This window comes from Podarcis muralis, chromosome 17 (assembly GCF_964188315.1).
Source record: "Podarcis muralis chromosome 17, rPodMur119.hap1.1, whole genome shotgun sequence".
Taxonomy (NCBI): Eukaryota; Metazoa; Chordata; class Lepidosauria; order Squamata; family Lacertidae; genus Podarcis; species Podarcis muralis.
Window position 1 is genome coordinate 17,999,124 of NC_135671.1, and position 126,052 is coordinate 18,125,175.

Consider the following 126,052-nt stretch of genomic DNA (forward strand, 5'->3'; position numbering starts at 1 on the left):
AAATTACAAAGTTATGACAAATTAAAGTCTAAAGTACGAGATTGGTTGCATTACCTTCAGATAAACGAGGTATTTAAACAGGACGGGAAAATAGGTTTTCAGATGGAGAGGTCGAAATTAGAAACAGAATTGTTAGAACCCAATACTAAGAACTTGTCAAGAATGTATAATTTGCTGCTGAAATGGAATACACAAGATGAAACAGTAAAATCAGCTATGATCAAATGGGCACAAGACATAGGTCATGACATTATGTTTGATGATTGGGAACAGTTATGGAACACAGGTGTTAAGTTTACGGCCTGTAATGCTTTGAGAGAAAATATAATGAAAATGATCTACAGATGGTACATGACCCCAGTCAAACTTGCAAAAATTTATCATTTGCCCAATAATAAATGTTGGAAATGTAATGAGACTGAAGGTACTTTCTACCACCTTTGGTGGACCTGCCCGAGGGTTAAGGCCTACTGGGAAATGATCTATAATGAAATTAAAAAGGTCCTTAAATGGACATTTCTTAAAAAAACCAGAGGCTTTTCTCCTGGGCATGGTGGGCCAATTGGTGCCAAGGAAGGACAGAACTTTTTTTATGTATGCTACTACAGCGGCAAGAATTCTTCTGGCAAAGTATTGGAAGACGCAGCAGTTACCCACTCTGGAAGAATGGCAGGCGAAGGTGATTGACTACATGGGAATGGCGGAGATGACCGGCAGAATCCGTGACCAGGGGAGTGAGACAGTGGAAGAAGATTGGAAGAAATTTAAAATATATCTTAAAAATTGTTGTAACATTGAGGAGTGTTGAGATGTTATGGGGTTAAGAAACAGAGAACTGCAGTTGTAAATCATAAGTCTAAGGAAATTATGATGAAGATGAGTCAATTAATTAAATGAAGAGTTGCTGTGAAAAGGTAAAAATAAGGATGCAGAAAAAGGGAGGTATGGGGAAGTCCGGGAAGTAAGGTGAAGGAAAATAAGTTTATGAAATTATACATGTTTATTTGTTTGTATGTTTTGTTCTGTTTTACTGTTTGTTTTTATTACATGTTTGGAAAATTAATAAAAATTATTTAAAAAAAAAAAAAACAAATAAGCCAGAGATGCATTTTAAATAAAAGGACACATTCTACTCATGTAAAAACACGCTGATTCCTGGACCATCCGGAGGCCAGATTTAGAAGACGATTGGGCCGGATCTGGCCCCCGGGCCTTAGTTTGCCTACCCATGCTGTAAGATCTGGACTCCCTCTATGCAGTCTGAAGGTGTAAATAGTTGAATAAATCATATTTCTTAAAGCTATGATATTCTCTGCTGTGTCTCAGTAAACACAAGGAGCCTGATGTGCTTCAAGGTTGTGCATGTATGTGAGGGTAGGTGGAAAGAATAATCTTCCCGCTGACAAATCAGGAAACACACTTGTTCTAAAATTCTGCTGATGGCCCAGCATGTTTCTTGCCCATACATTCAATCAACAAGCAAAAAGAAAAAAGGGCCGGTATTGAAATCAGACAAGAGGCAAATCAGACAACAGGCAAAGAGATGCTAAATTGTGAATTGTAAGTAGATGTTAAAATAACTTTGTAATCACAACGCCCAGTTTCTTCCTCTTCACTCTGTGCTTTATAAAGGGGGTGGGGGGAGTTGGTCATTACAAGATGGTTTTGTTATTTATATCTTTATTAAATTTCTAGAAATTCTGTAAATAAACAAACAAGGAAATAAACAACTATCTGAGTTTTAGAAGACATCTGAAGGCAACCCTGTACCGGGAAAATTTTAATGTCTAATGTTTTACAATTTTTTATGTGCTGTAAGCTGCCCAGAATGGCTGGTGAAGCCTAGCCAGATGGGCGGGGTGTAATTATTATTATTATTATTATTATTATTATTATTATTATTATTATTATTTTAATTTATTAAATTTCGAAAGATGTTGAACTTGCCATACAGTGTGGCTGATGCATCCTTCTCTAGCTCAATAGCCCTAGAAATTTCTCCATTCTATGGCAGAGGTGATAAGAAGATAAGAAGAGAGATAATAGGTAAGGTATGAGATCAGAGATGAGATCAGAGATCAGAAATAAAAAGCAATAAAGAAAAATGTGGGGCTGCTAGAAAGTCCTCTTGAAACCAACCCTGTGCTGTTCTTTGTTCCCTGTCCCTCCTTCTCCCCCATCCGAACCCAAAATAGTAGAAGCACCTGACTTGTGTATAAGCACCCCACTTCTGCACTTGGCAAGGGATCGATAGTTCAGTCGCTCTTTGGAACTCAATGCTTATTGGCACCCAGCAAGTGCCTTCATCATGCTGTTTTCAGTGCCTGCTCACAAACTCTATTTTTATTTTACTTTTTAGCTCTCCTGGTAGGGGAAAGATTGCTTATTCTGAATGAAAGCCTGGTCTGTAGATTATTGGCAAGGGGAAGAGTGAGAAACAAACTGTGGGTATTTAACCCCTGCACGATATTTGCTGGACCTCTTTGCCTTCGTGCAGCGGATCACCCACCCACCCATTTACCCCCCCCCCCCTTTAATCTGGTGTGTTGGCCTTGCTATGGACGTTGTTGGTGGCCTGTTTTGCAATGGGGGCCTGGTATGAATTTTTCTATCCGGAAGATTGGCAGAGCCATTTGGTTTTCGCCTACGGTGTAGCAATCGTCACAACTTTGTAAGGTTTGGTGGTTAGGCATTGGATCAGCAATGGGGGGGGGGGAGGTGCAACCATCACCTGCCCCTCCAAGCTCAAGGGTATTCCGTTAAAGGAATCAGGCGTTGGCCTGGGTCTTGTCCAAAATCCCGCGGTAGGGGTAGGGCAGGGGTCAGCAACCTTTTTCAGCCGTGGGCTGGTCCACCGTCCCTCATACCATGTGGTGGGCCGGACTATATTTTGAAGGGAAAAAATGAACGAATTCCTATGCCCCACAAATAACCCAGAGATGCATTTTAAATAAAAGCACACATTCTACTCATGTAAAAACACCAGGCAGGCCCCGCAAATAACCCAGAGGTGCATTTTAAATGAAAGGACACATTCTACTCATGTAAAAACACGCTGATTCCTGGACCATCAGTGGGCCGGATTGAGAAGGCGATTGGGCCGTATCTAGCCCCAGGGCCTTAGGTTGCCTACTCCTGGGCTAGGGCCATACTAGGACCCCACTGAGGCACCGGGCATGAGCTTGAGTCGGTTTGCATCGGCGGGGCTCCCTCTGGCGGTGTTTCACCCTTTTATCATATTCCCCACGAAGCGAGTGGGAGTCTGATCTAGCTTGGATGATTCCAGTGCCTAAGCCAATACCACTCACATTCTGTATTCAATAAAGCTGTGGCCCAAATTTTGCCCACTAACTTATACTAGAATCCTGTTTCACTGTCTCTTCCTTTTTTGGGTGGTGGTTGGGGGTCTCGAAGTGCAACCAATAACACGCACAATAGCCGCTGACAGCCTCGGCAACAACCAATCAAACATCCACCCTATGCACTACCCATGTATAAGACGACCCCCACTTTTTAGCATGATTTTTAAAGAAATAGACATAGTCTTCTACACAAAAAATTATGGTATCTCTACTCCCCTCCATAGATCGACAACACAGCTACCTACAATTCTTGGTGACCATTTTTGAGTGTCTCCACTTCTAAGACTGCTCTATAGAGGGCAGCAGAAACTTGCTATTGACAAAGTGATTGCTTTTCTTTTAAAAACATCTCATACAGTGTCCCAGCATGAGAAAAAGATGGAAAAGATACCTTACAAGTGTTATAATAAACTTACAGGAATAAAACGCCATTATGCCTGGTCTCAAATTTGTGGTTTTTTGCAAAAAGATTTGCCAAACCTCTAAAAAATGACTGTGCCCATAGTCTGACTTTATGTCTGACTTTACATTTTTTAATTTTACCTTCTGAAAATGTCAGGCAATACTAAATTATAATTATAATATAATAAAAATAATTAATATAATATAATATAATATAATATAATATAATATAATATAATATAATAATAATATAGCTGCAAGTACTTGACCATTATTTTTAATGGTTTCCGTGCAATTTTACACACATTTTACTTACCAGGTGAAACTAAATTATATTAATTTAACTAAAATATCTTTTGAATTCCCTGATCATGTTACAACTTTTTAGCAACCCTCATTTTGGGAATTAGAAAGTTGAAAATTTTCACTGAAACTGCTGCTGCCATGAGTGCTGGAAGGAAGACCTGCTCCCTGCTGCAAGGCTTATTTCCACCTGGCTGGGGGGGGGGGAGAGAGAGAGAGAGAGAGAGAGACTCACTCTCAGCAGCTAAAAGAGGCTCTTGGGTGGCCAGAGGGACATTGCTGGAACAACTCTTGGGGTGGGGCAACTGGCTAAAATGTTTAAAAAACGAAAACAAAGGAAAACATATATATGTGCATTTTTGTATCATAAACATTCACCATAAACAACAGAAGACAACAAATTGTGTTGGAAGATATCAGTTACTTATCACCTTTTAGGTTTTCTTTTAAAAAACTATTTTGTTTATTTAGTTCTCAAAAGTTTAGATACTTTACTGTCAACAGATTAATCCATTGACTTCCCATCCCCCCCATGTTTATCCTTTAATACTGCCTATTTTAACTTTTAACAGTCTATAATTAGACATAATGTCTTTCGACTGTTGCTCATATTTCAAATCCTGCTTGCGTTTTCATGCAATTATAATAGTTCTTTAGATAGTCTACAAAATGTGCATATTGCAATGACATGGATGTAGGGAAATGGTGTGTCCTCAAGGGACGTTCAAAAGAGCCCTAGATTCAGGTCTTTCCTGCTTGTGTTTTACTTCTTGATCACGAGCTCAGTGCGGTGCTTTAATTTCCACAGCAGGTGGCAACCTTCTCAAAGTCGAACTGCTCTTGTGTGCTTTCTCCAACCTAAACCTTCATAAATTCCCGGTACTTGCACATTAAGTGCTATTCCGCAAGGGTATCAGTTACCATTTCACCTATGGAAGAATGTGTTGATCTCTCTGACCCCTTCCCCTTTCCTCAGGATGAAGAGTTTTCTATTGGGAAGTGGAAGGAAAAGAGAACCCTTCTGCCTTTTCTTTTTCTTTAAGCAGTATATTTACACTAGTCCAAGCGTTAAACCACAGAGCCTAGGACTTGCCGATCAGAAGGTCGGCGGTTCGAACCCCTGCGATGGGGTGAGCTCCCATTGCTCGGTCCCTGCTCCTGCCAAACTTGCAGTTCGAAAGCACGTCAAAAGTGCAAGTATATAAATAGGTACCGCTCCGGCGGGAAGGTAAACGGCGTTTCCATGTGCTGCTCTGGTTTGCCAGAAGTGGCTTAGTCATGCTGGCCACATGACCCAGAAGCTGTACGCCAGCTCCCTCGGCCAATAAAGCGAGATGAGCGCCGCAGCCCCAGAGTCAGCCCCAGAGTAAGCTAGGAATTGGACTAGATTCTCTGTTTTGATTCCCTCCTGCTTTGTGATTCTGTGAAAGCAGAAAAAGAATGGTGAGTGCTGAGCATGAGGAAGCCAGGCTGCTGAAACAGCTGTTGCAGCTGCTGGGCCTAATTTTAAATTTATTTCACTTAAGACAAAAGGCCCCTCTGGCAGATCTTATTCACAGCTTTGAGCACATTCTTTGGTGGGGGTGGAATTCTAGTTCTGTGAGAAAGAGAGAGATGAGTCTTACTTTCTGTAAACCAGGAGGTTTTCTTGCCAAGTGTCCAATATTTAAAGGCATCCTCTTTTTCTTTTCTTTTGTTTGTTTCACAGCTCAAAACCTCAATGGGGAAAATAATGAACAGGTCCTGCAAACTCTGAGCTGTTTCCTTCAGTGTGCTTTGGTCTGGCACCCAAGCAAGAAAAACTCAAATGTGCAGAAATGAGCAATGACAACTTGATTACTAAGTCGTATAGGCAGCCTCTGTCCCTGTTTCTCATTTATTGATTGGCAACTGGATCTTTGTCCCATTTTTTGTATGGCTGCAGTTCTTCCCAGGCACTATGAGAAATCCTCAATATCTTGGGTGGAGGGTGTCTGTTTCCATTTTTGATTATGTGTTCTCTGGTTAGAAACAGTAAACAGGTTTCTCACCACATGTTATTTTTATTATCCACAGCCCCTAAGCCATTCACCACCACCACCAGACATGGCTAATCACATGCTGAAGACAAACCTTTGGTACCTGAGGTACATATTGTTGCACGCCACCCCAGTCTCCAAACAGTGTGAGATTTCAGGGGTTCCTGACACTCACTCAGGGTTCCGTTTCCTCAGAATGAGGCACAGCAGAGACTTTAGGATATATGATTTATTTATACCTATATACAGCCTGATGGAGGAGTTCACAACATTAACACCCCAATAAGGTCATGCTTCTCCCATAGCCAAAGCCTTGGATCCAAACAGAAATCAAGCATCACTCTACATCTCCATTTTTTACCTGCTTCTAGTCTAGCTCACATATGCTTCAACTCTGGTCTCAGCTACATTAGTCAAAAAACAGTGTTTTAAATGTGTTATAAACATGCAACACTGGATGGCACTGTAGAGAACAAACCTTTTCTATGTGGTTTTACATAGAGGTTTTCTTTCTTTCTTTTGTTACAGTCAAACCACAGTTCCCAAATGCCTCAGTTCTGGAACGTTTCGGCTCCTGAGCACCAAAAACCCAGCACTCACTGCTCCGGTTTTTGAACAATTTTTGGAAGCCAAATGTGCTACGCAGCTTCCGTTTTGAGTTTCCCTATTGTATTGAGGCTTCCGCTTTCAGTTTTCAGCTGCTGAATGTTTCGGAAGTCGAAAGGTCTTCCAGAATAGATTACGTCAACTACCAAGGTTTGACTGTATAGTGATTTGATTTATGACTTATCTATAACGTATCTTCCCCCCCCCCTGTGTGTAGATCCACCCTCTTGCTTTTGTCCTCCTACCTACCAGCCGGTTGAGGGAGGGAATTTGAAATTTAACGGAATTTGAAATTTGTGTTCCAATTCCATCCCTACCCCCGTTTTCTTCATTTTTAAAAAAGAGCTGGATAGTATTTTATGTATTATTACTGATGACATTACAACTTTGTTTTGTGTGTATGAAAAAAACAAAACTGCTGAAGAGGACGGCTGATACTTCAAATGTCCATGCATTTTGCTCTGGGCAACAGTAGGCATCAGTGGATCTAGGGAATGGGAAGCAGTAGTAAGTCTGATCTCTTACACTGTTTTCCAAAGGCAGCACAGTGGAACCATGGAACCATGAGAGCCAGTGTGGTGTAGTGGTTAAGAACGGTAGACTTGTAATCTGGTGAACCGGGTTCGTGTCTCCGCTCCTCCACAAGCAGCTGCTGGGTGACATTGGGCCAGTCACACTTCTCTGAAGTCTCTCAGCCCCACTCACCCCACAGAGTGTTTGTTGTGGGGGAGGAAGGGAAAGGGGAATGTTATTCGCTTTGAGACTCCTTCGGGTAGTGATAAAGCAGGATATCAAATCCAAACTCCTCTTCTTCTTCTCCTTCTCCTCCTCCTTCTTCTTCTCAAACTTAATCTGTTCCATGAGTCCATTCAATTCCTGAAAACTGTTTGAGAACCAAGGTGCGGCTTCCAATTGGCTGCAGGAGCTTCCTGCACTCAAGCAGAAACCACGTTGGATGTTTGGCTTCCGAAAAACGTTTGCAAACCGGAACACTCACTTCCAGGTTTGTGGCTGTGGAGGTAATGCTCCGCTTGTGCTGAGGCACACCTCGCACCCGGCATGCAACAGTGTGCCCAGGAGCCTTGTGCCCATGCTCCCTGAACTTGTGCCTCTTGGCTAGCAAACATGGTTTTCCCCCTGACCGTTTCTCCTCTCACAGATTTGGCTGCTTGACATAACGCTTGGCTGGACCATGACTGGGGACACAGATGCAATCAAGTATTGGGGAAAACGTTTTAGGGAAACGCCTGCTGACACGTGTCTTTGATAATGCTGGAAATGTGCTTAGATGGAAATACGTCATGTTCAGAGTGGTTTCACTACTGTTTCCATTTGTTGACTTTTGCTAATAAAAAGAGGCTCTGCAAAGCTTGTTCTTCAGCTTGCTCACGCACAGCTCACTTGCGTCCAACCTCCTGTTGTCCTCGTTATTCCTACAGTGGCTTTCAGGGCCCAATTTGTTCAGGAGCCAAGCCATTTGAGTACCAAGGTACCACTGTAGTTAATTTCTAGGCAGGTGGGCAGATGAGTAGTGTGAGCAAGTAGTGAGTTTCTGTGTGAGCTGTATGACGATCCGAGCACTATCTGACTCAGAACTGCTCCAAGGGATAGTAGACATTTGGCCCTGATGATTACAACACACAACTGAGTGCTTATCTCTAGGCCCAGGCCCTTGCTGGTAGCATCACTCAGTGGAGAAAGCCAAAAGCATTCAGAAACTTGTTTAGAGTGAAAGGATCCAACCTGGGAACTACCCTGTTTAAGTCCTGGTCTACAGTCTTGTACTCATACAGCTTCTAGACATGTCTGTTGGTGTCTCAGCATAGGAGGAATTTGGGAGTGCCGAGTCAGGATGAGCAATAGGTTTGGGGATTGGTTAAGAGAGCTAGAGCTGCCTTTATGAGTTTAGGATTCAGTAGATCTGACTTCATTGTCCTCTCCCGGAAAGCCAGCACAGCAAGTTTTTGATGCATCTGGAAACGAGCTTGTCATATAGACCACCAAGCAGGCTTCTTTCTGTCTCCAGTGGTTTTGACAAGGCTGCAATCAAGATCTCTTAATGCCCCAGTCTGAAACACTTTGAAATTCCATTGGGACCGAACCAGTTTTATTGCCAGTAAAAAGCCCCCTAAGGCCAGTCAAAATGTCGGTAATTTCTTGTGATGTTTTAGCTTATTAATTCTTCCATATGGCACATAGAATGTGCACACCAGCCGGAAAAATCTGGACTTTCAGAGCCAACTGATGTATTCAAATGTGTTCAAGGATAATGTAAAATGATGCATAGAATAGCATTCTCCCACAAGAACACAAGAAGTACCCTGCATGTTCAGACTGCCTGGTCCACCATCTTGTTTATCACAATTGCCTGCCACTGCCAACCGGTTGCCTCAACACAACAGGAAAGTAACAGTCATATCCTCTTGCCACCTCCCAGCAGCATGTACTATCCTGTATTTTGAAGAGCAAAAAAGAAGACGCTATGACGACTCTCATTTTAAATACCCCTGCTATATGTAGGCTATAGAAGTTGTGATATATTGCTGAGGGAGGCGGGAAAAGAGAAGGGGAAAGCAAGTCTTCAGCCACCAGTTATGTCTATGTCTCATACCAGAAAGTATAGTCAGAGTTTTCAAAAGCAGTTTTCAATCCATGTGCCATTCAAAGCAAATAAATGCAATTTGTCCCAAATTCTACCCCTAAAAAAGAGGACATGTCCGGGAAAAAGAGGACTCGTGGCAACTCTATTCTGTGTACTCACTACTGCAGTTTTTTCCATATAACATTAGCAGGTGTATGGTCTGTGCGCCTATGTACACAGTAGCTGAGTTGTACAAATCAACCACTTTCACATAAACGCAAGACAGCTTTTACCTGTGTGTGTGTGAACAAGCCTATACCGTCACTGAATCTGTGTAGGAGCCACAGTTTAGTGGACTGGATTTAAGGCTTGCCCCAGCCAGGGGGGAAGTTGTGGGGAAGGGACAGGTTTTATTCAGATTATTCCAGTGTGCTCATGTTTGTCTTCCCTCTCTCCCACTCCGTGTTTTCCTCCCATTGGTTCTGAACTCCAGGGCTGGTGCAGTTTTCTTACTGTGTCGGCGGCATGGCAGAGAAATGAAGGGGCTTTGGGTCCTGTGTACTAGGACTGGGCGAAAAAAGGTAAAGGTACCCCTGCCCGTACGGGCCAGTCTTGACAGACTCTAGGGTTGTGCGCCCATCTCACTCAAGAGGCCGGGGGCCAGCGCTGTCCGGAGACACTTCCGGGTCACGTGGCCAGCGTGACATCGCTGCTCTGGCGAGCCAGAGCCGCACACAGAAATGCCGTTTACCTTCCCGCTAGTAAGCGGTCCCTATTTATCTACTTGCACCCGGGGGTGCTTTCGAACTGCTAGGTTGGCAGGCGCTGGGACCGAACAACGGGAGCGCACCCCGCCACGGGGATTCAAACCGCCGACCTTTCGATCGGCAAGCCCTAGGCGCTGAGGCTTTTACCCACAGCGCCACCCGCGTCCCCCGGACTGGGCGATACATCAATATATAATCCAAAACCGGTTTGAAGTCCATCTTGTGCTAATGGTTTCCTAATTTTTGACCTGGCAATATGTCACAAATCATGAAGTGCGTTAGGGCTAGGCAATATATCGTCCAAAACCAGTTTCAAGTCCTTATCCTTATTTTTGACCTGGCAATATATTGCGAATTCAATATATTCATGTGTGTGCTATGCAAAAATTAAAATATGGGGGGAAACATGAAGCCAGCCAATGCCTCCATCCTGATTTCAGACATTGTGATATATCAGTATATTGTGATGTTTAGCTGGTGATATCTCAAGAAGTTGAAAACTAGATATCGCCCAACCCTACTGCGTGCTTTGGGCATTCAATTTCATCTCAAAATCTCAGTGTTCAAGGGAGATAGTAGCCTGAGTCAGATGTAGCATTCCTGCCTGGTTTGTTCAATCACAGTTTTTTTGCGCTGTCAAACCCAGGAAACTGAAATTTAAGTGCTCCTTGCATGATTTAATCTTGGCAGATGAAAACATTAAAGTCCCTTCTGGGTCAGATCCTCTTACTTAGCCTCAGTCGGCTTCAGTCTAGATTTACACTACTGCTAACTGACAAAGAATAGTTTTATTCCAAGGATAGTTTGTGTGTCTGTGCGTAATTTATTGAATATTGCATGGGACTCAAGTTATGGAACTTACAGAGCCTTGCATATGGTGCGTCTTTGAACAACTGGAAGCCCCTTGGGGAGTTGAGCCCAGGGCTGCAGCTGCCTTCTGATTTGTCTTCCATCCATGACTGTCACATTGGCATCCCATCTTGAAGATAATTTTCTACTCCTTTCTCCCACATTGTTGAAAAATTCACAAGAATGTTTTCCTTTCATTAAAGAGTGTGTTGATATGGTGCTTAACAATTTTGCCTAATGTTGTGTGATATGTATGCTGCGGGAATATTCTCTCCCCCCCCCCCCGACCCCCAATATATTAAATTGTAACATCCAGGCTATTTTTTCAACAAATGCTCTATATAGCCTGATCTTATTTCAGTAGTGTTTCAGGTGAGAGGCCTTCAGTACAGCTGAAAACTATGTACAATGTGGTTGTCTTGATAATAGATCAATGGTGACAATCGCCATTATGTATCTGAAAATGCACAACCACAATCCAGCCAAAAGTTAAGTATCTAACATGTAACCCTAAGCATATCTACTCAGATAAATTCCACTGAATTCAGTGAGATTTGCTCCTGCAGAGGCAAGTCTTGCAGCCTTAGTCCCATTTATTCCAGTGGGAGAATTAAACACATCCAGAAACATTTCCCATTTAAATATACTGTATGGTTGGAACTTGAGAGTTTATATTTGGCTAGATTAGAGACAGGGAACCTGCAGCCCTCCAGATGTGGTTGGAGCACAACTCCTATAATCTCTTGTCATGCTAGCCAGGGCTATAAGGTAAAGGTAAAGGTACCCCTGCCCGTACGGGCCAGTCTTGCCAGACTCTAGGGTTGTGCGCTCATCTCACTCTATAGGCCGGGAGCCAGCACTGTCCGCAGACACTTCCGGGTCACGTGGCCAGCGTGACAAGCTGCATCTGGCGAGCCAGCGCAGCACACGGAACGCCGTTTACCTTCCCGCTAGTAAGCGGTCCCTATTTATCTACTTGCACCCGGGGGTGCTTTCGAACTGCTAGGTTGGCAGGCGCTGGGACCGAAATGACGGGAGCGCACCCCGCCGCGGGGATTCGAACCGCCGACCTTTCGATCGGCAAGTCCTAGGCGCTGAGGCTTTAACCCACAGCGCCACCCGTGTCCAGCCAGGGCTATATCGTGCCTTAATTTATTCTTCTTATTTGGACATTTGCATAGTAAGGAGGGTCACTAGCCATACTAAAGAGACTCTGGGTCCCTTTGATTTCAGCAAATAAATTAGTGGCATGGAAGCCTCAAATGTTTGATTCTGCATGAAATTTAAATTTCAGTTCTAGGCTTACAGCACAACTGCAGCTGTGAAACCTACAGCACAATTCTACCAACTGAAAATCAATGTTTTTTTGGCCGGGGTGGGGTGGGGGGCTCTCTTCAAAATGTTCTTCAGGAGCAGCCCCATTACTCATAGTCTGAGATTACATTTTGGCACTACACTTTTAAAAGTTAGTAAAGCTAGCCAGTTTAATACACTGGATACTTTTAATTGTTTTCACATGCTCGCAGGATAGACATCCACACACATTTGCCTTTACCTGGTTAGATTGGAGCTAAGAGAGTGAAAATAGCAAAGTCAGTATTTATTGTTTTCCCTGTGCTTCCCCTTAGAAATTTTCAAAAGGAAGCAGAGACCCTCATAGGTATGTGCATGTGTGTGCACACACAGAGAGAGGTGGAGAGAGGGGGGGGTTACTTATGAGCAAGGCGACACACATGGTTCTCCTCCTCCCCATTTTATCCTCACAACAACCCAGTGACAGATCCTGAGAGTGAATGACGGACCCAAGGTCATCCACTGAGCTTCATGGCCAAGTGAGGATTCAAACCCTGATCTCCCAGGTCCCAGTCCAACACTCTATCCACTGCTGTGACCCAGAGATCGGAGAAGAAATGAAACACAAGAATTACAGACTGCAGCACGATTATCAGACTGTGAGAGAAATATCTGCCTGCCAACTAGGCTACTATTTCGTGCATCTGCTAAAGTGCACTCTAGTTAAATTAGTCCATGAAAACTTTGGATTACAACTCCCATCGTCTCTGACTATATGTTATGCTGGCTGAGGCTGATGGGAGTTGTAGTCCACAATATTCGGAACACACCATGTTGGCTCTCCCATGCTTATGCCATCGTAAATGTCTTTAAGGTCCACAAGTTCTTTGCTGTTTTCACTTCCTGAGAGAGATTCAGAAAGTAGCTTCATGGAGTTGTTTTCACAAAATAGCAAGTTTACCCTATGAACACCACAGGGAGGAAAATTACTCCAGATCAGTGCCAACCTACTGTAAGCACCTGATACAGATTCAGCATCTAAACCTATTGCATTTGCTCTGAGCATTTTAGCTGTGTTGTTTTGAGTTGCTTCATAGGACACATTCCCCCCTTTTAAACTTTTTTTGCCATACAGAACTTGCCCGAGGCTTGCTTTTTCTCCTTCCTGCTGCACACCCTCAGAGTTATTTATGCAACTAGAGTTACATGTTTTTCCTCTGGTCTTTAAGACAGATTACCAAACCAAAAACAATTGCCAGAAGGCCTGGGGGAGAGCTTTGTGGGTTAACTGTGCTTGGCTGCTGCATGTACATCTGCTTTGGCTTTCATCTTCTGCCCACCTCCTTTCTGAAACTCCTTTGGGGAGCTGGCTTTATCAGTTACAGATGGCTCTATGGAAGGGACACAGTCAAGCTGGCAATTCTTGTTTTGCTTCTCAGGGGATAAATCAAGGCCCCCAAGACTACCTTATCAGTATGATGTTATGAATGTGCTTAGTGACACAGGACAAATTGCCTTCCTGCTTGGTAAGATAAACTGTGGGAAGTGATATAAACCTGATACGCCTCCTATAGTTCATGTTTTGGCTCTCTTGGGACTCCTTGTATAGAACAGAACTTGTAGATAAGTTATTAAGGAGGGTGAAATCCTTCAAAATGCTGATGCATGAATTTGTGTATGTGGTCTGTGCCTGCTTCTGGGGACAAAATATAATGTATAATTACAATATTATTTTGGTAAGTACCGTATTTTTCCGTGTACAATGGTACCTTGGTCTACAAACTTAATCCATTCTGGAAGTCCATTCTTAAACCAAAGTTGTTCTTAAACTGAGGCGCTCTTTCCCTAATGAGGCCTCCCACCACTGGTGCCCTTCCACCGTTCGGATTCCATTCATAGACCGAGGTAAAGTTTGCAAACTGGGACACTACTTCTGGTTATGCAGAACTCGTATACCAAACAGTTTGTAAATAGGGCTATTCTTAAACCGATGTACCACTGTATAAGACAACTCCTATTTTTTTTTTAATCCAAAATTAAGAAATAGGACCAGAGCCCAAGCCCGAACCTGAAACCCACCACCCATGTATAAGACGAAACCCAATATTTGACTAAAAAATTAAAGCAAAACACATCCTCTTTTACACCTAAAAATATGGAATTTATATGGAATACAAATCCTCCAAGTGTCCCTGTTTTCCAGGGGCAGCCCTGGATTTACAGAAGCCGTCCCACTTTCTGCTTTGATCCCAGAATGTCCCGCTTTTACTTGGGAAGTCCCTATTTTCATCAGAGAAATGTTGGAGGGTATGGAGTTATCCGACCCCTGAACATGGGGGGGGGGGGGATATGGAGATGACTATTTTGCCACTCAATGATATGCTTTTATTCAGTGAAATAATAGATGAGGTGCTTGGAGGATGTCACCATCCACACTCTATGGACTGAACTCCTGCGACAATAAGCAGACACTGCCTTCCTACTCAGGAAATCATTGTTCTCCACGCACCTTCGTATTATGAAACTGATGGGCTGTGTTGTAATGGAAATGGTGTTGTTTTCCCAGTAGTGATGTATGGAAGTGAGAGTTGGACCATAAAGAAGGCTGATCGCCGAAGAATTGATGCGTTTAAATTATGGTGCTGGAGGAGACTCTTGAGAGTCCCATGGACTGCAAGAAGATCAAACCTATCCATTCTTAACAAAATCAGCTCTGAGTGCTCACTGGAAGGACAGATCCTGAAGCTGAGGCTCCAATACTTTGGCCACCTCATGAGGATAGAAGACTCCCTGGAAAAGACCCTGATGTTGGGAAAGATTGAGGGCACAAGGAGAAGGGGACGGCAGAGGACGAGATGGTTGGACAGTGTTCTCAAAGCTACCAACATGAGTTTGACCAAACTACGGGAGGCCGTGGAAGACAGGAGTGCCTGGCGTGCTCTGGTCCACGGGGTCACAAAGAGTCGGACATGACTAAACAACAACAAGGCTTTTTGAATACAAATAAAGGATTCTTTTTAAAGAAAAGGGGTGTTTGTGAAAGCAAATACCACAGCACACAAGTGACTCTCAGCGGAGAATCACCTTTCGAAAATGGATGTGTTCGGAGATGAGGGAAGCTCAGTGAAAGAATCAGAATTTGGCACATTATCTGGCTGTGATCCTCAATTAGACTCAGAGAAAGACTTGGAAAGAGATGAGGCATCTCTCTCTCTTTGTCAGGCACACACACAGTGGAGCCATTCACACCAGAGGATGTGGTCTAGCCCAAATCCTCTAGCATAGATGACATCTCTCCAATGTCATCCATGCCACAGAAGCCAGCTATAATAGCATCCGCCAATCGCCCATTTAATGAACAGATGGTTCCTAAAGTGGGGATGAGGCTAAAAGGAGGTATCTAGTTAGTCAACCTTCAGGTGGCCTTAGCATGTAGCTGAGGCAACAACTCTTTGTGACTGAGATCTCTCCAGGGTCCTTGCCAGCTATGTTTGGCCCTACCAAACAAAAAGAAGCAAAACGAAAAGCAAGACAGAAAAAATACGATTAACACCACATTATATATTGGCATTAAGGTGACAACCACACCAGTGAAAACAGTTTACAAATAATGAGGTCTAGAAAAAGGTTTAAAGATCAATTTGAAAATCTAGCCATAAAAATTTGAAAAATTATCAAATGTGTGTGGAAGCAAATGGGATTCCTGCATTACAAGAGAGTTGGACTAGATGTCCCTTGGGGTCCCTTCCAACTTTACAGTCACAGCTGTCAACGTTTCCCTTTTTTTAAGGGAAATTCCCTTATTCCGAATAGGATTCCTCGCAAGAAAAGGGAAAAGTTGACAGCTATGCTACAATTCTATGATTCCATGATTAAGTGATGTGTCTACCATTTAACTGTGGTCAGTTGCACCCATATCTTAACAGAAGGAACTGAACGAATCAAGAATCCCTTTGAAAACATCTCAAATGCACTGTTTTGTAGATGCAATTTTCTAATGGTTCCGTGCGATATTATCCAGAGGATGCTAAGAATGTAAACTTGTGTTTCTGTTTGTGCTTATCAGGGTGAGGCTGATTGTAACCATCTGTCACAAAATGGGATTAGAAAACCAGCTGACTCCTACAATGTCCCCGACCACCTCCATATTTCCAGTCTTAGAAACACTATTATTTCTTTTCAGTTACTTTCTAGATATTTTTGAAGTAGTGAAGTGAGACCTATGAAGAAAATTAGAGCTCGAATAAACATTTAAAACCTTTACTGGACTACTTGATTGCAACCAGGAATACCATTTCTGAATGGCATGTGCATGTTCGCACATAACAGTGGAACAACCAAAATAGGGTTGAGTCATGCTGAGTCATGTTGTGAACTACCCTGTGGTCTTCAGGTGATTTACTAAATAATAATAATGATAAGCCATGTGCAGAATGAGAGGAGTGGTGCCGTGGTCTAAACCACTGAGCCTCTTGGACTTGCCGATCGGAAGGTTGGCAGTTTGAATCCCTGCAATGGGTGAATTCCCGTTGCTCTGTCCCACCTCCTGCCAACCTAGCAGTTCGAAAGCACACCAGTGCAAGTAGATAAATAGGTACCACTGTGGCAGGAAGGTAAACACCATTTCCGTGCGCTCTGGTTTCCGTCATGGTGTCCCGTTGGGCCAGAAGCGGTTTAGTCATGCTGGCCACATGACGTGGAGAGCTGTCTGTGGGCAAACGCTGGCTCCCTCAGTCTGAAAAGTGAGATGAGTGCTGCAACCTCATAGTCACCTTTGACTGGACTTAACTGCCCAGGTGTCCTTTACCTTTACCTTTTTTTTTACAATGGAAAATTTCTTTTCCATTGGCTTCAATGGAAAGTTTTAAAGCAGCAACTCATCCCTTCTACCCACCCACATTAATGACTGCTCTGTCCACATTATTATGGCAGAGCTCTAGATATGCTACAGCTTAGCACCCAGCCACAGCAAATCATACCAGTATATAAAGACTATGTTGAGTGGAATGAGGAAACCATCTTGTCATTTGCTTCAAGCAGCAAAATGTATTGGGCCAGCCCTGCTCATCTGAGCCATTCCCTACTGTGGCTCGAAATTGTTAGTGGAGTTAAAGTAAAGGTAAAGGGACTCCTGATCGTTAGGTCCAGTCACAGTTGACTCTGGGGTTGCGGAGCTCATCTCACTTTACTGGCCAAGGGAGCCAAGGTACAGCTTCTGGGTCATGTGGCCAGCATGACTAAGCCACTTCTGGTGAACCAGAGCAGCACACGGAAACGCCATTTACCTTCCCGCCAGAGCGGTACCTATTTATCTACTTGCACTTTGACGTGCTTTCAAACTGCTAGATTGGCAGGAGCTGGGACCAAGCAACAGGAGCTCACCCTATCACAGGGATTCAAACCGCCGACCTAAACTCAGTGGTTTAGACCACAGCGCCACCCGCGTCCCCTGTTAGTGGACTTATCACCCATTAATTTCCCAGTTTCCATGGTCCAAGCAATGGCTGCACCACACAGTCAACATTTGATCAGGCTTTTCAATCTTGTTTACTGTCACTGTATTAGAAGCGTTTCCTCCCTCCTTCTCACAGGCTCAAAAAGTAATTAGTGGAATAACAAGGACCTAGAAGCAGTGAAACCCAGTATGCTCTAAAAAAGGTTGTGAGCCAAGATCATATCCATAGCCACACGTAAGGAGTCTTTGATACCGTCTGTGTAATTCTCTTCCATGTAATTACATACCTGACTTGAGTCCATGACTTAAAAGGATCAAACTACAGTCTTTGGCTAGACTCTTAATAGGGGTTTTGTTGTTGTCTAGATCAGGCAGAATTAATAAAGTTACTGGCTTGAACAATGAATACTTCAGTGAATTCCATGGGTGGGTTTGCCAAGTCGGGGGAGGGGGGGGAGGGTTAACTTATATTGGCACAAGCTTTGAACATGAACAGTGTGATCCTATGTGTTATTATTATCAGTGGTTTTGTGGGGATACTCAGGGGTATGCAATACTGGCACCTCCCCCCATGTTAAAAGTGTGTCGCTTACTGTAACGACTCCATGGTGAGTACCAGCACCATTTTTACCTCAAAAGAAAGCATTATATAAGCTAATAATAATAATAATAATAATAATAATAATAATAATAATAATTCTATACTGCCTTCACCCAAAGATCACAGAGCTGTTTACATTATAAAAACCCAAAAATGCATAGTAACATACAAAAACAATAACCCCTCACCCGCAGTTTAAAGTATGTCTGCTCAAAAGTAAATAATGCATATTTCAGTGGGACTCCCTCCCTAGTAAATAGAATGTCCAATTTGGAGGTACACATAATATGTACGTGAACAGACACATTTCTAGCTATGAAACTGTACATAACTTCTTTATAGTTAACTTTCATTTCAATGTATAATGGAGGTCCACAAAATTGTATGAACAGGCACCAGAGTTGTAAGCTGCCCAGATTACCCAATAAACTTCTTCTTCTTCTTCTTCTTCTTCTTCTTCTTCTTCTTCTTCTTCTTCTTCTTCTTCTTCTTCTTCTTCTTCTTGTTATAAAGCACCTCCACTTGCTGCGTGCCAATACTCTACTGTCTCCACCACCACTCCTCCTCTGTCCAGTCCCAAACAGCACTTGAAACCATCACCTTGCTGAAGTGAAGTACGCCTAAGTCTGGTAAGTGCCTAGATGGGCACCACATACTTCACTATAGGTTCCCTGGGGTAAGAATACTGGGGTATAAATGGAAGAGATGAAAAGAATGAAGATACATTTAGTCTGATCTCTTATTTCAGGAATGATCCACTGACCAGCCACTTAATTTCATAGAAATGTAGAGCTGGAAAGGACTTGATGAGCTTATGTCAGTGTGGGTCGGCTGTTAGTTCCCTTTCTGATTCTGTGCCCAAAGTTAGATGTTGTTGTTGTTGTTGTTGTTGTTGTTGTTGTTGTTGTTGTCGTCAATATTGATTAAATTTACCTACCACTCTTCATCTGAAGAGCACTAGCTCATTGAACTTACAGGATGACTAATTACAAGCCCAAGAGATGTTGATTCCTTTTTTTATTTACTTATTTATTTATTGCTACTTATTAGTAACTATACAAAAAGTATCATTTTTGTGATATACTAAGACAAAGCATCTACTTAGTCTAAAGAAGAACAAAGTCAGAAAGAAGAAGAAAAGGCAAGAGAGAGAGTGGGAAGAGATGGGAGAGAAAAGGGAAAGAAATAAAAAACTAAAGAGATTTTGATTCCTGATACAAAAAAGCAAACTGGTTGTGCTCTTTCAGTGAGGGCTGCACAGAAGAACTTCCTACTGTTGCAAGGATACTGCTTGCCGAGAGCTGGAAAGATGATAAGGTACCTACAAGGGCAGACCGGGAGATGAAATTATTGGATTATGCAGAGATGGCAAGATTAACCGGGAAAATCAGAAACCAGCAGGATAAAAACTCCAGCAGATAATGGGACAAATATAGATTGTATTTAAAAGTCTACTGGAAACACTTGAACTCTTTGGCAAGCCTTAAATAACTCTTGCAATGATGCATAGACTTTGGATATAATGGAGGATTGTAAACTAGATGGACTTACATTATGCAGTTGAAAAAGTTACTTAAAGAACCCACAGAGGGGAGGAGGGGAGTATTAGGATTCAAAAGAATCTTGTGAAAAAAATTAATATTTGCAAGAATACTATTTCTGTGAACGAATATGTAAAACCAAATAAAAACTCACTCTCTCTCTACAAGAGAGAAGAACTTCCTATTGAAGCCATACTCTTGGGTCCCCTCTGCTGCCTTTAACAGATACAGCCCGCTGCATCTTTTAAACCTAAAGGTAGGATTGCGCTAACTGTGTTAATAACATTAGGCTGTGGGCAAAAATAATCACTCCCTTTTGAGTCTGGGAAAGGGGTCCCTGGTGTGAGGCAATGAAGGTGATCTAAACTTGTAAAAACTACATTGATGTGATCTGGATTGGTTCACTTTTGTGCAAATGAACAAGTAGGACTTGGGGAGTTCTGAAAGTGCTTCCTGGTTGTCTGGAGGTAGGCTTTTCTGACTTTAAATCTCAGGAGAGTCCTTCAATCTTCTCTAATTAAATTGTCGTCTTAATAAACTCTTGGCAAGGCACCAGGGTATGAGAATCCCTGGAAATTAATCTTTTTAGAGGCTTATGGTCGATTTAAGCTGCTTTGTTAGATTGGAAACTTCAGAATACCTCCCAAGCACCAAGGAGCTACTCTGGCTTTGGGAGAACGTTATAAAGTTGCAGAGACACTTTACAATTTCAGGATTGTCCTGAAAAGTCGTAAAGAAATGAAAGGTCTTTCCTAACGTTTTGAAGTCCTTTGTAAATACATAAAGGAACAGTCAAACCTCGTTCTGCGTCTGCCTCCGCTGGCGTCTGCTTCGGTGAACGTCTGTGGCAAACCCGGAAGTACTTGAACGGGTTACTTCCAGTTTCGCCGCTCGCACATGCACAGAAGTGCTAAATCGTGCTTCATGCATGCGCAGATGTGGCACTCCAATGTGTGTCATTTTCGGGTTGCAACAGGGTCTCCAGAATGGATCCCCGCTGGAACCCGAGATTCTACTGTAGTTTATTTTTTTCTTTAACTGAACCACATCACTCTTTTGGCCTGTTTAACTGCGATAATCAAATATAGCATAAATCTCATAGGAATAGTGGTGCCACCTTCTTTCCTGGCAGAGATTCTGTGTCTTTTAAAAGCCTTGTGGATAAAAATTTGGACAGGTGCAGCTTTACATATGCCTGCAAGGGAAAGCTGCTCCTGTTGAATTTCTGCCCATAAATAAGCAGTTAAAGTGTGTGTAGGGTTCTTGTTGGTTTCCCCTAAGGACCATACTCTCCAGCATTTCCCCGATGAAAATACGCATGTCCTATTCCATAATAATAACTGTATTATTTATACTCTGCCCATCTTACTGGTTTGCCCCAGCCATTCTGGAAGGCTCCCAACATATATAAAAACATAATAAAACAGTAAACATTTTTTTAAAAAACAAACCCTTCCTTATACAAGGTTGCCTTCAGATGACTCAGGGGGTGGATAACTCCATATCCTCCAACATTTCTCTGATGAAAATAGGAACATCCTAAGAAACAGCAGGACGCGGGTGGCGCTGTGGGTAAAAGCCTCAGCGCCTAGGGCTTGCCGATCGAAAGGTCAGCGGTTCGAATCCCCGCTGCGGGGTGCGCTCCTGTTGCTCGGTCCCAGCGCCTGCCAACCTAGCAGTTCAAAAGCACCTCCGGGTGCAAGTAGATAAATAGAGACCACTTACCGGCGGGAAGGTAAACGGCGTTTCCGTGTGTGGCTCTGGCTCGCCAGAGCAGCGATGTCATGCTGGCCACATGACCCGGAAGTGTCTCTGGACAGCGCTGGCCCCTGGCCTCTTGAGTGAGATGGGCGCACAACCCCAGAGTCTGTCACAACTGGCCCGTACGGGCAGGGGTACCTTTACCTTTACCTTTAAGAAACAGCAAGACATTCCAGGATCAAATCAGAAACTGGGACGGCTTCTGTGAAACTGGGACTGTCCCTGGAAATGAGTGCTCACGCTTTACATTTTGGGTGCCCTTTGTGGGATCGCGCGTGGTGCTACAGTTCCCAGGAAGCTTACTGGCAAACGGGCTGGCTTGCCTCTCAGTGTTAATTTTGGAGACTCACGCCCAGCCTCAGTGATCAAGTTTCTTGCTGGGAGGTGGGGCCAGCCCCATTTATAAATAGGGGGTGGAGCTGACAACAGCCAGGCAGTTGGCTCTGGAGATTCACCACCCCTACCCTCCCTTTGTTTAATGTTTCTTGTTTGCAGGTTAACTTTTTCTTCCTGTTTAGCGGGCGCTGCTACAGTCTTTGACTGGTTGCTGTTGAAGGAACAGGAAGAAATTTTCCTTCATTGGCAGGTTTTGTCTTCCCCGTAGCAATTCGTCACAACTTTGGCGGTTTATGGCCTTGGGTGGAATCCTTTAGTCTTTTCTTCCCTGCGGCGGTGATTCCAGGGTCCCTCTCTTAAAGGGGTTAAATATATGGGTGTCACTGGCTGTACACTGAAAGGTTGTTAGTGAACTACCCTGTGTGGGGGGATATGGGCTTGGCTGCCTGCTACACTTACATCTCGCAGAGCACCCCCATATCCCATTTACCCTGATGAAGCCCAGTTCCCCCCGGCTGGGGGACTGGGAGGGATACATGCCCAAGGCCTAAGCCAAGGTCTTCCTACATTTGGAAGTTAATAAAGTTGTGGCCTAATTTTAATTCCATAAAGCGTGTTCTCCTTCAGGGAGAGCACGTGTTGCGGTGGGGTCTACTGAGCCACCCCCTTTGTTGCTGGGTAAGTTCTACAAGATGGCCAGGGGGCAGTGATTGGATTGCTGAGTTGCTGGGGCAAAAGTTATGTTGCAATTTTGGTGGGAGGGGTAAAAGGTTTAAATACTCTGCACGCAGCCTTGTACTTTCTCTTTTGCTGCGTGCAACGGATCACCCGCCCACCCGCCCTAGAGTAAGGGGTTGTTGCATTGACTTTGCTATGCCTGTCATGGGGTCGTCTGCCTTTGAGCAGGGGCCTGGTAGGAATTTTTCCACCTGACAAATTGGCTGGCTGGGTGGTTTTTGCCTACTGCGTAGCAAATCGTCACAACTTGTAAGGTTGTGGTTAGGCATTGGTTATAAATGGTGGAGGAGGGGTTAGGATAGGCTGGGCCTGCCCCTCCATGGTTGCTGCGGAAAGGGAATTCCGTTAAAGGAATCCTGGGGCTTGCCATCTTTTCGTCCAATCCCTGGAATGGGACTAGGGCCAGCAAGCCTTCGGGGAGCATGCGGATGAGAATTGAGGGTCTGTGACACAGCTCCATTTCTCCCCGACTTGCTTTCCCCCGCACTGTCTTTCGGTGGTGCCCGGAAGTCAGTTCTGTCCCCAGGCGGGGGGACAGATAGTCTTAACCAATGGCTAAACAACCACTCACAGTTTGTATTTTAATAAAGTTGTGGCCAAAATCATGCCAAAAATCTTAAACAAAAAATTACGTGTCCGTTGTGAGTTATTTTGGGGGGTGGGTTGGGGACCTTGACACGCAACATGTTGTCAGAGTCTTTATTCCTTTCTTGTGATGCCTGGGGGCTGGGGCTGTCGCCGCCTGGTCACACAAGCATTGTCCAACCCTGCGTGCCAATGTGGCCAAAGATTGGGCGTGACTTTGCAACACTCCTGCATATAACATACACAAACATCACACACAGAGACACCTCCAATGTACACGGAAGAACACAATAAAGCCTTGATTCAATGGGAGGAAACTTAGGCTGTAGACACACCATACATCTAAAGCACATGACCCAAAATAATTTTGGGAGCTGTAGTTTACCCCTCACAGAGCTACATATCCCAGCACACTTCACAAATTACAGCTCCCAGGATTCTAGGGATGGGGTGTGTGGTTTAAATGTATGGTATGTACACAGCCACATATCTGAAGATGTTTTCTGTGTACATCTCTCCAGACCAAGTGCCTTGATTCAAGAATAAGTTTCAGTTACTGTCGCTCTACAAAGCTGCCTAACATCTATTGAATGCTGGAGGGGGGCAGGGGAGGAGGTCTCGATTCGGCCACCCCAATCTCCCCCTCTTTGTTCCCCTTTTAGTTGGCCTTGCGTTATTGCAAAAACTCTGAATCTCCCTGACTTTTCAGCTCAAACAAATACACACTCAGCACCCTCATGTTGGACCAAGGTGTTAAAATTGAACATTTAACATTGGCACTATATTCTACAATATTATATAGATCCTTAGTATTTCTTCTGTGCTGAAGAATACAATTTCCTTGTTCCCCGAAACAGGCCTGCTATTACATTTTTTTTCTTTTAGTCCTATAAAGCAATAACACTAGTTCTCTCCCAGTTGGCAAGGCCTTCGGGCAATGGAACTTTATAGGCACATTGTTTTTGTTAAATATATGTTGTTAAGAAGTCCTGTTAATTATCCACAAGCTGTTAAAAGGCTCAGCCCTTTAGAACACAAAGCTGGCAGCCAATTGCCTGGGGAATCTCCTTCCATCCCCAAAAGGAACTTCTAAGCAAACTACCCATTTCTGTCTTTGCAACTCTTCAAAACAAAAGGCTGGTAGGGGCTTTTTGCAGCTTTTTGCTCTCCTCTCATCTTCCATGGGATTTGGGTAACAGGGGCCTATAGGGGTTTGCCTATGCTGAGTGTCAATGTATTGTCCATCATCTCTTTCACTGGGGTCGGCACAGGCTGGGCAGTGGCTTCCACTGCTAAGTGTTTGCATGTTTCGAATTTTACAGAAAGGGAACATGAGACATATCATCCAGGCACAAAATGGTCAGGAAGAGCACATATGGAAAAACAATTACGTAGCAGATGAATGCCACCTACGGTCATGTATATTCTATGGTGTTCCAAGCAAGACAGTCTATACATACAACACTACAGACTTACACAATCCTGTGCCACTTTCACAAGGACTTTTATGTTCTGTGTCAAATAATGCCAAGCTACAGTGCCAAGCTACAGGTTTGAGCCTCACATTGGGTGAAAGATTCCGGCATTTCAAGGGGTTGGACTAGATGACTCTCATGGCCCCTTCCAACTCTATAATTCTCACAGTTTCTCCTTTTTCCTCCCTGATGACATACCCTGACAGCCCTGGGATGCCTGACTCACAGTGATCCAGGGCTGCCTCAACCCATCCTGACCCCCAAATTAGCCTGATTTGGTTTGGGCCCTGTTTGAAGTCTGCACACAACCCTATGTCTCATATCATCTAGGGCTGCATCATGGCAGTGAACGATAGGGGTGTGCACAGGTCCCAGGTTGCGCCTGAACTGAGACAAAAGAACCACTTAGTTGCGTTTTAAGTCAATAACGTATACATAGCCTGAAAACAAGCCCCACTGGAAACAGCAGGGATTACTTTTGAGTAATGTGTCTAGAATTGCAAGGTCAATCTGCTAAATTGTGGCTGAATCAGGCTCAAAGTAATTTTTAAAAATGGATATATTAAACCTAATGTCTGTTTTTTCTTCCCTCTTTCCTCGAAAACCAACAAGGGGGGGGGGGGATCACATACATATCCTGGCAGTGTGTTTCAGTGTTGAAAACTTCACCGGTCTCTGGCATGGCCTCTGTCAACGTGAATTGCATTAGATTGTTTGTTTTGTTTTTAACAAATGGTTAATATTTGGTTTTAGTTACCATATTATTGTTGCAACTTACCAACTACCTTCAGGGCCTTCTAGGATGCAAACAGGAAAATAAATACATACATAAATAAATAAATAACATGAGCAGTGAGGGATTTAGAGCTTAAATGTGTATATTTAAACGGTCCCATCCAAGTTCATCATGGGCCATAGTAAAGTAGTAAATGCATTGCTTTTTTGTTTTTTAATCACACAAATATGATCAACCATTCAATTATTAGTGGTGCATTCATAACCGCCATCTTTGTAAAACATGTCATCCCAGACCCTCCAAGTGTCCCTATTTTTCAGGGACAGTCCCAGATTTACAGAAGCCGTCCCAGTTTCTGATTTGATCCCAGAATGTCCCGCTTTTCCTTAGGACGTTCCTATATTCATTGGAGAAATATTGGAGGGTATGGAGTTATCTGACCCCTGAGCGAAGGAGATAAGTAACTATACAACTTTTAGAAGACATCTGAAGACAGTCCTGTACGGAGAAGCTTTTAAATGCTTAATATTTTATTATGTTTTATATATGTTGGAAGCCACGCAGAATGGAATTATTATGGAACAGGATGACCCTATTTTCATCAGAGAAATGTTGGAGAATATGTCATCCAGGTACATTGGTTGAGATCCAACACAGCATGAGCAGGTGTCTGCTGGGACCAACATCCGATTGTTGAGGGGGGTGCTGGAGGGAGGAAGAAATAAAATCAGAAGTCTTGCTGCGCAGGTGGGTTGTTGTGCAGGTGAGAGGACATCACTGGGTGTTGCCCATTGTGATTAGCTGTTCAGCAAAAGAAATGTGGCAGTTTCAGTGTGTAGAAGTAGATTTTGCAGGCTGATAGTACACACACTCACACATACACATACACACACACTCAAAGACACACAATCTTTTACTCAGCTGGTCTTTGCTGAAGAATCAACCATAAAAGAACAGCTGGCTTCAGCCAAGTTGTAAATATTTTAATAATCAGCTTCACTATTTCTCATCAATCTTCCTTTCATTTGGTCTGTGTGCTTGTTTTGGCCACTCTCCCTATATAAAATATAGCAGGAATAAAATCAGGAGCAATTAATCAGCAAAATCTCATTGCTTGCAAATCATGCAAATAGTTGTGTGACTCCTTTAGGGCCGTGATGCTATTTCCTTAATGGCTGAAAAAGTGCCCAGAAACATTTTCATTACCTATTCCCTGGATTCTCTTGGAAAATTATGCCTCTTCACTGTGCATTTTATTAAATTTATTTAACAAAATGTATATACGACATGCCTTTACGCTGCTTTGCCATGTGGCTTAACCTCCCTGACTTGAATTAAATGAAACTGTGTTTTCTGCACACACTTCGGATGTGGGGATCGTTCTCTGCATTTGTCACATAATAAATATTATCACATGTATATGCCAAAAGGGCAGGCAGAGGAACTGAAATATAAAGGCTCCTGCTTACAGTGTGGTGAGTTTTTTGTTGCTTTGACAATGTGCTTCTTTAACAGTGCTGGGCCATTGCTTTTCCTCGATCAGCTGCAAGCAGAATTAAAATGGTGGCTCCATTTGGCACTTGGATTGGAATCCTATATAACCTTATTCAGGAGAAGGTCTCATTAAACTCAGTTGAGTTTACCTCTAAGTAGTCATGCATCGGGTCACACAGCTAATGGAGTACTGTATTTCCTCTTTAAAAATCCAACAATGTCATTCGCCATATTTACTACTACCTATTTACTAAAAATCAGAAGTAAGTTCTATTGTGAAAAAGGTTCAAATTCTCTGTGTCACTGGCCTTTTAGTTAGTAGTTTTCTCCTTGCCCCTTTCCTTTAAAACAGTTTCTTCCCCTGTTACTAGCTTCTTCCTGTTCACTGGTGGGCTTCCTTTTAAGACAGGGGGCACCAATGAGCATCTGCAGCCGTCATTGAGCCTATTTTCATGTGGGTGGCATGCAAATAGGGGAAAGGGGTGACAGAGAGAAAAATGGAGTATGCATGCTTTGCCCATGTTTGCCTTTTGTCCTAGCTCCCCACTCACTGAGAGACCAAAAGGAGATTCCTTTAACAAGGAAATCATGTGGTACTATATTTTGCAAGCTAGGCTGATCAACTCAAAATATGGAACTCTCCATTTTTCCCAAAAGCAGACCCTCCAAATGTCCCTATTTTCCAGGGATGTCCCTGATTTAGAGAAGCTGGCCCAGTTTCTGATTTGATCCTGGAATGTCCCACTTTTCCTTAGGATGCCCTTGTTTTCATTGGAGAAATGTTGTTTAATGCTTTATTATGTTTTTATATATACTGGACATTGCCCAGAGTGGTTGGGGCAAACTAATAAGTTGTGTGGGGAGAAATAGAAAAATTATCATTATGGAATGGGACATCCCTATTTTCATTGGGGAAATGTTGAAGAGTATGCAAAAGTACATTTTGATTTGAAAATGGCATTAATATTTTGTGAGGCTGAAAAAACAAACCCTGCCCTGATGCATAAATTGTTGAAACTGTCAAAGTGTTGGGGTCTTTTCTAGGTCCCAGTGATCAACACGTTTGGCTACATTCAAGGTGATCTCTTTCTTTCTCTTTTACTCCATTTTGCTTTTTGCCTATTTTGAATTTCAAAAATCACAAAAATCACTAACATGCAGCATCACATAAAATAACAGTAAATCACAAATACATGAAACGTAAGAAAAAACAAATAGCATATATGGAAAATTACAAAAAATAAGCAGGAAAAACGTACTGTTATTTAACAGCAATGGCATAGGGGTTGGGGACACATGAACGGATATACTGAATCTTGAAATCTATTGTTCCAAAATGTAGCCACTTTGAATTTTGTGCTTGGGAGTTGGCTGGCATCAGATAATAAGCTATTAGCAGCCTTTCCTAGCAAAAACCGCCTTCCTTTCTTCCCCAGAGAAGAAAAGCATGCCTTTCTGTCTTCCTAATGGAAGTACACGCTTGTTAAAACTTCACTTTAGGTCACAGCTACATGCTTTTTCTTTTCTCAGAAAACAGGGCAGTCACGGACCATGAATTAAGAGGTCAATTGTTTTGTCACTGAAGCTGAAAATAACTCCCCCAAGGCTAGGTATTTGAAACAGAGCCTTTAAAATGTTTTTAGGTCTCCGTAACATTAAGCCTTTGAAAGGAATGTTTTCGATTCTTATCGAGGAAGAATCATCAGTGGTCCGTTGATGTACTGCTATCATTTGGTGTTCCTTCATACCAAAGCTTCACTGTTATTTGTGAGCAGCAAGAATAGGTCTCCCCAGGATCCTTATCTGCTAACCAAAGAAAGATGAAAACCTTTCAACCAGGCCACATTAAGATAAAAGTTTCCAGGAATCCTTTAGTGACCCCCAGTCCCACCACCAGCTGCAGAGATCAGATTTACTTGACTATGATCTGAAATAGATGCAAAATTAAAATTATTTAAAACACCAAACTCTCTTTTTTTCCACACAGAAATTCAAAATTAGGATTGAAATCATACCCAAACAGATGTTTCGCAGGTGTTTGCAACCAAACAGCAAAAAGAGAATTGGTGGCTCATGTCCTCCTGGCTTGCACTCTATACAGTGGTGCCTCGCAAGACGAAATTAATTCGTTCTGCGAGTTTTTTTGTCTTGCGAATTTTTCGTCTTGCAAAGCACCACTGTATTAAGTCTGCAGTAATTTTAAGAAGTGGCCCCAACATTCTCCAGCAGGCTACCACACCACGTGCTATGAGTTGCTCCTCGAAGTCAAGTCGCAACTGCACCTCTAATGCACCCTGGGTATTAACGGTTTTAAGAAAAAGGAAACAAACTTGCAAGACGTTTTCGTCTTGCGAAGCAAGCGCATAGGGAAATTCGTCTTGCGAAGCAACTCAAAAAACAAAAAACCCTTTCGTCTAGCGAGTTTTTCGTCTTGCGAGGCATTTATCTTGCGAGGTACCACTGTATAAAGATTTGAGAAGTGAGGTTATCACCCCTCTATTATTGTCCATTCCGGGTCGCCCAGCCACTGTTACAGTGGCCTTTCTCTGGGCAGATCAAGATGAGCAGGTGACAGTAAAGGTCCAAGGTTTTTAGCCAGGGCAATTAGAACAAGATCCATTATTTGACTATTGATCCAAACCCCCAAAATGTATTTTACATAATTGACTTTTTACCTTTATCCTCTGTATACTGCATTTTGCTTGTTTTATTGATATGGCTGGTGGCTGATGCAAATAAAGATTTCATTCATTCAAAAGTAAAAAGAGAGAACGTGTTTCCCCTTCTAGGGGGTCTTCATTAAACATAACGGGGGTTACTTCTTTTTGACTCCTAGAACAACAGTAGGGGTGCTTCTTATGCATTCTATGGACTCTCAATATAAATCACTCCAAATCAACATTTCCCAAACTTGGGTCTCCAGCTGTTTTTGGACTACAGTCTCCATAATCTCTGACTGCTGCTCCTGCTAGCTAGGGATGATGGGAGTTGTAGCCTCTTGGGCTTGTTGATCGGAAGGTCGGCAGTTCGAATCCCTGTGATGGGGTGAGCTCCCATTGCTCTGTCCCAGCTCCTGCCAACCTAGCAGTTTGAAAGCACACCAGTGCAAGTAGATAAATAGGTACCGCTACTACAGGAAGGTAAACGGCATTTCTGTGTGTCCCGTTGCTCCAGAAGCACTTTAGTCATGCTGGACACATGACCCGGACAACTGTCTGTGGACAAACGCTGGCTCCCTTGGACTGAAAATGAGATGAGGGCTGCACACCATAGTCACCTTTGACTGGGCTTAGCCGTACAGGGGTCCTTTACCTTTACCTTTTACCTGATGAATTAATAAGTTGGCATATGATATGTGGGATATTGAGGACATGAACACCCATGTCTAAGTTCCATTTAAGTATCCAACAATGAAGGAATATAGAGAAGAGAATCTAATCAAAACAGAACTCCATATACAACAGAACTATAATATGCACTGAATGTCCCAATGCAATTAGTATTAGGACCATACCCGGGTGTCTCATCGACCTGAGTCCTTTATGTACACAGTCTTATCTACAAGATTTACTCCATAGTTGAACTCTTGAACTCTTGATGTCAGTTATTCTGAATAGCAGTTTTCAAGACTGCATATATATATATGTATACAGTTTATTTAAGTTCCATTTAAGCCATTAGTTAATCACAACTTCAAGTCTCATAGCTTGGAGTGGGACATGATCACAACTAACTTCAGTACGACTGGGAGCAATAAGTAAACTTCCTGCACTTATGAATATTGAACCTGGCAAGATGTGTCACTGTTGCTATTGCCTAAAAGTGATCTTCTAACTAGAAAATACAATACGTGGGGCTTTTTGACAGCACACATGCTTATTGTTAAACAGACATAACCCAGATCCCAAGCATGGGGATGAATAATAGAGAGGGAGACCACCCATCAAAAGGATTTAGTTACAGGATATATGTGAATGTTGATTATGTCCGGCAGATTTAACACGTTAAAACGTTTTCGCAGCTCTGATGAGAAAGCTAGCCCACAAAATGCAGCAGTAAAACAGGAAGAGAGAATGTATCATGCAGAAATAATGTATTGATTTTCATAAATATCAGGTCTATTTCTAAAATCTGAGACGTTATCCCTGCCTTGACAAGCAGGTATGTACACATTAACACAGACTTAAACTTTGGAGATTTATTAGCAGTACTCTGGTACATTTAAAGAGCTTTTTTTCTAAATGTAAGGTTTCCTTCCCCCATGTAGGAGCATTCAAAATATGTAATCTGAAGTGGTATGATGCAAGAAGAATTCTGCCATGTGATTTGGCTGAACATATACATTTGCTCAAAGTCTCATTTGCATGGTCCCTTCCTCGGGATACCATCTAAACATGTTTACTAGGGAGTAGGTCTTGTATACAGAGGGACTTACCTCTGAGTAAACACAGGTAGGATTGTGCTGTCAGTTGCTTCTTTTCTTTCAGCTTGCTTAGGATAAGTTATATGCCTGCACTCAGAACACTGCTCTAACAACAGCCAGTGTCCATAAAGGCAACTCAAGGACCAAGTGCATTGCATCTACAAATGAATTTTAGTACAATATTTCCACCAGAGGTCCCCTTTTGTTTCCAGTTCTGCCACTTTTACAGTCCATTTGGTATCAGCTTCCATACCTCTCACATGAATGATATTTGGTTGTGGGGGCAAGCTTCAGGTTGTATACACAGGCCTTCCGAGCACCCCAATTTTCCAGGGACAGTCTCAGAACTACAAATGCTGTCCTGGCTTCTGATTTGATCCAGAATGTCCCAATTTTCCCTGCCAGTTTGCCGCCACTGAAATCGGCAAGGAGGAGGAGCCAGCACTTGTCCTAAGCAATGGTGGTAGCTGCAGGACTGAGGGAGCATCCTGTTGCCTCTCCATGGCCGTTGCTGCCAGCCTCCTGCCTTGGGCAGCTTGTAGCAGCTGGTGGAGAGCAGGCCAGGAGGAAGAGAGGCTGCAGCCCTGAGGGCCCAGCCCAGTGTGATGTGCCAGCTGTGAGGCGCTGGCAGAGGGCAGGACCTCCCTGGGCATGAAGAAATGGGGAGCTAAATGGAGCTCAATGAGTTTTGGTGCTTTTAAGGAATTAAATGTTTTGTCCGTCCGTGTCTAATCTTGCCCCTCTCTAAAATTTATTTATTGGTGTGTGTTTTTCTTTTTGTAAATCTGCTAAAGAAAACAAATAAAATACAGCGGAACCTTGGTTTCCGAACTCAATCTGCTCTGCAAGACCGTTCGACTTCCAAAATGTTCAAAAACTGAAAACTGAAAGTGGAAGGGTGTGAGAAATGTCCCTATGAGGAATGCTGCAGGGCATGCATTACATAGTTATGAGGAAGGCATGCATCTCAGGGGGACAACCTGTGTTTTGCAATGAAAAGGTACCAGTTTCAATCCCTTGTCTCCCAGGCACTGCTGAAGAAAAGTGCCTGACACCTCGGAGAGCTGGGTGGAATCTACAAATATTTTTAAAAACGCTGTGTAAACGCTTTTAAAAAAAGTTTTAAAAATAGCATTGAATTTGCCATTAGCTCACCATTGCCATCTAGTGTCACATTTGTGTAATGCAATTAAAACGTTATATTTGCAGCTGTGCAGTGGACACTTGGGTTGTGAACGTGATCCATGAGGGAGGCATGTTCGCAACCTGCAGCGTTTGCAACCCACAGTGCCGTGTCTGCGCACGTGCAGGTTGGGATTCGGCACTTCTGAGCATGCGCAAAGCACGATTTAGCACTTCTGTGCATGTGCGAGCACCGAAAATTCGGTGCGGTGCACAACCCAAAAGCACGCAACCTGAAGTGTCTGTAACCCGAGGTATGACTGTAGCTGAATCCTTGCTGCCCATGTGCAATACTGAGCTACATGAACCAATGGCCGGACCTCCATATAAGGCAACCTCCTGTATTCCTATAACTTTCCTAATGAAAAATAAGAACATCTGCTTTGCTCTAATGAGCCGTTTTCTTTAAAGAGTTTCCTTTTGGTGTGTGAGGCAATATGGAAAGGCAGGCATCTCAAGTCCAGTCAGTGCCTCCTTAACAAAGCCCAGAGGTAAGATATCTGTCTTCAGAATGAGACATATTCTCTGTTTACACTTGCAGTGGGATTATAAGAGACTGTCCTCTCAACTTTTTCACACTGCTATTCCATTTAGAGTTTGATTCTGAGGCCTTTCCTGTAAAAAAAAGTATCTTGGCCTGATGTCCTTTCGGATTCACATCTGAAAGTTCAAGCCATCTGCAACCATGATATTAATCACAAGGTTTTGATAAGAAACGTTGTGGGTACTTTGCGGCCAGCCTTTTAGGGATCACTCAGCATGCTGAGTTGCCAAGTGGCAGCCAGGACATTCTCCTCGGTACTTTGAAATTTGCTGGCGAATCTCATGATGGCCTCAGAAAGATGGGTGACAGACTGATGCAAGGGGTACAAAAGTAGCAGGGAGGTGGTGGTTGTGAGTGAACAGCATAGCCTCTTCGGCTGTGTGTGTGTGTGTGTGTGTGTGTGTGTGTGTGTGTGTCTTTGGCGTGTGTTTGTGTGGAGAGAGACAGCTTCAGTGCAGTCAACTAGCAAGGAAGAAAATGGGAAGTTCTAGGGCTCTCTGCCAAAAAAATAATAGCTCAGTGTAAACACTTGAAGGCATCTTTAGAATGTCCTTATCGTAGAGAGCACTGGAGCTTTTGTATTCTGGAAGGTTTCAAGCCAGCAGCTGTCTTGCAGCCAGCTATCGCTGAAAGTCCTTTTTAATGTGGATGTTTAGTACAGGGCGGGGGGGGGGGAGGATACAAGCAAGCTGACCAGAAAGACTGGAATTTCAGCTCCTCCACCCCACCTCCTTAGATTTCTCCCTCTCCCTCTCCCTTTCCCTCTCTCTCATTCTGCAAGTCCTCTAAACCAGAGATTATTGGGTCAGTGACTCCTTATCCTTCCCAGGCTGTGCTGTCTTCTTGAGCTGGAGTTCTTCAAGGACTACTGCTACCTGTAAGTACTCTTCCCTCTTCCTTCCTCTTTCCTATCTGATAGCTGCACATGTAAATGAATCAGTACAGATTTCATGTTTGCAAGATAATGCATGGTGTGTGCTTGTGAATATTGCGAGGCTCGCAGTGCTGTGTTTGCCATAGCATAGAGACTTTCCTATGTGATATAGTCGAAGAATATAATACTTGTTTAGGATGAGGTACCATTCTCATGCGTGAGCATTTTAAGTTCTAACAAGACCACTGAAGAATCAAATTCATCACTTGCACTGACTCTCTCTTCACGACAAGGCATGTAGTGAGATATTCTGCTGCCTACACTCCAAATGGTTTCTATATAGAATCCCCAGAAACCTGGAAGAAGAAATACTCTTGCTTCTTTCTCCCAGGCATTCCATAAACGGGTGGGTGAGACTGAGAAATGCAGTGGCACCCATATCCAACACTCTAAAGCAGCACTGTATCAGACAGCACTGTGTACCAGAATTTCAAAAGAGGGACAAAAATGTCCAGCAACACACACACACACACACACACACAGTGGTACCTCATGTTAAGTACTTAATTCATTCCGGAGGTCCGTTCTTAAGCTGAAACTGTTCTTAACCTGAAGCACCACTTTAGCTAATGGGGCCTCCTGCTGCTGCCGTGCCGCTGGAGCACGATTTCTGTTCTCATCCTGAAGCAAAGTTCTTAACCTGAGGTACTATTTCTGGGTTAGCGGAGTCTGTAACCTGAAGCGTGTGTAACCTGAAGCGTATGTAACCCGAGGTACCACTGTATTTAAGGGTACCACAACATATTTACTGGCAACAGTTTAACTTCTGAACAGTTTAGCATGCCCCAAGGGGACAGGGTTATGTGTACGTAATGATAAAACCTAGTGAAAAACCCTCTCTTTCCTCCCTCCTTCACGTCAGAAGATTTTTGTGTTGCAAAAGAAGGACTTTTCAAAGGGGCTGTGTTAAATTTACATAAAATGACATGAAATGTATTTTAAGAAGCCGAATTGCCTTAGCATTACAGGGGCTGCGCTAACTGACCCATGGAGTCCCTTCCAACTCTGCAGATCTATAATTCTATGAAATATCTAATGAAGGAGCTTGTCCTTCATTATTAAAGCAAAGTATGAGCTACAGTCCAGCATAACAGGCTGCTTAATGTCTCATAGAGTTTTAAACAGGATTTAGACTACAATCCTAAACTCAATCATTAAGGAGTAAGCTCTGTTGATTAACTGTTGAGTAAACCCACTTAGGACAGCAGACCCTCCAATTGTCTCTATTTTCCAGGGACCATTCCAGATTTACAAAAGCCATCCCGGTTTCTGATTTGATCTTGGAATGTCCCACTTTTCCTTAGGACATCCCTGTTTTCATCAGAGAAATGTTGGAAGGTATGGAGTTATCTGACCCCCCCCCCCAAGCCAAGGAGATAAGTAACTATGCAACCTTTAGAAGACATCTGAAGGTAGCTCTGTATAGTGATCCATCCAGGCACTGTTGATCTGCTTAGCTTCAGCAAAATGTGCTCATCATGTGCCTTTTTTTTTAGATGGGGGACAGGGTTGGAAATTATGAATGACCTGCATGAATGAAAAAATGAACAAACAATTCTTGGGCATTCTTTACCACTACCTTCCTTGATTTTTAGTGCAACCTTCACAATGACAATTCTGTGTCCTCCTCCCCTCCCCATCTAGCTGCCTGCTGCCAGTCAGGGGCATGGTGTGTGGGGGGGGTGCTGCTGTTGGGGCAATGGTCCTGGGCACATTTTTCAGGGGGGAGGGCTGCTCATGCCACCCTGCCAGCCCCACACCACTTTGCAAGTCTGGGAACTGCTCTGAATGATCGCCTGGCAGCATGAGAACGATGCAACAGTCATGTGCCCTTCAATCCCAGCCTTGCCCTCTGAAGGGCGCATGACTGTTGTGTCCTTCTCACGCCCCCTTGCCAGACCTGAGTCACTTTGTGAGGCTGGGATCTCAAAGTGACTTGGGGCTGGGGTCGCTCCAACAGCATCAGCAGTGAGGGCTGAGCTGGCAGTGCGGGCTCTGTTCACCCTCCGTGCCCGGCCTCCCCGGTGTCAGCAAACCATGCTATGCCACTGCCTCTAGTGCTTACTGTAGTTAACTCTTCTAAGCCCAACCTGATGGCAGAAGTACAGTACCTTGTTCACAAATGGCAACATAAGCCTTCGCAAAGGATCTAGCAGCCCATTGTTCAGCTAAGTAAAAAGCCTGAATAGGCAACATTTAAGAGGCTTTAAAAAAACACTTCCTAACAAAGAATCTTAGTTAGCCTGCTCTTGTTGTAATGCCTGTGGCCGCCTTTCAAAGTGTTCCATAAAAGCTGGCTGTGAAGGTAAACGGATGCTGTGTTTCCTTTGATTTTCAGATAAACTTTAACTGCCTGAGTACATGAAGTCACCGCAGGCAAGATAAGGCTATCAGTGCTCTTTCAGAATAGTTGAGTGTATAGAAAGCAGGCACAACATGGCCTGCTAAAGAGTTTACGAATAATCTTCAGAGAGAGGGAGAGAGAGAGAGAGAGAGAGTCCTATAGTTAGGGACATGGTAAAAAATAAATAGAGGAAAGTTTTTTAGCAGCAGGTCAGCATCATTCACATGCCATCTAATCTCCCATTTCATTATACTACCAGTATTGGTATTTTATATAGTGCCATCAATGCACATGGTCTTTTACAGAGGAAAGGGGTCAGGTTCCTGCCCCATGGATATTGCAATATACAGTGAGACACAGGGAAGACAATAGAGTAAAGAGACTTCCTGGGACTGTGGCTGAGGGCATGATAGATCACTTTCTTTGTTAGCAGAGACGGAGAGCCATAGGCAGAGACTATGGCTGTGGAAAATTCTACTGCTTTATGAATGGTTATGCTCTAAGGGTTGTGGACCCAGAAACAGGGTGGGCCAGGTATGTGTGTCTCAGGGGGTGATGGGATCTCCTTTATTTCCCTGGCGCACACACAAACACAGCCCCAAAGAGTGAAAAAGTATGTAGGTCACATTGGTGTCAACAGAAGGGGAAATGGAAGGGTTTTTTCTTAAAGATTAGAATCATAGAGTTGGAATAGACCACAAGGGCCATCGAGTCCAACCCCCTGCCAAGCAGGAAACACCATCAGAGCACTCCTGACATATGGTTGTCAAGCCTCTGCTTAAAGACCTCCAAAGAAGGAGACTCCACCACACTCCTTGGCAGCAAATTCCACTGTCGAACAGCTCTTACTGTCAGGAAGTTCCTCCTAATGTTTAGGTGGAATCTTCTTTCTTGTAGTTTGGATCCGTTGCTCCGTGTCCGCTTCTCTGGAGCAGCAGAAAACAACCTTTCTCCCTCCTCTATATGACATCCTTTTATATATTTGAACATGGCTATCATATCACCCCTTAACCTCCTCTTCTCCAGGCTAAACATGCCCAGCTCCCTTAGCCGTTCCTCATAAGGCATCGTTTCCAGGCCTTTGACCATTTTGGTTGCCCTCCTCTGGACACGTTCCAGTTTGTCAGTGTCCTTCTTGAACTGTGGTGCCCAGAACTGGACACAGTACTCCAGGTGAGGTCTGACCAGAGCAGAATACAGTGGCACTATTACTTCCCTTGATCTAGATGCTATACTCCTATTGATGCAGCCCACAATTGCATTGGCTTTTTTAGCTGCCGCGTCACAATTGAACTGGGGATGGGAAGCGCCATTCCTCACCAGTTTAGGATGGCTCTGGCCAGAATACTGAAACTCTTGATTGTATCAAATGTCCCACTTGCGCTTGCACAACTTCCCTGCTCATCTCCTCTCCCCTGCAGCCCCCTATCCTCAAAACCTGCCCCAAAGGGTTGAGGGACCTTCTGGAGCAGATTTGGGGAGGGCATTGTGAGAGGAGAGGAGGGGGAAGTCCATTGCATTAGTGGAACACCTGTGGCGTGGCTTTGGGTGCAGCCTTCTGCTTTGCTCACAGTCCTCCAGAATTGTGAAGACCAGTTATGAGCACAGCATGCATTTCCTCTAAGCCACTCAAGACCACTGTGAACTTATCGAAAGAAGCAGAGCATGCAGGTTCTTGGTTTCTTTTTATTGGGGGAATAAGAAAACACAATCTCCCCCTTAATTAATAAGTAAAACTGCTCACTTTTAATTACTACAGGCAGGATTTGTATATGACAACTTAAGAAAGGGATGCAGGTAGCGCTGTGGTCGAAACCACTGAGCCTCTTGGGCTGGCCAATCAGAAGATTGGTGGTTCGAATCCACACAACAAGATGAGCTCCTGTTGCTCTGTCCCAGCTCCTGCCTACCTAGCAGTTTGAAAGCACACCAGTGCAAGTAGATAAATGGGTACCGCTGTGGCAGGAAGGTAAACGGTGTTTCTGTGCGCTCTGGCTTCCATCATAGTGTCCCGTTGCACCAAAAGTGGTTTAGTCCTGCTGGCCATATGACCCGGAAGGCTGTCTGTGGACAAACGCTGACTCCCTCAGCCTGAAAGCAAGATGAGCACTGCAACCCCATAGTCGCCTTTGACTGGACTTAACCGTTCAGGGATCCTTTACCTTTACCTCACTTAAGAAATGAAACAAAACTTATGCAGGGCTCAGCTGCCAGCCTATGATTAAATAAGATGCTCTGCGGACTGTAGTCTTAATGGGGGGGGTATTTGTTTTAACTGCATATAAAACTTAGAGTGTGGGATCAAAGCACATTTGCTTGATTACTATTATTGTATAATTAAAGACACTCCATGCCTTTCAAAGAGGATCTGCTTCATCTTTCTGCTGAGTGGGTGGTATGATGGAATTCATGGGAACGCGTCTGCAGGGCACTGCCATAGACTAAACCAGACTTCACCAATCTTGTGTCCTTTAGCTGTTTGGGGCTACAGCTCCCATCAGCTTCAGTAGAGCTATTCTTAGGTTCTCTGCTGATCTGCACAGAACTGTGTGTTATAAAGAGGAGCATGGGTCAACCGTTAAGCGACAGTCTCCTGTTGAATTCCTCATTCCCCTCTTAGGATTGCCATAATTTCAAGAGCAAAAAAAAGGGGACACATTTGCTGACTTCTACTTTTGATTGCTATGAGAACTCTACCCATTGAAAAGAGGGCGTGTCCTGGAAAAAGAGGACATATGGCAACCCTACGTACAACTTAATTTATGGTGTGTACCATTGTGAATTTCCCTATGTGCTCATACCCTCCAACACTTCTCCAATGAAAATAAGGATGTCCTATATAACAACAACTACAACAACATTATTGTTTATATCCCACCCATCTGACTGGGCTGCCCCAGCCACTCTGGGTAGCTTCCAACATATATAAAAACCTAATAAAACATGAAACATGAAAAAACTGCCCTATTCAAGACTGCCATCAGATGTCTTCTAAAGGTTGTAGAGTTACTCATCTCCTTGGTTAGGGGGTCGCTTAACTGCCTACCCTCCAACATTTCTCTGATGAAAATAGGGACGTCCTAAGCAAAAGCAGGACATTCTACGATCAAATCAGAAAGTGGGATGGCTTCTGTAAATCCAGGGCTGTCACTGGAAAATAGGGACACTTGGAGGGTCTGTAGAGCTTCATGGGTGAACACTGATATGGGTGGAAAAGCTTTCCCCAGGGCTATCTGATAAACGCATGAGATCCAGATTTGGAAAAAGCTTCCATATCTCCCAGTGAAAGCTGGTGACAGAAGTGTACAATGAGGAAGTCTGAGCTGATGATTATGATTATGACTATTGATCTCCGGTCCATAATCAGGTCTGGCTCTATTCACAGGCAGCATGAGATGACCTGCCTCAAGCAGAAAATATCAGGGTAACATTAAATGGCACCCAAATGCCTGGTTTTTGGTTTTGTTTTGTTAATTATATTATACCCTGTGATTTGGATTTTTCTACCTCAGGCACCAACATCAGTGCAATAGAACATTACCACCACCACAAAAAAGCCATCCCCTCAATCTGTTCTTGGGTTTCCCCCAACCCTCTGGAGCAGATTTGGGGGCAGGAGAGGGTTCAAGTCCCAAACTCCAAGCAGCAATCATTGTACTTTGGGGATATTTTGGTTGAAAATTGCCCAAAATATCTCAGGCCTTCCCAGCTTTGTGTAACATGCACAAGACCAGTGCTTTTTTCTGGGGGTACTCAAGTACCAGCACCTTTTTCTCAAATGTTTATAGTGTGTAACAACTTCATGGTGTGTACGGCACCTTTCCTCCCCTTTACACAAGATACCTGAATTGCCGCAGCCTGGTAACCCTGGTCTGAGCATGTGGGTGTAGATGGGGAGTTGTAGCAGCCTGGATAAAGCTCTTCAGCTGCCTGTCTCCCATCAACATAGCTCATTTGTTGTCTGAAATGAAATATGATTATGTGGGATGTCAAGGGATGATGCTCACTTGTAGCAACAGATGCAATGCATAGCACCTTCCTTTTCATTACTATCATTCTCTGTCTGTCTCTCTCTCTCTCTCTTTCCCCCCTATCCCCTAGATTTTGGGGGAAAACCGTGTCCCTTGTTCTAAATGTTGGGATTGATCCATGAATTTATTTACCTGAGGATTCTTTGAAAGGGTTCCGTGTCCAGATTCCATTATGCAGGAAATATTCTTGATAAAGCACATGGAGGACACTGTAGCCTGATGCCCATGATCAGCTGGTGAAGCTTCCCAGGAAGGACTAAGAAAACAACACCCTTTCCCTAAAGAGTTTTCTCCTTTGCTAACCACACTATGAAGGCTTTGGGGAACAGCTGGCTGCTTTTGGTCTTTGCACTTAATCTGAGAAGCATCAACTCCTCCTTTGTCAAAGTCAACCGTGGGGCGAAAGTGATGAAGGGCCAGTCCATCTTCCTGTTGCAAGAGGACCTGCAGTTTTCCATTCCCCGAGAGAAGGACGCTTGCAAAGTGGAAGTTGTGATGAACGAGCCGATGACGCAGAGGGTTGGGAAACTAACCCCACAGGTATGTGAAATATCATGGCATGGCAATTGGGGGAGCTGGGAAGAGGAGGAAAAGGGACGACTTATTGGGAGTAACTGGACTTTGGAACGGCGGAATGGCCATTCTCAAACATAGCATTGGCTTCCATTGTGAGTGAAGCTTGTTTGTTAGTTAAAAGCTTTTGAGACATCTTTTCCCAAACTGAAGCAACTGCATACAGCCCCACCTATATATCGATGGGCAAAGCAGACTTATCTCTAATTTTTCTCCACTGCTGCTGAATGAAACAGCACTTTGCCCCCAAACGCTTCTAATTTGTGCTTGCTTTGGTTTTTTAAAAACTATTATTAAAAGCCACCAGGAGGTAAGTCAGCTGTTCGTGTACATTTTAGATAAGACCCCCAGGGCAAAGCCCAGCGCTGTACAGCTCTTAACCACAAGCAAGGGTTCCTTTTAATTGCTCCCCATGTAGTAATGGCGTGACTAAAATGTGAATGCACAGCATACCATGGGACTTGTTCAGTTCCCAAGAATTACCATCAACAGATGGTAAACATACAAAGGGGTTTTTTATGCCTTCTTTCCACATCAGACATATTTCCCATATCACCTTTCTTCTACTTTTGTCCCATCTGGGTTTACTTATGGGAACCTGTGTGGAGAAAGCAACATTTTCTCGATCTGGTTACTAATACAAAATAGAATGGGGTGCTTTGAGAGCAGTGTGGCTGGCACTGAGAGCAGTGATCATGTGTGTTTTCTTCCGCCACCCTGGTATTGGAAACAAAAACGTGTCAGGTGCACAAAATTATACTCGGCTCCTCCTGCTGCTGGCTGAGGAAATGTTTGATTTGAGGACTATGTGAACACCAAACAGTTAAAGTAAACAGCTCCCCCCCCACAAGAATCCTAAGAACTGTAGTTCACACACAAAGAAAGCCCAAGGTTCAGCACCTTCAACAAACTACAGTTCCCAAGATTCTTTGGGGAAAGGCATGTAGTTTAAACATATGGTGTGTATGCAACCAGTGCAGTCATGCAAATCCCATATGCCTAGTTTGGCTTTGGAATATCAGTGGCTAGGGGGAGTCTGCTGCTTGAATACCTTGCTCACGAGCTTCCTGGGGGCTACTGTGGGAACCTCCGCTATGCGTGTGTGACGGGAAAACTGTTGAATCTCTTCCACATATAATGTTCAACTGTCCCCTACATAGCATAGCCAGGACTAAATTCCTGGGCCCTGCTTTACTGCGCTTGGTTGGCAGGCCTGTTGAGTCACACGCCGCACTGCTTTTGCAGGATACAGATCCTTCTGTAACTCTGCAGGTGGCGAGATTCCTGAATGCGGTTATCTCACACGCAAAAATCACCAAAAAACAACAGCAACATCAAAAATTAATCGGACAGTTATGATGAGAGTGCATGTCAGATCTCTTCTTCAGTTTTCCTTTTTCTGTGAACCGTCCCTTGGAGCTCTTCGGGCCCCAAGCTGTTATTTGGCTCTGCTCAATGACCCTCCCTTGCATCGTGGTGTTCACCTTCTGCTGTCGGATATATCGGTCTTTATGCCTCTGTGCTTTTATGTTTGTACATATTTTATGGGCTAATAGCCGCAAATAAATAAATAAATAAATAAATAAATAAATAAATAAATACTGTGGGAACCTGATCCAGAGCTAGATGGACCTTTGTTCTGACTCCTCTGGGCTCTTTTTATATTCTTCTGGCTATAGCATTATGAAGTTTCACTCTTATGTAGTAAGCAGCCCATTAAAATGTGACCAATTATCAATCAACATTGTTCTGGTCACTTTGCTTCAATGAATACTGCTCGTGCACCAACCAGTTGTGCACTTTTTAATCCAATTTCAGTACATGTCCCGAATTTTCCAGAGGTATGGCAAGCCTAGGAGTGTATGCCAGTGGTGGGTGTGGCCCAAAGTGGGCATGGCTACCCACATACATTTAAAATAAATTAATTGCTGCAAACTAACCCTAAGAAGTTTGCAACCAAACAGCAAACTAGGTGGAAACTTTGTTTGTCCCATTGTGGAGAAGAGGAAGCTGGTCTAAGTAGACCTCTTTTTTCTTTTTTCTTTTTTGCTCCAGTAGGACTTGTATTCTTCATTTGTTAAGATGAAGCATTGTGTGGAGATGTTTTACTGTGAATAAAGCTGCCATGATGAAGAAACAAATATGACACTGGAAATTAGCAAGGGATTTTGGAACAATGACACATAGTATATCTGTAACCTCTGCTATCCTTCTAGACATAGGGTTGTGGGGTTTGTTTGTTTTTTGCATATCCCTATGACTAATAGCGGGACATGGGTGGCGCTGTGGTCTAAACAACAGAGCCTCTTGGCCTTGCCAATCAGAAGGTCAGCAGTTCAAATCCCCACGACGGGGTGAGCTCCCGTTGCTTGGTCCCTTCTCCTGCCAACCTAGCAGTTCGAAAGCATGTCAAAGTACAAGTAGATAATTAGGTACCACTCTGGCTGGAAGGTGAACAGTGTTTCCGTGCGCTGCTCTGGTTCGCCAGAAGCAGCTTAGTCAAGCTGGCCACATGACCGGGAAGCTGTCTGCGGACAAACGCTGGCTTCCTTGGCCAGTAAAGTGAGATGAGTGCCGCAACCCCAGAGTCGTCCGTGGCTGGACTTAATGGTCAAGGGTCCCTTTACCTTTACCTATGCCTAATAGCAGTATGCAGTTATCATCAGGTAATAATGCTGATCGCCATGCCTTCGGTTCATTTTGAGCTGATGCTAATAGCATAGAAGCAGAACATGCTCTGGTCAGTTGGCAACTCTTAACTGCCAGCCCCCCCCCCCCCCATGGCAGAACTTGCCCTTGTTTTGCTAAAGAGATTGTGCTTTTAACCAGCAAACACTGCATTATGCAAGAACCTGTCCTATTATTTCCTTTGCTGTCGTTAAAGTGAGTAATGTGCTAGGAATGTGTGACAATTTAATTACAAATTGTAATTGAAAAGTAGTTGAAGTGGAAATAAAAGCAAAGCCAGACAGTAATTAGGAAAAGATTTAGCTCTCCTTTGTTTTACTTGTTAAATTTATAGACAATTATGGCTGCCTGTTCATATGAAAGAAAAACATATTAGGAAGCATAAAACAGCTGTTTCCTTTTAACAAAGCAGATTGTGTCTATTTTATAATCATTGTCTGTCTACGGCAAGAGTCATGTTGAGGAAAAAAGCTTTCATTATTTATCTCCCTCGTTATCAATTAAGTGGAGGAACTAATGATGTCTTCTGGAAAAACACAATTTATGACTATTATGGCCATAGTTCTCTGATGGATAGCATTGCCTGTACCATGTTGCAGCTCTCGTCTTCCATTAGAAGGAAGCTGAATTCTCAGGGCTAAGAGCATTTGGAGACGTGTGCCTTAATTTGCTTCTCTGACTTCCTAGCGCTCTTTCAGTGAGCACCTGATGTCATTTCCACATGCGGGGCTTAAATTGGCTTTGTTTTAAATCAACTCTTCGAAGAAATGTAAACCTGCATTGACTAAGAGGTGCATCTGGTTTCTCTCCTGGGTTGGCTGCATTTGTGAGACGAAATTGGTGAGAGGGGCTCAGATGTGTTTCCTTGTGTCCCGTGTGGGGTCGGTGGGAATGTACTGCCCAGTGTCAATGCAGGCGAGGCTGCCTTTACCATTAGGCTAGGTGATGCTGGCCCTGCCAGGTGACAGATATGGGGGGATAATTTAATGGTGACAAATTGTTTAGCTTATTATGTCTTTGCCACCCTGTGTGTATGTGTGGCGGGGTATTATTATTATTTAACTCAGTTACAAAAAATGTGTTGGACCATTTTTGGATACAGGGGGAAATATAGTGAAAGCAAGGCAAGCGTAATGTGAATGAGCATTCTGGCCAAAGCCGTCTGTCTGTGTTGTTGTTTAGTTGTTTAGTCGTGTCCGACTCTTCGTGACCTCATGGACCAGAGCATGCCAGGCACTTTTATCTTCCACTGCCTCCCGCAGTTTGGTCAAATTCATGCTGGTAGCTTTGAGAACACTATCCAACCATCTCGTCCTCTGTCGTCCCCTTCTCCTTGTGCCCTCTATCTTTCCCAACATCAGGGCCTTTTCCAGGGAGTCTTCTCTTCTCATGAGGTGGCCAGAGTATTGGAGCCTCAGCTTCAAGATCTGTCCTTCCAGTGAGCACTCAGAGCTGATTTTGTTAAGAATGGATAGGTTTGATCTTCTTACAGTCCATGGGACTCTCAAGAGTCTTCTCCAGCACCATAATTCAAAAGCATCAATTCTTTGGCGATCGGCCTTCTTTATGGTCCAGCTTTCACTTCCATACATCACTACTGGGAAAACCATAGGTTTTACTATACGGACCTTTGTTGGCAAGGTGATGTCTTTACTTTTTAAGATGCTGTCAAGGGGAAGAAATGGAGGCACTGAGAGATTTTACTTTCTTGGGCTCCATGATCACTGCAGATGGTGACAATTAAAAGACGCCTGCTTCTTGGGAGAAAAGCAATGACAAACCTTGACAGCATCTTAAAAGGTAGAGTCTGTCTGTAGTCCAAATCAATTGCAGTGAGTGGGAACTTGCATGAAAATGCTCTGAGAGTCAGACAGCAGCAGCAATGTGTGGTTGGATATCCGATATACAATTTGGGGCTCCATAGTCCCAGTTGGCTTGATCCTCCAGACTAAGTTGGTTGAATTTTAGTTCTTGCCAACTTCAACTTAAATCCCATTGAGTTAAATGGGAACTAAATGCAAATAACTGGATCCGTGTCACTGTTTATGATGATGATGATGATGTTATTGTTGTTTAGTCATTTAGTCGTGTCCGACACTTCATGACCCCATGGACCAGAGCATGCCAGGCACTCCTGTCTTCCACTGCCTCCTGCAGCTTGGTCAAACTAATGTTAGTAGCTTCGAGAACACTATCCAACCACCTCGTCCTCTGTTGTCCCCTTCTCCTTGTGCCCTCAATCTTTCCCAACATCAGGGTCTTTTCCAGGGAGTCTTCTCTTCTCATGTATTGGAGTATTGGAGCCTCAGCTTCAGGATCTGTCCTTCCTTATTATACTCTGTTTATACGTATTATAGGGACGCGGGTGACGCTGTGGGTAAAACCACAGTGCCTAGGACTTGCCGATCGTATGGTCGGTGGTTCGAATCCCCGCGGCAGGGTGAGCTCCCGCCATTCGGTCCCAGCTCCTGCCCACCTAGCAGTTCAAAAGCACCCTTAAGTGCAAGTAGATAAATAGGTACCGCGTTATAGCGGGAAGGTAAACGGCGTTCCGTGTGCTGCGCTGGTGCAGGCTCGCCAGAGCAGCGATGTCACGCTGGCCACGTGACCCGGAAGTGTCTGCGGACAGCGCCGGCTCCCAGCCTCTAGAGTGAGATGAGCGCACAACCCTAGAGTCTGTCAAGACTGGCCTGTATGGGCAGGGGTACCTTTACCTTTACCTTTATACGTATTATACGTCTGTGTATTAGGAAGACTCGGAAGTCTATCTTAAGAATGCTGCAGTATACAGGATCATGATATGATCACAAAGCACTTTACATAAGATATAAGGGAGACAAGCATATCTTCTGAAGATATGTTTGTTTGTTTGTTTGTTTGTTTGTTGCATTTATATCCAAGCTTTTTCTCCCAGGAGCACAAGGTGGTATGCTTGGTTCTCCCCCTCCTCATTTAATTCTCACAACAATCCTGTGACGGAAGTTAGGATTGAGAGTCAGTGACCGGCCCCAGTTTACTCAGTAAGCAAGTGGGGATTTGAACCCTGGTCTCCCAGGTCCTAGTCTGACTCTTTAACCACTATACCAAATTCTTTAGTGGTTGTATATGTGTGTAAATAAAACCAGATATGCTAAAGACACCACAGTCTCTATTGTCCTTCACTCCAAGGAAACTGAGCCCTGGGTAAAGCTTTTGGAACCCCAGGAGTCTCTGATTGCTCAAAGATTGTAGCGGCTTATAACAGTCCCAGAAACATCGTTAAGCTATCTACCCATTTTTTATATATATACCACAGGGTAATTATGTATTACCTTCTGCATTGCAAAACATTTTTTCGAGACAAACCAAAATGAGCCAAAGGGAAAACGTCTGAAATATGCTGCCTCCTCTTTAAACAAAGCCCATTTTTCAACAGGTGTTCGATTGCCATTTTCTTCCCAATGAAGTCAAGTACACTCACAACGGATGCCCAATTCTCAATGAAGACTTAGTCATGCTGAGGTTATACAGGTAAGCAGCACTGGGGTGATGTCTCAGGGGGTGTTTCTTAGGAAAGAACAAGCATGTTTCTACCATTCACCTAATATTAAAAGGTAATGCTAAGTGAATGATCTCTTCTGAGTTTTCTTTTATATTGCGTCACAAAGAAAAATAAAAAATCCAAGATATAAGGATCCCTCTGATACCTTATATCATGTATGGTGGGGATGTGATAAAATTAAGAAATTTTGGGAAAATATACATGAGGAACTGGAAAAAAAATGTTTGAAACAACAATTGGTAAGAAACCGGAAACATTCCTTTTAGGAATTATAACAAATGACAACAAAAGACATGAAGAGAATCTTTTTATATGCAACAGCTGCCGCAAGGTTATTGATTGCAAAAAAAATGGAAATCAGAAGAAGTACCAACATTGAAAGATTGGCAAAATAATTTTTTTTGAAATGATTGAATTACCAACAATGACGGCAACAATTAGAATGCAATCTAATCAAAATCTCAAACAGGAATGGAAATGTGTAGAAGAATACATAACCAAAAGATGCTCCAACAGGAATTTATTGATATGTATAGACTGATTTCACAGTTAGTTAAATTAAGCTAAGCTAAGCTAAGCAGATATAGAAGATTGAATGTTTAATTATTAAGATACAAAATTACAATCTCAATAATAAAGTTACATAATAATAACAAGGAAGTCACGCACGGGTGGAGGGAAGACACAGGGCAAGAAATAAGAAATGGATAAATGTTGGTACATAATGAAATGTGAAAATGTGAATTTGCGAATATAATGTATATGTATAAATATGTAAAGATTTCATATATGTATTGCAACATTAATAATAAATAAATTAAGTGCAAAAAAAGAAGAAAATAAAAAATCCAAGGTGCCCATTGGTTGCAAAACCAAACGCATTAAACAAATTATGTACGTTCATCCTATTCCTTGGCCCATAATTATTATGGGTAATTTACTTAACACTGATTGTGCCTGTTGCTACTGTCAGCAGGGAAGAATTATGGCTCCAGTAATGGGATATCTCAAGATAGTAGGTCATGAACCCACCCCAGAGGGTTAGATTCACAACACAAACAGAGCTAAATCAGGCTTTGAGGGTTGTTGAAGGCCTTCCTACAAAAACAAAAAGAGCCTCTCTTTAAAACCTCTCCAGCAGCAGCGGGGCTGGCCATTGTGGTGTTTGTCCACCTGTGTGTGTGCCATTTTGTTGCCACGATTCTGTGGCATATAAATATCTAAATAAATGATTAAGCCAGTGAGGAGAAAAGTACTGGCTCACTGAAGAAGAAGAGTTAACTCGCTCATATGGTATTGCTCATACTTTCCAGCTTTCAAGGTTGCATTTCTGTTGTAGGATGTTGTTGATTAAATGAAATAATAGGTTTGCCTAACCATACAATTGGAACCATGCACTTAGGGACGCGGGTGGCGCTGTGCTCTAAACCACTGAACCTCTTGGGCTTCATGATCAGAAGGTTGGCAGTTCGAATCCCCACAACGGGGTGAACTCCCGTTGCTCTGTCCCAGCTCCTGCCAACCTAGCAATTCGAAAGCATGCCAGTGCAAGTAGATAAATAGGTATCCCTGCAGCAGGAAGGTAAACGGCATTTCCATGCACTCTGGTTTCCATCACGGTGTTCCGTTGCACCAGAAGCAGTTTAGTCCTGCTGGCCACATGACCCGGAAAGCTGTCTGTGGACAAACGCTGGCTCCTTTGGCCTGAAAACGAGATGCGGGCTGCAACCCCTTAGTCATCTTTGACTGGGCTTAGCCGTACAGGGGTCCTTTACCTTTGCCTTTTTACCTGATGAATTAATAAGCTGGCATAACTAGAGGGATAACTCTTGAAGTCTGAGACAGAACTTCGTAAGAGTTCAGCCACCTCAATGCATAAATAGGTTTTCTGAATTTTGTAAGAACATGAGAGGAACCTGCTGGATCAGGCCAAAGGCCCATATAACCCAGCATTGTATTATCACAGTAGACAAGCCTTTGGGAAGCCCACAAGCAGGTTCCAAGCTCAAGAGCCTAATTAAAATATATCAAATGTTGTAGATTCCAAAATCTGCCCAACTCTTTTGCTTGCTAAAATTTGATTGTCTTTTTGCTTGCCCTTTGCAGATTTACGGAAACCGAGACATTTACCGAAATGGTTCCCTTCCTTGTAAAGTTACTTGAACCTGATTGTAATATTATCAAGATGAGCTCGAGTGCCCTACAGGTCCCTGGCTTTCATGGCCTGTCCAATGTAATTAACAAGAACGTAATTACTTTAGACTACAACAGGAAAATAAACTTGGATTGTACCATCAGCCTGATGTCCGTAGAAACTTTTCTACCAGCCCATGGGCAACTTGTCAGAGGATCAGCAGAAGAAGAACCACCTCGTGGTGATCAGCCTCATAGTTTCCCTCCCACAACCGGTATGTACACTTCGTTTCTCTGCAACTGTTATATCATCACAAATATCCTCATTTAGTGATGAGGTTGTACAGGGGCACCAACTTGCCTCCACATTATGGGGAGGGGCATGACGTGATGCATAATGGAACATCATGGGAGGAGGAGCCACCAGTCATTAAAGCTGAACAGCTGCTGTGTTTGGCTCTGCCCCAGCTCCTTCCAACCAACATCCTGATGTCATGCATACAACATTGGTTCCCCCAATCGCCCATGTAAGCTGCTGCCTCTGCCCAATAAAATGATGTCAGCAATGTCTAGGCAACACAATAACCATGTACATTGTTACATGAGCACTGTTCCACAGCATTTGATATTTTCCTGTACATACATTCATTCATAATAAGATGGGTTTATGAAGCAATTCTATATCCTCTCACCACACTGACGAAGAATTCTACAAAACAGTAGTCAATATCCGGAATCACTGTTCAGTGTTGGACATCATATTTGCTGAATACACAAAGCTTCACTGTTTGTCTTCTATCATACAAAGTCTGGTACCTCGCTTCATTTAAAGATTTTCAGAGACTTTGAGACTAAAGATTTCATTTTGGACCTGTTATGGTTTGAAGGAATTCTCTAAAAGATTGTCTATTGCGTATGTACATGGTCATCGTGTTGCGTAGACATTGCTGACGTTCTCTTTGCAACACAGAGGTTTGTTTGGTTACTTATTGTTGTACAGTGGCCAATAGAATGATGTGCCTTAACATGATGCCTAAAAAATAATAAGAGTGGACGTCGGGCAAGTGTCCTTGGTGGGCCTCCCTGGGAGTGCATTCTATGAACAGAGAGATACTCCACCTGATTCACACAGAAAATAGAACTGGAGCTGGCTAATAAAATTATTCAGAGAACATCTCATAGCCCCCTCATTCCTTCCCATAGGTGTTTCAGTGGTGAACTGTTCCTAGCTTCTGGTGTCTGGTTTGCATCTTCTGTCCATGTTTCTGTTGAGAGAGAAAAAAACCCACTGTGATTTCCTTTGGGCCATTAGGACATAGGAGAGGTGAAAAGTGTCCAACTGGGAGCTGTGTTTCAGGCCTGAAGACCATACAGAACATTAAAGTGAGCTGTGAAGATTTTCTCCTGATGGGCCTAAGATACCAGCATTTGGACCCTCCTTCGCCCAACATTGATTATGTTCCCATCAGGCTGGATCTCACAGATAGCAGAAGCAAGACCATCTACAAGGTAAAGGCCTTATACAGGGGTAGGCAACCTAAGGCCCAGGGCCAGATGTGGCCCAATCGCCTTCTCAATCCGGCCCACAGCTGGTCCGGGAATCAGCATGTTTTTACATGAGTAAAATGTGTCCTTTTATTTAAAATGCATCTCTGGGTTATTTCCGGGGCATAGGAATTTCTTCATATATTTTTTTCAAAATATAGTCCGGCCCACCACATGGTCTGAGGGACGGTGGACCGGTCCATGGTTGAAAAAGGTTGCTGACCCCTGGCCTTATAGGTAGGAACTTTGGCATAGACAGATGCAGGCTTAGGTGAAGCCAGCCTTTGCCAACCTGGTGCCCTTCAGATGTTTTGGACGACAAGTCCCATCAACCTCAGACATGCCGGCTGGGACTTATGGGAATTGCAGTCTAAAACACCTGGATGGCATCACTGGGTTAGGCTGCCAGAAGAGTATTCAGCCAGAATGAGACGCTTACTTTGTCACCTGCTTCTTCTTCCGCAGTCTGAGCATGCTTGGCTTCCCGTTCACATTGGAGGTGCGTTTCCTAACCAGCCGCCCCAAGCTGCCTTCATGGCTATGCAAATCCTAGAAGCAGACCAGTTCATTCTGAGCCTGTTGTCAACAACCATACTGGATGCCGAAGACAGTGAAACAGCCAAATCCCTGCTCGTTTTCAACATCACCAAACCACCCCAGGAAGGCTACATTACTCATCTGCAAGACCACACAAGGCCCATCTCATCCTTCACCTGGAACAGCCTCAATGATATGCTTATTGCTTATCAGCCACCAAACAGCAGCCACACAGAGAGGAGAAATTATGAGGTAACCAAAGAGATTTTAATGAAGTCTCTCACAAGGTTTCAAAGCATTTACCAATATAGACTTTTTTAAAAACATACAGTTTCTTGATGACTTCCTACTCCTACTGTCCTGATGTTTGTTTATTTATTCTTTTTTATTAGCTGTTTTATAATACACATATTTTTATTATCTAAACCCCGCTACCATCAAATATTTCAGTAATCCATTGCTTATACCAGGCATAGGCAAACTTGGCCCTCCAGATGTTTTGAGACTACAATTCCCATCATCCCCGACCACTGGTCCTGTTAGCTAGGGGTGATGGGAGTTGTAGTCCCAAAACATCTGGAGGGCCGAGTTCGCCTATGCCTGGATTATACAGTCAAACTTTGGTTTCCAAACACCTCTGTTTTGGAATGTTTCAGCTCCCGAATGCCGAAAACCTGGAAGCAAATGCTCTGGTTTTTGAATGTTTTCGGAAGGTAGACATCCAACACAGCTTCTGCTTAAGTGCAGGAAGCTCTTGCAGTCAGTCGGAAGCTGCGCCTTGGTTGTCAAACTTTTTGGAAGCTGAAAGGGCTTCCGGAACGGATTGCATTTGACAACCAAGGTTTGACTGTATATCAAATCCTGTGTGCAACTTCATATATTGGTGATTGTTTGATAGATCAGTGGTCTCCATTACTCCTTAAAAACTTTGTCATCATGTCCTCTTTATGTTATTACGTTCCATCATTTTCACAAGCCGTTCCTCCTTCGTTGGTAATCCTTTCTCTTTCCACTTCTGTTGTCGAATAGGGTACTTGGGAATTTCATTGCTGAGTAGGTAAAGATAAAAGTAAAGGACCCCTGGACACTTAAGTCCAGTCAAAGGTGACTATGGGGTTGCAGCACTCATCTCGCTTTTAGGCCAAGGGAGCTGGTGTTTGTCCACAGACAGCTTTCTGGGTCATATGGCCAGCATAATTAAACCGCTTCTGGTGCAACGGGACACTGTGACGGAAACCAGAGTGCACGGAAATCCTGTTTACCTTCCTGCCACAGCAGTACCTATTTATCTACTTGCACTGGTGTGCTTTCGAACTGCTAGGTTGGCAGGAGCTGGGACAGAGCAACGGGAGCTCCCCCCTTCATGTGTCACAATGTGTTGGACTATGACTTGGGAGAAAGGGGTTCGAATCCCCTCTCAGCTGCGTAGGTCACTGGGTGACCTTCGGCCAGTTGCTATCTCTTTGCCTAGCCTTTCTCAACCCAGGATGTCCCAGATGTTCTTGAACTACAACTCTCATCATCCCTGATCATTCGTTATATGCTGGCTAGCAATCATGGGAGTTGTACTCCAACATCATCTACGGATCCAAGGCTGAGAAAGGCTGTCTTAGCCTAACCTACCTCACAGCAGGAGGAGGACCATGCTGAGTATCATTGCCCAGAAACAGATCAGTGACTTCCAGTCATGGTGGTGGCAGTTAGGTAATTTTGGACTCTGGAATTAATAGCCTTGTTAGATCCCCTCTCTATAGACTGCAATGTGTGTTACTTCATTTCAGAACGGGGGCTCCTGTTCAGTGGGACTCTGGACTTTTGACCCATTCTCTGGTTACATCACAGCACTTTTCAGCAGAGTGATTTCACACATTGTATTACAGGTCATCAAATGTTAAGTTGTTAAATCATGAGGAATCGGGAGACCTGCATGCACATGTGAACCAACACAACATCTCAGTGTGTCACTAAAGTTTGTTCAACTGCCTCGGTTAATTTGTCAGAATCATGAGGGCTATTTGCCCCTTAATAAACATGAAACCCTCTTTCCTTATAAATTCCCAAGTTACTAAAAATGTGGATCAGAGCATTTGAAAGCTACATAGTTGCTTTATGTTCATTATGATTATCATTACCAATGTTTTTCATCCAATGCCGTCCTTTAATCCTTTCAGGGAATCTGCCATGTTCTGTTGTGCATGCTGTGTGAGGAATGGTTGATGCTGAGAGGTGATAAGATGGGAGAAATTATACATTTTAATAACATTAGAAAAGAATTACAAGTATTTGAGATACATAAATGCTTATGAGAGCTTAAACAGAAAAGATAAATGTCACCTATGACTGGATCTTGTCATCTCTTTAAATGTTAGCAAATAGCAATAGTGAAAATGTGTTCCATAAGCTGCTATTTAGCCTATTTTTATCTATTACCTTAATTATTTGTGGTTTGGTTTTTTTCTTTCAAAAAATGGTTAAAAGGGGGGGGGGGTGATTTCTATTCTTTTAAAGAATCCCTTTTCATTTTCAGTTGCAAAAATACCATGGAAGTATAATTAGTGCTCCCTCTTGTGGAAGTTAAAATGAATGTCTCACGTGTGAAACATTTTTTTAAGAATTAAATTGTACAAACTGACTACAGGGAACAGCATTTTTTTTAAAAGGGGGGATATGGGAGATTATGGAGGGAAACATATGGTCTTTTAAACATTCTGGTTCCATTTAGCACTCTAAACCTCTCTGTGGTTGTTTTCCTCTGTTATTTTGAGCTCAAAATCTTTCAAGATTTCTCTAGTTCAGAGGTTGATAAACAATTGGCCCTCCAGATGTTGTTAGACACCAAATCCCATTAACCCCAGACAGCATCTCCAATGGTCAGGGATGGCAGTAGCAACAGCCCAGCAATATTTGTAGGGCCACAGGTTCTCCACTCTGCAATAGTCTCTTACTTCTCAGCTGCTGTTTCATCTTCCCAGGTAATCTTTAGAAAATGCTGTTTCCATTTTTGTGTAACAGGTGGAGTTTGAAGTTCATGATTTGTACTTTGAAAGAAGTTCACCAATTACTATCCATATCTCTGTTAGAACGGCACACACAAATGCACCTCGGGTCTCATGGAATACTGGTGAGAATTCATATTATGCTCGATAGTTTTCTTTAAAAGACAGGATGTGGCTGCAGAGGTCAAATGCAACAAACCAATATTCTTTCCATAGGTTCTTTAGCATTCTTAAATGAGAAGCCACATGGGATTGTGCTATCTTGTGGGGAAATAAATTGTCCAAATAAATTGTCCTGAGTTTGTTCTGTCATAGACTCGTTGACTCGTAGAATTGTAGAGTTGGAAGGGACCCTGAGGATAATCTAGTCCAACCCCCTGCAATGCTGGAACATGCAGCTACGGGGATCAAACCTGCAACCTTGGGGTTATTAGCACCACACTCTAATCAACTGAGCTAACCAGGCTCAGTGTGACACTAGTTTTGTGCTGCCTCCTAGGAAGACCTAGGGGAGGTTCATGATGTCAACTCATATTTGCATCATGTGTCCCTTGTTGAATCAAAATGAGCATGTAATCTGAAAGCCATTGCACACCCTCTGACATTTCTCTGATGAAAATAGGGATGTCCTATTCCATTATTATTATTATTATTATTATTATTATTATTATTATTATCATCATCTCATCCATCTAACTGGGTTGCTCCAGCCACTGTAGGCAGCTTCCAACATACATAAAAACATAATAAAACATTAAACATTAAAAAGCTTCCCTATACAGGGCTGCCTTCAGATGGCTCGGGGTTCAGATAACTCCATACCGTCCAATATTTCTCTGGTGAGAATAGGGACATCCTGTGGAAAAGTGGGACATTTCGGGATCAAATCAGAAACCAGGATGGCTTCTGTAAATCTGGGACTTTCCCTGGAAAATAGGGACTATTGGAGGGTCTGCCATTGTCCCCAGTGAAGTTTCTTGAAGGGATCAGTGCTAAATGAGGCTTCAAAGTGTTACCTCCAGAGCTCTATACGGATGAAATTAATTCCTTTCTATAATAGATGCCAACTACTTGCATGGGACCTTTGAGTAAACCATATGGTTGTTTGAATATGGTTTACGCAAAGGCCCCGTGCAAGTGGTTGGCATTTGTTATAGAGAGGAATTCACCATTAGTGCTAGGTTGCACTTATTTTACTGTTCTGAATAAATTACAGCTTCAGGGTTTCTGTTCTAGGTCTTGATCTCCTGGAAGGACAGTCTCGCCCTATAACTTGGGAGCAGTTTCAGATTGTAGACAATGACGACATCAATGGTGTTCGCATAGTCACTGTTGATGGTCTACAGCATGGACAGCTCACTCTAAGAGGTATTGTGTCCTCCCTGATGTCTGTATGCAGATGTTACTATTGGTCAGTGCAGTTCATGCAACAATTCACCTTTTCAGCTGCCATGACAATGAGGACTTGAGGAGGAAGCCACTAGTGGGCTCATGTCAAGACTAGGGTTGCCATATTTTTCAAACAGTGAAAATTCAGACAGAAAAGTTGTTGAGCTTCTTCTGGACATTTGACCGATTTCTGCCCAGACACCGATTTCTGCCGACTGCAGTATTCTGGATATCTCCAGGAAATTCCAGGTGTATCGCAACCCTAGACAAGACAGCACTTGTGAGAACTATACAGCACCCTGGTGAGGCATGGTTTCTGGCAAATGCCTTTGTATGACTTCTGCACAGCTGTAAGTCTAGTACTGGCCCCACATGAAGTTACTAAAGACACATGCATGTATTTCTTAAACCTTTGGACCCTAAAGGTTAGGGGAAGAACTATAGCTTAGTGGTAGAACACATATTTTTGCATGCAGAAGGTTCCAAGCGCAGTCCCTGGTATCACAGTTTTAAAGAATTAGCTAGCCAGTGATGGGAAAGACTGAGTTGTATCCAACTAAGTACTACTCAGAATAGACCCATTGAAATTAACAGTCCTAAGTTAATTATGAAAATCAAGTTCAATGGGTCCACTCTGAGTATGACTAACATTGGACATAACCCCTGCTTGATACTAGGAATAGAGGAGAAATGTGTTTGGTCTGCATTTCGAAGCAAAGAAACCTAATTTGCAGGTCCCAAATTTATATGCAGATTGGAATGCAGCTGTCATTCTGATTATGTGTGTTTATGAATTTTCCAATGCAGTTTTTTTAAAACAACAACATAAAACAAAAACTTAAAATTCACTCACTGGGTCACCATTGGTGATCATCCCTCCATTTCAGGTGGGGGGAATGTATTGAAAAGTGTAAAAAAAAACAAACCAAAAACAAACCGTGTATTTTAGGGAACAAATATCTACAATTTAAATGCACATTTTTCATGTATATTTTTTTTAAGCACACCAAAAAAAGGGATAGAATGTCAAATTGCACCCCATGTTATTTGTATAAAAAATTGTGGGAAATTGTTTGGTGCATTTTAATTGCCACATGTTGCAAAATTATTATTCTGCATTTTTAACTGTGGGTAACTCATTAAGTCTTCCAAATATTTGCAAAATGGAAGCCTATATGTTTTTGCATTCATAGGGAGTTTGGATTCTGTTGCAATATGTTCTTGTTTGCTTCAATAACATCCCAGAGAAAAACGATGTTTTGTCTGTCACTCAGTGAACCAGCATTGATCCAGTAAGCCAGTTCTGATGTTTGTAGTGAAGGAATCGTATTCATCTAATGGTGGTTGTTCTTTGGCCTGGCTAGTCTGGAAGAATCTCTTCCATGTAACAAGATTGTTTTCTGCAATTTATGAGGAAGGATGATCACCAATGGTGACCCAGTGAGTGAATTTGTGCAGTGCTGAAATCCTTTATGATTTCCTGCTCTTGGCCCTCCAATTTCTACCTCTTATAAACTTAATCATTTCTGTTCATAAGCTTCACACCTTCTAAAGTAGTATTACCTTTTCTACTCTCTACTTCATAATACTCATTATGAATCATGTTCCTGCTGTTGTCTGACAGGAGGAAAGGGATTCATGTTCACAGTCTCAGACCTTAAGGATGGTCTTGTCCGTTACCATCACGATGACAGTGATTCCACAAAGGACTATATTGTCTTCAGGATCTTTGATAACCGACACAGCAGTCGCCACAAATTTCCAATCAACATTCTGCCTAAAGATGACAGCCCTCCATTTCTCATCAGTAATGTTGAAATAGAAGTGCATGAAGGACAGACAATTCTGATCCAAGGCTCAATGCTTCAAGCCTCCGACATGGACTCTAGCGATGACTACATACTCTTCAATGTAACCAAACCATCACAGGCAGGAGAAATCATGAAGATACCTGGACCAGACCTAATTGGTAAAATGTTAGACAAGCTGGAGGGGGGAGAACATCTTTCTTTCTGCTTGTGTGTGTGTGTGTGATGTCTATGTCTTGCTTTCAGATATATTCCCATATCCCTCTTTAACACTTGAGATTTCAACTGTTTTCCAGGCCTCAGTAAACAGGCTGTGAGTTTCGGCTTTGGTTTGATTATGCAAGGTAAGCCCCACCCTGCATAATCAATCACAAGATGTGGTGCGCACACACCATTTAATGGCAATGCCCATAAATTTGGGGGCACCCAGCATAATGAATTTGTTTAAGATGAGACTCTAGTCCAGGTAGGATCATCTTTACCCAGGGGTGCAAGGGGCGTGGGGCACCTGGGCACCAAATTCTGGGGGGTGCCAACCAGTCCCTCTCGATTGGTGGCAGTGAAAAACAAAAGTCCCTAGCCCCCTCCTCCGTCGGTCTGTTACTCCCCCCCCCCCAAAAAAAAAGCTCAACAACTTTGAGTTGCCCCCCCCTAAAAACGGTCAACAACTCAACTTTGGGCTTCCCTCCTCCCCATAAAAGCTCAATAAAAGTTAATTTGGGGGCGCTGGGCAGATCTTTGCACTCCGACGGCGCATATGCTAAAGACAGCCGTGAGTCCAGGGGCTGAGAGCCTTTTCAGGCTTAAGAAACTCATTCCATTCCGGGCAGCATTCATGCCAGTGGGAGGCAGTGCAGCAAATGTAACTGTTACCTTTTTACATTTGGCTAGTTTCTCACAATTCCCCTCTATTTTGCATTCAGGCAAGCTAGACGCTATAGTCCTTTGTCTAATAATCCCTAGCCAATGAAGAAAACCAATGTGTACACCTCGGTCATGCCCAAGAAAGTTGATAGACTGCTAATGGGTTGCTTTGAGTTTGGTTGGTAAAACATTTCCTCATAAATGTTTATTTCTCAGGAGAAATTTCTTTATTTGCTTTTCATTAAAAGGGACTTGGGCAGCCAAGGATATTTTCATGGTCCAAAGATCCCTGGCAGCTTTAAGGGAGAAGATAATGTCAGACATGCTAAATGGAAGATAACTAAGGCCTGTGGCAGAGAGTTTCACCATTTTTTTATTATTATAAAGGGTCATATTCTCCTCCATAGTGGAGGTATCAGTAAAATACTTGGGTTTTTTATTTTAGAAAAACCACAAAGCCTTCACAGGAGCACCATTATGGCGTTAAATACAAGGCCCTAATTCTTATAGGTCTAAAATATATTTTCTTCTGTGATTCACCAGGTTATCCTGTCACTAAATTTCTTCAGAAAGATCTGTTCAATGGGATCATTTACTACCATCACTTAGGAGGAGAAATATTTGAAGATTCCATTGAATTTGTTCTGTGTGACTGTAATGATCCTCCCAATCTTTCAGAAATTCAGGTATGTCATTGGGGGATATATTGCAAGGCCATGAGGGAGAACACAATGACACCTGTGTTTTATGAATGTCATTTTATTGTTGACTTTTTATGCTTTTCACTTAATGTTGGCAGCATAGTTTTTTTGTGGACTCCACTGCTAAACATGCTCACTGTGGGATTTACTCCCAAGTAAACATACATAGGTCCTGCCCACCTAGCAGTTCGAAAGCACGCCAAAGTGCAAGTAGATTAATAATTACCGCTCCGGCGGGAAGGTAAATGGCGTTTCCGTGCACTGCTCTGGTTCGCCACATGACCCGGAAGCTGTACGCCGGCTCCCTTGGCCAATAAAGCGAGATGAGCGCCGCAACCCCAGAGTCGTCCACGACTGGACCTAATGGTCAGGGGTCCCTTTACCTTTTAAACATACATAGGAGTATACTGTAAAATGTGATAGTCTACTTTTCCTTAAACCAGAAGGATTCAGCCCATTATATTACTAAAGTGCTTCACAAATTTCAAGGCTATGTATCAATGTTCAGGGAAGGGATTGCATAGCGGGCAAACAGAAAACCTGAAATTTCCTTAATATGTTGAATAATTAGACACAATCTGGATAACAGAAAATGCTGGGATTTATTTGTAATATCTGTCTTTCTGTCTGTTCTGTCTGTCTGGGTTTCAACAAATTGAACTTGTATGTACACATCTTTAAAAACAACAGTCATGGGCAGTTCAAGAACCCAAGTTTAAGATCTCATGAAAAAATACATTGTAAAGTTTTCAAATAGTGACTTTAACAGAAATCTATTGAATCACAGGACACTTGAAGAATATTTTAGCATCTTTTCCTGTCTTGTCAGTTCTTCCAGCAGATGCTAAATGCTTATTGTCTAACACAATCTAAACACCATGGCCTTTTTGCTGCAATATTTCCAATGACCTGGGTGTCCTGACCACCACCACTATATAATGGTTTTCTAAATCCTTACACTAGGAAGTCAGAGTGCACATAATTCCTTCAGATGATCAACTTCCCAAAGAAATTTCAGGGACGAGCCGCCATCTAACTGTCAAGGAAACTGAGATCGCCCATCTAACAAAGAAACATCTCAGTTATATCGACAGAGAAGCGCAGGAAAGGGAGATCATCTATACTATAACTTCTCCCCCATTCTTCTCTTCTGTACATCAGTAAGGCTTGTGTGAATGGTTACTTCTCATAAGAAAAGGGTGCATTTTCAAAATGTTGCATGGCAGAGCTGGTGATGACCTAGCAAAATTCTGATTAGTAATTAGCATTTGTATTTGTGTTCCTCGAATAGGGGAGTTAAGAATGTTTTCAAAGGAGTCTGACCAAAGCCTGTTTCCCCTTCTTCTTCATTGCCCATGTGGTGCCAGTCTCGGCCTTGCTAGCTACCATTGTCATTTTCCATCCTTAATTTATGAACAGATGTAAAACTGTTAATGCACACAAACTTATATGGTGAAGCACAGCAGCGGTCAGAAGATAATGAGCCAGCAGAAAGCAAAACACTGCCCTCCAAATTTCAAATCTGCTTTGAGAGAAGATGTGAAAGTGCAGTTCTGTAGGGTTGCCATTTTTTAAAAAAATTGAAAATTTGGACACAAAAGTTGTTGAATTGTTTTTTGGGCTGAAGTCGTTGAGCTTTTTCTGCAAACCCCCCCCCCCAATATTTTTTACGCCTTCTGACATGGATTTGCATAAACCTGGGTTTTCCTGGATATTTGTACCGATTTTCAGATGCTATTTCTGACGTACGAATCCAAGGAAATCAGGGAAATCCCAAACGTATGGCAGCCCTAGGTTCTGAGAATTGATGTCTCCTATTCGACTGCTCAGATCTTTTTTGAAGCAGCAAGCACAGTCCAAACAACTGGATATAGACAGCAAAGCATGAACCCCACAATCAGTTCACCATTCAAGGTTTTGACCGTGTGGCTTCACATAGCACTGATAGATGGATGAAATGACAGGAAATTAAGGTTAAAAGGCAATAAGCTACATGCATACACATCCTAATTGCATTTCATATTTTGCTTGCTTTTATTTCTCAATCCATTGTAAAATTATCTGAAACAGTAGAGATGGGGAGTAGGGTTATAACTTCTTTCATGTTCCTGTAGCTTAGTTAGATGAATTTTTGCCTTAAAAAAAAGGAATGAATTGTCATTTCCAAATCTTTGAAAAAAGGTCACACCGAAATCAATAAATCGATTTTTGTATATGCAACTCTATAATGTATTAAATAACATGCATAGCATGTATTATAATACAGGAAAATTAGAGCTTGCAAATTTTCTAATGCTTGTACAATATTTCAAACACTGCATAACTTCTTATTGCTTAGAACAGGGGTCTGCAACCTTTAAGACAAAAAGAGCCACTTGGACCCGTTTCCGAAGAAAAAACAACAACTGGGAGCCGCAAAACCATTGCGACATTTAAAACAAATATATCTCCGGAGCCGCGATCTGAAAGCGGGCGGGAAGGTGACGTCGGGACGGTGCATGACTAATGCACGCACCGCCCCCATGCAACATCACAGCCAGTACAGCGCCCGCCACAGTGAGGAGTGTCGGGGCGCACAATGCGCCTCCTCCCCTCTCTAGTATCCGCCCCGGAGCCACGGCAAAGATGTAAAAGAGCCACATGCGGCCCCGGAGCCGCGGGTTGCAGACCCCCGGCTTAGAATAAACGGAGGTTCTTGTGTGACATTGTATATTGCCACTGAAACAAATATTAAAAGTTAAGTTTAGTTGTTTGCCCACAAAGCTTTCCATATAGACCAATATTTGGATTCTTCTTCTAGAAAGTTCAAAACAGTTTTAGGAAGTTCCAGACAGCTGTAAAAGTTCAAAAGAGTTCCATAAAGTTTTTTGTGTGTTTTTTAAGTGCTAATATTTATGAGTAGTAATACAGTGATTCCAACTTTGCATTTCAGGGTGACCTTTTCACAACTGAGAAGAATTAGTCCCCTTTTCAGTGTTTCTAAGCAAAAGTCCACCCCTTTATGATACAGAAAATAATTGGGGGGGGGGTTGGGGCGGAGTAAAAATATATAATCCTAATGGGGAGGTGGTGACTATTTCTGGTGAGGGAAATTAGTTTTGGGATGTACATTTGTATCCTCTTTTGCTATTTGAAAAGTTATATGATTCTGCATATGTGTTCTCTATTATGACAATACCTTTCTGTGCAGCCACATGGACGCTGGGAAACTGTTTATGGTTGACAGCATTCCTAAACTGATTAAGGATCCTGCTACTCCGTCACTGATATCATTCACACAGGTTAGTTATCAAGGTTAAAACCTGTCACCCAGTAGCCTCACTTCATACAGTTGTACCTTGGTTGTCGAAACCCCTGGAACTTGGACGTTTTGGCTTCCAAACGCCACAAAACCAGAAGTAATTGTTCCAGTTTATGAACCTTCTTTTGGAACCTGAACATCTGCAGCTTCTGATTGGCTGCAGGAGCTTCCTATAGCCAATCAGAAGCTGCAGTTTGGTTTTCTGATGATTTGGATTCCGTTTGACTTCCAAGGTACGACTGTATATGGGATCTTACTGTAATTATTGTTATTATTATTTATTAAGTTTGTATACAGTGGTACCTCGGGTTAAATACTTAATTCGTTCTGGAGGTCCATACTTAACCTGAAACTGAGCTTAACCTGAAGCACCACTTTAGCTAATAGGGCCTCCTGCTGCCACTGCGCCACCGGAGCCCAATTTCTGTTCTCATCCTGAAGCAAAGTTCTTAACCTGAAGCATTATTTCTGGGTTAGCGGAGTCTGGAACCTGAAGCGTATGTAACCTGAAGCATATGTAACCTGAAGGGTATGTAACCCGAGGTACCACTGTACCGCCATATACCTGCAGGTATATGATGATTAGAAAACCAGTGGAGTTTATTACTATACCCTTTATGTTTACCAGGAGTAGCACACTGTGGCCCTGTAGATGTTGTTAAACTACAGTTCCCATCATCCTTTGGCCAAGTGGCTGGGGCTGATGGAAGTTGTAGGTTCTCCAACCCTACTGTATTGAATGCAAGGTATACTATGCCGTGGATAGTAATGCAAGTTTAGATTTGGGAATTGGGGGGGTGAATATATCCCTTACATTTTGTTTGTTTTTTTGCTCCTAGCATGCCATAAACCACATGAAAGTTGCTTACATGCCGCCGTTGCAAGATATCGGCCCTGAGTCTCAGTATATCCATTTCACATTTTCAGTCAGCAATCGACATGGCAAGACTTTGCAGGGGATCTGTTTTAACATTACCATTGTCCCAGTAGACAATCAAGCTCCAGAGGTATGACTGTAATGCTAACAGGAACAAGAGAAAATTAGATATTCGACATTGTTCAGGGTTGAACTTAGCTAAAAAAGAAGAAGCTGTTGTTTGGGCTTGTGAATTTTTTTTCCTTTTTGTTGTTTCAGCTCTTGAGTGATGAAATCAAAGTATAATATTTTTAGCATTAGATCATGTCTTAAACACATTTAAGAAGGATAAGTTTTGCTTTCCATCCTGCTGTCTCAGAATAGAAACCACACATTATTTGGACAAACATGTGTTTCCCAAGCTTGTGGCTTTTCATTAATGTGAATACAGGGCAGATTGTATCATTTGCATGGAAATACTGGTGGGCTGTAATGGGAGTGCTTACTCCCTCCTTTATAAAAAAAATATATTTTATTGCTTCAACATTTTTAACATATGCAGTCAAAACACAGTTTTGTCTTTTCTCTTATTTTTCCAACTTCCCACCTCTTTTTCCATGGAGTTGTTGTTTCTCTCCTTCTGCCACACCTGATCTTCTATCTATCAAATCATAACCACAATAATATACTCGAATTACTTCTATTGCCCATAGCTCAAATTCTGCTCACAAGTTCATCATACTACTGTATAATATTTCTCTAAATTTATGGGCTCTCACTAACTCTAAATGTAGACAAACAGGGGCAAATTTCACAAAATGCAATCAATATATGTGTGTTTGTGTGTGTCGTTGGTTACCCTAGTTTCTTTCTTTTTCTAAAATCGTATTCCTGGCTTAATTACAATTGTATAAAGCTTGCACTGTGGCCGTCCTGCAAATACTGCAGGTAGATCACCTCCCCTTTTTCAGCTGTGCAAAATGATGTGGTAAAAAAAGATTACCTCAAGGTAAAAGGATCAACAAAAGCATCTTCTGAGAGGAACACTGGAACTTTTCTCTCTTTCCTTCTGTTCAGGTGTTCACAAACAACTTGAAAGTAGAAGAAGGGGGGTCATGTACCATTACAGAGGGCCACATTTTGATTTCAGATGTGGACACCAAACAGGAGAACATCCGCATCCATCTGCTAAGGCCACCTCTTCACGGAGCTGTTGAGCTGGCTGGGATTCCTATGAATCAGGGGGACTGGCTCACCTGTGAAGACCTGCACCTGTCCAAAGTCAGGTTAGAAGGTGCTGAATATATATATGCCTGCTCTGTTCTTGATGTAGATTCTGCTAATTCAGCCCATGAATCAAAACAGTACTGAGAGCCGAAACAAATGACTGTGATGTATGTTTTGATGAACTCCAGCAATTGACTTGTAGATTGAGGATCAAAGGTTGGAATATCTCTCTCTCTCTCTCTCTCTCTCTCTCTCTCTCTCACACACACACACACACACACACACACACACACACACACAAACACACACACACACACACACCCCTGCAGCTACAAAGCTAGAATGCCAGTGAAGGCTGGTACAGAACATCGTCTCTGATATGCTTGTTTTGGTTGGTTGGTTGGTTGGTTGTGTTTGTTTTTCTGCTCCACTGAAAAGCAGGAGAGGGCGGACTTCAGGCTTGAGGGACCTATTTTGTTTTGTTTTGTTTACATAAAAAGATCTTGCCCAACAACTTATTCCCAGCAACTGATGTTCAGAAGCATGCTGCTTCTGACAATGCAAGTGGAACTCGGACCTTGTGGCCAGTAGCCTCTTCCTTCATGAAAAGGTCTAATCCTTTTTTCAACGCGATCCAAGTTGGTGGGCATCACTGCCTCCGATAAGAGTGAGTTTAGCTATGTGCTACATGAAGAAGTACAGTGGTACTGCTGGTTAAGAACTTAATTCATTCTGGAGGTCCGTTCTTAACCTCAAACTGTTCTTAACCTGAGGTACCACTTTAGCTAATGGGGCCTCCCGCTGCCACCGCACCACCGAAGCACGATTTCTGTTCTCATCCTGAAGCAAAGTTCGTAACCCGAGGTACTATTTTTGGGTTAGCAGAGTCTGTAACCTGAAGTGCCTGTAACCTGAAGCGTCTGTAACCCGAGGTACCACTGTACTTCATTATTACAAACCTAAGGTCTGCCACCACTCGCAAAAAAATACTTGGCTTAGTGGGATGACATTCTCTGAGAACGCTCGCTGTTAAATCTGTCAGCAGTACCAAAACCAAACTCAAAAATTATTTCATACCCATTCCTGGATTCTTTTTTCAGCCACCTAATTTAATGAGGGAAGCTTTATAGTTGCTGCTGTTGTTACACAATGGGCAGTAAGTAAGCCTTGTAAGTAAGTAAGTGAAGCATGCCCAGTGTAGCGTTAAATTAATCCCTGTGGTGGTATCAGTACTACTACTAACTACTCCAGTGAAGGAGGAAGAGAAAGGAGGACCATAACTTCAACCTCTGGCTTCTTCAGGTATGACAGGGAAAGGGCCCTGTCTGATACCCTGAAGAGAGTACTGGAAATAATAATATTTATGGTTTTGTGGACGCTTTTTACTGATTTTATTTTTATACGTTGTATATTGCCTTGATTTTTATTTTATTTTTATTTTTAAATGAAAGGGCAGGTTATAAATATGCAAATAAATACATCGCCCGGCTGTGAGTGTGAAGGCCGCTCCCCACAAGGCCCTTTCCACCTGGCCAGACTCACCAGCCCTACTGAAGAGGCTCCTCATGAGGCCGGAGGAACATCACCCGGCTATTGTTTTCTTCATAAATTGATTTAATATGCTGTACACCGCTTTGAGATTTTTATTAAAAATATAAAGCAGTATAGAAATTGAAATAAATAAATAAATAAATACCCAGATTTATTTTGCAGAACGATAAAAGTAGAAAGAAATTGGATTCTCAAGCATACAAATGCCAATCCCATCTACTCCAGGCACTAGGTTTTATTGCGAATCAAAAGACTCCTTGCCGAAATGTGCAGTGATGTTTTTCAGCAACTGGGCAAAAGGCAAGCTTGCCTCTGTTTCTGGCCTGGCAAGGGTTAGCAGACAAAACAACTGCTTGGTATCCCAGCTTCTCCTACAGGCAGTGGCTTCAGGAGCTCGGAAGTCCACCTGTACTTGAGAGATAATAATAATAATAATAATAATAATAATAATAATAATAATAATAATAATTTATTTGCCCATCTGGCTGGGTTTCCCCAGCCACTCTGGGCGGCTTCCACAAAGACAAAAAATACACTAAGATGTCACACATTAAAAACTGCCTTAAGATGTCTTCTGAATGTCAGGTAGTTGTTTATCGTTTTGACATCTGATGGGAGGGCGTTCCACAGGGCGGGCGCCACTACCAAGAAGGCCCTCTGCCTGGTTCCCTGTAGCTTTGTTTCTTGCAATGAGGGAACCGCCAGAAGGCCCTTGGGGCGCTGGACCTCAGTGTCCCTGTTGGACGTTGGGGGTGGAGACACTCCTTCAGGTATGCTGGGCCAAGGCCGTTTAGGGCTTTAAAGGTCAGCACCAACACTTTGAATTGTGCTCGGAAACATACTGGGAGCCAATGTAGGTTTTTCAAGACCGGTATTATGTGGTCTCGGCAGCCGCCCCCAGTCACCAGTCTAGCTGCCGCATTCTGAATTAGTTGTATAGGTAGCCCTATGTAGAGCGCATTGCAGTAGTCCAAGCGGGAGATAACTAGAGCATGCACCATGAGGCCATAGTTCAGTGGTTTGCATGCAGAAGGTCTCAGGTTCCATCTTTGGCTTCTCCAGTTGGGACTAGGGGTGTCCGAAACCCTGAAGAACTGCTGCCACTCAATGTAAACAGTGCTGAATTAGGTGAACCAATGTTCTGTCTCAGTATAAGGCATTTTCCTATGTTCCTTCCTAAGTTTTGATGCCCCATCCCCTTTCTTTGCCTTTCACCTCTATCTTTAACTACTAACGTAGATTCGTTAGATCTCTCGGCAAGGACTGTGAATTCCTATATATTGCACATTGTAATAGGTGTGTGGTGCTGATGGCAGCAGTGGTAACAATGCAAACATTTGAAATGAGTTCAGAATTTTATCCCTGCAGGTATCTTCACGACGGTTCTGAGGTTCTGCTGGACCGTATCCTGCTTGCAGCTACAGATGGTATCAATTCCTTCGAGTTCAATCTGCAAGTTCAGGTTAGTGTGAGATTCATCAGAATATTAGTTCTCTAGAAGATGACAATTTTCAGGGGCTTTGTGTTTGTTTTAGAAAGTGGGAGGTCTTGGACGAGATAAGGATTCTTCTGCACTTTTGAGGATTATGTTATATGTGTTTGATGGGTACTATTGTAAGAGATACCTGCACCTTTCAGTTTTTCCTGTACTGTCAGGGATGAATCCACTCAGAATTAAATGCTGAAAAATGCAATGCATCAGCAAAAGAGAGATGCTTTATTTTTATGTATGAATGTTTCATCCTTAAAGGACTTGAAACCACTTGCAAATAAACACTGTGCTGTGTTTTGTATAAATTTGGCCCTACCATTGTTTGCTAAAGCTCCCTAGTTTATTAAAAGTCAAAAATCAGGTTGGATATATTGGGATGTTTTAGTCAATGTTGCTCATACTCTGAGTAGCCACATGGAGATTAATGGGTGTGATTAACTTAGGTCCATTCAGTGCGTTGTTGTTGTTGTTGTTGTTGTTGTTTTGTTGTTGTTGTTGTTGTTGTTGTTGTTGTTGTTTGTGGGGGGGGTAACTGAAGGGTACGTAGTACCAGCACTTCTTTTATTTATTTATTTTTTAAAATGTGACACTTACTGTAACAACTTCATGGCTATTTTTCTAGAAAAAAAGCACTGGGTCCATCCATTTCAGTAGGTTTACGTGGAGTTGTATAAAGCCCATTATTTTAAAAATTAGGAAGATATCAGTACACTAGGGGTGTTTGCAGAGGGTTATGTTTCTACAGTTCTGGACCCTCAGTGAGACAAATAGGTGCTGCATCAAGTCAGTCAATCAGTTTATTGCGTTTTAGCAAACAAATATACACATAAGAAATAATAATACTATAATAATAGTAGTGATCTGCATTTATAGTCCTTAACCATTAAAGGATACATCATTTCCCATACCTCCTTTAAAATGTAGCATGGATCTGTAGAGCCTTAGCAAGAAATTCAGATATTCTGAAAGATATGTTTTTCTCTGCATTAGGCAGCAGAAAACACACACAAAAACCTGCATTGTTTTTTTAATAGCTGCACCAAAATTTATATATATATTTTTAAGTGTACGTTTATGGGGTTATATCCAAATGCATGGGACACAGGTGGTGCTGTGGGTTAAACCACAGAGCCTAGGACTTGCCGATCAGAAGGTCGGCGGGTCGAATCCCCATGATGGGGTGAGCTCCCGTTGCTCGGTCCCTGCTCCTGCCAACCTAGCAGTTAAAAAGCACGTCAAAAGTGCAAGTAGATAAGTAGGTACCGCTCCGGCGGGAAGGTAAATGGCGTTTCTGTGCACTGCTCTGGTTCACCAGAAGCGGCTTAGTCATGCTGGCCACATGACCCGGAAGCTGTACGCCAGCTCCCTTGGCCAATAAAGTGAGATGAGCACCGCAACCCCAGAGTAGGTCACGACTGGACTTAATGGTCAGGGGTCCCTTTACCTTTATCCAAATGCATGCGATGGAATATGGATGCCATAAAAATAAGCTTGGGAAGTGATTCATTTTCAAGACAAGTAGTAGAAGGAGGGGTGCTTAACCCTTTCCTGGCCCACCACTTCCTTGCTCAAAATTGTACTTTCCAGAATTCTCTCTCTCTCTCCCCTCCCCCCATAACCCTTTGGTTAGGAGGTGGGATTTTGAGTTAATATATGGGCTGGGAAAAGGTTAAACATCTCCTTCCCCCACTGTTCAATATCTGTCATTCCTAAGCTGCTTTTCTTTTCTTAATATATTATGTCAGTGCTCCCTTTCATGTTTGCACATGCGGAGATGTGACACCTATATTTAGAAACATTGACAAATTTCCTACCATGAAATGCGAAGATCTGCCTTAGGATAGCCTATCTGTAAGCGAATACATGGGTTTTCACAATTTGTAGCCACAACTGTTGCCTATAACTGTAATGTTTTCTTTACCTGCTTTTTGTTAATCTGTCATTTTTTTCCAAATTTCTATTCCTTAGTATTGGAAAGTTTTTAATGTTTGACGTTTTACAATGAATTTATATGTGTTGTGAGCTGCTCAGAGTGGCTAGAGAAACTCAGCCAGATGGGCTAGGCAATAATAATAATAATAATAATAATAATAATAATAATAATAATGGAATAGGACATCCCTATTTTCAACAGCAGCGTCAGTAGCTGGTGTTCTGCTTAACTGAACCCAAATCTACCAGCATTTACTCTTTGCTGTAAATAAAACATTCCCTTCATCCTGTCATAGCTTCCCGTCTTTGCAACCATGCTTACACACAGAAATGAATGGCCAGCACAGTTTAGCTCTCAAGCATATTTTTTCCAGGTGAATCCAGTAAATGATGAACCTCCTGTCATGAATGCTGACCTCACTCCCTCCATCGAATGCCCAGAGGGTCAGGCAGTGGCCATCACCTCGGAGAACCTTTATGCTACTGATGAAGACAGTGAAGACATGCAGCTGATGTTCATGCTCGCTCGAAATCCTAAATATGGGGTTGTGAAGAAAGATGGGATTGTGGTGGATCGCTTTCCACAAGTAGATGTTGTTTCTGGAGCAGTGGAATACGAACATACAAGTAAGTGTGAGCAATGCTCTGATCATATATCATAGGGTTGCCATATTTCAAAAAGTTTGGCCAACGTAGTTGAGCTTTCTTTGCAAAATCTCAAAAAAAGTTTTTGAGCTATTTTTAAATGAAATTTGCCAAAATCTATACTTCTGACATAGGCTGCCAAACATCCAGATTTTCCCAGACATTTTTTTACCAATTTCCACCCTTACGCTGTTTACGAGGGCCGAATACCGGCTCTATCCGGAAAATTCTGGACGTATCGCAACCTTTATCTATCCAGGCCAAGTCTTTATTCCTGTTACATGAAATTCCATTATAAGTGGTTGCAACCCTATCTTGGGGATAAAGGCTCCATTGTGTGTGGGGGGGGGGTATTGGTTTTGTTTGTTATTATGGTATGTAATTTTGCAGATACTTTTCAGGGAGCTGCTAGGGGCAGTTTGCAGGGTGAGAGAGAAATCAGCTTCCACCTGCCCACTTCTTCATGTCGATCTCTGGATCCAACCCTTATTGAATAATAATGGATGTTCCTTGGAAATTAAAATCTTTTGGTTCATATCTTGGAAATAAAGACATACTGGCCATAGCCAAGCCAACTGGAAGCGCTTATCAGTTTCATTTATTTCTGTAAAAGAGATTGGAACATACCAATTTTAAGCAATGGGACTTTTAAGCAATGGGGGGGGATTTATTTCCCCCCCAGGCGCTTGTGGGGCCGGCAGCGGGGAGAAGCGCTCTTCTCCCCGCAGTCCACCTTCAGACCAGGTCCGGGGACAGCGGGAAGACGCGCTGCGTCTCCCTGCTGTCCCCGGAGCTTGTGGGTCAGGCAGCGGGGAGAAGTGCTCTTCTCCCCGCCGCCCGCCTTCAGATCAGGTCCGGGGACAGCAGGAAGATGTGCTGCGTCTCCCAGCCATCCCCGGAGCTTGCGGGGCTGGCAGCGGGGAGAAGCGCTCTTCTCCCCACCGCCCGCCTTCAGATCAAGTCTGGGGACAGCAGGAAGACGCACTGCGTCTCCCAGCTGTCCCCGGAGCTTGCGGGGCTGGCAGCGGAGTCTCCCCGCCGTCAGCCTCCAAACCACTTCGGGAGACAGCGGGATGGCGGCGTTCCGCCTCCCTCTGTCCCCCGACCTTGTGGGGCTGGCGCTGGGGCTCTCCTGAAGCCTGGAGAGCGAGAGGGGTCGGTGCGCACCTACCCCTCTCGCTCTCCTGGCTTCAGTGAAAGCCTGCATTCGCCCCATAAGACGCACACACATTTCCCCTTCATTTTTGGAGGGGAAAAAGTGTGTCCTATAGGGCGAAAAATACAGTAATTCCTATATATGGCTTATCTCTTAAGTGATAAACATATGTATTGATTTCTAGATCATTAGATTAACATTTTTTCCTGGGGGTAGTCTTTTAATCTTATTTGTATGATACAGAAAATATGTCTATACAACCATGTGGATGTCTTTGTTATTGTTCCTTACAAGACAAGGATGGGGAACCTGTGGCTTTCCAGTTGTTTGCGTGGCGAGTACCCGCCTCCCCCCTTGGAAAATAAGACACAAGACACAGTGTTTAAGGTTAATGGGTGAAAAAAGGCCACAAATTTATTGATTGCAGGAATTGAGTGGTATTGGCTTAGGCATTGGTCCTATCGACTAACCGGCTTCAGCCTGATTGCTTGAATCAGGGTTAATCGCCAGTATGGGGAGTCCTGCTGATGTACATCAACTAGGAGCTCCCCGGGGTCACCGCTCGGGGTCGTGCCTTAGGCCCACACCTCCATAGGCTTCGGACAGGGCAACGCCCCCCAGAATCCTTTACCGGACTACCCTTCGATTTGGGGGAAGGTGATGGCGCTTCCTTCCCCCCTTCTCATCTGCATAACAATACCCTTACCAATGCGAGCAGCTGGAGCGAAGAAGAGAGGGAAATCCTCGGCCGAGCTGGCCCTAAATAGCCCGGGCCATGCCTCCCTAGCCAGCCAATTGGCTGGCCAGGGAGATGATGCGTCTGAGGATTCCCCCAGTCTCGCGGGGGCTGTGAGTCAGCCCCCGCGCACGTGGGGAGGGCGTGGGGCCCGCAACCCCACCTCCTCTCCAGCTCGGAAGTGGCTTTCTGGTCTACAACTTCCATCTTCCTGACCGTTGGCTGTGCTGATCATGGTGGATGGGAGGTGGAGTCCAACAAAATCTGGAGCACCACAGTTTAGCCATCATCGTTGGAAGGAATAAGTTACCATAATTGAGTAATTTTAGAAATGCCTCCCATTCTTCTCGTTTCTTCTTCATGACTATTGCTGAAAATATTTTGCACCTCGGCATTTTAAACAAATGTTTCTTGCATTGCAAAAATATCCTGTTTTATCTCTTGTTGTTTCTTTCTTTGTTTTCCCCAGGTGGAGAGATTGGCTTGACCCCTTTATTTGATATCCTTACCTTTGTTGTCTCGGATGATGAAATTGGACCAACAAATGAGTGTTGTTATGATGAATCTCCTTTTCCTCCTGTTCCGCTTCATAAATCTTTTCCAGTATATGATATTAACATCACAATATTTCCTATAGACAACCAACCACCATCCATTGTTACTGGTAAAACATCTTTACATTTATTTTATTTTATTTTTTGTATGCCCAGCTGGCTTGTTGAGAATTTAAGATTATAATTCAGGACATGTTAGGACAATGCTGAACTGTCTATGCTAATTTATTTACAAAGCACTTAAGGTTTTCAAGCCACTGTACAAAGATTTTTTATATATAAAAAAAATGTTTTTCAGTTTTTAGAACTTTTTTACAAACATACAAATCCAATATTTTCCCAATAGACATATGTATATTTACCCCACCACTTTGTGATTTCTTATATTTTTTAATTCTTCACAATGCATTTTCCTCATTATTTCAATTATTAATTATTCCCTACTTTTCCTTTAACATTAATTTTAACTGCTTGGTTTTAAATTAATCCTGCCAATGAACTTAAATGTATACAATAACTTTTCAAATATTCCACAAATTTCCCCCATTCTTTAATAAAGTTTTTTTCTTCTTGGTTTCTTATTGCTCCAGTAAGTTTTACCATTTCAGCATAGTCCATTAATTTAATCTGCCACTCCTCCTTGGTTGGTACAGAATTGTCTTTCCATCTCTTTCTTTCTTTTAAGACAGTTTGAGACAGTTGTTCCGTGCATGCTTAGCTTAAAAATGTTGAAGTAAGGGATTTCCGGGGGGGGGGGGGGTCACATAACCTAAATGAGTCCTACATGCCTAGTCCAGACACTGCATCAATTCTCTGTGACAATTTCAATAGTTGTTTATTTTTTAATAACTGAGTGGCGTTATACGAAAGGCAGCTCTTTTGCCAGTAATGTGTGCATGTCCACTACTTTTCAATGAGGTATGTATGAGTAACTTTGTGATTTGCAGTCTATCACCTAAGCAATGTTCTGGAAATGAAGGATTGTCCCAGCAGGGAAATTAAGCACTGATGCATGAAAAATGGTTCATTATGAGCAATTCATAACAGCTCTCAGGCAATTAATGCTGTGACAAACAGAGGTAACAACCGATCTTGAGCACTGCATAAACCATACTGAATAGCTTATCAGCAGAATTGTTTTGCAAGTGTGGTTCCCCCCTCCCTTCTCCCTCCTCATTCAATTGGTGAGGATGAAGAGTCATTGGTACGGCACGACTGGAAAACATTGCAATCAAGCAGATGAACGATGGCTTTCACCACCAGTTATCTGAGACATTTCTTTAGCTTTGCAATTCTGGCTCCTTAAGTCACAACGTGCTTATCACTGAAGAAGTGTGCATGCACACGAAAGCTCATACCAATAACAAACTTAGTTGGTCTCAAAGGTGCTACTGGAAGGAATTTATTTGTTTTGTTTTGGCTACAGCAGACCTACACAGCTACCTACCTGTGACTAGTACTTATCACTGTATCATTTGTTTGCAGGTGCCATGTTTGTTGTGGACGAGGGCACCTCGGCCGCCATTACAATTAACCACTTGTCGGCCGCTGATCCTGACACGAAAGCAGATGACTTGCAGCTTGTTTTAGCTTCTCCTCCCCAATTTGGGTACATAGAGAATATATTGCCTTCCCCTGGCTTTGAGAAAAGCAACGTGGGAATAAGCATAGGTATGTGTGCTACAGGGAAAGGCAACTTGTATTTAAATCTAGGCACATTGCCAACACCTTCAGTCCATTTTGCCTTCCTGGTGGTCAAGTGTATGCAGGGGCCATTACCAGTGAAGAATCAAAAGAACTGTAGAGTTGGAAGGGACCACTAGGATAATCTAGTCCAGTGTTTCCCAATCTTGGGTCTCCAGCTGTTTTTGGACTACAGTTTCCATCATTCCTGACCACTGGCCCTGCTATGTAGGGATGATGGGAATTGTAGTCCCAAAAAACAGAGACTCAAGTTTGGGGAACACTGATCTAGTCCACACCCCTGCAATGCAGGAATCTTTTGCCCAAAGTGGGGCTCGAACCCACAGCTCTAAGATTACGGGTCTTATGCTCTACCAGCTGAGCCACTCCACCACTGCAATGCTGCTGCCTTAAGCCCCCACCTCTTCTGGTTTTCCAATGAATGCCAGGTGGATGCCATTGTGATGAAGAGAGTGATGCTAAGTCTCTTCAGGACAATGTGGGTAATTACAGAGTATTACAAGTTAATTCTCCTTTGCCATTGTCTGCCTTCATCGGTACGTCTGTCCCTCATTTCTGTACTTCCCAGAAATATATGGTGCCAGTGCTGGATTTAGGTATAAGCTAAACAAGCTACAGCTTAGGGCCCCACTCTCTTGGGGGGGGGCAAAAAAATTTAAGGGGGGAAAAACCTGGATGTACATTTCCAAAATATAAGATAAAAAGCAAATAAAATAAAACCTACATACAGCAACAGTGTTTTGTGTTGTGTAGACTCCTATGATGTAAGTCATGGGCCCCGCTTGATAGCCTGCTCCCTAAAATATCACTGGTTTGCTCATTTCTATATATTGGGTGCCTACATTCTGCATGGACTGGTTGAATGGCAACACGCACAAATGGCTTTAGATACCTATTAGGTCCATAAATTGCCATATAGCATATATTCAACACAAAAATCAGGGACAATTTATTGTTGGCAAAGGACAGCTGGACATATAAAGGACCCCATTACCTTCAGTAGCTTAGGGCCTCATCAAACCTAAATCCAGCCCGGCATGGTGCGATGGGGGAGCATCAGAAGGCTTTTTATTGAGCATCGTCTATTAAACTTGGAACCAACCTTGCCTGGAATAGTGAAAAAAACTCTTGCTGGGGAGTTTTTGAATTTGAATGAGTCTCAGTGTGGCAGCCACCAACATTTCTCTCTGGCCACACAGCATCTCCTGGGCCTCTTAATCCATCCGCTGCCTTAAAGTATGTTGGTGGATTCCACCCCATCCTCAATGTTGAAGCAAGTTTCAACTTGCCTTTTCAAATGCTTTTTTTTTCATTATAAGTTGCCTTTGCTTTCCTATTATGCAGTTTTAATTTATGGTTTTTGTTTTCATGTAAACTGCTTTGTGAGGCTTTGTTGGCGAGTTTGGGACTACTGCTGAATAGTGGGGTAAAACAAAATCAAAATCTGGGGACCTCTGAATTGAGAGCCCCTTCTAGTTGGTTTCCCACAGCCACTGGATGTTAAAACTGTCCCAAAGTTTTGAGGGGTTTGCTCCACCTCAGGTCTCAGAACACATTTTGTGTAAATATCATCCACAGAAGCATTTTAGAGCATATCTCTCCTCTTTTCTACAAACACCTGCAGCCCGAACAAGTGTACATGTTAGGGAATGGCAAGGTTATTTCAAAGAGGACAGGAGAAGATGCATATCCAGTATTAACTTGCATTTCTTTCATCTAGCCTCATTTCAGCTGAAAAACATAAAGGGTCTGCACATAAACTATGTCCAGAGCAGGCACAGGAGAATAGAACCAACCGCAGACCAGTTTATGGTTTATGCCACTGACGGGAAGCGTCGTTCGATGGAGACACCGTTTTATGTATTGATCAACCCAATGAATGATGAAGTGCCAGAATTTGAAGCAAGGAATATTACAGTAAGGATTGGAATATAGTGTGTTCCTCTGGTTGTTCCTTTCTCAAAGAGAACATAGCTGGTCTTTACTTTCGCTTCCTCCCCTCACAACTCTTTCAGCATATTCCATTTATTTATTTCCTTGCATTTATATCCTGCCTTTTTTCCATCATGAAGACCATCATGTGATTCCCAGGAGATCAGCTGTTTGGGGCACTGATCAGATCAAGAGCTGCTTAGCTTCGGCAAGGTGGTGGCCTCATGTGCCTTCAGACCATCCTCTGGGAACACCATCTTTTATGCCTGGGTATCAGTCAACCCCACGTAAACCAATGCACTATGCACAATTCAAGATGTCTCAATTTGAGTTTCGGGTTTCCTTGCTGTCCTCATCAACACACGTCTGCCTCTCTATCCTCTATGCCAGGCATAGGAAGCCTCCAACTTCCCTCAGCCCCAGATAGCATCACCAATGGAAGTTGTAGCCCAACAACACCTGGAGGGTCACAGTTTTCTCCAAGCTTGCTCTGGATTTATTCTGGTTCAAGACTCAGCTTCCCTATTCTTCTTAGTCGCTATCCATCACTTAGCTCTTCTGCCCCTTGCTACCTGTCCTGGTCCCTAAACATCACCTGGATGCTCTTTCTACCTCTTTGCCCCATTTTCTTTTGCTGCCCAATCTCCTATCCCTTGGCTCACATGTTTTTTATTTGCATGTGTTTTTTAAAAAAATAAATTTATTTATTTGGTTTTTCAACTTACAATTTTAGAGAAATATAACAAACATAAATAATAAAAACAAGCTTTCAAGGAATCTCTTAAACTTTCATCCTCCCCTTTGTGAGTCCTATTATTATAATCAATTCCTCCCACATCTTTTATGATAATCCAAACCCTCTACCTCTTCCATTATGTCCAGAATTCACCCTTGAACTACAAGTGATATTCCAATCCTACTAATGATTTTTAACTGTTTACAATGGTCTTTAAGATAAGTTTTACATTTTCCCCATTCCTTATTAAAATATTGGTCTTCCTTCTGACTCTTCCAGTCTTTTTAGCCATTTCAGCATAGTCCATTAACTTCATCTGCCATTCTGCTCTGGTAGAAACTTTATCTTCTTTCCATCTCTGGGCCAATAACACCCACACAGCCGTGGTCACATACATAAATAGCCTTTTCTGCTCCTTTGGGATTTCAGCACCTAGAATTCCTGAAAGGAAGGCTTCAGGCTTTTTAACAAAGGTTATTTTAAACATTCTTTTCAACTCATTATATTCCATTTCCCAAAATCCTTTTACTACCTTACAGTTCCACCATTTATTTGCATTTGTTTGCACAGCATTTTTAGAGGAATGGGGGCTGGAGCTGGGCAGTAGAGTTAGGAACATATGTCCAGGCAGACTAGTTCGCTATTGTCTACAATGAATGATTACACACACACACACACACACACACACACACATATTACCAACAACCAACAACCAAAACACAAAGACTGAAACCCCCCAGGCGGCTGATACATTGGGTATACATAATCAATAATAACATATTCAAATCAATCATATGTACAATTCTATATACATTAACACTCCTCCCTCCACAAGGTTTATTTAACTTTTAACATTTTAATTGCCCCAAAGTGTTCAAACCTACCCAAATAATTCAATATCTTCTCAAACCAATCCTCCTCCTTCTCACTGACCTTAAACCCTTTCATTTTATGTATCTTCACAGATATTATAATATTATAATATTTTTCAGTCTTTTCCTCCATTGGTTCACCCCTAGCTCTTCTGCATTTTTCCAATTACTCGCTATAACCTGTCTGGCTGTAATTACCATCAATTTTACCCATTTGCATTCCTCTTTTGTTTCTAACTCGGTGCTACTCAGGCTAATAAGAACCATTAATTTAGATATTTCCACCTTCCTACCCACAATTCCCAATATTTCTATACCAATCTGTTTCCAGAATTCATTAATCAACGGACAATCCCACCACATATGACTGTACCTTCCCATCACTCCACATTTCCTCCAACAATTCCTCCAATAATTGTCTGCAATGAATGGTAGCCACTCTCCATGGTTTCAGACAGAGGTCTCTCCCAGCCTTACATGGAGAAGATAGAGATTGAGCCTGGGACCTTTGAGATGCATGCTTTGAGATACACCTTAACCTAAGATCAGGTGGACTTTTTAGCACCACAAAATTTAATGATGGCTTATTGGAACAGACTAGATGAGCATCAGCAGGCTTACAAATTCTGTGTCTTATTATTCCCTCATTCTGCAAAAGAATTCTGACTTACCTTCCTTTGACCATTCAGGTGCAGGAGGGCCAGATGAAGGAACTGGATCCATCTGTAATCAGTGCTGCTGATCTGGATGTACCTCAAGATCCCCTGATCTTTACCGTCCTCCGGCAACCCCAGCACGGCTTCCTTGTTAATGGGAATCATGGCAATGACATCATCCGCTATAAACATGCGATCGACAGTCACCAGCGCCACGAACTTCCTATGCATGGGTTTTCCATGGAGCTTTTGAAAAACGGTAAATCCTCTCCCAGCCTGTTTGTCCTTCAGAACAGTTACAGCCAGATGGTGGGATAATAAGAAATATTCATGTTTTATTTCTGCACCTGGTTCAAAGGTTGTCTTTTATATATCTATGGTTGTGTACACATCTACCCTGCAACCAGTGTACTCCCACTGTTTGGGAAGTGATGTACACATGGTAGCCCTGTACTTTTCCTGTACATATATTTAATACATTTCCTATATATACTGTCATTTCTTATGAAATGTTGTGGTTTTTGTTTTTTTAAAAAAAATATTTTATTTTATTTTATTATTTGAAATGCTGTGTTTTGATACATTTTTCTCCAAACCAGCTTTGATCCGGATTGAGGAAAAGCTGTATTTTAAGTTGGTGATGTGTACGCAGCCTCTCTCTGAGAAAATCATATTTAAACTACAGTACTATGCACATTTGCATGGGAATAAGTTCCATTTAATTTGCTAGGGTTTTTTCTTTTCTTTGATTGAATAAAGGATGCTTGATAGGATCAGGCTACAAATCTGTTTAAGACATGTAAACAGTTCAATCGTACGTTTACTCAGAGTAAAATACAGTAAATTCAGTGGGAATATGGCCCTCAAACTCAGTGAGTCTCACATTTCAGCAGATATGCATAAAACTACACTGTGAATAGGGGACGCGGGTGGCGCTGTGGGTAAAAGCCTCAGCGCCTAGGGCTTGCCGATCGAAAGGTCGGCGGTTCGAATCCCCGCGGCGGGGTGCGCTCCCGTTGCTCGGTCCCAGCGCCTGCCAACCTAGCAGTTCAAAAGCACCCCCAGGTGCAAGTAGATAAATAGGGACCGCTTACTGGCGGGAAGGTAAACGGCGTTTCCGTGTGCTGCGCTGGCTCGCCAGATGCAGCTTTGTCACGCTGGCCACGTGACCCGGAAGTGTCTGCGGACAGCGCTGGCCCCCGGCCTCTTGAGTGAGATGGGCGCACAACCCCAGAGTCTGTCAAGACTGGCCCGTACGGGCAGGGGTACCTTTACCTTTACACTGTGAATGGCATTCAGGTCTTTCTGCAACCAAACGGATCAAGGGAGCTGGAGGACTTTTCTTCCAAGGCTACAGATACTGGGAGTTAGTTTGGAAAATAGGTGGCTGAAGGCATTGTAATAATATGAAAGAATTGCTAGATGCAGCCTTGGCTGGCTGTGCAGAGGAAGGCCCTCTGCTTTTGGCTGGGGTAAGAGGAGTTGTCAAAAGACCAAGGTTGCTCAATGAAACCTTCATTCAACAAAGCTTCAACATTTATTTGTAAAGCAGAGCCTGATTTATAAAATAATGCTTGGCATAGCGAAAGCTGGGGAGTCACAAGAGCCAGAAAGGGAAGCAGGGCACTGACTTCTAGAGACTGAACCCCTTTGAGCCCCCCAACATTTGTTAGCTGAGCCGTCACAATGTTCATCTGGGCATTGGATGTGACATCACAAAGTCGGACGTGATGCCCAGGTGCAACACCATTGAGTGTGACGCCAGGGACACGGTGGATCCTCTTCCTCCTCCTTTTAACACAGAGGGGAAGCAGCCCCCAGCCCATGACGGTGGCAGGAGGAGCAGAAGGCAGACGAGCCACCAGCCACGGAGGCCAAGCTGTCACACGACAGCATCACATCTGCCGTCCATGCATCACGCACAATGTCAGCCCCCCCCCCCCATCTCCATCCCAAGTCATTGCATCTTCAGAAAGGTTTGTGTGCCTGAGCTTCACAACTTGTGTTCTAAAGTCAGGTCCACTGAGTTTGATGAAGCTTCCTCCCAATTAAGGTTTTTTTTTAAAAAAAGGTAAAGGGCCCCTGGATGGTAAAGTCCAGTTAAAGGCAACTATGGGGTTGCAGCACTCATCTCGCTTTCAGGCCAAGGGACAGCTTTTCAGTCATGTGGCCAGCATGACTAAACCGCTTCTGGAGCAACGGGATACTGTGACGGAAGCCAGAGCACATGGAAACACCGTTTACCTTCCTGCCACAGCAATACCTATTTATCTACTTGCACTGGTGTGCTGTCGAACTGCTATGTTGGAAGGAGCTGGGACAGAGCAATGGGAGCTCACCCCGTTATGCAGATTCAAACCGCCAACCTTAGGATCGGCAAGCTAAAGAGGCTCAGTGGTTTAGACCACAGTCCTTTTGGTGTGTGCGAACCCCTTTGGTTTCTTCCCATACTGCATTGGTTAACTGGAAAGAGCCACCTCCCAACATTTTTATCAAATCGTACTAGAGTGGTTGAAATATGGTTTCTATATGCGCTCAAAAGGGAAGGTGAACCTTTTTTAAATTTCACAGGGATGGATGAATGACAAAACACACATTCTTCTCTCTCTCTCTCTCTAAAAAAAAGCAGATTGTTTTCAAAGGAGCATTATTAGTCAAGCAGGCCGTGATATGTGTTTTTGAGTCAATGGTGTGCTGATGGATTAATGAACAGCTGCTGTATTCAAGGCTTGTCCCATGCTAGTTGAAGCAAGCTGGCTGTGACCAGCAGACTTGTGGGGGGCGGGGAGCAGGATGGAAACAGTGGGAAATGATGTGAAAGAGATTTTGAGGGAAACCGATTAATTTTTCTCCCCCCTCTCCTTCTCCCCTCTCTCTTGTTACTGTCCCCTTCATCCCACCTTCCAGGAATGAGGCTGATGTATATGCATGATGACTCCGACAGCCTAGCGGATGGCTTTTCAATCCAGCTATCAGATGGGAAACATAAAGTGTCAAAAACCATTTCGGTAGAGGTCATTCCAGTTAATGACGAGAAACCAGTGCTGAGCAAGTAAGCCACATGTTCATGTTCCAATTTGGTGCATGTGTTCTGACAAAGTGATTCAGCAGTGATCACAACAGCAAATTAGTGATTAATAGAGCTCATCTCTTGTAAATAACCACAGACTAATGCCAACAGCGTTCCACAAAAACAATCCTTGGTGAAGGACATTCGGTTATGATCAGAGAGAGCAATGTAGCCAAATCTGAATCCAAGGTACCTACAAACAGAGATACACAGCTTGTATGCACAAAATAATGCACACATATACATATATTGTATACAAATCAAAGGCAACGAGTTTACAATGTTTGCACCCTCTGGTGGTCATTCCAAACTTTGGCTCAGACCTTTTCTCCGCTGTAGTTTTCTATCTGGGTTACTCTGACCATTTCAGTTTAAATCAGTTTCTCATTTAAAATTGAGTTCTCCACATTTCCAGGCAAATTTGTGTCTTTTCCATTTTAGTGCAAACATCTCCCAATATAGGCATTTTTGCCTAATATATAACTTTTTGCAAAGCAACCTCAATATATGCATTTCAAGCATACTTTGCCACTGTGTATGCATTATTTTTTTTACACATCACATGACCAGGGAAGTGTAAATTTAGAAAGGTGACTGTGTTTCAGTTTGTGTATTGCTCTGGCAAGGGCAAATTATGTAGGTTCACCTTCAAATGCAATTGGATTTCTCCTCTATCCCTAACTCCTCATGCCATTGTATGAACTGAGCCATAATTTAGGATCTCAGTACTGTATTTGAAGACCTCATTCTTCATCTGTATTAACAGAATGATGCCTTGCTTGCTTGAAATCTGTGTAGGGTGTGTGTGTTCTCTGAGTGATTCTTCCTCTCATTATTTCTGTAATTATCCGTCTTTTCAACAAATAACATGATGGATCCTTTGTTTGTTTGTTGCAGGAAGGGTAAGATAGAGGTGACTATGGGCGAAGCCCAAATTATTTCTAGTGCTGTTCTGTCAGCTGAAGATAAAGACACCCCAAGGGAACAAATTTATTATTTATTTGAGAGTGTCCCAGAAAATGGACATCTTCAGCTCAAGGTCAGTTTTTGTATTTCTACAAAAACCAAACAAAGTATTGCTTGGGGGAGAGGGGAAAGGAAGAACCCAGACTTATTGGGTTAGAATAGGAATCAGTGTAATCCTCCTGTTTCTTAATAGTCTCTCATGGCTTGGAACACATTGCAGTGCCTAAGATAATTTCTGATCCTTGGAACAATCCAGTAGTGGATGTTCTGTTCACATCAGTGGAACTTCTGCCAGCAGAGTTGTTTCAAAGGATGTTGATCATAGGAAGTGTGAAGAACGCGCACCGGGGCTCTTGTTCTTTTTAATTCTGTGTGTACCAAATATGTAAAGGTAAAGGGACCCCTGACCATTAAGTCCAGTCGTGGACGACTCTGGGGTTGTGGCACTCATCTCCCTTTACAGGCCGAGGGAGCCAGCATTTGTCTGCAGACAGCTTCCGGGTCATGTGGCCAGCATGACTAAGCTATTTCTGGCGAACCAGAGCAGTGCACGGAAATGCTGTTTACCTTCCCTCTGGAGTGGTACCTATTTATCTACTTGCACTTTGACGTGCTTTTGAACTGCTAGGTTGGCAGGAGCCAAATATGTACCCCTGCTTTTTCAGAACTATATAATGGCCAGAGGCTACAGTGGCTATGTGGTAGGTGGCGCTATGGTCTAAACCACTGAACCTCTTGGGCTTGCTGATCAGAAGGTTGGCATTTCGAATCCCTGCAATGGGATTCCCTTTGCTCTGTCCCAGCTGCTGCCTACCTAGCAGTTCGAAAGCACGCCAGTGCAAGTAGATAAATAGGTACCGCTGTGGTGGGAAGGTAACTGGCGTTTCCGTGTGCTCTGGTTTCTGCCACAGTGTCCCGCTGCAACAGAAGCAGTTTAGTCATGCTGGCCACATGACTGGAAAGCTGTCTGTGGACAAACGCAGGCTCCCTTGGCCTGAAAGAGAGATGAGTGCCGCAACCCCATAGTTGCCTTTGACTGGACTTAACTGTCCAGGGGTCATTTACCTTTTTTTACCTTTCTACAGTAGGGATAGCCAGTAAGGGGCACTCCAGATATTGTGGACTACAGCTTCCATCATCCTTGAACACTGGCCGTGCTGGCTGATGGGAATTGTAGTCTAGCCAACCAAGTTGGCTACTCCTGAGCTATGCTTTATAAACTGGGGCAGAAAGTCTTTTATCCTGCTTCCTCTCAAGGGCAATGTGGCACTGGGTGGGGCTGGAATCAATGCTAGGCAGGGTTAGAGCCAAAAGTGAGCAGGGCCACAGTCGAATGTGGACAGGACACCCACCCCTTCGCCTTTGTTTTTCTTCCTTGTCATTTGCATGAAATTAGGCCAAGGTGTTGTTGGTCCCTGATCCCTGGCTTATAAGGTCTCGTCACTAGCATTACACACAGTTGATCACTAAAATGGTATTTCTTTTGTTTAGTGATAGGGTTTTTTGTTTTGTTTTGTTTAGGTAGGCCATGACTGGGAGACACTCCAAAATGGGATGAAGTGCACCCAGAATGACATAGACATGAACTCTGTGAGATACATACACACCGGAACAATTGGCTCAAAGGAGCAGGACAGTTTTGTGTTTCATCTGTGGGATGGAGACAATAGATCACCAGAGGTGGTTTTCCCTATTACCATCAAGGACTTGGAAAAAGGTAAATCTATATTTAATCTTCACATGTAAGGCAAGATTCCTCCTAGTATTATTTTTTTCCTAAGGAGCAGCTCATACTTGATCTTGTATGTGGGTATGTGCAGGGCTTTTTTTCAGCCATAACTCAATTCCAGCAGATCTCAGATAAGTGCCATTGCTATTATAAGAGAAAAAGAGTGGCGTTCACACTGAATTCCAGCACCTCTTTTTCCAGAAAAATGGCACTGGGTATGTATGAATTTAGCTCCAAGCAGGTCCTTGGTAGCTTCACACATTCACAGTGATCTAATCCTGTAGAGCTCATCACAAGGAGTTTGTACAAACTTTACACTTATTACGAACAAGGTTGTAAGAAGAAATCAATTTCCCTTCCAACCCGTGTTCTTCACGAACAGTACTGTTTCTGTTCTGCTGCAGTTCAGCTTCTAGCAAAAACTACATTATTCATCTCATTGTCTACGGTAGCAGAATTTTACATACTGTAATTAATTATTAGTTTACACCATTCATTTCAATGCACAGGAAACACACTGCATTTTGGGGTGGGGAGTTATCAATTATATATTGATATCAGCAAATAGGGGACGCGGGTGGCGCTGTGGGTAAAACCTCAGTGCCTAGGACTTGCTGATCGCATGGTCGGCGTTTCGAATCCCCGCGGCGGGGTGCGCTCCCGTCGTTCGGTCCCAGCGCCTGCCAACCTAGCAGTTCGAAAGCACCTCCGGGTGCAAGTAGATAAATAGGGACCGCTTACCAGCGGGAAGGTAAACGGCATTCTGTGTGCTGCGCTGGCTCGCCAAATGCAGCTTGTCACGCTGGCCACGTGACCCAGAAGTGTCTCCGGACAGCGCTGGCTCCCGGCCTATAGAGTGAGATGAGCGCACAACCCTAGAGTCTGGCAAGACTGGCCCGTACGGGCAGGGGTACCTTTACCTTTACCTTATCAGCAAATAACTTTCATATTCAGTGGATTGATTTCCATTCTGGTCATGGGGCAAATAAATGAACACCCGCAATTTATGCTCCTGTTTCTATTTCCATCGGAATTCTAGGGGGGGCCCAACCCTTCAGAATACATTTCAACAGGGAGGATTAATCAATAAAAGACACATTCTTCCTTTTCTGCTGATGGAAACATCTTGTGAATGGAATTCCATTCAAGGAGCACTCCCACCAGCAGAAGCCTAGTAGGAATCCAAACCAAAAGATATCGTTAATATTTATGTTCCGTGTGTCCTATAGGAAACATTGCAGTTTTCACAAAGCCCCTCACTGTGATGAAGGGTGACAGAGGCTACTTGATGACTGACGTCCTCCTTGCAGTCGATGGCACTGAGAAGCCGGAGGAGATCCTTTATGTGATAACCTCCCCACCTCAGTACGGACAACTTGAGTATGTCACCTATCCTGGAGTTGCCATTACAAGTTTCAGCCAAATGGATGTGGCAGGCCAGGCCGTCTGCTATGTCCACCATAGCAAGGCAGCTTCTCCAAGGGATACGTTCAGGTAAGCAGTGAAAAATCTATTGCTTTCCTTAATAAAAGTAGCATCAAGATTGGAAGTAGGAACAGTCAATGCATGGCAGGAGGTGGTACAGCATTCTCCTTTTGGGCATGACAACTTCATGCAAAGAGAGCCATGTTTGATCTAAGGTGGGGTGAAGAACTTCTGGCCCTCCATATGTGCCAGGTTAGCACTTCTCTCGCACAAGACACAAAACGCTGGAAGTTTTAAAACTTGAGGTTTATTAGCAATATAGTGGTACCTCGGGTTAAGAACTTAATTCGTTCTGGAGGTCTGTTCTTAACCTGAAACTGTTCTTAACCTGAAGCACCACTTTAGCTAATGGGGCCTCCCACTGCTGCTGTGCTGCCACCATGAAATTTCTGTTCTCATCCTGAAGCAAAGTTCTTAACCCGAGGTACTATTTCTGGGTTAGCGGAGTCTGTAACCTGAAGCATCTGTAACCTGAAGCATCTGTAACCTGAAGCATCTGTAACCCAAGGTACCACCACAACAGGCTTACAGCAGTCCAATCTTCCCACAGCTCATACGTCATTGTCAGAGTCAGTTGACTCAGCTGGCTTCTGGCCCCTTCCAAGGTCAGATATACGCCGAGCCCACCCCTGCTTCCTGCCGGTCTTCCTTTGTTCTAATCGCTTGCTCTGCCTCCTACTTCTTGGAGACTAAGGTGCAGCCAATTCCTCCTCCTCTGGAGTTGAGTCCAACCCCCTCCTACCACCTGCCTCCTGCTCCTTCATCTCTGTGCTGCTGCGAAAACTTACAGACAGCATTCCAGAGCGAGAAGGGCTTATCTCGCTTTTGCTGTGTGAAAGAATCAAGTTCCTGTTTTCCTCTGCCTCTTCCTCCCACTCTGCAGATTCCTCTCTGCCGGCCATGACTCTGACAATATGTTTTTTGACACCAGTTCCCATCAGCCTCAACCAATGTGGCCAGGGATCAGGGATGAGGGGAGCTGTAGTCTGAAGGGCCACCGGTTTCCCACTCCTCATGTAAAATAAGAATAGCACTTGAACAGTTCCCTGCACCGCATGGGAAATAGTTACCAATGTCTTTGTGGTCTAAGGAGTTGTCCATAATGGGAACGTGGTATATACATAAACGGATTGTGTGTTAACATTTTAGTTGTCTCCTAAAAGCACACATTAAAAATATGGTATAACCGAGCTCATTTGGAACCTGCTTTCTAGGTTGTTAATTCTTCTCATAGGTCGCCCATGAACCCTTTCTAGGGCATCAGCATTGTTGCCCATAAGTAAATGAAGTTTTACCTAGCTGCACCACTAATTTGGCTGCTCAGTTTCTGCACTCAGTTTTAAAGCTGGAAGAAAAATTCAGAATGTAACATAATGCTGGATCTCCTTGAACACCAAGACTTTGCAAATTAAGGACAACATTTTGGGTGGTATTCAACTAAGTTTTACTGACAATAGACCCATTAAATTAATGGACATGAGTAAGTTAGACCCATTTGTTTTTATGCATCTGCTCTGAGTAAAACTTAGTTGAATATCACCCACTGCCTTGCAAACTACTTATTCCCGTATCTTGATTCAGGCAGCACATTTAAGATTATTTTTTTGTGGTTTGGAGAGATATTTTAATTTATTATAGTGCAATGAGGTATTTTAACAATTTGAAATTCTTTACTTAAACTCATTGATTAGGCTGTTAAAAAGCAGAGACATTGATTAATGAAACAAATTTGTATCTATCGGCAGTTCTGTGTTGATTTGCTGTCCTCATCTGGGATTTTGCTTCTTTTAATTAATTAGTAAACTGGGGGAAAGCCAGATTCTGGATTCACACCATTGGTTTTGTTCCAGTTTAACTAAGATGGTACATATTCATGTTCATATGCATAGATGCATAGATGTAGCTACCATTCTAACTATATGTGTGTGTTTATACATACCTATAGTGAAATTTGTGTGACATTGCTTCTACACATGCCCAGAGTGTTATGCCCAGACCAGACACACTTTGATGAGGTATTTTAATGAAATGAAGATATATGTGTCTGTTTCAATCACTGTAAAATGATGTTCCTGGCTGTTCGAATGTGGCCAAGCAGTTGGTTATATATTGAGATATAAATACTGTGGCGGATTATTAAAAAATAAAACACCAAGGGCTGGTGACATTTAATTAAATGAGGGTTTAAATGATCAGATTTTTACCGTCCGTTAAGGCACTTTATTTCATCGTAAACCTCACAGCATTGTTTGATGCTGCTGGCCTGGAAGAAGGATTTGGCAGTGCTTGTTTTGGACAGATGACTTCAAGTGATTAGCAATCTGACATCAGACGCTGGCAGCAGGATGCTAAAAGAACATGCTAATGTCCTCCATTTTGACACGGTGGATCAGTTTTGTAATAAGCTGGCACTATCTCCTGATTCCATTTTTATATTTTAAATGCCATGACAGATGGTAAGTCCTGCAGCCAGCTCTATTGCCATGAACTAGAGAAAGCCTGAAAACCTTGGTAATGGTGAAATCAAGTCACGTGACTCAGCCTCCTAACTAAGCTCGAGAGTTATCCCCCCAAAAAAAATTTCATCAGAGTGATGAGAATGTTGGCTGCTTCCCATTCCTGAGGGAAACGTGGAACAGAACTAAACATGGAATAAACAACACGCTGGAAGAAAGGGGCATGGTGTTTCCTTGAAACAAACAACCTCATTGTCTGGGGGGACCTAGCAACGCGCGCCATTTGCATGGCAATTACTAGCCTGCCTTTGAAAGTTGGACCACAGATAATCTATCCTCATGTGCTGAACTGCTTGCTAAGTCCTTTACCTTACTCGGGTTTGGGATGAATATATCTGTGGGCCTTTCTAAAGCAAGAACCTAATAAATCTTTAGTATTGATATTTTTGCATCATAGACTAGCACTATATAGGCCATATAGGCAATTCTTTGGGGCAGCAGAACTCTGAGGTCTCCAGACTGCTTAGGGGTGTATTCTGTGGCAAATTGCCACCGCAGTCCTTTAGGGCAACATGTTCTGAAGTATTTTATCCTGGTGTCAGCTCCTTTTTTATTCATTCCATTCAATGGAGTGGACAAACTTCCATTTGTTTGTAGAGAATAGGAAAGTGCATCTTCAGTCAGGAAAACCTTTCAGGAGAAAGCACGGTTCATCCCTCTGCTTACAAGAACAGTGGGTGGGAGTAATTTTTGTTGATGGTAGGAAAGTTGCTTAACAATTTGGTCCGCTGCTTGAGTATCATCTTCCCTCTTCACCCTCAGAATTCACAAAATGCCCTTATAGAGTGGTACATTGGTTCTCGAACTTAATTCGTTTGACTCCCAAAGCATTCAAAAACCAAGGTGTGGCTTCCAATTGGCTGCAGGAACTTCCTGCACTCAAGTGGAAGCTGAGTCGGATGTTCGGCTTCTGAAAAACGTTCGAAAGCCGGAACACTTACTTCTGGATTTTTGGCATTCGGGAGCCGATTTGTTCAACAACTAAGCCATTCGCGAACCAAGGTATGACTACATCCACATCATATGCTTTCATTCCAGCTGAAGCTGTGATATAACTAAACTGATGACAGGACATCCGTTTTACTGCTGGAACAAACATTAGGTCAGTTCAGACAGCTGCTGCAGTTTTTCTCAGGTGGGAACATATTTACCTTCAGTAAATATATTTATTACTCTTATAAAGCATCAAGCCTGCCTGCTCTTTTCCCCATCCGTTTGATGGCATCATGCCTGCACACATTGGTCACCTCTGAATCATCAGTGGAAGTTTTCAGGGTAGTAACTTGAATATCAGCAGTTTCTCGGGCCAAGAGGTCACAAACTCTACATCAAGAACCAGGCACACGACCCCAATGGTATCAAGGCTTTTCTGACCTCAAGAGTTCTAGCTCTGACCTTTGACCTAGGGCTAAGGTGAAATAAGTGTTTCAAATATTCATTGGTTTGTATATATGAACAAAATGCCTGAGGCTCAATGCACACCCCAATTAAGAGTTGTTCCTGTCTCAAAGGCACTCACATAGAAGAGCTGAGGAAGACCCCTGCTGGCTGTGACCTTGAAGGCCTGCTACCAGGCAGCTTTTATTTTTATACAAAATAATAGTTCATTGGAGAGAGGAAACTTGGCTGACAACGGTAGCAGACTTTAAATCAACATTCTATTTCTAAATATATAAAAAAATTGTCCAGTAGCACCTTAGAAACCAACTAAGTTTGTTCTTAGTATAAGCCATGGGTAGGCAAACTAAGGCCCAGGGGCCGGATCCGGCCCAATTGCCTTCTAAATCTGGTCCACAGACGGTCCAGGAATCAGCATGTTTTTACATGAGTTGAATGTGTTCTTTTATTTAAAATGCATCTCTGGGTTATTTGTGGGGCCTGCCTGGTGTTTTTACATGAGTAGAATGTGTGCTTTTATTTAAAATGCATCTCTGGGTTATTTGTGGGGCATAGGAATTTGTTCAATATTTTTTTCAAAATATAGTCCGGCCCCCCACAAGGTCTGAGGGACAGTGGACCGGCCCCCTGCTGAAAAAGTTTGCTGACCCCTGGTATAAGCTTTTGTGTGAATGCACACTTCTTCAGATACACCAAGAAGTGTGCATGCACACAAAAGCTTATACCAAGAACAAACTTTGTTGGTCTCCAAGGTGCTACTGTGTGTGTGTGTGTGTGTGTGTGTGTGTGTGTGTGTGTGTGTATATATGCAGGTTTTGGTGTCCTCGGGTGTCTTCCCGTGTAAAAGTTGGGGTGTCTAGGCGACGTTTCGACGAGGTCTCACTCGTCATCTTCAGGCTGGTGCTTTCGGCTTCTTGTTACTGGAACAGAGCAGGATCTCAGTGTTTGAGTTCCTATAAATACTGTTGAGGGGTGTGGTGTATAGCCTCCAATGTTCTGGGCCGAGAGGAAGTTCCCAGGCTAGTGTGCCTTTTCTTCTTTTGTTCCTTAGTTGCTTGAGGGATATCTTGAGTGATTTCTTGAGTGATATCCTGAGTACCACTTAGGTGGGTCATTAGGTGTGGATTAGTTGCTAAAGCCTTTGTGTCTTGACCTCTTGAACTTTGTGAAGAGTTTTTCTGAGAAGATGGCTGTAGTTGTGCTCTGGCTTGGCTTCGTGTATAGGGGCGAGCTGTGGTTTTGTGGCCTGTGCCAGCCAGATCTGTGTAGGGATTGCAGGGGGGTGCAGCATCCGGAGGTGCCATCATGGTTTGGCTACTGGATGGTGTCTGTAATTTATCTGTGGAGAGGGTCTGGGTTTGGGTCTGGTGTGGTTGATTGGTGATGGCGTTCTGTGTGCCTCTGGATCTGGTGTCAGTTTTTGTGGGGAGGGCTAATTTCCAGATGTCTGGCAAGCGGGATGTGTCGTCACGCTTGTTCATGTTGTGAGGGTGTTTCTCTATCTCGATGGCTTCCATGATTATTCTCTTGTGGTGATGTTCCATGTTAGAGAGCAATTTGGAATCTGCAAAATTAATTTCGTGTCCTGTTTCTTTCATGTGTTGGAAAAGAGAGGAAGTTTTTTCTTCTTTTTTGACGGCATTCTTGTGTTCTGCGATACGTGCATTTATTCGTCTGTTTGTTTGTCCAATGTACGTGGCTGGGCAGACTTTGCAGGGTATTTCATAGACCCCTTGGTTTTCCAACTGGATTTTATCCTTGGGGTTTCTGAGGATATTGGCTATCTTTTGGTTGGCGCAAAAGGCTGTTTTGATATTGTGTTTATGGAGGATTTTGCTAATTTTATCTGTAGTGCTCTCATCTCCAGAACCAAACGCCTGGCTGACAAAGACCACTTGACAACTGAGTTACAGAATCTCTCAAATGTGTTAATTGCCAATGGATACCAGCAAAACAGGGTTACGAAGCTAATCCAAAAAGAAACACCCCCCAAAAACCAAGACACAGAAGAAAACAATGGCATGGCCCTCCTTCCTTATATCAAGGGCACTACAGATAAAATTAGCAAAATCCTCCATAAACACAATATCAAAACAGCCTTTTGCGCCAACCAAAAGATAGCCAATATCCTCAGAAACCCCAAGGATAAAATCCAGTTGGAAAACCAAGGGGTCTATGAAATACCCTGCAAAGTCTGCCCAGCCACGTACATTGGACAAACAAACAGACGAATAAATGCACGTATCGCAGAACACAAGAATGCCGTCAAAAAAGAAGAAAAAACTTCCTCTCTTTTCCAACACATGAAAGAAACAGGACACGAAATTAATTTTGCAGATTCCAAATTGCTCTCTAACATGGAACATCACCACAAGAGAATAATCATGGAAGCCATCGAGATAGAGAAACACCCTCACAACATGAACAAGCGTGACGACACATCCCGCTTGCCAGACATCTGGAAATTAGCCCTCCCCACAAAAACTGACACCAGATCCAGAGGCACACAAAACGCCATCACCAATCAACCACACCAGACCCAAACCCAGACCCTCTCCACAGATAAATTACAGACACCATCCAGTAGCCAAACCATGATGGCACCTCCGGATGCTGCACCCCCCTGCAATCCCTACACAGATCTGGCTGGCACAGGCCACAAAACCACAGCTCGCCCCTATACACGAAGCCAAGCCAGAGCACAACTACAGCCATCTTCTCAGAAAAACTCTTCACAAAGTTCAAGAGGTCAAGACACAAAGGCTTTAGCAACTAATCCACACCTAATGACCCACCTAAGTGGTACTCAGGATATCACTCAAGAAATCACTCAAGATATCCCTCAAGCAACTAAGGAACAAAAGAAGAAAAGGCACACTAGCCTGGGAACTTCCTCTCGGCCCAGAACATTGGAGGCTATACACCACACCCCTCAACAGTATTTATAGGAACTCAAACACTGAGATCCTGCTCTGTTCCAGTAACAAGAAGCCGAAAGCACCAGCCTGAAGATGACGAGTGAGACCTCGTCGAAACGTCGCCTAGACACCCCAACTTTTACACGAGAAGACACCCGAGGACACCAAAACCTGCATACCTATACCCGTGAAAATCTACGAAAGCAAATATATATATATATATATATATATATATATATATCGACTGCATCAGACCAACATGGCCTACCTGCATCAGACCTACATACCTACCTGAATTATATTTCTAGTAGACCATGTGCAATTGCATACCCTCCAAGTGTCTCCATTTCCCAGGGACAGTCCCAGAATTAAAAAATGGCTTCCGATTTGATCCCGGAATGTCCCTATTTCCCCCACCAGTGCCATCTCTGCTGAGCTTGGGGTGGAGGATGAGCCGCCGCTTTTCCCGATTGGCAGCGGTGACGGCAGCGGCTGCCTCTCCATATTCTTTCCATGGCCATTGCTGCTGGCCTCCTCCCTTGGGCAGCTCATAGCTGTGTTCGTTTATCAGTAATGCTTTAACATTTTGAAAGAAGAGTTGAACACCATAACAGTGGCATGCCGATCCTTAAAGTAAACAAACACTTCCACGGCAATTTGGGGTCACTGAAAAGAAACATAACAGAATACTGAAACATGGGTGCAATGATGTATCTGTTAGGATTCTCAGCCGTCAGTCAGAGGGAACTGGCCTCACACCAGGCATTCGGCTCGAGATCCTGGATGACCTTCCCGTCTGCTTCCCCCGGCAGGATCCAGGCAAGGTCACAAATCGGCGATCCCACTCAACGTGAGAAGGACACACCCTCCTCCTCCCTGCTACCCTCAGGGAGGGGGAAAAAGACAGACAGAAATCTATTTACATCCTTTATTTCTGTCATCCCAGCAGTACAGAGAAAAACATGTCTGTACACTCCAGTCTCCAGAAGAAGACCACACCTCTGTACTTCCAGTACAGGTCACATGATACACTGAGCTAACATCCGGTGCTCAGTACACTGAATGGACTGCCCACTTTCTCCAATAGTACAGTCACAGACATAAACATCCTGTTTGACTTTCCAGCCACCTGCAGCTTGCTTTTGCATTGCTGCTTTTTCCTGACAGTATCTGCATCCTCATAACCATTCCCACAACTTACAGTCCATTTATGCAGTTGGATTGATCATAAATCATTTGAATGCTGTCTCTTAAGTTCACGGACTTTGTGTCTGCCACTCATGAGTGTCACTCTTTCAGAGACTGGGGGTCTTGATATGTTCTCAGAGTAACCGAGAGGCAAACCCTTTAGTAAAGGTGTCTGTTATATTTCATTTCAGTAGATGGTGAAACAGGAACACTTGCCTCTTTTTGCCAGATTCATCGTCAGCAATGGACTAAGGACAAAACACGGAGAGTTTGAGATCATCCTGGAGACAGTGGACCAAGCCTTACCCACAGTGGCCAAGAACAAAGGCTTGACCTTACTCGAAGGTGGCATTGCGCTCATTTCTCCAGACATTCTCCAGCTCTCGGACCCAGACACAGATCCGCAAAACCTCTCCTTTCTCCTAGCACAGCTCCCACAGTACGGCCAGCTCTTCAACAGAATGTCTGGCCTATGGCAGCAAAGCTTCAGCCAACAAGATGTGGACAATCTGAACATTGCTTATAGACATGGAGGAGGGGATTCTCGGATTGACAGATTTACATTTGTGGCAACAGATGGAGTGAATGAAGGCTTCATAGTAAATAACAAGGTGCAACTAGAGCCCTTGGCGTTCAGCATCCAGGCAAGTTCCTGCACACACACACTATTGTCTTTAGCTTCATTTTGATGCAGGTTTTAGGATTCTATCGTGCTGTATTTTATTGTTATTTTTTTAAAAAAAACAACACCCCAGAAGCACTACGGAATGGTGATAGATACGTTCTGTAGAATAAAGAAGTAAGCTTAATGTCCCAAGTTTTGACTGTTAGCTATTCCATTTCCATACTTCTTTATTAATTTGTTAAAATATTGGTATTGACAATTTTTGAGATAAAATACAATAAGAATCAAACTAGTCTACAGAACGAGAATATTTTTTTAAAAAAGAGAGCGAGAAAGAAAGAAAGAAAGAAAGAAAGAAAGAAAGAAAGAAAGAAAGAGGAAGAGGGGGGAAAATACCTGTAAGGCCCTTTACCATATTACATCATATATATCCTGTCATTTATCCACATACAGAGAGGTAGATTCTCCCATCTCCTACCTGGGAGCCTACATCATCTCCCAGTCTCTCACCCTGGGAGACCCTTTCTACCCTGCCTTTCATGCAGGGACTCCCCTCCTCCAACTGTCCCCTTCCTGTTTGTGTCCTAAGTCCAAGGCAAATGACTTCTTTCCCCCACCCATATACATACAATTGTCAGATAGAGATGTGCAAGTACACCTCTGTTTTTCCCTTCTTTATTTTTCCTCCTTCTTTTATCCTTTTAACTTTGGCCTGTTTGTTCTCTTTCTCTCTTCTCTCTTTCTCTTGTTTTCCCTTTGTATTTTTACTATTTTGTATTGGGAACATTCCTACTTCTTTATCAATGAGGATGTCTTGAACTGCTTGTATGCCAAATGAAATGTTTTATGTTGCCTTGATTTTTCCTGTCTTCTTTAGCCCCCTTCATGTGTGAATTTCATAAAAGGGCATCGACTGTAGATGGTGGTTAAGGGACTGTGCTTCTGTCTCTGCTCATTTCCCAATTCCCACACATTAGGCATGGATGTTTAACATGAAAAGCCTGTGTGTGTAAACTTGAGGCATCCAAGCTCACAGTCATACAGGCTTCGAGAATGTGTGAAGAAATGGCACATCACTTTTCCCCATGGTAACATATGGATGTTGGGGGAGGAACTGAGAAGCCACATGAATTGGGGCATGGGGCTAGAGACATAGGCTCTTTCTATGCCCCTTCACATGATTCTTGCATGAAGGGGGCTTTTCATCATAAACATACATACACAAAGTTGTAGTAAGTTGCATGCCTTAGATTGCATGTATCTCAAGTTTCAGTGTTCTAGGACTTATATAAGCTAATTCATCAAACTGATTTGGGTTTAAGACCCCTGTTTTGATGACATGTATGGCGTCAAAGGGACGTGGGTGGCGCTGTGGGTAAAAACCTCAGCGCCTAGGGCTTGCCGATCGAAAGGTCGGCGGTTCAAATCCCCGCGGCGGGGTGCGCTCCCGCTGCTCGGTCCCAGCGCCTGCCAACCTAGCAGTTCGAAAGCACCCCCGGGTGCAAGTAGATAAATAGGGACCGCTTACTGGCGGGAAGGTAAACGGCGTTTCCGTGTGCTGCGCTGGCTTGCCAGATGCAGCTTTGTCACGCTGGCCACGTGACCCGGAAGTGTCTCCGGACAGCACTGGCCCCCGGCCTCTTAAGTGAGATGGGCGCACAACCCCAGAGTCTGTCAAGACTGGCCCGTACGGGCAGGGGTACCTTTACCTTTATGGCATCAAAAAGTAGAGCCTTGGCTATAATAGGGCAAGGGTAAGGGAGTGTGTTGCTCCTTCCTTCCTTCCTTCCTTCAATATCTAACCTTTGATCAGTAATAGTGAGCATTAATTTTTGTTTTAGGTGGACAGCCCAGCCAAAGCAGCACCAGAAATTGTCCACCTTCGTGCTGCTTCAGATGTAGAACTTCTGAAAAATGGTAACTTTGGTATTTACATTACTTCCCGGGCCCTGAAGGCATCAGATTGTGATGGAGATGATGAACAAATAATTTTCAAGATTTTGCGAGGACCTCGGTACGGCTACTTGCAAAATGTAACAACAGGTATAGTGTCATTTCCCCTTTCCGTGTAGTTCACAAGATACATTGTGTTGGGTAGTACTGCAATTGATCCTTCTAAGTAGACTTGTTACAGAAGAATTTTCCTGGAAACTTTATTTCAGGAGAAAGTGTCAGAAAAGCAGACTGAAATAGACCGCTGCAGAAAAGTGTGTAAGACCCAAGTTTGTGGGAGTCATTGATTCTTTTCATAACCTAGTTATTTCATTTTGCTGTATAACCCAGTTGTATTCTATGAACTCAGAGCGGGACTCAGAAATTCATACGATTCCTTCCTAAAAGCAGAAACCACACTTGCAGTGTATGTTGGCTTTTTAATCAAAGTAGTGTGGAACTAAAAAACAAAACAAAAGACCTCTTCAGATGTTACAAAAAAGTTATTACATGACGAAAAGGCAGCCGTGGCAAGTGTGTTAGCTTCACACACAGCCTCTCGCCATTTTTGTTGCCTTTCGCAAGTTGTAGTGCAACTACCAGCAGCAAGGAGCCTCTTGTATTTGTGGAGGCTCCCTGCATGTTGTGGGACCCTGTAAAAATCAGGGCTCTCAATTGCGCATGGAGCCCTGACGCTCTCTGTGGCAAGACGGTTGACCATAAGGTGCAAGTGTTAGGGGGGGAAATGCTGTGAAGGCTTCTGGAATTGTATGTGTTAGATGCATCTGAAGACTTTAGGTGCTGTGACAGGGCCAGGCCTACCATTAGACAGAGTGAGGTGTTTGCCTAAGACTGGGATATAATGAAGGAGCAGGAAATGGTCAATAATTAAATTTATTGTTGTTGTAGGGGGGTTGTTGCCAGGGAGCAGATGGTGTGGTTCTGCTTCAGGTGCCAGTGTTGGAAACCAGCCCCCTCGGGAAAGGCAGACTCCTCTTCCCAGGCACTGGGGCCTGTTGCCGGTGATCTGCCCCTGGCTGGTCTTCGGTCAGACCAGGGAGATTTGAGTTAAGCGACAAGCAACACCTCCCTCTTGAGAGATGCACACTCCCTTTCCCCTTGCATGTCAGCAGAAGAAAGTAAAACACTCTGAAAGTAGTCTAAATCATTCTACTTTTATTCCTGGACTGTACACTGTACACGAGCTTGCACAAAGCATGTCTGCTCTCTCAGAAACCTCTGAGCATCTCACTGACTCCCCCTTTGCAACAACAACAGGAAGGTCTCAAGTTACACTGAGAACACAACCTTGAGAAGAACGAAGAACATCCTGTCTCACGCTCAGTCACATCACAAGAATCACATGATGTAAACAATGAGCTGCTAGTTCGCAGCTGCTGAGCACTCATATTACAACAGCCAAAATAATTTGAACGTCTTTAAGTACCATGCCCCTTGACTTGGGAGTGGCAGGAGCACTGTTTGCTCAGGGTATCTCAGGCACCAAGATGGCTGGGGCCATCCTTGGGCAAAGGGAATAATTGTAAAGCACCCAGACCCAGCTCAACTGAAGATTAGCTGAAGATATGCCTCAGTGCTTGATACAGTGAGAGTCACCTCCAGTTCCTCAGGGCCCCTTAATATGGCAAGTTATACAGTGGTACCTTGGGTTAAGTACTTAATTCGTTCCAGAGGTCCATTCTTAACCTGAAACTGTTCTTAACCTGAAGCACCACTTTAGCTAATGGGGCCTCCCGCTGCCGCCGTGCTGCCGGAGCACAATTTCTGTTCTCATCCTGAAGCAAAGTTCTTAACCCAAGGTAATATTTCTGGGTTAGCGGAGTCTGTAACCTGAAGCGTATGTAACCTGAAGCGTACGTAACCCGAGGTACCACTGTATTGGTTTGTTGGGTATAGTGGATTGACGTCACATTTCTGCATTCATTTTCTCAGGTGGATTTATTCAGCATGAATTCAGTCAGAAGGATTTAAAGAGCAAAACCATACTTTATGTCATTGACCGTTACTGGGAGGGGAATTCAGAAGACCTGGAGATTCAAGTTACCGATCCTGAAGGAAACTCTGCAATGCCTCAGATGTAAGTTAGAGCTTTCATTCTCCGAACACTTGCATTGCTCATAGCATTTGTTGTTTGTTTCCTCCCTTAAGTCAGGTCACTTGCTGAAGGTTTTGAAGCAGAGACCTTTTACTGGGTCACAGGTTTGTGCAGCAGGATTCTTTACAGGAGCTAGAAGGAAGGAGTTAGAAAAAATAATTGTAGGCCTTTAAAAAAATCAAGGAAGAGAATTGTCTGGGGAGTTGGTGCTATGTTGGCTCTTAGTGATTATGTACATTATACTTAGGACTTTTACGACATTCAAAGTGTTCCACATACATTAACCTGTTATCCTTACAAACAACTCTGTGAGGATGTCAGGCTAGGAGTAGTTGGCGTGTTGCGGTAAAAGTTGTCAGAGAAAACATTTATGCGACTATAAATGGCAGAAAATAGGTAAATGTGACATTTTACTGTTGAAGTAGGATGAAGACTTTTGAAATATACAGAACTCTTGTTATCAGAGTTTACATACTTGTTCAAGAAAATCTGTCAGCTTTATGTATTTAGTTTTTCTCAAAATTAGAAAAGCATTTGGCATTATCTAACATGGCCTTACACCTTCAATCTTGGAATCTGTTTTCATTACTGGAGATTGATCCTGAAACTTTGAAGGGATGATGAGAAGAATATCATTGGCCAGTCGCAAACCATCTTTCCTGAATCATCCAAACTTCTGAGATTAAAGAGAAGGATTTCAGAATCAGACAATTTCACTTCTGGAAAGCAGTCTTTAGCCTTAACATTTCACATTTGTGAAAAGAGCCTGTACTTAAGTATACAGTGATATTTTCACAAATATGCAATGGATTGTGGCATAACACCAATCCATCATGTTTTCTTTCTTTTTTTCTCATTTTCACAGTGTATATGCAAGCATTCAGATTTAGGAAGGTTTATCCTATTTTCTTACTAAGGCAGTACTTGTTGACAAGACACACAGTTCTCACGGTAGCAGAGAAAAGCTGGCAAGCTATTTGCCTGCTGTGAAATATGACAGAAATAATACTAATTATGGCAATTATTAGTTATATATGTGCTTGTAAGATGGGAAGTTTGACTGCAAATTAAGCACATTCCGTTGCTAAGTTGTGCATGCGAAAATTGCATCTAGATGCAGCTTTCTGCAGCTAGAGGTCACTCTAGATCTGGGTTGGTAACATGTCCCAAATATATGGAATAATTTTCAGTGAGTTTTTTTAAAAACTTCACATAACAAAAGGGTATAAATATCCCTCCAAATTCTTTCTTCCCTCTAATAATGTTTAACTAACGGCTGCCTGCAAATGCTCTGTTTATGACAGTGGTGGCAAATATAGAAGGTAGCCGTACAAATCCAATTGCAGCACAAGTAATTTGAGTGGGTGTGTAAGACAGCATGAATCTAAGAAAGAATCCTGCGGGTCCTAGGACATTTTGAGTTTCATTAGCGCCACATCTGGGGGACGCTTGCTTGTTTAAATGTCCCCAATTTTCATTCTTCCAAGAAGATCAATGCAACATCCATACTGGCTCAGAGTTAAGCATGCTGCACATCTGTTTGGTCTTGTGCTTTATTTTAAGTAGAGACAACTTTACAACCTCTTGGGCTGCTTGGGTGCATTTCTATAAATACCGTTTACTCTCATTGGTTTACGCTGCACCGATACTATGGTAAGTATTGGACTCAGACGGTGGGGAGCCTCCTTCTTCCTATTTTTAAAATCTGATATACTTCCACTCAAGCAAACAAAAATTGGACATTCAGTTCTGTTTTGTGTGCACAACTATTTTTCTTTTTTTTCCTGTTTGCTGTTCTTTTTTCTTTTTCTTTTACTCGGAAGGGTTTTAAATCAGATCAGATCTTTTAGATACTAAATTTAGTGTAACTGAACCAAGCTTTCTGGAGGAGAAACCTTGCTGGATATAACCAGGGCATTTTTCTCAGTTCCGGCACCTCTCAGGTGGGTACCATTGCCATTTTAAGAAAACAAGGCAGGGGGTGTTCACGGTGAGTTCCAGCAACTTTTTCCCTAGAAAAACAGCACTCAAGCATTTGTTTTGGGGGCACATGGAAATGGTGTTGTGTAAAGAATTCGCTTCCGTTCCATAATTGGCCACTAGATGACTCTGCATTCAGTCTTTAAAAAAGTATTGCTAACCTATAAACGAGGAATAGTGACTTTGCTCCAAACTGTTGAGATCTTACAGGCAGTTCCATATGTGGGGTGCAGGTTATATTTATGCCTCAGGTTTCATCCAACAGAAGTCCCTGCCCAGAAGCTTTTTAATCAATGGGAAGCCATAGATTCTGAGCAGCCTACTGGTGCACAGGGAGTAGAAAGATTGGAAACTGGATTCAGACCGCTTGTCCGTCAGTATTGTCAGTATTGTCTACACTGGATGGCAGTATCCCTTCAGGATTTCAGATAAAGGTAGCATGTGGCACTCTCATATGAGAGTAGGAAGGCCTTTGAGTCTCACTATGGCACATTGCTGCCTACTTTTACAATGCTGCTCTCTTGCCTGTCTCAGCAGAGTGGAGGTTGTGGTTGTTGTTGTTGTTGTTGTTGTTGTTGTTATTATTATACCTCGTCCATCTGGCTGGGTTTCCCCAGCCACTCTGGGCGGCTCCCAACAGAATATTAAAAGCACAATAGAACACCAAACATTAAAAACTTCCCTAAACAGGGCTGCTTTCAGATGTCTTCTAAAAGTCAGGAGGCACAAGGGCCTCTTTCTCCAGCAATAGGAGGAGAAGCCAGCCATGGAAGCTGTGGCTCCACACTCAGCCTCTTCTGCCCCCTGAACATTGGGGGGGGGGAGGGTTTATTCCTCAGCCAAATTATTACCCAGGGGGCCCAAAGAGCTCAGCGAGTTTGTGTGTTTGCCCTAAATGCCTTCTAAAAACATGGGTACCAGCTGTCACTACTCCACGGTGAGGGGAATGCGTGTTCTGTGCATGCTCGGAGGCACTTCTGTACCCATGAATACACATTGCAATTTGAAGACTGAGCCTTAACATGAAAGCACAACCAAGGTTTAGCTCCGGTAAGCCTTTTATCAAATTAAGTCCTGTTTGCTTCTCTCTTAGGACCAGTTTCCTCCTGAACACAGTGATACATTGGTAGAAAAAGTGTGTTTGCACAGACAGCAAGAAAGAAATGCCAGCTGCCTTGGCTCCTGAACTAGCAGGGACTTCTTTTGGATTTTCTCTGCAAATTCCCCCTCTCCTGCATACAGTGTTTTCTTTTTCTCTCCCTTCCCCCCCAATAGACTGGAACTGAAATGGTCAAAAATTGAAATGGAACAGGATGTTTATGAAGTTTGCGAAAATGTGGAGGTGCTGCCTTTGAGGATCACCCGATCAGGGTACATCACAGATTCTGCCTTTGTTGCAGTGAAGGTAACGTTGTCATAAAAGGAACTGAAAATAAAGCATAGTTTAAGGATGTTGAAGGATTTGAAAAGTGCTACAGTGGTGCCCCGCAAGACGAATGCCTCGCAAGGCGAAAAACTCGCTAGACGAAAGGGTCGTCGTTCCGCAAGACGAATTTCCCTATGGGCTTGCTTCGCAAGACGAAACGTCTTGCGAGTTCTTGCGAGTTTGTTTCCTTTTTCTTAAAGCCGCTAAGCCGTTAATAGCCGCTAAGCCGCTAATAGCCGCTAAGCCGCTAATAGCTGTGCTTCGCAAGACGAAAAAACCGCAAGACGAAGAGACTCGCGGAACTAATTAATTTCGTCTTGCAAGGCACCACTGTAGTTTGCAAAGTGCAGTCCTACACAAGTCTTCTCATAACAAGTCCAACTGACCTACCTTGTGTCGAAAGAACTACCCTGCTCAGGCTTTGGGGGTGCAGTTTTATCCCCTAAGCCAAATGGTGGGTTGTTTTTTTGGCTGCTACCTACTTTAATGTTGGTCCCTGCCATTAAAGCAAAATGAATTAGTACGCTCCTCTCAAAAGCTTGGTAGCATTTATAAATACACACAAGAAAAATCACCTTTTGTGTAGCATGGGAGAGTTACACCACTGGTTTTAAGGGAATAGCAATGCACGCGCAAGCACACACACACACACACACACACACACCTCCATACCCTCCAACATTTCTATGATGAAAATAGGGACGTCCCATTCCATAATGATAATCTTACTATTTAAACCCCACACATTTCATTTGGTTGCTCTAGCCACTCTGGGCAGTTTCCAACATATATGAAAACATAGCAAAATATTAAACATTTTTTAAAAAAACCTTCCCTATACAGGATTGCCTGCAAACACATGAGGGTTGGATAACTCCATCCCCTCCAATGAAAATAGGGACATCCTAAGGAAAAGCGGGATCAAATTAGAAACTTGGATAGCTTTTCTAAATCAGGGACGTCCCTGGAAAATAGGGACACTTGGAGGGTCTGACACATTGGAATCACAGACGAGATACATTGCCCACAACAGACATTGATTGAATACTACTGTATGCAAGAGGATGTCACAACATTTTGGATTGCTTCATCTGGCAGCATATTAAATGTACATACAAACATGCATGAAAAACGAGGGGGGAAATTTCAACTCGTGTTAACTGCTTACCACTTCTAGCCCCCGCCCCATTCTCCACTCCATGTGGCATTTTATGTGTCACTTCTTGCATCTTGATGACTCAACGGAAAAATGCCCACGGTTTTGAAACCTCTTTTAGAATCTCAAAACTCCATCTACTCTTCGGGTGCATACAGGGAGGATTTTTTTGTGGGTTTGAACTGACCTTTAACTTGCAGTAATGAAACACTGTAGACAAATTGCATTGACTTAAGAATTTGTCTGGAGGCTTTGTTGATAAAGACTTCTCTGCTAGACCATGGCATTAAGCATAATGGCATACTTACCTTCCTAGGAAAAGTGTTTCCCCTTTCTGAGATAAGGTCTGGTCTTAGTTAGAAACTGGACAAATCTTTGGGATATTGCAGCCTCATATACTGTAACTATAGCATGTGTAATGCTAGTCAATGCATGAAGGAATTAATACCATAGATCTGTATTGCTAGACTCAGCTAGGTCACACCCCTCACCTGGAAGGAACTCACTGAGATCGGACATGCCTGAGGTTGCTTGCTACAATCTCCAACCGCATGCTTAGAGCTATTTCACTATATTTTGTAGCCCAAGATTTCTGCCTGTGTTTACTTGCTGCTGCATGAATAAATGCATGAACTTGAATTTTGGAACTGTGTAAGTAAAGCATTTTTAAACTTACTAAGCTGTGTTGTCTGTTCAAGGGTAGAAACAGGGAAGCTCCAGTAGCAAATTAAATGGGACATTAAAAGTGTAAGAGCCTAAATCCCCACACTACACTGCTGCTTGTTTTTGTGACTTTTTTAACTCTGCCAGAGGCTCTCTCTGGCCAGAGAGTGCGTTTAGGTGTGTGCTTTGGTGCTAGGGATCCAGCCAAGTCTTAGTTTCAGCCCCTCATACTGTGCATTTTCTGTCCATTTTCTACCTTAGATCAATGAAGTAACTGCTTCATCAGGAAAGGATTTTACTGCGGCTCCTTCTAAACTTATTCAGTTTGATCCAGGTAAGCTCTGCCTCAGAGGGCAGTAACTTGAAAATTAATTTATTTATTAAAAGTGGTGGTGAACAGGTAGTGTGATATAAACTGACGTTCAGTGCAGACAAATCAGAGGTACTGTGGTGAGAGGTGGGTTTCACCCTGTCTTAATGAGGATGCAATGCCCCTTAAGAAGTGGGTCCTCAAGCCATTAGAGCCAGTCTCCTGGCTTTTTATTGTATTCTATGTTGACATTTTTCAATAAAAAATGAGCACGGGGGGTGCTGTGGGTTAAACCACAGAGTCTAGGGCGCTCTGATCAGAAGGTTGGCAGTTCGAATCCCCGTGACAGGGTGAGCTCCTGTTGCTTCGTCCCTGCTCCTGCCAACCTAGCTGTTCAAAAGCACATCAAAGTGCAAGTAGATAAATAGGTACCGCTCTAGCGGGAAGGTAAACGGCGTTTCCGTGCGCTGCTCTGCTTCGCCAGAAGTGGCTTAGTCATGCTGGCCACATGACCTGGAAGCTGTACGCTGGCTCCCTCGGCCAATAAACCGAGATGAGCGCCGCAACCGCAAAGTCTTCCACGACTGGACCTAATGGTCAGAGGTCCCTTTACCTTTACCTATGTTGACATTTTTCAATAAAAATTGCTTACAAAAAAAGAAAATGTTTCTTGCCGTTGAGTTTGTTAACTTTTCAATATCTTCTCATTTGTCCATATGTTTAAGTCATTATTGATATGTGTCTGTGTGTTCCTTACTGGCTGATTTTACGTGGTTTTAACATGTAACTCTCTTGTTAAGAGTTCTGCCATTTTAACGTTTTACCATTGGTAACTGGTTGTTTTAATGGACTGCTTTTAACCACTTGCCACACTGGGAAGCATTCAGAGTTGGATAGCAGGCAATATAATTAAAATTACAGCTTAGCTTATATATAAAGTGTTCCATCCAAGGCTGTGCACACCCACACATTTAAACTACAGTTCCCAGGATTTTGGGGGGGGAAGTAATGTCCTTTTAAATACATGGTGTGGATGCAGCCCTATACACAGGCTGAAATCATTGCATGTACAAATTGTCTTAAGGATCCCTGTATGTTCCTTTCATTTCTGTGGCTGCCCACAAAGGGAGCCAACAGTCTGGTGGGAAGATTGTTGTCTAAACGGCTGATGTAACACATATATGTGATACACCACACGAACCTGCTCCATGACATAGAACATCTGTGCCAGCTTAGCACCTTTCTGGAGTGTGGGCACTAGAATTTGGTCTTTCCCTGTGGTCAGTCCATGCTCTGAGACACTTACAATAAACTATGGCACCTTTGCAGAGCCCAGTCAGGGTTTAATGGTCTAGGAGGGTGGTAAGCATTGTCCTTTGCTTTTAACTTCCAGAGCTGTAGTCTGCCAGCTTCTCCTTCAAGGCTGTGTGATAAGTTTCGCCACTCTCGCCAAGGCTCTTCCCCTCCCCCTCCCCTTTTTTTGCTTCCTTTGAAATTCCTCTGATCTTTTGCCCAGGCGAGAACCTCAGAATTGGCTTTGCAATTTTGCACGAAGTGAAATTCAGTGGCGATCGTGGTGTTATACCCTCCAACAGATGTTTGCTTCCATCAAAACTCCTTGGACCTTTTGCCCATCAGAAGCCTCCAGTTTTGCCCCAGTATTAGTGGCAACTCAGAGTCCCATCTCAGTCTTCCTCCTGTGTGATTTTCAGATGCAGCTATATGCAGTACTAGTTACCTTAGTTCATAGATAGTGCGATGCCAACAAATTATGTGGTATTTGCAATGAAGACTCCGGCTTTGCAACAAAGTACTTGACACTGAAAACAGAACTAGTCGTGGATGACTGATAATGACAATATTTCAAAACAATAGTGGATTCTCTGTAATTAAGATTTCAAGATGAGGAGCACTTTTTATTTCTTTTTGAAATTTACATGACGATCCGGCCCTTCCCCCTGAACTGCCTGCTATTATTTCCCACTCTATAGAAAACAGATCTTTGTTACTGTGTGAATGGAATCATCATTGCTCAGGAACAAATTTGGTCTCTAGTTAGTGTTATTTGGAAAAACCACAGGAGTCCAATCAGTGGGCAGGAGCACAATGGTACATACAAGCTAGTCTGTTGTAGCTGTAGACATGTTAATTAATATATTTCTTCGACACCTAGGTTGATTGAAAAAGCAATTAAAGTGTAATTAAAATGTTTACTTCTGGTAGGGATGTCAACCAAGATGTGGAATATAGCAATTACCTATGACGGATTAGAGGAAGACGATGAGGTCTTTGAAGTGGTTCTCATCTCTCCTGTGAATGCAGTTCTTGGCAGTAGGACAAAAGCTGCAGTGAAAATTTTGGACTCAAAAGGAGGTATTCTCTTTTGATCTTCTTAATAAAATCTGGACAAATCTTGGCTGATAAGCGACTTATTTTTCAACACATAAATGTTGTTGCTAACACTTACCTTCAGATCAAAATGCTTCGTGTTTTTATTTAAAAAAGAAAATAGCCTTGACAGTTTCAAACCTTTCCTCCTCTGGCAATGTCTATTCTTCTTCTGCTTAGGAAGCACAGCTTGAAGGAATCAACGAGAGCAAGAGGGAAAAACAGCACTCCCCCTCTTCCCCCCAAAAAGAGCTTTTCCTAATGGATGAGTTTGATTTTTGGCTCACAGCATTGCTTTCATGAGAAGCCCCTCTTGAGGAACTAGTGAAGCTTCCCCTCCAAACACACACACTTTTCTATTAACTATAGAACTTTTTCACTTCTTGGACAGGTAGTGTACTCAGGGGAAGTCCCTAATTACTATCATATCTTTCTAAAAGGCCATATCGTTAATATTAAAAAAACACACATTTGCTTAATGTACTTTAGAACAAATGGCTGATTTTTAAAAGAAGAATTGCTGGGACTCATCATGGTGTTGTTGTTTTTTTAAAAAAGATCCTTAAATATTTGCACTCTGGTTGAGCAAGGGAGATCCAATGTGCAGAAACAAGTAAACTGTAAACAGTTTCTTTTGCGTGGCTGGTAATCTTGATCTTGTGTTGCATCTAATTGTGCATCTACATCATATGTGAAGCATTTGAACGCAAGATGTGCACTGTGGTTCCCATTTGCACTTCAGAGTGGGGACAGGGTTGTGTTGTGCCATCTGTATTTTAAGCGGGGTGGGAATGCAAATTCCTATCCACTGACTCAGACCTGTAGTTATGTACCCACAACTCTAGCAGGATTAGGGGCACATTAGTTGAAGCTCAAGGGACGTGGGTGGCGCTGTGGGTAAAAGCCTCAGCGCCTAGGGCTTGCTGATCGAAAGGTCGGCGGTTCGAATCCCCGTGGCGGGGTGCGCTCCCGTTGCTCGGTCCCAGCGCCTGCCAACCTAGCAGTTCGAAAGCACCCCCGGGTGCAAGTAGATAAATAGGGACCGTTTACTACCGGGAAGGTAAACGGCGTTTCCGTGTGTGGCTCTGGCTCGCCAGAGCAGCGATGTCACGCTGGCCACGTGACCCGGAAGTGTCTCCGGACAGCGCTGGCCCCTGGCCTCTTGAGTGAGATGGGCGCACAACCCTAGAGTCTGTCAAGACTGGCCCGTACAGGCAAGGGTACCTTTACCTTTTTTAGTTGAAGCTCAACAACTCTGAAGCATGGGCATTGTTTTGTGCACAAGACTATATAACGGGCCCATTCCATCTCCTCGCCTGACTGAAGACCATTTGTCTACAGCAGAGGGAATCTGCCATACTCTTCCCTGAGATGTAGAAACCCATTCCAAACTACTGTGGTACCTTGGGTTAAGAACTTTATTCGTTCTGGATGTACATTCTTAACCTGAAACTGTTCTTAACCTGAAGCACCACTTTAGCTAATGGGGCCTCCCGCTGCCGCCGTGCCACCCCACACGATTTCTGTTCATATCCCGAAGCAAAGTTCTTAACCTGAGGTACTATTTCTGGGTTAGCGGAGTCTGTAACCTGAAGTGTCTGTAACCTGAAGCGTCTATAACCCGAGGTACCACTGTATTTGTGAATGGCACCTGGAATGTAGGCTAGAGGTGAGGAACCTTTTCACATTGCCTTTGGAGCAACATTTTGAGAGTCACATGCCAATGGTGAGCAGGGTTGGGGCAAAAATAGTTGAAACAACAAATGTAAATTTTAACTTTGTACAGCAGGCTAGTTCCCACACACACACACACACACACACACACTACTGCTTCCCTGACAAGGAGGAGGCATTGTTGGAATTCAAGGTCACATTCCAGCTGGACAAAACCATGGGGCAGGGCTGGTGAGGGGCTATGGCCGGGAGGAAGTGCCAAGCTCCAGACAGAGAGGCACAGAAACCTAGTTATTCCAGGTCACCTTTCCTAACAGTAAAGCTAGCTTTGAGACCCTGAACAGTTTCTGTGGATACCTTTATTGATAAGCTATTTTAAATATGTCTTAATGCATTTTGATCTTGTGTATACCACCTTGTGAATGCTATGCCCTAAAAAGCAGCCTTGACTATATGTAAACCCAGGTATTGCAGGTTCAGTCTGAAGAGAGAGTGTGGTGTCATGTTTAAAGGTACTTTGACTAAGAAAGAGCTGGGGAACATCTGGTCCATGAGCCAAAATCACCAGGACAAGGCAGAGAAGAAGAAGAAGAAGAAGAAGAAGAAGAAGAAGAAGAAGAAGAAGAAGAAGTTGTTGTTTACTATTTGTACCCCACCCATCTGACTGGGTTGCCTTAGCCACTCTGGGTGGCTTCTAACAAATATAAAAGCATAATAAAACGTCAAACATTAAAAAACTTCCCTCTACAGGACTGCTTTCAGATGTCTATGGAATGTCATATAATTATTGATCTCTTTGACATCTGATGGGAGGGCGTTCCATAGAGTAGGTGCCACTACTGAGAAGGCCCTCTGCCTGGTTTCCTGGAGCCTCACTTGTCACAATGAGGGAACTGCCAGAAGGCCCTCAGAGCTGGACCTCAGTGTCTGGGCTGAACAATTGGGGTGGAGACGCTCCTTCAGGTATACAGGGCCAAGACCGTTTCAAAGGGCTTTAAAGGTCAGCACCAAGACATTGAATTGTGCTCAAAAACATACTGGGAGCCAGTGTACTGGGAGATCTTGGTTCAACTTCCTGCTGAGGCCATGGAGCTCACTGGATGACCTTGGATACGTCAGACACTCTGAGCCTGACTTACCTCATAGGGTTTTATAAGGATAAAATGGGGAGGGCAACTCCTGAGCGATTGATGTGCACAGTGGCCTTGCAGGTGCCTGGCTCAAACAACGTCAAGTACACTCAGAGGGAGAAGAATAAGTGGCCTTTGCTCCACCATGGAAACCTGATTCTGGTCTATGTGCGTATGCAATTTAAGAAACAATGGATGTTGTTGTTGTTGTTGCTTAAAAATAACTTCCTTAGAACTTCTAAAATCCCTTTTAAGTTGGCAGATAAAGTTCAGAAAGAAGGACTAGTTAAGAAAAGAAAAACAACAAATCAACATCAGATGAAAAATCATCTTACTCCTAATGACAAGCTGTTTCATCGCCCACATCAATGTGACCAGCTATCTGTTTTATATAAAAAGAACTGACCATCTGCCATCTTGTTTGCTTTCAGGTCAGTGCAGCTCATTCCACTCCTCAAGCCAAAACATTCACAACTTATGGATGAAAGGAACATTGCTTCCAGGCCCCTCTTCATCTTCTAGGCATGGCACTGTTCATTTGGAAGGGATCCCATTGCCCGCTTCCAAAGAGATGGTAGTGCAGAGAAGGGACAAATTACCAGAATTCAACTCGGTGAATCTTGCAAGGAGCCGGCTAAGAGCCCTTGGAAACGGCAAAATAGTAAGGATTGCTTCTCAAACAGTGGGAGGATACAATTATTCCAAAGTTGGTGTGTGTGTGTGTGTGTGTGTGTGTGTGTGTGTGTGTACTTCTGCATGAAAATCTGACGTGATTTAATGATTCGTTTTTAACTGAGCACTGATTAGGTTGGCAACAGTCAGAGATGACAGTCAAGAGCAGTAAAGGTTTTGTGACTGGGACATTCTTGGCCTTGGTGTACCCATTTATTTTGTCTTGCTACGGGTCAAACAGATGTTGCTGAAGTAGGGTTTTTTTTAAAAAAGAATGGCAAAGTCTGAAAAACCGAAGATGTCAGTGCAATTGACATGCACATCATATGACATGATGCTCCTGCCATGTCACCTTCATGTCTTTAGGAAATTTAAAGTCTTGTTGTGGGAAGAAAGAAGCTAGTGAGCAAAATCCATTCTAGATAAGGCTCTCTTCAAATTTTCTACGCAGATGTTTCCTGGGGTTTGGGGGTCTACATAATGGCCACCTGGGGTCCACATTTTCCCCCTGCCATATTTAACTAGCTGCCTGGCATTGCATGGGAATTCTAAGAAATTTTGAAATCAGAGGTGAAAATCAGTGCAGAATTTTGAAAGGTTCAGTCTGTCACCTTAATTCAAAGTGGCAACCTCAAGTTGAGTTTGACAACTATATATTGAGGGGCATCCAAACCTATGGGGGCCAGACAGACAGACAAACCACTTTCCAAACTACAGTATATAGTAGATTTGGGGATTATTAAAAGCCTGCCTTTGCAATTAGAAATTGCTCCAAGTGATAACAGAAGATAAAACTAACCAAATTAGAGACAAGATGTTTAAGTGTTATGGAATTGTAAGAATCACCATCATCACCATCCCTGCTTTTGGAGTTTAGAATGTTCTCTAGGTCAGATTGGTTAATACCCAAATGTCTTACTTAACCTGGATGCGTTTGTTCTATAGGTATTTCTCTAGAGCAGGCATGTCCAAAGTCTGGCCCAGGGGCTACTCTGGCACGTCAGTTTATCTCAACAACTCAACAACTCCAATCCTAAAAAAAAGGTCAACAACTTTGTTCGGCCCTCATGCACGTTCACTTCATAAAAACTGGTCCTCTTTGAAAAAAGTTTAGGTTGGCAACCTAAGGCCCATGGGCCACAAGTGGCCCATGGAGGATATTTAACCGGCCCATGGACCCCTGCTACCTGCTCAATCGGCTCCCGTGCGCCGTTCTAAACCTGGTAGATGAATTATTAGTCAGCCCCGTGTGTGTGTGTGTGTGTGTGTGTGTGTGTGTGTGTGTGTGTATGACACTCAGGTTGTCACCTCCACTCCCGCCATTTCACTAAAGTACAAAAATCGTATTTTGCTTTTGTTACTAAGAAATGCTGTGAAAATTCGATCTTCTTTTCTTTCAGGTTCGTCCTTCTTTCACTTTTAGAAATGGTACTGGCGTCTTTTTTAAAGTAAGAACATGATTTTGCAGCAACATACGCCTTTAATCCTTCTTTTTTTATATCTTACCTGTATATACAACCTGATTAGCAATAGTGACTGAGTTTTTAAAGTTATATTCCATTTTAAAGTCGTATTCCATTTTACCCTTTTCCCTTCTGGACTAAAATTGCACATGATGGTAGTGTTTTTAAAGAGGCTCTGCCACTAATCATGTCTGAGACAAGATGGAGGTGAGAAGTGCAGGCCCAGTTTTAGCTCTTTTAAGAGCAAACATGGTACAGTGATACCTCGGGTTAAGTACTTAATTCGTTCCAGAGGTCCGTTCTTAACCTGAAACTGTTCTTAACCTGAAGCACCACTTTAGCTAATGGGGCCTCCTGCTGCCGCCGCGCCGCCGGAGCCCGATTTCTGTTCTCATCCTGAAGCAAAGTTCTTAACCCGAGGTAATATTTCTGGGTTAGCGGAGTCTGTAACCTGAAGCGTATGCAACCTGAAGCCTATGTAACCCGAGGTACCACTGTATATTAGAAGGGCAGGTATGTTCTCCCTCCCCAGCTCCTATACCCAAACAACCCTTCCTTCAGATTATTTTTCTTCCAGTGAGAAGTGAATATAGTTGACAGAAAAATGACGTAATGGTAGACCACCAGGGTGAGGAGTTTAGCAACTCCATTTGCATGCTCTTCTTAAAATTGGGCCCTCACTCCATTTTATACATGATTTGGGGCAAACCCAGTTTAAAGATGTGATTGAACTGTTGTCATGTGTAATTTGAGCCTTAAAGACAGCTTGTATTTAAAAACTCTCTTTTTAGTTCTGTGACCAATACAACATTGGAGCTGACTAGTGAGGAATTATCCTTTCTCTCCATCTGCTTTTGTTGTTTGTTTGGTCATTCTTTCTCAAGTACCATGGAATGGCAGTGCTCAGAGTGGAGGATGACAACCCATTGCCTAACAAAAACAAGATGGCAGCCACGTCAGTAATTAACCAAAGAGAGCCGAGGATAAATATGGCTCCCCTCAAGAAAATGGAAGTTCCACAAGCAGACTCTAGCATTCCGGTATCTTCTATTACCTGTTTGTTTATGCACTGTATTCTGAAAAAGTTAAAAACCCAAAAGATGAATATTTAAAATGACATTAAACATATATATACATATATATATATATATAGTGTGTGTATATGGGTGTGGGTGTGGGTGTGTATATATCTTCTGAAAACAAATTGTTCAGCTTAAGAAAACAGTAAATGCAGTGAAGTTGTGGAGAATATTCCAAGGACGTTCCTGAAAGACCTGAATCACAAATCTTCATTGATTTATTCAGGGATATCATATTTGAGATTGTACAAACATCTGTTAGCAAAAATCTGTCCGGCACAATGTTTTTAAAAAGCTATGCAGAACATTAGCATTAGAAATGCAAGAGACTGCCTTGCAGTGCTGGAGACGGAGACTAAAATAAAAATAAAAATTGATAGTTTTGTCCTTTTTTTGGCCAAAAATCCATTTCTTTTTCAGGTCCAGAGCCTTTCCTTTCCAAACAGATGCACACCAGATTTGAAGGGTCTCTTGCATTTTGAAGGAATCACTCAGAAGATGTTTCAGTGTGATGGTCATTCCTGGACTCTGTGGAGTAATGCAGACCAGGTAGAAATCTGCTAGATGAATGTTTATTTTCAAAAAAAAGGAAAATAAAATAAATAAAACACAAACTTTAAATTTGTCTCAAAGTAGCCAGTTTTCAGTAAATCAAAAGCAGGATTGTAGAAGCAGACAGATATATATAAACTGATTTAACGGATCTGTTTGGTCATGATTCCCTTGTCCCTCTGTTGTACTAGGGCTTCATGTGCACCATACATTTAAAGCACACAAACCCCACATAAAGACCCCTGACAACTGTAGTTTGTTGATGGTCCTGGGAATTGTAGCTCTGTGGTGGGTAAACTACAGTTCCCAAGATTCTTTGGGTGAATAAATGCTTGCCCAGCCTCAGTTTTGCTGTCACCTACCTCACCCAAGTCCCATCCTGACAGTGGTGTAAGGAGGGCAACTTCATGGCTCTACCCCATGCGACGGTCACCTCCAGACTTAATTATTGTAACTCACTCTACGTGGGGCTGCCCTTGAGACTGACCCAGAAACTCCAGCGGGTGCAGAATGCCGCGGCAAGACTCCTTACGAGGTCCTCGCCATGGGATCACATTCACCTGGTGATATACCAGCTGCACTGGCTCCCGGTGGAGTACAGGATCAGGTTTAAGCTGCTGGTTTTAACCTTTAAAGCCCTATACGGCCTAGGACCCTCGTCCCTATGGGACCGCCTCTCCTGGTATGTCCCACGGAGGACCTTACGGTCCTCAAACAAAAACCTCTTGGAGGTCCTGGGCCACAGGGAGGTTAGGCTGGCCTCAACCAAAGCCAGGGCTTTTTTGGCTGTGGCCCCCGATCTGGTGGAACGCTCTGTCACAAGAGACTAGGGCCCTGCAGGACTTGACATCTTTCCGCAGGGCCTGCAAGACAGAGCTGTTCCACCAGGCCTTTGGCCAAGGCACAGTCTGACCCCCTCCTTCGGTAATCCTCACAGAACTCTAGCCCAATGGTTGACATTAATTTGATTTTGAATTGGTTTTTGAATGAGTTGATTTTAGAATGCTGTGCTACTTTTATTGTTGTTAGCCATTCTGAGCCCAGCTTCGGCTGGGGAGGGCAGGATATAAATAAAATAAATTATTATTATTATTATTATTATTATTATTATTATTATTATTATCTCTCGGGTCACTGCTGCAGCATTCAAGAATATATTTCAGAGGGTTGGACTAGATGACCCTTGGTGTCCCTTTCAACTCTATGATTCTGTTGTTGTTACTTGGGGAAGCAAGCAGTGGTGCAGGACAGAAGGGGTCATGGCTAAAGCTGGAGGAGGTTGAACCCTCCAGCTGATATCCAAATGCCATTGAGGGAGCAACCAGGGCCCAGATTTTCTGAATTCGCTGAGCTAGCTCAGCTTCCAAAGGACACTTCTTTCAAAAGGTGGGAACACGGAAGGAAATAATACTGAAATGAGACCATCTAATTCTAGGGTGTTAATGTGATTACCTGCCCTCCTGATTGGACCCATCATGATGGAAGCTGCTACATCCTGATCACCGATCCAAAAGTCACGTGGACCGTAGCTGCCCGGGATTGCAGGGAACAGTAAGGAGCTCTTATATATGTGTTCCCTGCTGTTTAATGTCCCATCCAGTGTGTTACTGTAGAAATGATACTCTTGCCAGTAAAAGTTAATACCAAAGTTAGATCTGTTTTTCCAAAGGTTTAGGGAGGATGCGAGGGATTTCAGTGTAGAGGGTAGGTGGTTAAACCCCTATTCCAAAGTTCTCTTTGCCATTTGTTTGATCAAAGCCATTACAGCTTAAGCATAGTTTCACACACACACACACCCTTTGTTTAACAAAATGTAGATAACGGTACCTCTGGATTGTAAATAGAACCTTATACAGCGGTACCTCAGGTTACAGACGCTTCAGGTTACAGACGCTTCAGGTTATAGACTCCGCTAACCCAAAAATAGTACCTCGGGTTAAGAACTTTGCTTCAGGATGAGAACAGAAATTGTGCGGTGGCAGCAGGAGGCCCCATTAGCTAAAGTGGTACCTCAGGTTAAGAACAGTTTCAGGTTAAGAATGGACCTCCAGAACGAATTAAGTTCTTAACCCAAAGTACCACTGTAACGTGTACATCACAGCTTGTCTCACAATACAGTGGAAGCTTGGTTTTCAAACCTAAACCATTCCGGAAGACCGTTTGACTTCCAAAACGTTGGAAAACCAAAGTAGGCATTTCCGGAAGCATTTACATCCAGAAAACTCAACATGGAAGCCGCATGGCACTTCCGGGTTTTCGGCATTTGAAAGCCAAAACGTTCGACTTCTGAGATGTCTGAAAACCAAGGTACCACTTTATGTATCTTTTCTCAGCATGCTTTCCCAATATTTTCCCCCCAAAAAAGGGTTTTAGTGACTTTCAGTTTTGACGTTCATTATCCATATGCTCATTGAGATATAGTAACCGTACATCGCCCCTTTATCGGCAGAACGGATGTTTCTTCTGGATAGCTCAGTTGGTTATAGCAAGGTGCTGATAATGCCAGGGTTGCAGGTTCGATCCCCATATGGCGCAGCTGAATATTCCTGCATTGCAGGGGATTGGATTAGATGATCCTTAGGGTCCCTTCCAACTCTACAAGTCTATGATTCTTAGTCTAAAAATCCCTTTCTCCTTTGCTGAGCTTAGGTACCATGGCAGTTTAGTAAGTGTGGCTTCTAAAACACACATGCAGTGGCTGTGGGACTTCAGTGGAAGAAGACCCTTCTGGATAGGTAGGTATACAGTACAACAGACTGTCTACTCTTGAGCCTCTGGCCCATATTTCCCTCAAAATATATAGCAACAAGGCTGACATTTTTTCCCCTCTCCTGGTCTTTAGGATGGTAATTTCCAAATACCATTCTTTCAAAACATTTCCCTGCTTAAATTATCTTTGCTGCTGTTCTGTAGAAGGTGAATTTCTGGCCTTCCAGGTTTCTGGCATTGAACTTCCAAGCTCGCCAGCTCCATCCTTGGAGCTCTCCAATGGTTTGGCCTTTCTCCCAGCCTGCTTCATTCTTCTGGAGCTTTTCCCTCCTGCCCTAAGAGCTCATGGCTCAGCTTCATATGGCTCAGGATCTAACGGGGAGCAGGCCTTAACCAGATGGCTTCACAGCCCTGTCCAAGGGTCAGTAGCTGGAGCCAGTTGTTGTAGTTCCCTATTACAGGTACTAAATCTACACTTAAAGCAACTTTTCCTATCCTATTGCCCCTGCTAGTTTTATGTTTTAAATTAGAGCTTCCCCAATGTATAACTCATTCTTTGGATTTCCAAGCACACCATACGTTTGAAACACATTCAGATTACCCATCCACCAAGAATCCTGGGAACTGTCATTTATCCCCCCCACAAAGCTACAATTCCCATCACCTTTAACAAATGTGCATTCCCAGGATTCTGTGAATGTGCTTTAAATGTATGGTATGCATACCATTCTACATTTCTCTGGTGAAAATAGGGACATCCTATTTAATAATAATAATAATAATAATAATAATAATAATAATAATAATACCCCACCCATCTTCTGGGTTGCCCCAGCTATTCTGGGTGACTTCCAGCATATATAAACCATAATAAAGTGTTAAATAATTTTTTTAACTTGTTTTTATAAAGGGCTACCTTCAGATGTCTTCTAAAGGTTGTATAGGTCCTTATTTGCTTAGCTTGGGGAGGTCTCAGAACTGCCTACCCTCCAACATTTCTCCAATGAAAATAGCAGCATCCTAAGTAAAAGCGCGTGGCGCTGTGGGTTAAACCACAGAGCCTAGGACTTGCCGATCGGAAGGTCGGCGGTTCGAATCCCCGCAACGGGGTGAGCTCCCGTTGCTCGGTCCATGCTCCTGCCAACCTAGCAGTTCGAAAGCACGTAAAAGTGCAAGTAGATAAATAGGTACCGCTCCAGCAGGAAGATAAAGTGTTTCCGTGTGCTGCTCTGGTTCACCAGAAGCGGCTTAGTCATGCTGGCCACATGACCTGGAAGCTGTACGCCGGCTCCCTCGGCCAAGAAAGCGAGATGAGCGCCGCAACCCCAGAGTTGGTCACGACTGGACCTAATGATCAGGGGTCCCTTTACCTTTACCTAAGGAAAAGCAAGACATTCCAGGTTCAATTCAGAAACGAGGACAGTTTTTGTAAATCTGGAACTGTCCCTGGAAAACAGGGATACTTGGAGGGTCTGGGTATGTATGCGGCCTAAGAATATTTGTGAGAGACCGGTCAAGTTGTTCTGAACACTTTGTGAATTATATGATGGTCAACTTGCACATCTGAATTTGTTACAGGCTTCAACGACAGAAGAAATCCAGGCCAGTTCAGATGGAATAATGGAGACCGTGTTGCTTTCACAAACTGGGGGAAAGAGCCCTCACGTCTTTCAAAGAAAGGAAAGAACTGTGTTTTAGTACAGCAGCGGGGGAAATGGCAAAGAAAGAACTGCAAGAAGGGCAAAGGACACAATTATATATGCTCTAGGAAACTGTAAAGACAGCTGATGCAAACCTCATCATGTATAAAAATAGATATATTTATTTATAGCCAGGGGTGCTGAAAGGGCATGAAGGTAGGGAGTCAGGTGACCTATTTGTAATAGGTTTTTATGTGAAGGGTTTAAAAATTGATAGGGGGAAATGTTACACTGTGACTGATCTCTTTCCAGGGTTTGTGGTATATCGAGTATGAGTGAAGAACAAGCCTTGTTTGCCCCAGAGTTATTTTCTATCAAGTCTCTTCCAAGACATATAAAATATGAAACAGCTAGAGAAGTTGGCGGAGGTTGAGGTTTTTTATATTAAGCCATATGTTACTTGCCTTGTCTTTCCTGAACTGGGTACTCTACCCCTTACAACACTGCAATTGTTTGGTTTTGAAAGGGAAACAGCCATGGGCATAGCCAGGATTTTGGGGAGGGGGACAGAACCTCAGATTTGTATTGATTTTGATTGATTCGGCTTGGCTACGCCCATGGAAACAGCCAGCATTCTGTTGGTCAAAGTTTATAAAAGATGCATGATAATGGCTGCAGAAATTTTGGAGCTTTAAGGAAAAAAAAGAAATCAAAATTACTTCCCTTCCTCTTCACACAAATTACTTCCCTTCCCCTTCACACACAGAGAGGGAATATGGAAGTGGGAACATGGTGAACTCTTTCGAATGACGGTTTCATGTTGCTATGTTATGGTAATACGCCCAAAGCTGTAATACTTCTTTGAGATTTTAAAAGTTTACATTATGATAGTAACCGAAACTAAAGTGGCACATGGAGAGAACTCCAGTGGTAAGCCAGCAATATCATTATAAGAAGGGACGCAGGTGGTGCTGTGGTCTAAACCACTGAGCCGCTTGGGCTTGCCAGTCAGAAGGTCGGCAGCTTGAATCCCCACAATGGGGTGAGCTCCCATTGCTCTGTCCCAGCTCCTGCCCAACCTAGCAGTTCAAATCACACCAGTGCAAGTAGATAAATAGGTACAGTGGTACATCGGGTTACATACGCTTCAGGTTACATACGCTTCAGGTTACAGACTCCGCTAACCCAGAAATAGTGCTTCAGGTGAAGAACTTTGCTTCAGGATGAGAACAGAAATCGTGTTCCGGAGGTGCAGCAACAGCAGGAGGCCCCTGTAATGGTTCTAGGGGTTGCTCGTGCGTAAGCCTGTGCCAACACCTGGCTGGGTTGCCTGAGTGAACCTTTCCTGTCCGGACAGCCACTCACCCGTGGCTGTCTCAATCGCTGGCAGAATCCGTCAGTGGGCATTTCTTAAACTTCTTCCAGCAAAGAAGTTCTTTGACGCCCAGTCTCCTCCTACTCTCCCTGCGCGGAAGCCTTCTGCGCAAGGAGGGCGTAGGCAGCGGAGGACCCTTCCTCTCCCCGCTGGTCCCCGGCAAGGAGTCATGTGACCGCCTCTCTGATTCCCCCATCTGCCCCCCTTCTCCACTGGAGCTAAGCTGATTCCCTTCCCCAGAAGATGGGCTGCCTCTCCCAATCCCGGGACGCTCTCTGGGATCCCTCTGGAGCTTGCTCTCTCCCTCCGGCACTGATGGCAGTTCCCTGACAGCCCCATTAGCTAAAGTGGTGTTTCAGGTTAAGAACAGTTTCAGGTTAAGTATGGACCTCCGGAACAAATTAAGTACTTAACCTGAAGCACCACTGTACTGCTGTGGCAGGAAGGTAAAACGGTGTTTCCATGCTCTCTTGTTTCCATCACAGTGTTCTGTTGTCCCAGAAGTGGTTTAGTCATGCTGGCCACATGACCCGAAAAGCTGTCTGTGGACAAACGCTGGCTCCAACCCCATAGTTGCCTTTGACTGGACTTAACCATCCAGTGGTCCTTTACCTTTTACCTTTTTTTACCTATCATTATAAGTGTGACCTGTCAGCCAAGATGATTGCAGCATTAAAGAATTCCTAGAGAAATTTTATTTTTTTAAAAAATAATCAGTGATATGCTGCCCTAAGTAAGAACATAAAAAAGCTGCGGTAGATCAGGGCAATAGCTCACCTAGTCCAACATCCTGTTAGCACAGCATTCTCCCCATCTGTACCGGTAATTCCTAAAAGTGCTCTCCCCCCCTCTGTGGTAGTAAAGGCAGCCATCAATAGCTTTACCCTACATAAATCTGCATAATCCTCTTTTAAATCTATCCCAAGTTCCTGACCATCATCACTACCTCTCCCTTGAGTAACTTTCACATTTTCACTGTGCATTGGGTGAAATGGCAAACCCAAAGCTTCGTTTGCTTTCTGTCCTTCACTTGTGGTTTCTCTTCTTGCCTCTGCATGGCCCCAGCATGGACATACAATGGTACCTTGGTTCTTGAACAGCTTTGTTGATGAGCAAATCAGCTCCCGAACGGCGCAAACCCGGAAGTAAGTGTTCTGGTTTGCCGACGTTTTTCAGAAGCCAAATGTCTGATGCAGGAAGCTCCTGCAGCCAACCAGAAGCCACACCTTGGTTTTCGGTTTGGGGAGTCGAACAGACTCCTGGAATGGATTAAGTTCAAGAACCAAGGTACCACTGTAGTCTTAGTTCTCAAGTGTGGGCCAGGGAAACCCGTTTCTTCGAACGCTTTATTTTTCCTCTCTCTGAGCCATGTTAGTAATGTGGACTGCAGCAGAGAAGGGAATCGCCCCTGTAAGAAACACTAATTGAATTTGGAGGACAAAACCAGAGAAAACACCACCTCCCCAAGAGAGGTATGACATGTGTCAAACCCCTAAAGATGACATCATCCTGTTTAGTAGTAAGGACCATGCGTTGTATGATGTGAAATAAAATGGTGATGTGTTAGGGAACCATTTTGGAACCCTGGCAATGCAGAAATGGCCTGATGAACTGGAACAGGGGAAAAGAGAAGGGCAGGGCTCCTTTTTTAAGTTACAAACCCACAGTTCATCAACATACAAGCAAGCCTTTAATATACAACATCTCAAACAAGAATAATTTCCCAGACGGAAGCGAAAAATGCCATGTTAAGTTGTGACATAAATAAACATGTAATAAGAGTCATAAAATTACATGTAATCATTAAATTCTGTGCACAATTGTTTCTCCTCTTAAGACCGTTGAAAAGAAAAATTGTTATTATTAGAGGTGCACATTCTTTCCTGAATGCTCAAGAAAATGTTGTTTATCAACATTGTGGTTTGGTTTTATTTAATAAAAGGTGCTAATCAACTTTTATACCCCTACACACAGCATGCAATATGTACCATAATTTACTGTAATACTTAGAGTGTTAATAAAAAAATGCTCTTATAAATGGATCTCGGCTATAGAGTTATAATCTTTCAACATTCCAGAGTACTATAAATGGGGTTTTGATACAGAGTCCAGTAAACCTATGAGGTGACACAATCACTGGCAAATGTGCTGCTGGAGAGAGGGGTGGACAATTTGCAATGGGGGAAGGTGCTTAATCCTTCCTCTACCAGTCATAACCCCCCCCCCCCAGCTGGATTTTCCAGATGCATTATCACCTTGTCAAATGGACAAAGCTGCTGCATGGAAGTGGGGGGGGGGGAGGTTGTAGGGGGGGAAAGAGGGCAGATAAAGTGCTAAGAACCTTGTTGTTGTTTAGTCGTGTCAGACTCTTCACGATCCCATGGACCAGAGCAGGCCAGGCACTCCTGTCTTCCACTGCCTCCCACAGTTTGGTCAAACTCATGCTGGTAGCTTCGAGAACACTGTCCAACCATCTCGTCCTCTGTCGTCCCCTTCTCCTTGTGCCCTCCATCTTTCCCAACATCAGGGTCTTTTCAAGGGATTCTTCTCTTCTCATGAGGTGGAGCCTCAGCTTCAGGATCTGTCCTTCCAGTGAGCACTCAGGGCTGATTTCCTTCAGAATGGAGAGGTTTGATCTTCTTGCAGTCCATGGGACTCTCAAGAGACTCCTCCAGCACCATAATTCAAATGCTAAGAACCTTAACACCCTCTTTTCCATCGCAAAGCCCCTGCTACATTGCAGTGTAGAAGAAGTGGTGTGTTCTCAGCCCTCTGTTTCCTACTCCTCTCCAAAGCATGTTCTCATATTCATAGAATTGTAGAATTCTAGAGTTGGAAGGGACTGCAAGGGTCATCCAGTCCAACCCCCAGAATGCAGGAATACAAGTTTTGGACTACAACCCTTAACAATGCAATCCTCTGTGGGTTTATTCAGAAATGACTCCCACTGTGTGAAGAACATAGGCAGAGTTCTGCATGGATCAAGCCAAAGGCCTATCTAGTCCAGCCTTCTGTTCTTAACAGTGGCCAAGTAGATGGTAAGCTCACATGCAAAACCTGAGCACACCAGCACTCACCCTATTATTATTATTATTACTATTATTATTATTATTACCCTGCCAATCTGGCTGGGTTTCCCCAGCCACTCTGGGTGGCTCCCAACAGAATATTAATAATAATAAAGCAATAAAACATCAAACATTAAAAACTTTCCTAAACACTGCCTTCAGATGTCTTCTAAAAGTCCTTGACATCAGATGGGAGGGCATCCACAGGGCAGGTGCCACTACCGAGAAGGCCCTCTGCCTGGTTCCCTGTGACCTCACTTCTTGCAGTGAGGGAACCGCCAGAAGGCCCTCGGAACTGGACCTCAGTGTCTGGGCTGAACAATGGGGGTGGAGATGCTCCTTCAGGTATACTGGGCTGAGGCTGTTGGGGTTTAAAGGTCCGCGCCAACACTTTGAATTGTGCTCGGAAACGTACTGGGAGCCAATGTAGGTCTTTCAGGACCAGTCTTATGTGGTCTTGGCGGCTGCTCCTAGTCACCAGTCTAGCTGCCACTTTCTGGATTAGTTGTAGTTTCCAGGTCACCTTCAAAGGTAGCCCCACATAGAGCACATTGCAGTAGTCCAAGTGGGACATAACCAGAGCATGCACCACTCTGGTGAGACAGTCCACAGGCAGGTAGGGTCTCATCCTGCGTACCAGTTGGAGCTGGTAGACAGCTGCCCACCTGTGATTCCCCAGCAACTGGTATTTGAAGGGATAGTGCCTCTGACAGGGGAGGTTGAACATAACCATTGTACCTAGTAGCTATTGTTATCTTTATCCTTCTAAACCTGCTCTTCAGTGGGTGGGCATCAATACCACTTGTGAGAGCAAATTTCACAGTTTATGAAGTACTTCCTTTTGAGTGTGGTGAGGCTCCGAGAAGTACACAGGATTGCACCTAAAATGATACGCACGCACTTCTATAGATGAGAGACACTGCTTCTAAAGCAGCCAGAACCTTGTAATCTGGTGCTCTCGTAACCCAAACGATGTCCGTTAAGAAAGAGAAGAATCTGAAAAGGAGAGACTTTTATTTTCCCTTCAGTTTGGAGGACTCAAACGGTTACCCCCAAGTCAGGGTTTTCCAATGCTCCTTGAGGATTGAGATTTGGAGCACACATGCAGACAGTCCCGACGTGCACTACTGTTCAAAAGAGTCAGAGAGAGACATTTGTAAGTTCTTCAAAATGAGTGTAAGGTGTGCCCTCAAATGGTTAAGGTATCTCCAGACCACCCAAAAAGCTTGGATGTAAAGCACACATTCTCCTTTTTCAGAAGATCACTTGCCACCTCTGGTTCCACAAGCTGCCTTCTGCTTACACAAACATTAGATGTGTTTAAGATTGATAACTGGTGTCTTTCTTGAAAATACAAGCTATAGTCACATCCCCCCCCCTTTATGTTACATATATGAAGCTGCCTATGGGCAACAGTTTTTATATTTGTTTATTTCACATCCAACAGTGTTTTGAGCAATAAACTTAAAAGAGTGCACATTTATTTTTATTATTATTATTATTGTTGTTGTTGTTGTTGTTGTTGTTGTTGTTGTTGTTGTTGTTGTTGTTGTTGTTATTCCCTGCCCATCTGGCTGGATTTCCCTAGCGACTCTGGGTGGCCAACAGTACATATAAAACATATTAATACATCAAACATTAAAAACAGGGCTACCTTCAGATGTCTTCTAAAAGTCAGATAGTTGTTCATTTCCTTTACATTTTTAAGAAAATGGAAGGAAAGTTCAAGGCACTCTGCTAGGCTAAAATATACTTTAAATCCAAACTAAAATGTATTATCCTTACTCATAACACTGCAAACCAAACCAAACACTAAGCATGCTTTTGAATCCAGCTGATTTTCCCCCCATTCACCCTCCGAACTCATTTCCTTCCAGGCGCTGAAGTTGTAATCCCTGTGTAAACAGCTGTCTGTGTATTCCTGATGCCGTTTGCTTTTCCGAAGCACCAGGCTTGCTTTCATTTTGCTTTCCTCCTAAGGCGATCCACAATCCTGCTCACTCTTGCCAATCCACAACCCGATTCTACGGAGAGAATGCTTTCAGACAGTCAAGCAAACCCAAAATAAGGCAGGATATGGAAACCAGGCTACAGTCTGTCAGGGGCGGCTGGGAGAAACTCTGCAAACCATCACAAACTTTTTCTCTCTGTGCCAGGCAGAGAGATAGAGATAGAGATAGAGAGAGAGAGAGAGAGAGAGAGAGAGAGAGAGAGAGAGAGAGAGAGAGTGCCACATGTCTGTCTGTAAAGCAGGATACAGTGGTACCTCGGGTTACATAAGCTTCAGGTTGCATACGCTTCAGGTTACAGACTCCGCTAACCCTGAAATAGTGCTTCAGGTTAAGAACTCTGCTTCAGGATGAGAACAGAAATCGTGCTCCGGCGGCGCGGCGGCAGCAGGAAGCCCCATTAGCTAAAGTGGCGCTTCAGATTAAGAACAGTTTCAGGTTAAGAACGGACCTCCAGAAGGAATTAAGTACTTAACCTGAGGTACCACTGTACACTTTGAGCTCCTCAAAGTGTTGGAAAAGTCGAGATATAAATGTTAACAAGAACAACACCACTACAGTTATCTGTCAAAGTGAGTTTTAGTCAATAAAAACTTAAATAATAAAATGGACTCTGTTGTTTCCATTAGAACGATAGGGAATAACTATGTCAGAATCAGTTACTTTAATTGCTCTTTGCATTTTGGTTGTCTCAGCTTCCGAAGTCAGGAAGCAAAAGAGTAGCTCACTCTGCCATCTGCCCCCTGTAGTAGTGTATATATTTATAAAGACTTCAGTTATGATCCCAGGTTTTACGTGTATAGCAGCCGGGAGGTTCTTGCCCAGTGCAACTCCCAATGGCATTGTAAATCAAGTTGAAAATATATGGAGTTAAATAAGTGTCATGGGCGTAGCCAAGGCGGAACAGAAGGGCACCTGCCCCCCCAATCCTCAAAAAATATTGAAAAGCATTAAAAATACTCAATTAACTGAGGTTCTGCCCAGCAGAAGACTGCCCTCCCCAACAAAAGTCTGCCCCTCATAATGTCCTCTTTTTGGGGGGGATTTATAATTGTGATCTCAACAACTTTTTGGGTGATCGCCCCCAAAAGCCCCCCCCCCCCCGAAAGAAATCCTGTCTACACCCATGATATGTATTGCATTAATATGGGAAGGTATCAAGACCTAAACTCCTGGGGATTGCCATTCTAAATAAAAAAAGATAGGAGGTACAAGTTATTGCCTGATATCAGTTGCTTATGGTGTGACGCATATTTGATCCTCATATGGATGACAGCTGCATGTTGGGTTGGGTTAGAGGACCCTCAGGTTCCCTTCTAACTCTAAGATTCTATGAATCTGTGAATAGTTAGATGAGATCTGTTGAAATTAAGGGACATGACTAATTTAGGTCCATTAATTTCAGTGGGTCAATTCTGAACAGAACTTAGTTGGAACTTAGCCCATTGTGATTTTTTTGCTGATTGACACAACACTTTCAGTTTTTATTTTTATTTTCGCAATTAAAAAGGAAGTGATGAGGAGTGTAAAGGACCTTGGCATAATATACGTAATACAGTGGTACCTCGGGTTACAGACGCTTCAGGTTACAGACTCTGCTAATCCAGAAATAGTACCTCAGGTTAAGAACTTTGCTTCAGGATGAGAACAGAAATTGCACGGCGGCAGCGGGAGGCTCCATTAGCTAAAGTGGTGCTTCAGGTTAAGAACAGTTTCAGGTTAAGAACGGACCTCCGGAACGAATTAAGTTCTTAACCCGAGGTACCACTGTATATGGTGATGTGCACAATCCAGCAATTTATAATCTCTAGTGTATGCTTGAAAGGCACTACTAGCATATGGCTAGTTCTCCTGTAATATTTGTTAAATCTTGCACCCTAGAAAACTAAAATAGCATAGGAAAGTAGTTTTCGGGCAAGTCCTCACTTATACGGCAAAAGCTACAACACGAATTAAGGACGCCTTTACATAGAAGTGATTTCTTTAGTAATAAATAGAATCTACAATAGCTGAGGCACAAAAACGAGCCTGCCCCCTCCTCACAATACACAACATGTATTTGCGGGCACAGGCGCTAAACCCTGTCTGTGGTGCCTACCCTTTTCCCCAAAGAATGAGACAAGAGACCAGAGTATGGGTTCAAATTGGCCACAACTTTATTGAGCTTCAGAAGTGGGGAACTTGGCATAGGCCTTGGCAGGTAACCCTCTCAGCCCGTCTGGCTGAGGATATGCAGGCAGATGAGATCCAGTGAGAGGGAACTGTAAAGCACAAACTTACACAGTATGCCCTTCCACTGACCTCGTCCCGGGAGATTGACCTACATGCT

At 43.3% G+C, this 126,052-nt stretch overlaps 1 protein-coding gene across 8 annotated transcripts; it reads left to right on the plus strand.

Moving 5' to 3' along the window:
* The first annotated feature begins 33,484 nt into the window (after positions 1-33,484).
* Positions 33,485-120,688, plus strand: FREM1 (FRAS1 related extracellular matrix 1). Of its 8 annotated transcripts, XM_028711516.2 has the most exons (37): positions 33,492-33,929; positions 40,432-40,901; positions 47,038-47,132; positions 49,270-49,571; positions 50,609-50,805; positions 51,307-51,630; positions 54,391-54,499; positions 55,611-55,742; positions 57,388-57,732; positions 58,979-59,121; positions 60,100-60,296; positions 62,327-62,417; positions 63,277-63,444; positions 64,371-64,579; positions 67,440-67,533; positions 69,870-70,122; positions 72,502-72,696; positions 74,072-74,257; positions 76,011-76,207; positions 78,520-78,745; positions 81,394-81,538; positions 82,454-82,595; positions 84,044-84,239; positions 85,481-85,745; positions 93,986-94,400; positions 96,223-96,424; positions 98,267-98,411; positions 101,685-101,814; positions 103,916-103,988; positions 106,188-106,337; positions 109,588-109,817; positions 111,229-111,276; positions 112,176-112,331; positions 112,791-112,919; positions 114,358-114,473; positions 115,572-115,657; positions 117,210-120,688. In XM_028711516.2, exons 2-37 carry the CDS (start codon positions 40,671-40,673, stop codon positions 117,407-117,409), a joined length of 6,522 nt encoding a protein of 2,173 aa, XP_028567349.2. In that variant the 5' UTR covers positions 33,492-33,929; positions 40,432-40,670; the 3' UTR covers positions 117,410-120,688. The 8 variants fall into 8 exon arrangements, 7 of the variants coding, with proteins under 7 accessions (XP_077777684.1, XP_077777682.1, XP_077777683.1 ...); XM_028711517.2 differs by lacking the exon at positions 63,277-63,444 and having other exon boundaries at positions 33,491-33,929; XM_077921558.1 differs by lacking the exons at positions 93,986-94,400; positions 96,223-96,424; positions 98,267-98,411; ... (8 more) ...; positions 115,572-115,657; positions 117,210-120,688 and adding an exon at positions 89,291-90,020 and having other exon boundaries at positions 33,488-33,929.
* The last annotated feature ends 5,364 nt before the right edge of the window (positions 120,689-126,052 follow it).

What these genes read in the sequence shown, in the direction of transcription:
- FREM1 (XM_028711516.2), top strand. Translation starts at nt 40,671, where the DNA reads ATGAAGGCTTTGGGGAACAGCTGGCTGCTTTTGGTCTTTGCACTTAAT. An exon ending in AGTTCAATCTGCAAGTTCAG is followed by an intron (nt 67,534 to 69,869) that starts GTTAGTGTGAGA and finishes TATTTTTTCCAG; the next exon opens with GTGAATCCAGTAAATGATGA. An exon ending in TGTGGAGTAATGCAGACCAG is followed by an intron (nt 112,920 to 114,357) that starts GTAGAAATCTGC and finishes ATCTAATTCTAG; the next exon opens with GGTGTTAATGTGATTACCTG.